The 144179-nt window shown below is 45.0% G+C and overlaps 2 protein-coding genes across 2 annotated transcripts; one reads left to right on the forward strand and one right to left on the reverse strand.

Annotated features, from left to right (window-relative positions):
* The first annotated feature begins 7899 nt into the window (after window positions 1-7899).
* Window positions 7900-12697, forward strand: LOC123990954 (splicing factor 3B subunit 6). The gene is made up of 4 exons (XM_046292003.1): window positions 7900-8046; window positions 10582-10700; window positions 10845-10983; window positions 12277-12697. The coding sequence occupies exons 1-4, from the start codon at window positions 8017-8019 to the stop codon at window positions 12364-12366; spliced, it is 378 nt and encodes a 125-aa protein (XP_046147959.1). The 5' UTR covers window positions 7900-8016; the 3' UTR covers window positions 12367-12697.
* Window positions 12698-13107: 410 nt separating this feature from the next.
* LOC123990953 (visinin-like protein 1) lies at window positions 13108-71885 on the reverse strand. Its single transcript, XM_046292002.1, has 4 exons — window positions 71551-71885; window positions 56816-56982; window positions 16121-16336; window positions 13108-15689 (listed from the first exon to the last, which is right to left on the reverse strand). Exons 2-4 carry the CDS (start codon window positions 56975-56977, stop codon window positions 15492-15494), a joined length of 576 nt encoding a protein of 191 aa, XP_046147958.1. The 5' UTR covers window positions 56978-56982; window positions 71551-71885; the 3' UTR covers window positions 13108-15491.
* Between the last annotated feature and the right edge of the window lie 72294 nt (window positions 71886-144179).

The raw sequence follows: 144179 nt of genomic DNA on the forward strand, positions 1-144179 counted from the left end.
TCCCTCCGCTCAGGCTTTTGTCCAACGTTGTGAGCGCACCTGGAGGAGGGTCAGGTCTGCACTTTGCCGTTACAGGGCGCAGACTGTGAGAGCCGCCAATAAACGTAGGATTAAGAGTCCTAGGTATTGTCGCGGTCAGAGAGTGTGGCTTTCCACTCGTAACCTTCCCCTTACGACAGCTTCTCGCAAGTTGACTCCGCGGTTCATTGGTCCGTTCCGTGTCTCGCAGGTCGTCAATCCTGTCGCTGTGCGACTGCTTCTTCCGCGACATCTTCGTCGCGTCCACCCTGTCTTCCATGTCTCCTGTGTCAAGCCTTTTCTTCGCGCCCCCGTTTGTCTTCCCCCCCCCCCCCGTCCTTGTCGAGGGCGCACCTATTTACAAGGTACGGAAGATCATGGACATGCGTTCTCGGGGACGTGGTCACCAGTACTTAGTGGATTGGGAGGGTTACGGTCCTGAGGAGAGGAGTTGGGTTCCATCTCGGGACGTGCTGGACCGTTCGTTGAATGATAATTTCCTCCGTTGCCGCCAGGGTTCCTCCTCGAGTGCGCCAGGAGGCGCTCGGTGAGTGGGGGGGTACTGTCATGTTTTGTCATTGGTTATCATGTCTTGTCTCTGTGCTTCCCTTCTATTCGTTTCCCTCTGCTGGTCTTATTAGGTTCTTTCCCTCTTTCTATCCCTCTCTCCCCCTCCCTCTCTCCCTCTCTCGCTCTCTCTCTCTATCGTTCCGTTCCTGCTCCCAGCTGTTCCTCATTCTCCTAACTACCTCATTTACTCTTTTCACACCTGTCCCCTATTTTGCCCTCTGATTAGAGTTCCTATTTCTCCCTCTGTTTTCCGCTTCTGTCCTTGTCGGATCCTCGTTTGATGTTCGCTGTTCTTGTCCTCGTTCCGTCCTGTCATGTTTTTTGCCTTCTTCAGATGCTGCGTGTGAGCAGGTGTCTTGATCAGCTACGGCCTGCGCCTTCCCGAAGCGACCTGCAGTCTGTGGTCGCATCTTCAGTTGTTCCCCTCTACTGTATAGAGGGTTACTGTATTCCTGGTTTGACTTGGAATAAACTCTGTTTCTGTAAAGTCGCTTTTGGGTCCTCATTCACCTGCATAACAGTGAATCTCAAATTCCAATGATTTGACTAATCATTATTGTGGCTCATTTCACACAGGTAAATGAACCTATCTGAACTGTCTGTCTGTCGATGGTGATGGGAGAGCTGGCCTCAGTTTCATGCTAAGCATCGCGCAAGCACTTACGACTCCCTCAACGGTCCGTGCTGCATTTTTGTTACCGGTATTCACACATTTCGTCAGTAGTAGTCAGTATAATTCTCGATTATCAGAAGGTATAACGGTAATTGTTTTTGGAAAGCTGCAAGAAAAGTGTCGACTTTTCATGGTCTGATAAACATTTCGAAGTGACAATTCGTGTAGCAGATAAAAATAGGTTTTTTAAAAATGAAACGATTAGGTCTCGATGTTTTGCCAAGGCTGCACTGCAGCATCTACACTCAGGTATTATCCCACTACTGGACAGCACGGGGGATTTGACCTGCTTCGTTTCCGACCTCAGACGGTTCACCCCTCCTTAGACAACCTGGTGGTCTCGGGCTCCCCCAGGAACACCATATCGATACCGAACTTAGCATGGACACCCGTTCGACATAGTGTGCTGCAGCCCAGAGCTCCTCAGCTCACTTGATCCACCAACCTCAGCCTCCCAGGGACTTGGATTAGAGGCACATGCCACCACACCCGGCGAGATATTCAGCTGCAGGTAAAGGTGATAGAGGTAGGAGTCTGTGACGTAATTACGAAGGATGGTTGTCGGCCGAATGCCTTTGCATGGGAAAAACTAAGAAATGCTGCTTCTATAAAGCTAGTGCATACACTGTCATTGGATGTCCAGTTGGGCCCTTGGCAGGTTTAGGTTGATTTGAAGATATTGCTACATATGCAGAAACACACATGAAATGTGATGTCATGCAGAAACAAGTAAAAATATATAATCTGCCTAAATATATCATCAAAGGTGTATCATCAAAAGTTGTACACAACAAATAGGCAAAACACCAAATCAATAGATATGCATATCAAATGCCTTTAGTGATGGAGAATGTCATTTGCCTCGTTTGAGAGCTATTTGCCTAATGCAATTATGCAGTCTAAAATATCCACAGTGTGATTTCAATTGTTTTCTGATTATTTTCAAATATATTAATTATTATATTTCAAATTATATAACAACATTCCAACCTTGTATGACTTAATCTAGTACAAACATATGACATGATTCCACTTTTTGTATTCGTTTGCATCACCTTCAATAAGGGACTTAATTTGAAGGTGAATCTCAAATTCCAATGATTTGACTAATCATTATTGTGGCTCATTTCACACAGGTAAATGAACCTATCTGAACTGTCTGTCTGTCGATGGTGATGGGAGAGCTGGCCTCAGTTTCATGCTAAGCATCGTGCTAGCACTTACTACTCCCTCAACGGTCCGTGCTGCATTTTGTTACCGGTATTCACACATTTCGTCAGTAGTAGTCAGTATAATTCTCGATTATCAGAAGGTATAACGGTAATTGTTTTTGGAAAGCTGCAAAAAAGTGTTGACTTTTCATGGTCTGATAAACATTTCGAAGTGACAAATCGTGAAGCAGATAAAAATAGGTTGTAAAAAAAGAAAAGATTGGGTCTTGATGTTTTGCCAAGGCTGCACTGCAGCATCTACTCACAGGTATTATCCCACTACTGGACAGCACGGGGGATTTGACCTGCTTCGTTTCCGACCTGGGCCGGTTCACCCCTCCTTAGACAACCTGGTGGTCCCGGGCTCCCCCAGGAACACCATATCGATACAGAACTTAGCGTGGACACCCGTTCCACATAGTGTGCTGCAGCCCAGAGCTCTTCACATAGTGTGCTGCAGCCCAGAGCTCCTCAGCTCACTTGATCCACCAACCTCAGCCTCTCAGTGACTTACAGGCACATGCCAACGCACCCAGCAAGATATTCAGCTGCAGGTAAAGGTGATAGAGGTAGGAGTCTGTGATGTAATTACGAAGGATGGTTGTAGGCAAAAGGCCTTTGCATGGGAAAAACTAAGTGCTGCTGACTAGGTTGAAAGAAATGAAATACGGGTCATGCTATACCATACATTGTGGATGTGTAGGCCTATAGTAAAAAAAGAAACACACAGTTGTGACTGACAATTCTGACATGTGCTTTTTTAATCATTTATTTAAAAACACTTTCAGAAAATATATTTTTTTTAAAGAAGAAAAATCATTGTGCTCATTTAGAAATCTGTTTAGGCAATAAAAAAGTACAAAATCTCTATGCTGACTTTATTCACAATGGACAGCAAAGAAAAACGTACATTATTAGATTATGCTAAAAAAAACAAGAAGACTTGTGTATCAAAACATCTTCCAGCACCCTATGGGCTATTATCAACATTGTAAAACATTTATAATCCTCTCTTACTCAAACAGTAAAGCTACAGACAAGTCAATGTCTTGGTCCAGCTCAGGGAGAATGAGTGAGGAACAAGGGATCATTCCTGAGGACCTGCAGCTCAATAGCAGAGGATTCTTCTGTACAGAGAACAAAACAACAACACACACATCAGACATGTCAGACCATTCATTCTACAGCAGACCGTGAAGATGTAATAGTTCATATGGGTTTAGAAGGACAACATGGTTGTCAAAGGACTCTTTCTGACTTCATTCCATTTCAATTTACAGATCTGAAGAATAGAATATGTGAGAGCAGATAGTTGTATGCTCCAACTGGCCTATGGATTGTGGAACTGTCTGTAATGTTTCGGTCCATTCAGTCCTTTGGGATCTGTGAACACTGAATGTGTGGATCCTGGGGGAGCTTGGAACCTAAATTGAACTGGGGTGCATTCAGTTCGATGAAATGTTTGCTACGTTGTGTGACGGTTTGTACTGAATGACACGTTTCCCCAAATCTTTCTTGAACAGATCTTAAGTTACGTAGTCTCCATTTGATGCATGTGGCAGCGGCAATTTTGACAGCGTACCCTAACCTACAACCCAACCCCTCCCGTTTCTGTTTAATAGCACAATGCACACCGTTTTTTTCGCACTGAATACAGCCCTCGGCCAATGCCTGTGACACACCTCCTAGTGGTCGTCAAGCATTGGGTTGGTGGTTCCTCCTGGTTGTGTAAACAGTGACCATGGCAACCATGATTGTCAGTGCCACAGGGAGCATGATGTGTCTAATGGGCAAGCCAGAGAAGTGCTACACCTGGTGGAGAGAGAAATAGTTGCTTTATTCAGATATTTGTGATAACGACCTAAAAGAGGTGCAGAAGCACACCAGCACCCCATTTAATGTGTATTCCATGGCCAACCATCTCTCTAACTACCCCTTATTCCACACTGTAGCACTCACTTCGGTAATCATGAAGTGCTTTGAGAGGCTGGTTATGGCACACATTAACTCCACCATCCCAGCCACTCTAGACCCACTCCAATTTGCATACCGCCCCGACAGATCCATAGACGACGCAATCTCAATTGCTCTCCCTCGCCCACCTAGATAAGAGGAATACCTATGTGAGAATGCTGTTCATTGACCACAGTTCAGCATTCAAGACCATTGTCCCCTCCAAGATCGTCATCAAGCTTAGTACTCTGGGTCTGAACGCCTCCCTCTGCAACTGGATCCTGGACTCCCTGACATCACCTCCACCACGCTGACACAGGGGTGTGTGCTTAGTCCCCTCCTGTACTCACTGTTCACCCACGACTGCATGGACATGCACGACCGAAGCACCATCAAGTTCGCTGACAACTCAACGGTGGAAGGCCTGACCAGGCCTAAAGGGGGGAGGTCTGTGACCTGGCAGTGTGGTGATGGAGCAACAACCTCTCCCTCAATGTCAGCAAGATCAAGGAGTTGATCGTGTACTACAGGAAACAGTGGGGGTGAGCACGCCCCCGTCCACATCGACGGGCGGCAATGGAGCAGGTAGCTAATGCTACTCTGTTTATCATATACAGTGGGGCAAAAAAGTATTTAGTCAGCCACCAATTGTGCAAGTTCTCCCACTTAAAACGATGAGAGAGGCCTGTAATTTTCATCATAGGTACACTTCAACTATGACAGACAAAATGAGAAAAAAAACAGATCACATTGTAGGATTTTTAATGAATTTATTTGCAAATTATGGTGGAAAATAAGTATTTGGTCACCTACAAACAAGCAAGATTTCTGGCTCTCACAGACCTTCTTTAAGAGGCTCCTCTGTCCTCCACTCGTTACCTATATTAATTGCACCTGTTTGAACTTGTTATCGGTATAAAAAACACCTGTCCACAACTTCAAACAGTCACACACCAAACTCCACTATGGCCAAGACCAAAGAACTGTCAAAGGACACCAGAAACAAAATTGTAGACCTGCACCAGGCTGGGAAGACTGAATCTGTAATAGGTAAGCAGCTTGGTTTGAAGAAATCAACTGTGGGAGCAATAATTAGGAAATGGAAGACATACAAGACCACTGATAATCTCCCTCGATCTGGGGCTCCACGCAAGATTTCACCCCGTGGGGTCAAAATGATCACAAGAACGGTGAGCAAAAATCCCAGAAACACACGGGGGGACCTAGTGAATGACCTGCAGAGAGCTGAGACCAAAGTAACAAAGCCTACCATCAGTAACACACTACGCCGCCAGGGACTGAAATCCTGCAGTGCCAGACGTGTCCCCCTGCTTAAGCCAGTACATGTCCATGCCGTCTGAAGTTTGCTAGAGAGGATTTGGATGATCCAGAAGAAGATTGGGAGAATGTCATATGGTCAGATGAAACCAAAATATAACTTTTTGGTAAAAACTCAACTCGTCGTGTTTGGAGGACAATGAATGCTGAGTTGCATCCAAAGAACACCATACCTACTGTGAAGCATGGGGGTGGAAACATCATGCTTTGGGGCTGTTTTTCTGCAAAGGGACCAGGACGACTGATCCGTGTAAAGGAAAGAATGAATGAAAACCTCCTTCCATCAGCAAGGGCATTGAACATGAAATGTGGCTGGGTCTTTCAGCATGACAATGATCCCAAACACACCGCCCGGGAAACAAAGGAGTGGCTTCGTAAGAAGCATTTCAAGGTGCTGGAGTGGCCTAGCCAGTCTCCAGATCTCAAACCCATAGAAAATCTTTGGAGGGAGTTGAAAGTCTATGTTGCCCAGCAACAGCCCCAAAACATCACTGCTCTAGAGGAGATCTGCATGGAGGAATGGGCCAAAATAAATACCAGCAACAGTGTGTGAAAACCTTGTGAAGACTTACAGAAAACGTTTGACCTCTGTCATTGCCAACAAAGGGTATATAACAAAGTTTTGAGATACACTTTTGTTATTGACCAAATACTTATTTTCCACCAAAATCAGACAGACAGTTCATTAAAAATCCTACAATGTGATTTTCTGGAGAGAAAAAAATTATCATTTTGTCTGTCATAGTTGAAGTGTACCTAATTATGAAAATTACAGGCCTTTCTCATCTTTTTAAGTGGGAGAACTTGCACAATTGGTGGCTGACTAAATACTTTTTTGCCCCACTGTATACAAAGTCACTTTAGCCATATCTACATGTACATGCTACCTCAATCAGCCTGACTAACTGGTATGTATGTAGCCTCGCTACTTTTATAGCCTCGCTACTGTATATAACCCCGCTACTGTTATTTTTCGTTGTTTTTTACTGTTGTTTTGATTTCTTTACTTACCTATTGTTCACCTAACACCTTTTTGTTTGAAATTGCACTGTTGGTTGGAGCCTGTAAGTAAGCATTTCACTGTAATTTCTACACCTGTTGTATTCGGCGCACATGACAAATAAACTTTGATTTGATTTGAGATAGCTTCAAGTTCCTCTGCCTCCAAATCACTAAAGCCTTAAAATGGTCCACACGCAACAGTCATGAAGAAAGCTCCCCCGTAGGAGGCTGAAAAGTTTTGGCATGGGCCCTCATATCCTCAAAAGGTTCTACAGCTGTACCATTGAGAGCATATTGACTGGCTGCATCAGTGCTTGGTATGGCAATAGCACCGCCCTTAATCGCATGGGGCTACAGAGCGGGAATGGCCCTACAGCGCAGACAGCCCAGTACATCACTGGGGCCGAGCTCTGCCATCCAGGACCTCGATATCAGGTGCTGTGAAAAGAAGGCCCGGAAAATCGTTAAAGACCTTAACCACCCAAGCCATAGACGATTTTGTCTGCTGCCGCACGGCAAGAAGTACCAGTGCATCAAGTCTGACACCAACAGGCTCCAGAACAGCTTATTTCTCCAATCAATACGACTGATACAGTAAATAGCTACACAGACTATCTGAGTTAACCTTGTATGTTAATTGACCTTTTATTTCAGTTTTTGCACTGTCTCTATGCACACTCACAGGGCCCTACACACTCACACACACTGTGAATCAAGTGATCTGGATACCCTAATTGTGAAGAAGGTGGATTTTGAGGAATTTATAGCCACAGTGATTAATTGTACAGCACAAGTGTCTAAGAAGCTGAAGTCCAAGAAGCTGGATATCATTATATCTGCAGCCAAAAAAGTTTTTGGGGCTCCAGGACTTCATGGTAGAAACACAAAAAGGACTATTGTCGCTGGGAAATGTTCTGCCCTCACAGGAGGCTTCTGAGCCTGATTAGAATTAGATTTTTTTTAACAGAAAATAAGGTTCATTTTGTTTTGTTAATACATTTTTTGGGCGTTATATTTGATTTATTTTTACCCAAATGTTTTCCTTTTTGGGATCCTTATTATTCACCAGCACAGTAGGTGGCGGAATGCACATGTAATTGTTGCGAACGCCATTATATCATAGAAGAAGAAGAAGCAAAATTGTCTGGAAACGGAAATACGTAATTAAACTGCGTCTGTCCGTGTTGTGTCGACGACCAAAGCTGTACGCAATTTTGTTCTTAGAACATTTTGTACGGAAAATATACAACTATGGCTATGCAAGCAGCTAAACGAGCTAATGTAAGTTCACATTTGTCATGTTTTTATTTTTTTGTTCAAATGATAGCTACAATCAACTGAGCCAGGTTTTCTGTCTAGAAATACAGAACTAGCGTGGTAGCTGGATGGCTGACGACGCGTACTGTCAGCTAGCTCGCTAACGACGTTAGCTAGCCACGTTAACGTTAAGAAACTAAATACAGGCGGGTGGCTTCATCGATTAATTGGAATTTTATTAAGACATTAACTATAAAACACAACTTAAATGTATTTTTTTGTAGGGAAATAATAGCTTGCCGTTTTTACTGAAGTCTCGAGCTAGAAAGCTAACTATGCGAGTGAGCTAGTAGTAGCTTGCTTTCAACTGCGTAACTAACGTTAGTAACGTTGACATTACTGTTTATAACTTGGCACAGTTGTTGCAATTTATTTAACTTGATTTTATTATTTTAAAGCCCCGTTTGCACCGGCACTTAAAATTAGGGCCAAATTAGAGTTGTCTCGAGTGTAATTCTCAAATTCGAGCTGGGTCGAGGGAAACTCAGGCCTGCGCAACTGGTGCCAGCTCAATTAGAATTCGGGCTGGTGACGTCTTTATTATGCTACCATCAAGCTGATCACTGCTGGATGCGCCACAGCAGTCTAAGGCACTGCATCTCCGTGCTAGAAGGGGTCACTACAGACCCTGGTTCGATTCCAGACAGTATCACAACTGGCCGTGATTGGGAGTCCCATAGGGCAGCGCACAATTGGCCCAGCATCGTCCGGGGTAGGCCGTCATTGTAAATTGTAGTTTGTTCTTAAGTAACTTAAGTAACCTAGTTAAATACATAAAACCTAGTGGTGCATGACACTGACCCTTGTGATTGGAGTCATAGGAGCCAACTCTGGCTCTACTCCCTAAGAGCGCTGAAACAATGTACACACAATACACCATCTCATTATGGAGTCCTACTAGGAAGACTCCATTTGCTTTCTAGTGGAATGACATGAGCATGATTCTGCCCATTTGCCCATAAAGGGCCTATTTTTGTTTGAATATAGAAGGTGATGTGTGAACTAGAATATTAGTGATATTTCTACTTTGTGAAGCCTTGATGGATCCCATTGGATGATGTGTGCACTCTACGCTGATAAGCCTATTATTTTCCATGTTATAGCCTTGTTCAGGCAGGCATTACCAGAGATGTTGGTTCTGTAATTATTATCCAAGCATGTGTGTTATTCCAGAGGACGATTCACACAGGATTTGTTTTTCCAAAATGCCCCTTGTAATGATTTTTCTTCAAATTGAATTGACCGACAGAAGTCTGGAGGTTATTGTCGGCGTGAAGATATTTCAGTCATGTCTAGATGATAATAGGCTACACTGATAGCTCGTGCTTGGCCACCTAATGTATAGTTCTCCCATACTATTTACATTGATGAAGTGTGCTCATAATCATTTAGCAATCCACCCATGGTAGATGTCCTTCCTGATAACAATGCCCCCACAGCCTGCTGATTTGAGCTGCTGAATCGCATTTGCACTTGACTATGTTTATGGACGAGAAAGTGAACTTGCCATTTCCAACTAGTTTAGCGGGGATGCTGCTTTGTGATATATTGCCTAGGGCATTGCTCTCCAACCCTTTTCGTGGAGAGCTTCCATCCTGTAGGTTTTCACTCCAACTCTAATCTAGCGCATCTGATTCAACAATTAGCTGGTTGATCAACTGAATCAGGTTAGTTACAACTTGGGTTGGAGTGAAAACGTAAGGTAACTCTCCAGGAACACAGGATTGGTGAGCCCTGACCTAGGACATCAACAGCCATCCAGTCTTTCATTAAATAAGCTATAGGCAATACTTTTTATTGCACATTTAGGCCTAATTAAACTGATTCATGTGGCAATGTTCAACTTCAATTCACTGGCACTATGAAGAATAGCTTAGCCATTCTCATTGCTAGCCTAATATATACACTTTTGGTGAATTTACGAAGCGTTACTAAATACAGATGACCAAGATATTGTTATGTGCACGGTTCTGACTGTCTGGCCTGATCCTCTCTCCCTCGCCTGCTCCACTTTCTCTTTACTATGAAGAACGCTAGTGTGTGTTTGATCTCTTAGGTCTGTTGCGTGTAGAATAGCTCAGCCTACTCATTGATAGCCCCTACTTTAGTGAACTTGCGCAAGGCATTGCAAGCCAAGAAATACAGCATTGCGTTAGCCTACATCTTTTGATTACAGATCGACAGTTCTGTCTGACTGGTGGCCGACAAGCCTGACTGTGTCCCTCCAATCTCTTTCCCTCGCTAGCTCGCTCTTTTTTTCTTTGCTGTCCTGGTGAGGGTGAATTAAATTCTCCAATATCTTGCTAGCTAGCAATATTAGCGAAGCCAATATGTGACTGCAGCTGGCTTGCAGCTGGCTATCTATCAACATAACATATTTTATTTCTGTAGGCAGTGGAAATGCAATTTGAGCCAGCCCAACCTGGGGTGATTTCTAAGTGCCAATGGAAACATGGCTTAAATGGTGCTTATCAGTTACGAATTCTGTTTTCTTTGCAGATTCGATTACCACCTGAAGTCAACAGAATACTCTACATTAGAAATCTACCATACAAGATCACAGCTGAGGAAATGTATGACATCTTTGGGAAATATGGACCAATACGACAGATTCGAACGTAAGTTGAAGATTGGCTCTGGGTGGGATCAGTCCAATTCTAGGTATAATCTTCTCGTGTGTAGTCTGCAGAACTGTGGCAGGTGTTCAACCACAAAGTCTCATCCTTGTCTTCTATGTCTGTCTTGTTGTGCCCTGTTTTCAGTGGAAACACACCGGAATCAAGAGGGACAGCTTACGTGGTCTACGAGGACATCTTTGATGCCAAGAACGCCTGCGATCACCTGTCTGGATTCAACGTCTGTAACAGATATCTTGTAGTTTTATACTACAATGCAAACAGGGTACGTAGATCTATGCATGATCTATTCTATCAAGGACTTGGCAAAGTCTTACCCCTTGAGATGATTTATCAACAATGGTATATCTGGTAGGGATTAATACATTTCATCACTTTGTAGATAGAGAAATTATGCTGAACAAACAGTGTAGTCAATGCTGGTACATTACATTTGACCCTGTAGGTGTCTGGCAGAAGAGTCCAGCTCTGATAATTTTATTTAAACTGAGACAAAGCAATTTGATGTGCCACGAGCAACAGGATGAACCACAGATATTGCAGACAAGCGATGCAAGATGATGCACTCACAGAGAGGATCTGCATGGGTGCGCTACTGCACTTCACTCTACTGAAATGTGAAGCTGCGGTACCAATACATCAGAAGTTTAGCCTCTCTCTTCGCACTTGTTATGACCAAAGTTACAGCGTACCATCTCCGTAACGTGAGCCGCAGTTTTAACAACTCGCGCCTATCTATGAGACATGATATACCGCACGCAAAAGGCAGCATGTCTGCGAACCAAAGCTGGTTTGAAGTAGTTTTCCCCTTTTAGTCTTTTTTCTTTTTTTCTTGGCAGCCAGAGCATTGCAAGATGTAGATTCACAGAAACACAATAGCAAATATAAATTCACAAATCTCTAATAGTACAACTAAATAGGAAAATGGCCTTTGGAAAATCCCTTTTGGGGCGGAGCCTTGCCGGCGTCTCGGAAGGTGGGGTTGAGCGTGGTGTAATTGTATCTAATGTCCAATGAAATTGGGAGTATAGCAAGTGAAGTGATCAATAGAGCTAGCTAGATCATCCAATGTAGAATGCACTTTGTCTTGTTTTAAATACACGCCTAAAATGTTGAAAGGTTCAGTGTGCAGGCCAGGGTGAGTTGCCATTTTCCTACTAATACATATATTTTTTAAACCAGGTTACTTACCTGTAAAAGTTTTGCTTTGAGAAAAGTTTAATGTTGACTGTCAACCAGAGAAAATCGCAGCTATTGCGTCACTGACGTTTGTGGCCACATCTCGTCACGCTCCCAGTGCAGCACCCTGAAAACCACGTTGACGGGGGTATGACGGTACGCTCTCCTCGCGCTGTTGTAGTTTCACTGCTCGTTGTTGTGGAAGTTGGCCCGATATTGCGGTTTACTATGTACATCACTGACTCTACCATTAAGGCGCTAGGTAAATGTTTGCCGGACAAGTCTGCCTGTCTGATTTGTGGAAGGAAAAAAAACAATGTATAGTTTTGCTCTTGAGCGTGTATAATTCATGGTTTCCATGTCACTCTTTCTCTCTCAGGCGTTCCAGAAGATGGACACCAAGAAGAAAGAGGAGCAGCTGAAGCTTCTGAAGGAGAAATACGGCATCAACACAGATCCCCCAAAATAGACTCCCTTTTCCCCCTCTTCCCCATTGTCCTTCCCTGGTACAGAATGTGCATTTAGACAAATGTGAAGTTGTTTGTCGCAAAATTTAGCATGCAGGTGTTTTCTACTTGTGTTATATTTCATTGCGTTTGACAGGCCTGTTTATTCTTTTACATGTATTTTTAACTTTGTTTCTGTGGTGCATATTGAACACATACCATCTTTGAAAAATCTTCCACAAAATGTATGCATCAAATCTATTCATACAAATTCACTTTTAGATTTCAGATTCTGTCAAATGTATTTTGGTAAAATTGTCATTTAACATTTTTTTTTTTTTTAAAGCTGCTGGCCATACGTCTTAAGTGAATGCACATCTTTTGTAGCACTCTTGGTGAAAAGGTAATGAGTTCCAGGTCAAAGTAGAGGTATAGGTCACAATCGTTGGATACAGGCACACACACACACGACTGCCTGCAGTTCTATTGTATATTATATACACAGTCTTTCACACTATCCTGAACCGGGGATCTTTGCAGTCAGTATTTCACAGTATAACAGCCTGTTTTTATTGTCTCGGCTAACACCATATCTGTCATGGGGATAGTTCAGCTTGTATTTAGAGAACAGATGTTCTGGGAGTTGGTAAATCTATATCCAAGACATCAACAAGAGGACAATCTCTACCATTGGTTTGCCTGCGTATTCTGATATCACTTAACACAAGCGACATCTGGTGGCTATATGCAGTACACATTCAGAAAACAGACCATAGTTTTATTAGTTTAAATCACAACACGAGTAGTGCAGCCATGTTATCAGGGACACAATACATGCTACATGTACAAAATAATCCTTCAATTGACACTGCCTTTGCTTACATTTGGTATCGGATTAATAATAGTTTTTAAGTACAAGCATTTCTGGACGAAGATGTTCATGTGAAGTTTCAGATTTTACAGACGGTCAGCCTAATTTATTGAGGAATGATGGTGGACTTGGTCTTCCTATCGCAGTCAATTTGAAAATAAATGAATCAAATAACTCCTCCCAAATGTGCAGATGACATGTGAAACAAAATGGGTAGTTAGTTACAAATTGCAACTGGTGATTTATATAAGCAATGTCTGCAATCTTTCAACAAGGCAACAGTAAACGTGTCCTCCCCCACCAATGATACAGCGCCCTCCCTTGGGCCGATTGGGATCGTGTGACAAACACATTTCTGTTTATTACTATAGCGCCTGCCTTGGGCCAATCGGTGTAATTTAGTAAACGCTGGATCACAATGGCAAGACTCATTATTCACCCAAGTTTCGTCCAAATCGGGCCAGAGCTGCGTGTGACCATCGTACGGAGACAGATCCACAGTACCGGGACAACGACGGTGTACAGGTGAATTACTTAATATTTCCAGTCAAACTGGGGTCTAATAGGCTGCTGCCGAATCTGTTTGTGCTGTCTTGTCAACGCCTATGTCGCGCCGTGACAAGATGGCACAAACCGATCTGGGACCAGGCCAGGGGGTCTCGGGCTATTTCTAAGCAGTTTTCTTTATGGGAGGACAGGATACAGTGTGTATGCTTCAGTGAGGGGAATAAAAAAGTACAAAAAGTTGATCAATAAAGAGGAGCGTGTCGTTGGGTACACATTGGGCAAACTGTATAGCCTACCAAAACATGAAGGGTTTTTGTCCTCTTGGCTCGGTTCATAAAGAAACGGCATTCACTTTGTTCTTTTAACGCATTGCTCCCTTTTTAACACTCCTTTTTTAAACTGAAAGAGACAAACAGTATGAGATAATATCAATCCATGTCTAACACAATGTCGCCCTGGCCTTAGATCATTTCCTCTTTATATCTATGAGTGGTATTAATAAACTCATGACAGGAACTTCATTGAATTCAGCACATTGATATGCAACCTGTATCTTCATTGAAGAGATGGTGTGATGACAGACCAAAACTAAGTGGAACAATAATATGTAGGATGAAATGCACTTAAAACCTCTACATTGTTATTGGGCTGGGCTCATTTTCAGATAGATGTTACATTGCCTCTCATTAGTTATGCCTCATAAGCTATACTTCCTCCAACAATACTGATGAGGTGGTTTTATTTCAATGTATTTCATTTCTTTCGGTCCAATTCAGCCAAATACTTGTCTTGTATTCATACAGACTTTGGGTTTTGTCGTTAAATATGCCACATTCAATATCTCCTCATTCAAAATGGTTCTCAATGAGATGGTAGATTTTAAATATTATTATTATGAACTATTATTATCTACAAGGAACATGCTCCCACAAAAATAATGTCTTGACAAATCACAAACAATTACATCTCATTCATCAATACTTGTGACCTATACTGTCATATGCTTTTCAGATTCAAATATTGGATGTTTAACTGTTGAACGGCATTTCGTTGAACAAGCTTTGTCTTCGTTATTCTTATAGGATGCAAAATAAGGAGATTTTAATTTTTAAGGCAAAACCTAAAGGCATGCAAATGAACTCCATTTATATTCACCAACAGTACAAGCACATTTGGAAGGAAAACGTTAGTGATGAATAGGCTACTAATCCATCTCTTTATCTTATCCAAATTTAATCTTTTAGAAGAACAGATACTTGGTTTGTCAGAAACAGTTACGTTACCATAGGAATTTGACTTGGTTGACATTGCTCAATATATGAAACACGTAGCTAGCGTTAGCTAGCGTCAGCAAACTCAGAATAATACGTTGTACCGTAATTCAACATAGCACATCACTGATGCTCAAGCTCCAGTGGAATGAGTGTATGGAAAATACTTTGCACACTTCACATTTTGGCAGTTGATTTTAAATAATTGAAATATAATATTTATATATCTGTATATTTGTGCGTATTGTGAATATGTCGTGAGTGTGCAGTTTGTTTGTATCTTGTGGGGTGTGTGTCGCTCGTTATGTGTGTGTATATGTACGTATAAATTGTTTCTAGCAAATAACATTCTCATGCACACAAGTGTTTCAAACATCAAGAAGCGGATCCATTGAAAGGTAGTCCAAGCATATTTTTGTTCCAGTGGAAATAGCTGCAAACTGAATGGAACATGAATCTTCTGTGCAGTCTGTGGCGGTTCTCAAGCTCTCCTTCTCCTCTATTTCTGCAGGTCACACTGCAGGAGTAATACAATGGAAGGGTCGCTCTTTGCTGCCTCTTTGAACTCGTCCAGTGATATCTGGTCGTCGTTGTTCTTGTCCATCTTGCTGAAGATCTTGTCCACTCGCTGCTCGGGCGTCAGGCCGTCCTCGTTCATCTTCATCATGATCACAGTCCCCACCATCTTGTAGATGGCCTTCACAGAGGGGGAGAAATTGTAGTTCAATCATCAAGTCGAGACATTTATAGGTCAAACACGTTCTCCGAAAAACCCAACCTGATTTGTATTCAAGGCACCTACTGTACAAGGGCATAAAGGGCAAAAGGAGGACATGTAAAAATTCTGATTGTGAAGAGTCAAATCTAAAGTGCAGAACAAAAGGATTTTTTTGAGAAAGAACCTGTAACCATGACTAATATTTCAACACCTTAAACTCATTTGACATGAATAGCTGAACCATAGAGATTTGGTTGCATCCTAAACGGTATCATATTCCCTATAGAGAGAACTACTTTTGACCAGAGCCCTATGGGCCCTGATTAAAAGTGGTGTACTACGTAGTGAATAAGATGCCATTTGGGACACAGATTATGATTCAAGCTTAATCTGTACGGGCTGAACTCTACCTCAATGATCTCCAGCATCTCCACTCGTGTGATCTTGCCATCTCCATCCAGGTCGTACATGTTGAAGGCCCAGTTGAGTTTCTGTTCGAAGCTGCCTCGAGACGTGATAGACAGGGCACAGATGAACTCTCTGAAATCGATGGTGCCGTCCCCGTTCTTATCAAAGGTCCTGAATGCATGCTGGGCAAACTTTGAAGCATCTCCGTAGGGGAAAAACTGAAAGCGAGAGAAAAAGAACAGAAGAGATCCCATTTGTATTAGTTAGAAGGGGAACCCCAGCCTCACAAGCAGGTTCATCAATCATTCAAGACGATACCACATGTAGGTGTCTATACCTTTGATATTAGTTCATGGCACATACAGTACTTTACAGTACATGATGTGCTTGATCGCCATCCTACTAAGCAGTGTGTGTGTGTGTGTGTGTGTGTGTGTGTGTGTGTGTGTGTGTGTGTGTGTGTGTGTGTGTGTGTGTGTGTGTGTGTGTGTGTGTGTGTGTGTGTGTGTGTGTGTGTGTGTGTGTGTGTGTGTGTGTGTGTGTGTGTGTGTATGCATGCATGGGACTCTGGGTAAGTGTATGTCTGACACTCAGCGTGTATGACACCACAGCATATTGTTGAGAACCTGCAGTAGGATGCAATGCGGACCTAAGCTTTATAGTCAGTCTGGAGAGGGAGATGGAGAGGAGAGATGCATAGAAAAAAAGGAGGAAAGGAGTGAGAGAAGTGGATAGTGAACGAGGGAGAGGAGAGAGCAGAACGCTCCCTCTGTTCACGAGATGGAAACATTGTGGCGCTTCGACATGATTAAGCTGTCAGAGTGCAGACTTGTCCAGCCACTGACTTTAACAGTGCCTGCCTGCCTACTTTAGAAGCTATGTTGTCTGCAGCTCAAATGGCTCCCCACTAGGTCTGGTCAAAAGTAGTGCACTTTTCATTGCACCCTGTTCCCCGTTAGGGTGGGCCCTTCAGTGTTTCTCTGCCCAAACTCACAGCTGCAACAAATGCACCCAGTGATTAACAATACACTGTTGAGTGCAAACCCGAAAAGCTTGATAATATCATTTAGAATTCTACCTAAATCTTCCACTGCTACTTCCACTATAGTCCAATTACATTCATAATCACATCACAAGGACAGCATTAACAAATCATAAATATTTGTCATGTTTTTAAGGAGGTAAAAGCTCTAAAAAAAATGAATCGTTCTACACAGCTCATTTTCACTGAGTGTTAAATAAACACATATTAGGATTTTTTTCAGATATCCTGGTTGAAAGATTCTGGATTTCCTGCTTATCCCACACTGATTCTGGGAATATTCAAACTGGGATTTCTGTAAAACATTTTTTTTAAATTGGGATAATTTTTGACACATCCATTTTCCTATTCCTGGACCTACTGTGGTTCAGACAGTGCCTCCGTGGACAATACACAGACAGACAGGGTAGAGGCTAATGGGCTGTAAAGAAACACCATGTAAGATATGATGAGTTTCTGTAGCTGTATTCTAGTTGGGAGGCTGTGGTTCAGTTGGGTTCTCCAGGGGGAAAAGGCAAATTCATTAGAGCAGACCTTCCACTTGCCCTCTCTGATAGCAGGAGTAGAGGTGTTGGAGAATATGAGCTCTGCTCTGCTCTCAGAACACATGCCTTACAATGGGATGTGCCACTGCCAAAGAAATCCCTACAGATCTAAATAGTTTTCAAAGTGTTGCCCTGGTTTGTCCTGTAGCTGTTTCTCACACTAAAAACAACAGAAACACTCACTCCTTTGAATATAATGAATGTATGAAATGCATGAAGTTCTTATGAAGGAACCCTTATCTAACACTCGCTGCCTGTCATTGCATAATGACACTTCCAGAACCCACACCCTGTTTAAAATCTGAACACAGAGCCCAGAGCACAGAGCCCAGAGCACAGAGCCCAGAGCACAGGGCCCAGAGCACAGAGCCCAGAGCACAGAGCCCAGAGCACAGGGCCCAGAGCACAGAGCACAGGGCAAGGCTATGAATTCTAATGGCAGCTAGCAGAAGGCAATAGTCCTGGGGAGTGAATTCTGCAAACTGTCCATCTGCAGAAATGTCCTCCCATAAAAAAGATCTGCCGCAGTGGCAAACTGATCAGACTGCAGTTGAAAGTTAAAGGAAAGAGAGAGGGAAGCGGAAGATGGAGGGAGAGGGAGAGAGAGGAAGATAGAGGGGTAGAGAGTGGGAGGTGGCGAGAAGGGGGACGGAGAGATTGAGGGAGAAAGAGAGAGGAAGATAGAGGGGTAGAGAGAGGGAGGTGGCGAGAAGGGGGACGGAGAGATTGAGGGAGAAAGAGAGATGGAGGGGGAGGGAGAGGGAGAGAGAGAGAGAAAATGACACAGAGTGAGTACAGTTACATGCACACAATAATACTATTATTGTAAATAGTCAGATTAATATAATTGTTTGATTGAACTTTTACATGCTTTGCAAGAATAACTATTTCCCTTATAATCCTGTTTAAATTGATACACCCGAAGTCAGGCTACCTGATGGGACTTTAGTAAAATGCAGAAAATCGTCATTCAAAATAAACGTTCTATATCACAGCGACCATGTTATTTTTGGGATGCCTATTTGATTCTGGGTTTAGACATACTGAAAGTCTGTAAAGTCTGTATGTGACAACTATTTATAAGATACATACTTATGCATACTTCAGTTATGACCTTATGCTGATGAAGATAACCAGAATAAAGTGTTAAGATGACTAATGTCATACTCGGCCTAGAGCCATAATCAGTTTAATATCGAATTATTACCGTGGATGCAGTCGTACTCAGTGAGAAACAGAGAGATAGCGAGAGAATGAACGTGAGAGAAGAGGGAGAGAAAGAGATAGACAGAGTGAGCGAGCCGTGAGCAGTTGTGGGGTCAGCCTTTCAGTTCCCAGAGAGCCTGGGTGTTCTCTGGGTGTTGTGGGTGTACCAGAGCCTTGGGCCAGGCCTGTGTAACCCTGCCAGGATGTAAGGCACACTGTGATACAGCATGCACAAATGCAAATTGACTCCCTCACAGGGCTGGCCCTGCTGATCCATATGGCTTGGCACTGTCTGGCTGTTCCTGCTCAGTCAGGAGGGACTGGAGAGATGGGAAGGAAGAAACAAACCAAAGTAAAAGTCCTGCAGAAGAGGAGAGGGGTGGAAAGAGTGAGAGAGGGGTGGGGAGAGTGAGAGAGGGGTGGGGGAGAGTGAGAGAGGGGTGAGAAGAGAGTGGGGGAGAGGGGTGGGAGAGTGAGAGAGGGGTGAGAAGAGAGAGAGGGGGGGGAGAGAGGTGGAAGAGAGAGAGTCTGCTGCTGTTCTTCCTCTGTGCGAATCTGTTAGGTTATGAAACACTTAGTTATGTAAAAGCTCTAAAGAAGATGATAGGAGGCCAGGATGATAGGACTGACTGTGAAACTCTTTGAGCTTGATGTATCAGTTCCTTGATACATCAGAGTGATATTATACAGTTGAAGTCAAACATTTACATACATCTTAGCAAAATACATTTAAACTCAGTTTTTCACAATTCCTGACATTTAATCCTAGTAAACATTCCCTGTCTTAGGTCAGAAGGATTTCATTCAGATTTTATTTCTTTCATCACATTCCCAGTGGGACAAGAAGTTCACATACACTCAATTAGTATTTGGTAGCATTGCCTTTAAATTGTTTAACTTCGGTCAAACGTTTCGGGTAGCCTTCCACAAGCTTCCCACAATAAGTAGGGTGAATTTAGGCCCATTCCGCCTGACAGAGTTGGTGTAACCCATTTGCGACCAAGCTTTAACTGATGTCTTGAGATGTTGCTTCAATATATCCACATAATTGTCCCTCCTCATAATGCCATCTATTTTATGAAGTGCACCAGTCCCTCCTACAGCAAAGCACCCCCACAACATGATGCTGCCACCCCCGTGCTTCACGGTTGGGATGGTGTTCTTCGGCTTGCAAGCGTCCCCTATTTTCCTCCAAACATAATGATGGTCATTATGGCCAAACAGTTCTATTTTTGTTTCATCAGACCAGAGGATATTTCTCCAAAAAGTACAATCTTTGTCCCCATATGTAGTTGCAAACCGTAATCTGGATTTTTTCTGGCGGTTTTTGAGTGGTGGCTTCTTCCTTGCTGAGCGACCTTTCTACTTCCTCTTCATATTCACAAGGTCCTTTGCTGTTGTTCTGGGATTGATTTACACTTTTCACACCCAAGTATTTTCATCTCTAGGAGACAGAACGTGTCTCCTTCCTGAGTGGTATGATGGCTGTGTGGTCCCATGGTGTTTATACTTGCGAACTATTGTTGGTACAGATGAACGTGGTACCTTCAGGCATTTGGAAATTGCTCCCAAGGATGAACCAGACTTGTGGAGGTCTACAAATCTTTTCTGAGGTCTTGGCTGATTTCTTTTGATTTTCCCATGATGTCAAGCAAAGAGGCACTGAGTTTGAAGGTAGGCCTTGAAATACATCCATACATCCACAGGTACACCTCCAATTGACTCAAATGTTGTCAATTAGCCAATCAGAAGCTTCTAAAGCCATGACATTTTCTGGAATTGTCCAAGCTGTTTAAAGGCACAGTCAACTTGGTGCATGTAAACTTCTGACCCACAGAAATTGTGATACAGTGAATTATAAGTAAAATAATCTGTCTGTAAACAATTGTTGCAGAAATTGCTTGTGTCATGCACAAAGTAGATGTCCTAACCGACTTGACAAAACTATAGTTTGTTAACAAGAAATGTGTGGAGTGGTTGAAAAACTAGTTTTAATGTCTCCAAACTAAGTGTATGTAAACGTCCGACTTCAACTGTATTTGTGTGCTCATGAACGAGTGCTACAGCAACACTGGAACACGCCCTCCACTCACCTTTTATGGTAACAAAAATGCCCTCATTTGGTGTAAGATTTGGAAATGTTGGAAATAGACCATGTCCATTTCCATGTGGGCAGAATTTTAAAATCTTTTGTAATGACTTTTTCAAACACAAAATGCATACTGCCTTAGGGCTGACCCCAATTTAGTTGACTGGTCGATTGTTTGGTCGTGAGGCTCTTGTTCCACTGAGATTGTTTTAGTCGAGCAGTAACAAATAAATATTTGCACCCATCTCTGTCAAGTAATCCATTCTGGAGGCCTGGACTAAAAGTATATTTATGCTTGATCCAAAATTGTGGTCGGAGGCTCCATGTGCAGGGTGTGATACAATTGCGGAGCGAACTCCGCACCGCTTCGCCATTCGCCTCCCAATTTTTTAACAATGCTGAGGGCTCTGTTTTGCTCCGCATTGACATGATTGGTTGACGGTAGGTGGGGCGGTACATCCTGTAGAAAACACAAACTCACCACCTTGATAACAGCTCGGCACTGCTCCATGATGTGCAATAATTATGAAAACCCTGACGTCTGCTAAATCTGTATCACAATGCTGCATGGCCAATGCAGAAGTCGGATTGGTGATGCACCCAGATGCCCAATGCACTTCTCTCTCCAGAATGCGCTCTCTCCTGCCAATTTGAGCACATTCATTGTTTCATAACTTCATTGTGTGAATTGTTTGCGTTTGATTGTTAGTGTTCAACCATTCCCAATTACATACAGTGGAGCAACAAATAATTTAGTCAGCCACCAATTGTGCAAGTTCTCTGATAGAGGAAAATATAGTTTAGATGATCAATTATGTATACATTAATGATTAGAACCATTTATGCTAATACTATTATGTTATGATTTGAAAAGTATGGGTTCTTAATTGTACTGTTACTGAAAATATAAGCAGAAATTAATTGTGTCTGTGTCTCCTGGGAAAGTTTAAGAAGGAGGGATAAGATAGTTTTTCAAACAGATAAGAATGTTTTGGTTGGATTCCATTAGTGGAGAGAAGTATATCCTTTAGACAGGTTGGAATGTAGTTTATGAGGGGAGTGAAACTATCTCCAGGACCGAATACTACACCATTGTAAGGCTGGGAGAGGGTGTGAAACTGATGACGTCATTTTATGTCTTCTTTTTTAAAAATGTAATGTTCTTTGTATTTTGGGTCAGTACTCATCAAGAATAAATGCTGAACTTGTTTTTAAGACTGGTCTCTTGCTAATTCATGCAAATGATAAACTTACAACTTATCATGAATTAGAAATGAGTGCGAATTGAATTGATTTTGGCAATAAAACATAAAGGGATTAAGAATTCCTCTATCATTCTCCCACTTAAAAAGATGAGAGAGACCTGTAATTTTCATCATAGGTACACTTCAACTATTACAGACAAAATTAGAAGAAAAAATCCAGAAAATCACATTGTAGGATTTTTTATGAATTTATTTGCAAATTATGGTGGAAAATAAGTATTTGGTCAATAACAAAAGACAGAGGTCAAACGTTTTCTGTAAGTCTTCACAAGGTTTTCACACACTGTTGCTGGTATTTATTTTGGCCCATTCCTCCATGCAGATCTCCTCTAGAGCAGTGATGTTTTGGGGCTGTTGCTGGGCAACACGGACTTTCAACTCCCTCCAAAGATTTTCTATGGGGTTGAGATCTGGAGACTGGCTAGGCCACTCCAGGACCTTGAAATGCTTCTTATGAAGCCACTCCTTCGTTGCCCCGGCGGTGTGTTTGGGATCATTGTCATGCTGAAAGACCCAGCCATGTTTCATCTTCAATGCCCTTGCTGATGGAAGGAGGTTTTCACTCAAAATCTCACGATACATGGCCCAATTCATTCTTTCCTTTACACGGATCAGTCGTCCTGGTCCCCTTGCAGAAAAACAGCCCCAAAGCATGATGTTTCCACCCCCATGCTTCACAGTAGGTCTGGTGAGCTGCCAGAGTCTCTCGTCTGTCCAGAGCTACCAGAGTCTCTCGTCTGTCCAGAGCTACCAGAGTCTCCCGTTTGTCCAGAGCTGCCAGAGTCTCTCGTCTGTCCAGAGCTGCCAGAATCTCTCATCTGTCCAGAGCTGCCAGAATCTCTCATCTGTCCAGAGCTGCCAGAGTCTCCCGTCTGTCCTGAGCCGCCAGTCTGTAAGGAGCCACCAGAGCCGCCAGTCTGTAAGGAGCCACCAGAGCCGCCAGTCTGTAAGGAGCCACCAGAGCCGCCAGTCTGTAAGGAGCCACCAGAGCCGCCAGTCTGTAAGGAGCCACCAGAGCCGCCAGTCTGTAAGGAGCCACCAGAGCCGCCAGTCTGCAAGGAGCCACCAGAGCCGCCAGTCTGTAAGGAGCCACCAGAGCCGCCAGTCTGTAAGGAGCCACCAGAGCCGCCAGTCTGTAAGGAGCCACCAGAGCCGCCAGTCTGTAAGGAGCCACCAGAGCCGCCAGTCTGTAAGGAGCCACCAGAGCCGCCAGTCTGTAAGGAGCCGCCAGAGCCGCCAGTCTGCAAGGAGCCGCCAGTCTGCAAGGAGCTGCCAGAGCCGCCAGTCTGCAAGGATCTGCCAGAGCCGCCAGTCTGCAGGGAGCCGCCAGAGCCGCCAGTCTGCAGGGAGCCGCCAGAGCCGCCAGTCTGCAGGGAGCCGCCAGAGCCACCAGTCTGCAGGGAGCCGCCAGAGCCGCCAGTCTGCAGGGAGCCGCCAGAGCCGCCAGTCTGCAGGGAGCCGCCAGAGCCGCCAGTCTGCAGGGAGCCGCACAGAGCCGCCAGTCTGCAGGGAGCCGCCAGAGCCGCCAGTCTGCAGGGAGCCGCCAGTCTGCAGGGAGCCACCAGTCTGAAGGGAGCCGCCAGAGCCGCCAGTCTGCAGGGAGCCGCCGGAGCCGCCAGTCAGCCAGGAGCCACCGGAGCCGCCAGTCAGCCAGGAGCCGCCAGTCAGCCAGGAGCCGCCAGTCAGCCAGGATCCGCCGGAGCCGCCAGTCAGCCAGGATCCGCCGGAGCCGCCAGTCAGCCAGGACCCGCCATTCAGCCAGGATCCGCCGAACCACCATTCAGCCAGGATCCGCCGGAGCTGCCAGTCAGCCAGGGTCCGCCGGAGCCATCAGTCAGCCAGGAGCTGCCGGAGCCGTCAACCAGCCTGAGCAACCTCTCGGTCCTGAGCTGCCCCTCGGTCCTGAGCTGCCCCTCGCGCCTTGGGGGGGGACCATATTTAGGTAGCTTGTTTTGTGTTGGGTTTTGTGGGTGGTTGTCTTCTGTCTTTGTGTCTATGCACCAGATAGGACTGTTTCGTTTTTTTTCACATTTGTTGTTTTGTATTTTGTAGTGTTCACGTTTATTGTCCTTATTAAACTAGTTGAATACTAACCACGCTGCATTTTGGTCCTCCTCTCCTTCAACAGAAGAAAACTTTTACAACATATAAATGTGCCCATCTGGAGATCTGATTGGCTTAACGCACCACCACTAATGAATGACCTGTGGACCTTCTCAAAGTCATGTTTTCTTCACCTCAAACAGCAAGCAAACAAAGTCTGTTTTTACATCCATTGAGAATAACAATAGATCCTCAATGTATTTGAAAAATCGTTTTAGCTCCTCTCCCTTCCGATAACCACTCAGCATGAAAGGGAAAAATGTCATGCTCTGATCCAGTGGAAATGTCGTAAAATAGGCCTACCTGATTACTTCTTATCAGTGGATGACTTGGACTGAAATAGGTTCCAGTACTCATTTTGGATGCTGGTGGTGTTTATATTTAGGTGCATGAGCTCCATAATACTTTTGAGCTAATATTCTATAAGAAGAACAGGAGCTTAAGCACTGTGAAATTTTGAGGTGCCAGTACTCAGCCGTGGCCCAGTGGTGTAAAGTACTTAAGTAAAAATACTTTAAAGTACTACTTAAGTAGTTTTGGGGGTATCTGTACTTTACTATTAATATTTTTGACTACTTTCACTTTTACTTCACTACATTCCTAAAGAAAATGATGTACTTTACTCCGTTCATTTTCACTGACACCCAAAAGTACTCGTTACATGTTGAGTGCTTAGCAGGACAGGAAAATGGTCTAATTCACACACTTGGTCATCCCTGGTTATCCCTATTGCCTCTGACACATGCTTCGCTTGCAAATTATGTCTGAGTTGGAGCTTGCCCCTGGCTGTCTGTAAATAAATAAAAAACAAGAAAATGTGACCATCTGCTTTGCTTAAGGAATTTGAAATGATTTATACTTGAAATGTGATGTTTCCTTCCATGAAGACCTGCAAAATGAACTGCTTTTAGTGTATGCATCAAAGCTCATAGCCAACAGCTGTTTTTCAATCTTTTTTATTTTTATACTCTTGATACTGAAGTACATTTTAGCATTTACATTTACTCTTGATACTTAAGTACATTTAAAACCAAATATTTTTAGACTTTTACTCAAGTAGTATTTTACTGGGTGACTTTCACTTTTACTTGAGTCATTTTCTATTAAAGATATCTTTACTTTATCAAGTATAGAAATTGGGTCCTTTTTCCATCACTGGTGTAGTCAATGTGATTTATAGGATTTGTTTTATTTTTAATTTGGATATTTTCTACCTGTAGGCTGCAATATTTTTACATAGTTGGCAATGACAATAGAAGTTAGGAAACTTTTTAGGTTAGTATTATTTTCATTTAGATTTGGATGGAATTTTGATTAACCACATGACAATGATTTTGAGATATGAAGACGTTTTTATTAATGAAATGAAAATGTTTCACAAGAGTGTGCATATGAAAACCATAACTGGCACGCAGATCAGTAGAGATGGTAAGATAAACTGGCATTCCACATAGGAATGGTTGCCGACTCCTTCACTCCTAATGTGGCATATTTACCGTCAACTTCAGGAGAATAATGGCAGAACCTGCGAAAGCCAGCAGGGGGCGTGAGGAGAATAGTTGGGTCTGGTTACGTTTTTTTTTCTTCTTCTTCTTTTGGTTATTTCGATCTCTGTCGCCATCTTCAGGCATTTTGTCTTACTTCACCGAACAGAAAACTTTAAGCGTCAGACAAGCTCAATGCACATAGTTGCTTTTATTGAAACACATTGGGCGTGTCTATATATGGAAAAATGCAGGTAAAAAAAAATTGAACAATCAATTGGTTGAAAGAACAGACAACTTTCGGTCGACCAAGTTTTTTTTATTCGTCGGGGACAAGCCCTATTCTGCTTATAGCGTGTGCCAAACACTGGTTGCGCATTGTGCATAATTAATTGTCTATTAAAACCATTTAAAAGTAAATGCTACAGCCAGCCCACATTATGCAAAAGACAAACTTTTGTCAATAGATGATTGTGTTTCTATCTCCTGTCTTGGAAGAGGCTCAGAGATTAGACAAGGCTATAATGAGGCGCCGCCATCTGACAGCAATACTGCAGCTTCCCCATAATGTCTTGGCAACCGGTCTATTACTTTTGAGTTGGCTTGGCTGTTGAATGAGCAATGGACGTGCTAACCTCTCACCATTACAATAACAGGGGAGGTTAGCATTTTTGGGGTATTTGTGCGTCTGTAACTTTCTCACTCATCATTATCCGTAGTCATGGTAGCATCCAACTTATTCTATTCTTATTTACAATAAAAGTGACTCCAAAATGACACAATACATTATTTACCAGCCATTTCTGGATGAAAATACCCTCAAATAATTCAGGCTGACAGTCTGCACTTCCACCTCGATGTCATAGTATCATTTCAAATCCAAATAGCTGAAGTACAGAGCCAAAACAACAAAAACACGTTCAGTGTCCCAATACTTTTGAAGCTCACTGTAATTCCGTTTATGAGGTCCAGAAGCTGCCCCACCAGGCAGCAGCCGCATCCTAGCAGGGAGGCTTTAGTGTGTGTGTGTGTGTGTGTGTGTGTGTGTGTGTGTGTGTGTGTGTGTGTGTGTGTGTGTGTGTGTGTGTGTGTGTGTGTGTGCGTGCGTGCGTGCGTGCGTGCGTGCGTGCGTGCGTGCGTGCGTGCGTGCGTGCGTTGCGTGCGTGTGTGTGCATTCGTGTGCGTGCGTGTGTGTGTAGGCCCAGGCAGCCACAGCTGGCCTAATAAACGTTGATGTCTGTCGGGCAGAGAGAGGAACAGAGCAGTGATGACCAATGCTCCAAGCTTAGCCAAGAGCCCTCCAGACACAACCCAAATCACACAGCACTAAGTGGAACATAAAAGCCTTCATAATCAGAGTACAAGCTGTCACCTCCACTATTTTCTGCTCTGTCCTCGCCCTATCTGAAAGAGAGTGGGAGAGAGAGAGGGATGGGGAAAGAGGGAGGGAGGTAGGGAGGGAGGGAGAGGAGTTGGATATAAGAGAGAGAGGGTGTTAGAGGAAGCGGTAAAAAGAGAGAGAAGTGGCGAGAGAGATGCAGGGACCTTGCTCGCCGTGGCCACATTAGCTATGCAGTCACACTCCCAACGGAGGCCATTTCACATTATCATAACAGCAGTGGCCATGATCAGGCTCTGGATGCAACAAGGCTTATGCAAGCAGAATGACAACAGCCCTGCCTGAGGCATGTCACCCTACTCTCTGACACACACACTGTCTCATAACCACGATAAGAAGAGAACATTCTCAGAGTAAAAGCTTTTGCAAATGCTATTTTAGTGGCATATTAAGTGGAAGAGGATCATACTGCCACAACCATTACTAGATATATACTGTAACAACAACAATAACAACAAAACAACAAACTAACATTTATGGAGACTTCTTACTTGCTTCTGTACAGGCTCCTATGATGACTCAACCCTGGCTGGCACCCTGTCCCACATTCGTCAGTGTATTTTGACAACCGACAGGACAGGGCTGGACTGCGTATAAGCCCTGATCGAAAGTAATGCACTATATAGGGTACAATTTGGGACGCACACCTAGGTTGGGCTGCCCTCTTTCCAGTCTCTGCCCTAATGGCCAATAATACCTGGGCTGGATGGGTACCATGGCGACTCTCTGTCTCTGTCATACACAACATTTTCCATTGACAGTGTGTCACATGGAGACATGGAGAGGCAGAGCCTTCTAAATCTGCATGAATGGATCAGTGATATACAGGGCCTTTGGAAAGTATTCAGATCCCTTGACTTTCTCCACATTTTGTTACGTTACAGCCTTACTCTCAAATGGATTAAATTATATTTTTTTCCTCATCAATCTACAGACAATACCTCATAACGACAAAGTGAAAACAGGTTTTTAGAACATGTTAAAAATTAAAAATAAAAATAATAATAAAAAAACAGAAATACCTTATTGACATAAGTATTCAGACCCTTTGCTATGAGACTCTAAGTTGAGCTCAGGTGCATCCTGTTTCCATTGATCATGGAAATCCGTGGAGCTCCGAGACAGGATTGTGTCCAGACACAAATATGGGGAAGGGTACCAAAACATTTCTGCAGCATTGAAGGTCCTCAAGAACAAAGTGGCCTCCAACAAACTTAAATGGAAGAAATTTGGAACCACTAAGACTCCACTAAGAAGGGCCCTGGTCCAGGAGCTGACAAAGAACCTGATGGTCACTCTGAAAGAGCTAAAGAGTTCCTCTGTGGAGATGGGAGAACCTTCCAGAAGGACAACCAATCAGGCCTTTATGGTGGATTGGCCAGATGGAAGCCACTCCTCGGCAAAAGGCACATGACAACCCGCTTAGAGTTTGCCAAAAGGCACCTAAAGGACTCAAATCATGAGAAACAAGAGCCTCTGGTCTGCATGCCAAGAGTCATGTCTGGAGGAAACCTGGCACCATCCCTACGGTGAAGCATGGTGCTGGCAGCATCATGCTTTGGGGATGTTTTTCAGAAACGGGCTGGGAGACTAGTCAGGATCGAGGGAAAAGATGAGCGGAGCAAAACACAGAGAGATCTTTGATGAAAACCTGCTCCAGAGCACTCAGGACCTCAGACTGGGGTGAAGGTTCACCTTCCAACAGTACAACGACCCTAAGCACACAGCCAAGACAACACAGGAGTCGCTTTGGGACAAGTCTCTGAATATCCTTGAGTGGCGCAGCCAGAGCCCGGACTTGAACCCGATCGAACATCTCAGGAGAGACCTGAAAATAGTTGTGCAGCGACGCTCTCCATCCAACCTGACAGAGCTTAAGAGGATCTGCAGAGAAGAATGGGAGAAACTCCCCAAATACCGGTGTGCCAAGCTTGTAGCGTCATACCCAATAAGACCCGAGGCTGTAATCGCTGCCAATGGTCAGTGCTTCAACAAAGTACTGAGTAAAGGGTCTGAATACTTATGTGCATGTAATATTTCAATGTCTAAAAACCTGCTTTGCTTTGTCATTATTATTATTATTATTATTTTTTCACCTTTATTTAACCAGGTAGGCTAGTTGAAAACAAGTTCTCATTTACAACTGCAACCTGGCCAAGATAAAGCATAGCAGTGTGAACAGACAACACAGATGGAGTAAACAATTAACAAGTCAATAACACAGTAGAAAAAAAGAGAGTCTATATACATTGTGTGCAAAAGGAATGAGGAGGTAGGCGAATAATTACAGGTAGAGATACTGGTGTGCAAAAGAGCAGAAAAGTAAATAAATATATACAGTATGGGGATGAGGTAGGTAAAATTGGGTGGGCTATTTACCGATAGACTATGTACAGCTGCAGCGATCGGTTAGCTGCTCAGATAGCAGATGTTTGAAGTTGGTGAGGGAGATAAAAGTCTCCAACTTAAGCGATTTTTGCAATTCGTTCCAGTCACAGGCAGCAGAGAACTGGAACGAAAGGTGGCCAAATGCGGTGTTGGCTTTAGGGATGATCAGTGAGATACACCTGCTGGAGCACGTGCTACGGGTGATTGCCGTAGCACGTGGTTGCCATCGTGACCAGTGAACTGAGATAAGGCGGAGCTTTACCTAGCATGGACTCTTAGATGACCTGGAGCCAGTGGGTCTGGCGACGAATATGTAGCGAGGGCCAGCCGACTAGAGCATACAGGTCGCAGTGGTGGGTGGTATAAGGTGCTTTAGTAACAAAACGGATCGCACTGTGATAAACTGCATCCAGTTTGCTGAGTAGAGTATTGGAAGCTATTTTGTAGATGACATCGCCGAAGTCGAGGATCGGTAGGATAGTCAGTTTTACTAGGGTAAGTTTGGCGGCGTGAGTGAAGGAGGCTTTGTTGCGGAATAGAAAGCCGGCTCTAGATTTGATTTTAGATTGGAGATGTTTGATTCTGGAAGGAGAGTTTACAGTCTAGCCAGACACCAAGTTACTTATAGATGTCCACATATTCTAGGTCGGAACCATCCAGGGTGGTGATGCTAGTCGGGCGTGCGGGTGCAGGCAGCGAACGGTTGAAAAGCATGCATTTGGTTTTACTAGCGTTTGAGAGCAGTTGGAGGCCACGGAAGGAGTGTTGTATGGCATTGAAGCTCGTTTGGAGGTTAGATAGCACAGTGTCCAAGGACGGGCCGGAAGTATACAGAATGGTGTCGTCTGCGTAGAGGTGGATCAGGGAATCGCCCGCAGCAAGAGCAACATCATTGATATATACAGAGAAAAGAGTCGGCCCGAGAATTGAACCCTGTGGCACCCCCATAGAGACTGCCAGAGGACCGGACAGCATGCCCTCCGATTTGAGACACTGAACTCTGTCTGCAAAGTAGTTTGTGAACCAGGCGAGGCAGTCATTAGAAAAACCGAGGCTACTGAGTCTGCCGATAAGTATATGGTGATTGACAGAGTCGAAAGCCTTGGCCAGGTCGATGAAGACGGCTGCACAGTACTGTCTTTTATCGATGGCGGTTATGATATCGTTTAGTACCTTGAGCGTGGCTGAGATGCACCTGCGACCGGCTCGGAAACCAGATTGCACAGCGGAGAAGGTACGGTGGGAATCGAGATGGTCAGTGACCTGTTTGTTGACTTGGCTTTCGAAGACCTTAGGCAGGGCATGATGGATATAGGTCTGGAACAGTTTGGGTCCAGGGTGTCTCCCCCTTTGAAGATCCCCAATCCTTGGGGATCTCTGACGATATGAAAGAGATGTCGAACAGGCTGGTAAATAGGGGTTGCGACAATGGCGGCAGATAGTTTCAGAAATAGAGGGTCCAGATTGTCAAGCCCAGCTGATTTGTACGGGTCCAGGTTTTGCAGCTCTTTCAGAACATCTGCTATTATGGGATATTGATGTGTAGATTGAGGAAAAAAAAAATATCAAATAGTAAAATAATACCACAGCAAGGTTTGGGTGTCTGCTTTAGAAACTCTGTCTTTAGAGTTCTTAGGAAGGCCTTTCTAAGTCCCCTGGGCTATATGGTGTGTGCATTGATCAGTTTAGTGAAGTATGTAATAGGGTAGTTCTAATAGCAGCCTGTGTGTGTCATGGGAGGTTTCAGTTTGTGGCTGTTCCGGGTTGCCCGTCCAGTAATCTGCTGTCTGTTCAGGGGTAGCCAGTCTGCAAACTGGGAATTCTGCAGGGATTTATTGATAATTTATTGATCAGTAACTGTCAAATAAAATCCTCACATTGAGACTACAGGGAAGAGTACGCAAGTCGAGATTGTCATGAAACAAAGCCTTGTGTTCAGAATAGATGAATACACAATATGTAAAAACCAGCTCCTCTCTCGCCAGGGACTGATCATCTCGAAAACTAAAGCAGATGCTTCGGGCCTATCACCTATCAAATCAAAATAACATTTTATTTGTCACAATACAACAGATGTAGCCCGTACAATGAAATGCTTACTTACCTTACAAGCCCTTAACCAACAATGCAATTATAAGAAAAATACCTAAAAAAAATAAAAATAACAAATAGTTCAAGAGCAGCAGTAAAATAGCAGTAGTGAGGCTACATACATGGGGTACCGGTACAGAGTCGATGTGCGGGGGCACCGGTTAGTCGAGGTAATTGGGGTAATCTGTACATGTAGATAGAGTAAAAAGAAAATTAGGCAAGCCAGTTAAGAACAAATTCTTATTTACAATGCAAATAGTCTGAGTAGCCATTTGATTAGCTCATTTGATTAGTTCAGCAGTCTTATGGCTTTGGGGTAGAAGCTGTTAAGAAGCCTTTAGGACCTAGACTTGGTACTACGGTACCACTTGCCGTGCGGTAGTAGAGGGGGGAGTCTAGAACTAGGGTGGCTGGAGTCTTTGACAATTTTTTGGCACCGCCTAGTATAGACGTCCTGAATGGCAGGAAGTTTGTACTGATCCGTACGTATTACACTCTGTAGTGTCTTGCGGTCGGAGGCCGAACAGTTGCCATACCAGGCAGTGATGCAACCAATCGGGATGCTTTCCAATGGTGCAGCTGTAGAACATTTTGAGGATATGATATATATATATATATATATGAGAGAGAGAGAGAGAGAGAGAGAGAGAGAGAGAGAGAGAGAGAGAGAGAGAGAGAGAGAGAGAGAGAGAGAGAGAGAGAGAGAGAGAGAGAGAGAGAGAGAGAGAGAGAGATGAGAGAGAGAGAGAGAGAGAGAGAGAGAGAGAGAGAGAGAGAGAGAGAGAGAGAGAGAGAGAGAGAGAGAGAGAGAGAGAGAGAGAGAGAGAGAGAGAGAGAGAGAGAGAGAGAGAGAGAGAGAGAGAGAGAGAGAGAGAGAGAGAGAGAGAGAGAAGAGAGAGAGAGAGAGAGAGAGAAAATGAGAGAGAGAGAGAGAGAGAGAGAGAGAGAGAGAGAGAGAGAGAGAGAGAGAGAGAGAGAGAGAGAGAGAGAGGAGATAGAGAGAGAGAGAAAAAACAAGCTAATTATGACAGATTATACGAAAGGCTGTATACTACAGATATCCTCCAAAACAGCAGGGAGGATGGCAAGGAGAGGTTGGATTTGAAACCACATTATTGTGTCAACAAATTGACTGAGGCTGAATCCCAAATGGCACGCTATTTCTTATACTGTTCCCTACTTTTCGCAGGTGCTCTGGCTAGGATTGGGGAATGAGATAGCTGATCATAGATCTCTACCTAGGGGAAACTTCACCCCGGAGCATCATCTTGCCACTATACTGTCAGTCTGTGTATCAACCAGCAGAGGGAGTCAGTGAGAGAGTACGTGGAGGGAGCAGGGCCAGCCTCCCTCTGACTCAGCTTTTAGTGGCTGCCAGGTAAGCCCGGGGACAGCCCTAGTCTCCCTTATCTGTTCAGGAGTGTTGATCTAGAATCAGGTCACCCCTGTCCATATCATCTAATTCAATATGATCTAAAAGGCTAAACTGATCCTAGATCAGCACTCCTATTCTGAAATGATTTATTCATGCGGGCCCTGGGGTTGCCCCTAGTCTACTAGCCTAGACTAAATGTGCTCAGGTCACCATTGCTCCTCCATATGCTGTGACCCTGTTCGCGCTGCACTACTCACCACAGTCCAGTCCTCCTCCTACAGTATACCAGAGCATGGACTCAAAATAACAGCGATGGGGATGTCTGTGCGTGTCTAAAGGCTACACTGCTCGCTTAGTGAGTACTGCTTCCCCCTGACTGAGCTTATACTGAGGCCCGGACTCAGGACCCTTGCCTCGCAAACACACCTGACCGACCTCCTGAAAATGCTTCTTCAATTGCACAAGGGGTGACACTTCAGGCTGAGTGAGTTTCACAGTTCCCCATCTGGTAGATGTATCTTTCAGTCATAATATAGACTTGACCTATAAGCCACAAATTGTTCTGCTTCCCCCTGACATAATAATGTAGAATAGTGTTGCTGGTTTGGTGCCCCCCCCATTGGGTTGTGCCGTGGCGGAGATCTTTGTGGGCTGTACTCGGCCTTGTCTCAGGATGGTAAGCTTTGGAAAAGTGGGTGGGGTTATATCCTGCCTGTTTGGCCCTGTCCGGGGGTATCATCGGATGGGGCCACAGTGTCTCCCAACCCCTCCTGTCTCAGCTGCCAGTATTTATGCTGCAGAAGTTTATGTGTCTGTTATATCTGGACTATTTCCCCTGTCTTATCTGGTGTCCTGTGTGAATTTAAGTGTGCTCTCTCTAATTCTTTCTTTCTCTCTCTCTCTCTCTCTCTCTCTCTCTCTCTCTCTCTCTCTCTCTCTCTCTCTCTCTCTCTCTCTCTCTCTCTCTCTCTCTCTCTCTCTCTCTCTCTCTCTCTCGGAGGACCTGAGCCCTAGGACCATGCCTCAGGACTACCTGGCATGGTGACTCCTTCTTGTACCCAGTCTACCTGGCCATGCTGCTGCTCCAGTTTCAACTGTTCTGCCTGTGGCTATGGAACCCTGACCTGTTCACTGTGATCACTATTATTTGATCATTTACGAACATTTGAACATCTTGGCCATGTTCTGTTATAATCTCCACCCGGCACAGTCAGAAGAGGACTGGCCACCCCTCATAGGCTGGTCCCTCTCTAGGTTTCTTCCAAGGTTTTGGCCTTTCTAGGGAGTTTCTCCTAGCCACCGTGCTTCTACACCTGCATTGCTTGCTGTTTGTGGTTTTAGTCTGGGTTTCTGTACAGCACTTTGATATATCAGACGATATAAGAAGAGCTTTATAAATACATTTGATTCGATTTTTTTCTTCTTTCTTCTACTTTTCCATACGAGAACATGAAAAACGATACGAGATTAAAAAAAAAATCAAAATAAACTTTCGGGACTTCTGTCAAACGTCTTTCACATCATATACGGATTGAGAGGATCGAGTCTGTCTAATACTTTGTCCGAATCTCCTCAAAGGGGCAGTAGTAAGCTAGCCAATCTGCTTGTGCTTGAGCATGCAGCTGAAACAGTGAAAGCAACTTTTGCGAAGCAAGCAAAGAGAGAAAGAGAGAGAAAATGCTGTGGCAGCATGGCTTCTTCTTACGAAGGCATAATACTTCCATGCCCGCAGCTTGTTGGCAAAACTGGCTCCAGAAGGGAAATGTGGGAAAAGTTGCTTACAGAGCAGATGAGGGCCACGCCCACTGAAACAGCTATGCAAAAGAGGTTACAAAGCAGTGCAGTGCAGTGCAGACATAGAAAACAATTTCACACATGGCATTTGCGTGGTAATAATATTCGACTAGCAACTCAATTCAAATTGTTTCTGAGTGACAATGACGTGAACATATATTCAGCATGACATTCATGGGAAGCATTACAACATGATTACAACGCAAAATGTCACGTGAAATGCACTCCTAACTTAGCCATGGATGCAGTATACTTAGATTATTTCGCATTTGTCTGGGCTTGCTAGCAGTAGCCACTAGCCAGCCAGCAGCCCTGGGTGCGGAGTATTGCACCTTGGGAGTTGAAATGCACTCTGGGAATCGTATTATGCTGTGTAAAATCCATCATAACGGTGTGTAGACTATTGCAATATACACGCAGGGTCCAGTTTATTAGGTGCGCCATCCGTTCACTAAAATGGATCACTCCTACAGACATGGGCGTGGCTTGCTATATAAAGCAGGTAGACAGGCATCCAGGCATTCAGTTACTATTCGATTGAACCTTAGAATGGGCAAAACGAGTGACCTAAACGACTTTGAGCTTGGTATGATCATCGGTGCCAGGCACGTTGGTTCCACTATCTTAGAAACAGCCGGGCCTCCTGGGCTTTTCACACACAGCTGTGTCTAAAGTTTAGGGAGAATGGTGCGACAAACAAAACACATCGAGTCTGTGGGCAGAAACAGCTCGTTGATGAGAAGTGGAAGGAGAATGGCAAGAATTGTGCAAGCTAACAAGCGGGCCAGTACAACAGTGGTGCGCAGAATTGCGCTCGAAACGCACAACTCGAACAGGTCCTTGTCACGGATGGGCTATTGCAGCAGACGACCACACTGGGTTCGACTCCTATCAGCTAAATACATGAATAAGCAGCTCGAGTGGGGATGCAATCACCAACACCGGAAAATTGAGGAGTGGAAAAACATTGCCTGGTCTGACGAATCCCAGTTCCTGTTGTGTCATGCTGATGGCAGAGGATTTGGCGTAAGCAGCATGAGTCGATGGTCCCATCCTGGGGCGATCCTGGTGTCTATGGTACATGCTGGTGGTGGTGTAAAGGTGTGGGGAATGTTTTCCTGGCCACGTTAGATCCTTTGACCTTGTTTTTTTTAACCAAATGAGCAACCATTCCCCAAAGTATTCAGGCTTTTCTGGAGGCAAAAGAGGTCTAGATGGGTGTACCTAATAAACTGGCCACCGAGTGTAGAAGCTTCAGAAATTAGCTTCAACGTAGTTGGAACTAAACTATTATTTGTGATTAATAATTAATCATAGGTCTAGGGAATGTCATTTGACCCAATATTATGGCCATAGATGAACAAATGAACCCTGACATGTATCAAATTACATTTTTAAACAGTTTAGATGTAATTGTAATATGATTTTGTTTGCTGAGAGTCTCAGGGTATTGGATAAGGATAATTTAAGATATTCTTCTGTTATTTAATATAGTGCTTTATTTTAGAAAGAAATTGAATATAGAATACATACTATTTGTTAATTTGGTTGTTCTACCAGTTATTTTTACATATTGTTCAATGTTAAAATAAAAATAAAAGTTATTCTGTGATTTTAGCTAATACGCGTAATTTTTTTGTCGTCTTATCATTTTGGTATCGAGTATCGTTTTGGTATCAAGTATTGTGATACTAAACCTGGTATCGGTATCAAAGCCAAAATTATAGTATCTTGACAACACTAATGTAGTATAACACAGAATTTTTGTCTCCTTACATAACACTGTACCATGTCTCCTTACATCTCCTACCATTGCTAAAAACAGACCACAGGGAGCACTAATTAAGAGAACATTCACTTTGTTATGTAGTGAATTAAAAAGAAAGAGTTCAGTTCACACCATCATCCTATTTAGTGTAGCATCTCTCTCTCTATCTCTCACACATTCTCACTTTCCCATCCTCTCAACCTCCCTCCCCCCCTCCCTCCCCCTCTCTCTCTCTCTCTCTCTTTTTTTCTCTCTCTCTCTTTTCTCTCTCTCTCCCCCACCCCCTTCTCTCCTTCTCTGCAGCCAGAGTCAGGGGAGAAGTGGACGGGCATGTTGCCCTTTTTCTAGTGATTGAATTAGATGGGCAGTTGGCCTGGGGGATAACAGGGCTTGGCTGGCACAACACAACCCCCCTCTACTCTGCTGCTCTGCTACAGTCCCAGTCCAGCACACACACACTAGAGCTGGGACGATAAGATGAAAATGATCGACACAGACAATACCGACCACTTATCGGAGGCATTTGGCTGATATCATTCATTGCGATAAGTAGCCTATACTAGAGAAATTAGAAGTTTGAAATGAAATAAGTTTGCTAATATGGGTGATTGTTAATGGGACAATTGATGGCTACAATCAAATAGTAGTTTAAAGAAGAATAAAAAATAAAAAAAAACTGTGGTGCACATCAAAGTTATAAAGGAATCCTTCAATTTATCATTATCGCATCAAGTTAGGCAAATTATCGCAATATGGAGTTTTGTTTATATCGCCAAGCCCGAACATGCAAGCGCGCACATGCACACGCACACGCACACAAACAGTCCCAGACACGGTTAGACCTACAGTATATAAAAGCTTTTTAACACCTCTAAAGTGGCCGTAGCTGAACAAACTTTGGCAGGCAAAAGAAATGAATACTTTAATGATTTTCTTAAAATGTTATGGTCGGAAAAGTCATTGATGATTCCTAGATCGTTAAAGCATATCGTTTTTAGATTCATTTCATTGATTTAAATGAAGTGCCAATGTTTGATCATGAACTCTCTGGCTTGATTTTTACTTGATTGTTACTCTCTATAACTGGGAGGGATGTATTATATATTGGGTCAATGAATGCAGCTAGTCACAATGCAGTCAGTCTAATAATAACACATTTCCTGCATTGGGGGATGAGTTTATGATTAACAACATGAACATAACCACCAGTTATTTTGCACAATTCAACAATGATAAGTTAATGCATTTTCTTAACTGCTCAAATCTAATAACGAGAATTATAAAGCCAAGTGAACCATGCAGTGAAGCAGTTGTATTGCTGCTCTTCTGTGAGAAAATGACATCGCTTAGAAATCTAGGGTGGGGCTCTATCCCTATGTAGTCTCTGGTAAATGTGATGTTTCTCACAACGCAGGCTCTCAGATGTGCCAACCGTAGTTTAAGTGGTGTAAGGTAAGCCTAAACTGGACTTCATGCAGTGAAGCAGTTGTATTGCTGCTCTTCTGTGAGAAAATGACATCGCTTAGAAATCTAGGGTGGGGCTCTATCCCTATGTAGTCTCTGGTAAATGTGATGTTTCTCACAACGCAGGCTCTCAGCCCCAGCTTAGCTCCAGCCCTGACCCCAGCCCCTAGCTCCAGCCCCAGCCTTAGCTCCAGCCCTGTCCCTAGCTCCAGCTCCAGCCTCAGCCTTAGCTCCAGCCAGTTTCCCAGCCCCTAGCTCCAGCTCCAGCCTCAGCCTTAGCTCCAGCCCTGACCCCAGCCCCTAGCTCCAGCCCCAGCCTTAGCTCCAGCCCTGACCCCAGCCCCTAGCTCCAGCCCCAGCCTTAGCTCCAGCCAGTTCCCCAGCCCCTAGCTCCAGCCCCAGCCTTATCTCCAGCCAGTAGCTCCAGCCAGTTCCCCAGCCCCCTCCAGCCCCAGCCTTAGCTCCAGTCCCCAGCCCCTCTCCAACTTAGCTCCAGCCAGTTCCCCAGCCCCTGCCTCTAGCCCCAGCCTTAACTCCAGCCAGTTCCCCAGCCCCTGGCTCCAGCCCCAGCCTTAGCTCCAGCCAGTTCCCCAGCCCTTAGATCCAGCCCCAGCCTTAGCTCCAGCCAGTTCCCCAGTCCCTGGCTCCAGCCCCAACTCCACTCTCATCCTCCATGTCCATTCCTGAGCCCCATCCCTAGACCCAGCACTCTCTCCCAACACCATCCTCCACCCCCAGCAGCAATAGATCACAGCCACTAGTGTTGGGATGGGGTGGAATGACAGGGCTGGTGGGAGACATTAGGGTGACAGTAAGAGTAGACCAGGAGAGGATGTGCCAACCGTAGTTTAAATGGTGTAAGGTAAGCCTAAACTGGACTTCATCCCAAAATTGCCAACTGTAATTTAGAGAGGGAATCTGAGATTGGTACATCTATATTTCAACTTTTGACTTAATGACATGTAGCCATTGATTCTTGAAGACTATAACTCTCCATGTCTTCATTCCATCAAATGGGTTTCCTATTGATTAGGGAAGCAAGGCCAATTTATGTCTTTTAGAAAAAATTATAAAACCTTGTGTGGCTTTGACTTTCTGTCTTTACTCTGCAACGCTGCTGCAACAGCTATCATTTAACCAATAGATAGTTCAATTCAGTTAGGGAGCTCAGCTAAGCCACAGAGGTCAGGGAGGAAGTTCCCTTGCCAATAGGTTTAAATTAGGAATGATATACAGTAAGTATCTAATCTGCTTTGCATTAGCTAATTAGGCATTAAAAGTCTAAACATGGATGCACCAATCCCATATTCCCCCTTTAAATTAAAGTTGGCCATTTTCTGTGGTCTACCCCTTCACCAAGACGCTTCCACTAGCTTCCATGGAAGCTTGTGTGCCACACTGACAAGCCAATATCAAGATACACTTCAATCTCATCTAATCATAACTGAAAGAAATATGTAACCTACCGATGTTACCTCTGCTGATGCTGCCTCTATATTTATGCAGCATCTCACGCAAACATTTCCACTGCTGTACGAAATACTGAGAAATGACTCCAGTTCAGACCAAACGAAGTGAACAATATACTACTGTTTTCAATTCTCCCCCTGTTGTGACAGTGATGAAGCATGGCGTGTGAGCGCTCCGAATGACAGCCGCTATTTTTAGACCACCATCACTACAGACATACTGAGGCAGAGAGACAGGGAGAGAGAGAGAGAGAGGGAGAGAGAGAGAGAGAGAGAGAGAGAGAGAGAGAGAGAGAGAGAGAGAGAGAGAGAGAGAGAGAGAGAGAGAGAGAGAGAGAGAGAGAGAGAGAGAGAGAGAGAGAGAGAGAGAGAGAGAGAGAGAGAGAGAGAGAGAGACCAGGTTTGTTGTGGGGATAAGTATGAAGAATGTATGCACTCACTACTGTATGTCGCTCTGGATAATAAGGGTGTCTGCTAAATGAGAAAATATATACAGCTCTTTCGGAAATTATTCAGACCCCTTGACTTTTTCCACATTTTGTTACATTACAGCCTTATTCTAAAATTGATTTAATTGTTTTTTTGTCCCTCATCAATAACCCATAACCAAGCAAAAACAGGTCTTACAAAAATGATTACAAATAGAAAACTGAAATATCACATTTACATAAGTATTCAGACCCTTTAATCAGTACTTTGCTGAAGCACCTTTGGTAGCAATTCTTCTTCGGTATGATGCTACATGCTTGGCACACCTGTATTTGGGGAGTTTCTACCATTCTTCTCCGCAGATCCTCTCAGGCTCTGTCAGGTTGGATGGGGAGTGTCGCTGCACAGCTATTTTCAGGTCTCGCCAGAGGTGTTAGATTGGGTTCAAGTCGGGCTCTGGCTGGGCCACTCAAGGACATTCAGACATTTGTCCCGAAGTAACTCCTGGCGTTGTTTTGGCTGTATGCTTAGGATTTTGTCCTGTTGGAAGGTGAACCTTTGCCCCAGTATGAAGTCCTGAGCACTCTGGAGCAGGTTTTCATCAAGGATCTTTCTGTACTTTGCTCCGTTCAAATCCTCACAGCATGATGCTACCACCACCATTCTTCACTGTAGGGATGGTGCCAGGTTTCCTCCAGATGTGACGCTTGGCATTCAGGCCAAAGAGTTCAATCTGGTTTCATCAGACCAGAGAATCTCTCATGGCTTAAGCGTCTTTAGGTGCCATTTGGCAAACTACAAGCGGGCTGTCGTGTGCCCTTTACTGAATAGTGGCTTCTGTATGCCCACTCTACCAAAAAATCCTGATTGGTGGAGTGTTGAGAGATGGTTGTCCTTCTGGAAGGTTCTCCCATCTCCACAGAGGAACTCCGCAGCTCGGTCAGAGTGACCATCGGGTTCTTGGGCACCTCCTTGACTAAGGCCCTTCTCCCCCGATTGCTCAGTTTGGCCGGGCGGGCCAGCACTAGGTAGAGTCTTGGTGGTTCCAAATTTCTTCCATTTAAGAATGATGGAGGCCACTGTGTTCTTGGGGACCTTCAATGCTGCAGACATTTTTTGGTACCCTTCCCCAGATCTGTGCCTGGACACAATCCTGTCTCGGAGCTCTACAGACAATTCCTTCAGCCCCATTGCTTGGTTTTGGCTCTGACATGCATTGTTAACTGCGGGACCTTATATAAACATGTGTGTGCCTTTACAAATCATGTTCAATCAATTGTATTTACCACAGATGGACTCCAATCACGTTGTAGAAATCTCAAGGATGATCAATGGAAACAGGATGCACCTGAGCTCAATTACGAGTCTCTTAGCAAAGGGTCTGATTACTTATGTAAATAAGGTATCTCAGTTTTTTAATTTGCATGCATTTCTAAAAACCTGTTTTCGCTTTGTCATTATGGGGTATTGTGTGTAGATTGATGAGGAAATAAAACTATTGCATCAATTTTAGAGTAAGGCTATAACATAATAAAATGTGGAATAAGGGAAGGGGCTTGAATACTTTCTGAATGCACTGTATATTCTGGGGTAAGACAGTTATATTATACTAAGCTCATTAGATACTATGTTATATTCTTCAAGAATCAATGGGTATACATCATTAATTGAATATCAATAAATATTTCAGATTGCACTTCTAAGTGTCTACGCTCCATTTTCTTCTTCATCTTCTGCATTTAGCAGACACTCGTATCCAGATCGACTTACAATTGGATAAGAGCGTCTGCTAAATGACTTAAATGTAATGTAAATGTACAATTAGGTCATTCGTTTGAGCTCTTTGTATGTTTTTTTATTTTTTGAACAGGTATTTTGATTAATTTCATCCAGAGCCACTTGTTATGAAAGTTGTCATTCATTTAAAGTGTTCTGTTTCTGTGGTACTCAGAGGCTGAGAGATGGATCATTGAGCTAATCTGATATACCGGTGGGACCTACTGTAAGATGGCCACCGATATGGGCGTAATAGGCGATATGGGCTCCGGTGCCATCAGACGTTTGTTTATCTCTAACTTTGTATCTGAAAGGTGAGACTCTAAACTTGGTATGAAGACATTGACTGGAATGTATTTATATTTTGCAGTGGTCCTTCTGTGGTCCTTCTGTAGCTCAGTTGGTAGAGCATGGCGCTTGTAACGCCAGGCTAGTGGGTTCGATCCCCGGGACCACCCATACGTAGAATGTATGCACACATGACTGTAAGTCGCTTTGGATAAAAGCGTCTGCTAAATGGCATATATTATATATTATTATGTTATAGTGTCTGACAGGACCCCCAGGGGCCAAATCTGGGGTGGGTCCATATCTATATATTTTCAGTGTACATACAACTACCTTTGTGCTTTTATCACAATGTTTACTATTATGTCCACATTTTTCAATTTATTCGTAAACAACTAGTACACAAAAGAGAGATTATTTTCTTTTCTCCATATTAACACAGAACCCTTGGGGTCAAAATTGACCCCTGTTGGGGCTTTTATGGTTAAGATATCTAGGTGAGAACCACATATTTACATTTACATTTAAGTCATTTAGCAGACGCTCTTATCCAGAGCGACTTACAAATTGGTGCATTCACCTTATGACATCCAGTGGGACAGTCACTTAACAATAGTGCATCTAAAACTTAGGGGGGGGGTGAGAGGGATTACTTATCCTATCCTAGGTATTCCTTAAAGAGGTGGGGTTTCAGGTGTCTCCGGAAGGTGGTGATTGACTCCGCTGTCCTGGCGTCGTGAGGGAGTTTGTTCCACCATTGGGGGGCCAGGGCAGCGAACAGTTTTGACTGGGCTGAGCGGGAGCTGTACTTCCTCAGTGGTAGGGAGGCGAGCAGGCCAGAGGTGGATGAACGCAGTGCCCTTGTTTGGGTGTAGGGCCTGATCAGAGCCTGGAGGTACTGAGGTGCCGTTCCCCTCACAGCTCCGTAGGCAAGCACCATGGTCTTGTAGCGGATGCGAGCTTCAACTGGAAGCCAGTGGAGAGAACGGAGGAGCGGGGTGACGTGAGAGAACTTGGGAAGGTTGAACACCAGACGGGCTGCGGCGTTCTGGATGAGTTGAAGGGGTTTAATGGCACAGGCAGGGAGCCCAGCCAACAGCGAGTTGCAGTAATCCAGACGGGAGATGACAAGTGCCTGGATTAGGACCTGCGCCGCTTCCTGTGTGAGGCAGGGTCGTACTCTGCGGATGTTGTAGAGCATGAACCTACAGGAACGGGCCACCGCCTTGATGTTGGTTGAGAACGACAGGGTGTTGTCCAGGATCACGCCAAGGTTCTTGGCGCTCTGGGAGGAGGACACAATGGAGTTGTCAACCGTGATGGCGAGATCATGGAACGGGCAGTCCTTCCCCGGGAGGAAGAGCAGCTCCGTCTTGCCGAGGTTCAGCTTGAGGTGGTGATCCGTCATCCACACTGATATGTCTGCCAGACATGCAGAGATGCGATTCGCCACCTGGTCATCAGAAGGGGGAAAGGAGAAGATTAATTGTGTGTCGTCTGCATAGCAATGATAAGAGAGACCATGTGAGGTTATGACAGAGCCAAGTGACTTGGTGTATAGCGAGAATAGGAGAGGGCCAAGAACAGAGCCCTGGGGGACACCAGTGGTGAGAGCGCGTGGTGAGGAGACAGATTCTCGCCACGCCATCTGGTAGGAGCGACCTGTCAGGTAGGACGCAATCCAAGCGTGGGCCGCGCCGGAGATGCCCAACTCGGAGAGGGTGGAGAGGAGGATCTGATGGTTCACAGTATCGAAGGCAGCCGATAGATCTAGAAGGATGAGAGCAGAGGAGAGAGAGTTAGCTTTAGCAGTGCGGAGCGCCTCCGTGATACAGAGGAGAGCAGTCTCAGTTGAATGACTAGTCTTGAAACCTGACTGATTTGGATCAAGAAGGTCATTCAGAGAGAGATAGCGGGAGAGCTGGCCAAGGACAGCACGTTCAAGAGTTTTGGAGAGAAAAGAAAGAAGGGATACTGGTCTGTAATTGTTGACATCGGAGGGATCGAGTGTAGGTTTTTTCAGAAGGGGTGCAACTCTCGCTCTCTTGAAGACGGAAGGGACGTAGCCAGCGGTCAGGGATGAGTTGATGAGCGAGGTGAGGTAAGGGAGAAGGTCTCCGGAAATGGTCTGGAGAAGAGAGGAGGGGATAGGGTCAAGCGGGCAGGTTGTTGGGCGGCCGGCCGTCACAAGACGCGAGATTTCATCTGGAGAGAGAGGGGAGAAAGAGGTCAGAGCACAGGGTAGGGCAGTGTGAGCAGAACCAGCGGTGTCGTTTGACTTAGCAAACGAGGATCGGATGTCGTCGACCTTCTTTTCAAAATGGTTGACGAAGTCATCTGCAGAGAGGGAGGAGGGGGGAGGGGGCGGAGGATTCAGGAGGGAGGAGAAGGTGGCAAAGAGCTTCCTAGGGTTAGAGGCAGATGCTTGGAATTTAGCGTGGTAGAAAGTGGCTTTAGCAGCAGAGACAGAGGAGGAAAATGTAGAGAGGAGGGAGTGAAAGGATGCCAGGTCCGCAGGGAGGCGAGTTTTCCTCCATTTCCGCTCGGCTGCCCGGAGCCCTGTTCTGTGAGCTCGCAATGAGTCATCGAGCCACGGAGCGGGAGGGGAGGACCGAGCCGGCCTGGAGGATAGGGGACATAGAGAGTCAAGGGATGCAGAGAGGGAGGAGAGGAGGGTTGAGGAGGCAGAATCAGGAGATAGGTGGGAGAAGGTTTGAGCGGAGGGAAGAGATGATAGGATGGAAGAGGAGAGAGTAGCGGGGGAGAGAGAGCGAAGGTTGGGACGGCGCGATACCATCCGAGTAGGGGCAGTGTGGGAGGTGTTGGATGAGAGCGAGAGGGAAAAGGATACAAGGCAGTGGTCGGAGACTTGGAGGGGAGTTGCAATGAGGTTAGTGGAAGAACAGCATCTAGTAAAGATGAGGTTGAGCGTATTGCCTGCCTTGTGAGTAGGGGGAAGGTGAGAGGGTGAGGTCAAAAGAGGAGAGGAGTGGAAAGAAGGAGGCAGAGAGGAAAGAGTCAAAGGTAGACGTGGGGAGGTTAAAGTCGCCCAGAACTGTGAGAGGTGAGCCGTCCTCAGGAAAGGAGCTTATCAAGGCATCAAGCTCATTGATGAACTCTCCGAGGGAACCTGGAGGGCGATAAATGATAAGGATGTTAAGCTTGAAAGGGCTAGTAACTGTGACAGCATGGAATTCAAAGGAGGCGATAGACAGATGGGTAAGGGGAGAAAGAGAGAATGACCACTTGGGAGAGATGAGGATCCCGGTGCCACCACCCCGCTGACCAGACGCTCTCGGGGTGTGCGAGAACACGTGGGCGGACGAAGAGAGAGCAGTAGGAGTAGCAGTGTTGTCTGTGGTGATCCATGTTTCCGTCAGTGCCAAGAAGTCGAGGGACTGGAGGGAGGCATAGGCTGAGATGAACTCTGCCTTGTTGACCGCAGATTGGCAGTTCCAGAGGCTACCGGAGACCTGGAACTCCACGTGGGTCGTGCGCGCTGGGACCACCAGAGTAGGGTGGCCGCGGCCACGCGGTGAGGAGCGTTTGTATGGTCTGTGCAGAGGAGAGAACAGGGATAAACAGACACATAGTTGACAGGCTACAGAAGAGGCTACGCTAATGCAAAGGAGATTGGAATGACAAGTGGACTACACGTCTCGAATGTTCAGAAAGTTAAGCTACGTAGCAAGAATCTTATTGACTAAAATGATTAAATGATACAGTACTGCTGAAGTAGGCCAGCTGGCAGTGGGTGCGTTGTTGACACTACACTAATCAAGTCGTTCCGTTGAGTGTAATAGTAGCTAGCTACAATCAAACAAATCAAACCGTTGTACTGTAATGAACTGAAGTGAAAATGTGATACTACCTGTGAATGCGACCGGGTTGTTGAGTGTGGAAGTTCTATTCAGTAGACGTTGGCTAGCGTTGGCTAGCTAGCAGAGTCACCTACGTTAAGGACGACAAATAGCTGGCTAGCTAACCTCGGTAAATTAAGATAATCGCTCTAAGACTACACACTCTAAACCTAAACAACACAATTATCTTGGATACGATGATACGAAGACAGCAAAGGCAGCTATGTAGCTAGCTAACACTACACTAATCAAGTCGTTCAGTTGAGTGTAATAGTTTCTCCAGTTTCTCCAGTGCAGTGCAGCTAATCAGTGGACGTTAGCTAGCTGGCTAGTGAAGACTACGTTAGGACGGCGAAATACGATAATTACGCAATTATCTTTGATACAAAGACGGCTATGTAGCTAGCTGAGAAGAAATTGCTAAGATTAGACAAATCAAACCGTTGTGATATAATGAAATATAAGTACATTTTCCCTCAGTGCTAGTAGGAAAAGACAAGTGCAGGTAATTTTTGGGGGACTGGGGGCTCCGTGTTTTTTTTTAAAGATACTGTACTCTTTGAAGAGGTATGGTTTCAGAAGATTTTTGGGAAGATTGGAAGGGTCTCCTCTGTCCTGACGTTAGGGGGAAGCTTTTTCCGCCATTGAGTTGCCGGGACAGCGAAGAGCTTTGATTGGGCTGAGCGAGAGCTGCTTGTCATATTATTGATTGCTGCTGCCATCGTCTCTCTCTGTCACTGATCATATGACTCTTTCCATTTGTGGAAATAAAAGCACCGACAACGTCATTCATTCTAAACTTGTGACAGTAATACTCCGACTGTCTGGGAGGTGGGGTTCACACACACACGCCCTCTGCATCAAACACCCTACAGCAATGGAAGTGAGAAGCGCCAAACCAGAACCTATCTATCCATCCCATCAATCCAGGTCAGCTTACTTTTCTGTCTCCTGGTGTGGTGCAGCGTGTGTGCGTGTGTGCGTGTGCGTGTGCGTGTGCGTGTGCGTGCGTGTGCGTGTGTGTGTGTGTGTGTGTGTGTGTGTGTGTGTGTGTGTGTGTGTGTGTGTGTGTGTGTGTGTGTGTGTGTGTGTGTGTGTGTGTGTGTGTGTGTGTGTGTGTGTGTGTGTGTGTGTGTGTGTGTGTGTGTGTGTGTGTGTGTGCGTGTTAGGCTGAGTTGGATTGGGTTTCGATCAGCGTGATCCCCTGCTGTGTAGAGAGACCAAGGTCCTGCAGACTACTGCATGGTGCTCTGTGGGGTGGCAGATGATGTCACTGCGAGCCTTTCATTAGAAACGAAGGCCGGTTGCCAATGCACATTGCCATTTATCTCTTTTCAGTTACAGCATTGTGTATTGTATGCTAGTGATGGACCGAGTTTCAGATGTACTCATGTGTAAACTTTTTACACCGAAAAGATTGACAGTGTTGACCAAATCCTCATCTTCCTCTTCCTTCGTCCTCCACCCCCCTCCACCTACTCCTCATCTTCCTCCTCCCCAGCAGCACACCACCATGCACCCCACTGCTGGCTTGCCTCTGAAGCTAAGCAGGGTTGGTTCTGGTTGGTCCTTGGATAGGACACCAGATGCTGCTGGAAGTGGTGTTGGAGTGTCAGTAAGGAGGCACTCTTTCCTCTGGTCTGAAAAAAATATAACATCCCAGTGCCCCAGGGCAATGATTGGGGACATTGCCCTGTGTAGGGTTCTGTCTTTCGGATGGGACGTTAAACAGGTGTCCTTACTCTCTGTGGTCACTAAAGATCCCATGGCACTTATTATAAGAGTAGCGGTGCTAACCCTGGTGTCCTGGCTAACTTCCCAATCTGGCCCTCGTACCATCATGGCCACCTATTTCTCCCTATGTTCAAATTGGCTCATTCATCTCCCTGTAACTATTCCCCAGGTTGTTGCTGTAAATGAGAATATGTTCTCAGTCAGCTTACCTGGTAAAATAAGGGTAAAATAAAAAATCCTCATCATTAGAATACAGCACATTTGCTCCCCCCTTCTCCCCCAGTGCATATGCTCCCCTTAGGCTAATTACAGTGTGAAGGCTGTATTCAGCAGGAACCATACATTAACTTCATTACTCTGCTGTTCATCACTGATGACTCTGCAACATCTACATCATCACAAAAAGACCAAACACACACTGGCAACCCAGTCACTTACCTGACACCACTGCCATTACCCCGGAACCTAGATAGAGTACCGCAGTATGAGTCAAAATACCCATAAAACCTAGTGGTCAAACAAGGAAATGGTTCCGATGGTATTTTTAGAAACACTTAAAATAAGGGCTGTGTTTCGTGTACCCTGGTGTGACGTTTTGATAACCGTGTAAATCTCTCTTGGACAAGGTGACTTTTATCTATTTATTTAGCTAAAATGCTCAAATTGTGCACAACATGACTTGAACATATCTAGCTACAACCAGGCCTGCCCTGAGAATCGTCATGGTTTCCACTAATGCAATTCTTCATGCAGAGTGGGGGACAGAGAGACTAGCAACTAATGGAGGAAGTTATTTCTGATTTCTGCACGGGAAAGGAGTGGTTTTTATCAGGATCAGACAGAATAAATCCGGGGGTTTGTAAAACTGTTGCGTTAGTCGGAAAATACGGATACGGAAAAAATTTTGACAGGACAAGACGGGACAGGAATGAATTATTACTCCTTGGTCAACCTCGGGTCAACAACGTGGTAAGAAAATGCATGACATATTCTGCTATTCTTTCAGGCGTGCAATGAAATGATGTCAGACGGGGAAAAAACGGTGTTTGTTTTTTGCAGTAACTTTTTAGCTTTTGTAATATCGCAAACAAATGCAAGCTTCACGAATAAGGATTCCGTCTTTAACATGTGATGACAATGCAACATAACAGAATAACAGGAATGACATTTACTGTCTCGTGTGGCCAGAAACAACTGTCTGAAAGCCACGCTCGGACTAAACCAGTAGATGGTATAGAGTACAGTATATACATATGAGATGAGTAATGTAGGGTATGTAAACATTATATTAAGTGGCATTGTTTAAAGTGCCTAGTGATACATTTTTTACATCAATTTTTCCATTATTAAAGTGGCAGGAGTTGAGTCAGTATGTTGGCAGCAGCCACTCAATGTTAGTGGTGGCTGTTTAACAGTCTGATGTCCTTGAAGCTGTTTTTCAGTCTCTCGGTCCCAGCTTTGATGCACCTGTACTGACCTCACCTTCTGGATGATTGCGGGGTGAACAGGCAGTGGCTCAGGTGGTTGTTGTCCTTGATGATCTAAGAAAACAACCCAACTAAGTGACCCAATGCCTGCAACCCAGCAGTTGGGTCATCCAAACAACCCAGCATTTTCGAGAGTGTAGGCTAGGTTGAAGCTACTGTAGTTGGCTAGCGATCTAAGCCAACAACTACTAATTATCATCATAAACAAATGTCATTACCATTACAAAAACTTTTCAGAATTAAAACAGGAGGCTACAGTAATATAATATTCTGTAGTTGGCTTGACAGCCAATATTGTATTATTCAACATTGCTATTAAAATACTGTGCATTCAGAAAGTATTCAGACCCCTTCTCTATTTCCACATTTTGTTACATTACAGCCTATTTCTAAAATGGATTAAATAAATACAAATCCTCATCAATGTACACACAATACCTTATAATGACAAAGTAAAAAAAAGTTTTTTAGACATTTTTGCAAATGTATAAAATAAAAAATAAAATAAAATAAATACCTTATTTACATAAGTATTCAGACCCTTTGCTATAAGGCTCGGAATTGAGCTCAGGTGCATCCTGTTTCCATTGATCATTCTTGAAATGTTTCTACAACTTGATTGGAGTCCACCTGTGGTAAATCCAATTGATTGGACATGATTTGGAAAGGCACACACCTGTCTATATAAGGTCCTACAGTTGACAGTGCATGTCAGAACAAAAACCAAGCCATGGGTGCGGAGGAATTATCTTGTGTCGACTCACAGATCTGGGGAAGGGTACCAAAAAATGTAGTTACCATTGAACATTCTCAAGACAGTGGCCTCCATCATTCTTCTTTTTACCACATTTTTTCCCCAATTTCATGGTATCCAATTGTTAGTAGTTACTATCTTGTCTCATCGCTACAACTCCCGTACGGGCTCGGGAGAGACGAAGGTCGAAAGCCATGCGTCCTCCGAAACACAACCCAACCAAGCCGCACTGCTTCTTAACACAGCGCACATCCAACCCGGAAGCCAGCCGCACCAATGTGTCGGAGGAAACACCTGGCGACCTGGTTAGCGTGCACTGCGCCCGGCCCGCCACAGGAATTGCTAGTGCGCAATGAGACAAGGATATCCCTACCTGCCAAGCCCTCCCTAACCCGGACGACACTAGGCCAATTGTGCGTCACCCCACGGACCTCCCGGCTGCGGCCGGCTGCGACAGAGCGCGAACCCAGAGTCTCTGGTTGCTAGCTAGGGCTGCGATGCAATGCCTGAGACCACTGCGCCACCTGGGAGGCCCCTCTCCATCATTCTTAAATAGAAAAAGTTTGGAACCACAAAGACTTTTCCTAGAGCTGGCCGCCCGGCCAAACTGAGCAATCGGGGAAGAAGGGCCTTAGTCAGGGAGGTGACAGAACCCAATGTTCCATCTGACAGAGCTCCAGAGTTCCTCGGGATAACCTTCCAGAAGGACAATCATCTCTGCAGTACTCCACCAATAAGGCCTTTATGGTAGAGTGGCCAGACAGAACCCACTCCTCAGTAATGGGCACATGACAGCCCGCTTGGAGTTTGCCAAAAGGCACCTAAAGACTCTCAGACCATGAGAAACAAGATGCTCGGGTCTGATGAAACAAAGATTGAACTCTTTGGCCTGAATGCCAAGCATCACGTCTGGAGGAAATCTGGCACCATCCCTACGGTGAAGCATTGTGGTGGCAGCATCATGCTGTGGTGAAGTATATCAGCGGCAGGGATTGGGAGACTTGAAGGCTTGAGGGAAAGATGAACAAAGGAAAGTACAGAGAGATCCTTGAAGGTTCACCTTCCAACAGGACACCGCCAAGACAACACAGAAATGGCTTCGGGACAAGTCTTTTGAATGTCCTTGAGTGGGCCAGCCAGAGCCCGGACTTGAATCTTATCGAATATCTCAGGAGAGACATGAAAATAGCTGTGCAGCGACGCTCCACATCAACCTGACAGAGCTTGAAAGGATCTGCAGAGAAGAATAGGAGAAACTCCCCAAATACAAGTGTGCCGAGCTTGTAGCATCATACTCAAGAAGATTTGAGGCTGTACTCGCTGCCAAAGGTGCTTCAACAAAGTACTGAGTAAAGGGTCTGAATACTTATGTAAATGTGATATATGTAAAAAAAAAAAAGAGGAAAAAGGAATAATTGCTAAAAAAATCTAAAAACCTGTTTTTGTTTTGTCATTATGGGGTATTGTGTGTAGATTGATGAGGGAAAAAACAATTACATCAATTATAGAATAAGGATGTAACGTAACAAAATGTGGAAATAGCCACTAGCTTAAGTTTAAAACAAACATGCTAGCAGTTCAATGGGTTGGCTCCCCCCCTCGGGTTGTGCCGTGGCAGAGAACTTTGTGGGCTATACTCGGCCTTGTCTCAGGATGGTAAGTTGGTGGTTGAAGATATCCCTCTAGTGGTGTGGGGGCTGTGCTTTGGCAAAGTGGGTGGGGTTATATCCTTCCTGTTTGGCCCCGGGGGTGTCCTCGGATGGAGCCACAGTGTCTCCTGACCCCTCCTGTCTCAGCCTCCAGTATTTATGCTGCAGTAGTTTATGTGTCGGGGGGCTAGGGTCAGTTTGTTATATCTGGAGTACTTCTCCTGTCCTATCCGGTGTCCTGTGTGAATTTAAGTATGCTCTCTCTAATTCTCTCTTTCTCTATTTCTTTCTCTCTCTCGGAGGACCTGAGCCCTAGTACCATGCCTCAGGACTACCTGACATGATGACTCCTTGCTGTCCCCAGTCCACCTGGACGTGCTGCTGCTCCAGTTTCAACTGTTCTGCCTGTGATTATTATTATTTGACCATGCTGGTCATTTATGAACATTTGAACATCTTGGCCATGTTCTGTTACAATCTCCATCCAGCACAGCCAAAAGAGGACTGGCCACCCCACATAGCCTGGTTCCTCTCTAGGTTTCTTCCTAGGTTTTGGCCTTTCTAGGGAGTTTTTCCTAGCCACCGTGCTTCTACACCTGCATTGCTTGCTGTTTGGGGTTTTAGGCTAGGTTTCTGTATAGCACTTTGAGATATCAGCAATGTACGAAGGGCTATATAAATACATTTGATTTGATTTGATTCATTGTGCTCACAATGACGCATCTCAATCTTTACAGCCGATCGATTTCTGAGTTTGGTCTGGAAAACTATTACTGGAAATCATTGGTACGCAGCTGCGCATGCAAACAGGGACAACAGAGAGGATCAAAATAGAATCTACCACCACAGAGGCAAAAAAAACAAACACCAAAGCTATGCCTTCAGCATGCACTGATATTTTGATTCTGATATTTTGCTCACCCCAAAAAAAGGTTTACTTGATTCCTACAAAAGGATTGCCACTACAAATACAGTTGAAATGAAAAAGGAGTGATTTGAAAAGAAAGATTGAATGTAGTTTTAACTTAGCCTATTTGAGCACACTGCGACTCCAGAGAGTTGACAATAGAAGTAGAGATACTTCAGTATTTAGCACTGTGACAGAAATGGCATCTGGACAGTTGTCTCAGGTGGATGGTTTGTGAACCATTCAAAAGCATTATGTCATGGCCGACTGCCCCTATACCCCGTTCTCTCACCCCCCTTCTCACGATCACTGAACATACACTCCCCTACATATTTAGTTGAACGGTGATGCTGAAATGTGTACATTTGGCTCTATACTTCTATAATGTCACCTTTTATTTTTGGTTATTTTCATACCTATAGTGTGGTCCAAAATTATTGGATCCCTTGATGAAGATGAGCAAAAAAGACTGTATGAAATAAATAACACAAATACTGTGGTATATTGTCTGCTCAAAATGTTTATTTTTTTACAATTATATTATTTTATACTATTACAATTGCTCAGAGAAAGAGATGTCGTTTAACAAGTTATTTTTTATTTATTTATTGGATCCCCTGTTATCAATACACCAGCACCCTCCCCTTGTGAGGATAACGACACTGAGCCTTTTTCTAAAATGTTTTATGAGATCATATAACACGTGGGAGGGATCTTATATCGTTCCCATTGGGCACAGACAGAATTCAACGTCTATTCCACGTTGGTTCAACGTTGATTCAACCAGTCTGTGCCCAGTGAGCTATCGCATATAAAATATTTCCTGATCCTTGATATCCTTTGTCTGCGCTTATGGACGGGCCCTCTTCAATGGGGTTCACGTCTGGAGACTGAGATGGCCATTGCAATATGTTGATTTTGAGGTCAATTGACCATTTCTTTGAGGATTTTGATGTGTGATTGGGGCTATTGTCTCGCTGGAAGATTCACTTGCAGCCAAGTTTGAGACCCCTGGCAGAGGCAAGCAGATTTTTGACTAAAATGGCCTTGTGCTGTTCATGAAGCTGTTGACCTTAACAAGGGATTCAGGACCAATGGAAGAAAAATAGCCAAATAACATCAAAGAACCAGCACCATATTTTACAGTAGGGATGAGATATTTTCTGCATATGCATTGTTCCTTTGAAGGCCAAACCCACCGCTGTTGTGAGTGGCCAAAGACCGCTACTTTCGTATCATGTGATAATAATTATGCATAATCATGAAGAAATCGTGAATAATGATGAGTGATAAAGTTACAGACGAACAAAGATCGTACCCTCCAAAAAATGCTAACCTCCCTTGTTATTGGTAATGGGGAAAGGTTAGAATGTTTTGGGGGCATGATCTTTGTGCATCTGTAACATTAATGTGGAAGTGTTCAAAAAACATATTATATTATTAATTATTTTTATTTTATTTTACCTTTATTTAACTAGGCAAGTCAGTTAAGAAAAAAATCTTATTTTTCAATGACGGCCTAGGAACAGTGGGTTAACTGCCTGTTCAGGGGTAGAACGACAGATTTGTACCTTGTCAGCTCGGGGGTTTGAACTTGCAACCTTCCGGTTACTAGTCCAACGCTCTAACCGCTAGGCTAACCGCTAGGCTACCCAACCCTAAAAGTGACTCCAAAATGACACAATACATTATTTACCATTCTTTTCTATTGGGCACAACATAATCAAAACACAACCAAAACGAAAAACAAATGCATCCAACAAGTTTGTTGCGTCACAAGCTAGATGTAGTCATTGTGTGCTAGGAATATGGGACCAAATTATAAACTTTTTATAAACTGACATTTCCTCAGCAATACCAAGCCATGAGGTTGAAGCGATTGTCTGTAGACCTCAGAGACAGGGTTGTGTTGAGGCACAGATCTGGGGCAGGGCGCTAAAACATTTCTGCAGCGTTGAAGAACACAGTGGCCTCCATCATTCTTAAATGGAAGAAGTTTGGAACCACGTAGATTATTCCTAGAGCTGGTTGGCCAGCCAAACTGTGCAATCGGGAGAGAAAGGCCTTGGTCAGAGAGGTGACCAAGAACCCTATGGTCACTCTGACAGAGCTCCAGAGTTCCTCTGTGGAGATGGGAGAACCTTCCAGAAGGACAACCATCCCTGCAGCACTCCATCAATCAGGCCTTTAAGGTATAGTGGACAGACTGAAGCCACTCCTCAGTAAAAGGCACATGACAGCCTGCTATGAGTTTGCCAAAAGGCACCTAAAGACTCTCAGACCATGGGAACAAGATTTGCTGGTCTAATGAAACCATGATTTAACTATTTGGCCTGAATTCTAAGCGTCACATCTAGAGGAAACCTGGCACCATCCCTACAGTGAAGCATGGTGGTGGCAACATCATGCTGTGGGGATGTTTTTCAGAAGCAGGGACTGGGAGACTAGTCAGGATCAAGGAAAAAATGAACGGAGCAAAGTACAAAGAGATCCTTGATGCAAACCTGCTCCAGAGCGCTCAGGACCTCAGACTGGGGCGACCCTAAGCACACAGCCAAGAAAACACAGGAGTGGCTTCGAGACAAGTATTTGAATGTCCTTGAGGGGCCCAGCCCGGACTTGAACCCAATCAAACATCTCTGGAGAAACCTGTGCAGCAACGCTCCCCATCCAACCTGACAGAGCCTGAGAGGATCTGCAGAAAAGAATGGGAGAAACTCCCCAAATACAGATGTGTAAAACTTGTAGCGTCATACCCAAGAGGACTCGAGACTGTAATCGCTGCCAAAGGTAATTCAACAAAGTACTGAGTAAAGGGTCTGAATACTTGTGTAAATGTTTTATTTCAGTTTAGAATGTTTTTCTAAATTAGCAAACATTTGTAGAAAACAGTTTTTGCTTTGTCATTATGGGGTATTGTGTGTACATTGATGAAGGGAAAAACAATGTAATTAATTTTAGAAAAAGGCTGTAACCAAACAAAATATGGAGAAAGTCAAGGGGTCTGTGTCACGGCTCTAATGAGGACCGGACCAAAGCGCAGTGTGGTACGTGTTCATGATTTTATTTGATCACAAAACACTCAAACAAAATAAACGAGGGAAAACCGAAACAGTTCTGTAAAACTATACAGAAAACAACTACCCACAAAACACAGGTGGGAAAAAGTCTGCCTAAGTATGATTCCCAATCAGAGACAACGATAGACAGCTGTCCCTGATTGAGAACCATACCCGGCCAAAACATAGAAATAAAGAAACTAGAATGCCCACCCTAGTCACACCCTGGCCTAACCAAAATAGAGATTAAAAGCCTCTGTCACACCCTGGCCATAAAGTCTGAATACTTTCTGAAAGCACTGTATGTACGCAAAAGGTGACATTGTACCAGAGTTGGTATTTTGAGCCATGCCATTTAGAACTCTGCAACATGGCTAATGTAATGGTCTTCCATTACGGGGCATTTCCTGAGAGGACTGACCAGGGTAATGATGTAAGTGACTATATATCCACTAATCAGAAATCTACCCTCATGTGACACTGTACACATGGTCAATATTCATACAGCATAGGATACAAAGTGGTCTAAGGGAATAAGACCTTAATGTTCTTATTTCGATTCATTAAATAGAAGATGATAAAGATTGAACGTAGTTTTAATGAAATGTTAGCTATCTAATGTACTAAGAATGAAAACATTTATAATTCATGGCTTCTAATTGAATTGATTACCTTCTTTGAAGACTTTTCCCCGAGGAATAATATTTAAGGAGATTTTGATCAGTGCTCAATTTCCTGCCCAGATACAAGAGGGAACGAATAACATAACAGATACAGCTGAGGGAACGAATAGGAGAGGAGTATGATATGGCGTACTGTAATGTTCTCGTTACTCATGACAGTACTTTCAGTGAGCTTGCCATAGTATCATGTTGGTTCGATTGCTCTGCCACTGCGGTGACATACACTTCTGTTATCCTCACAAACCACCAAAACCTTTGCGTTTCTGCTAGTTCTCAAAATGTCTGTAGAGTATTGAGTTATATGGTTTTAGTAAATGTGGACTTGTGGGGAAATTGAAACCATGTAGCACTGTGCTTCTCTTCTCCACTCCTCTACTCAACTATATAGAGACATTGCTGATAAAAAATGTTTGTGTCTACGCAGATGTTGGAAAAGTGACAGTGATAGCCTGCATCCCAAATGGCACCCTTGTTCCCTATATAGTGCACTACCTTTGACCAGAGCCTGATGGGATCTTGTGAAAAGTTGTGCACTTTATAGGTAATAGGGTGCAGTCCGATGAGGGCAGTGACAGTGTTCTGTAGCTACCTTCACATAGAGTTGTTGGAACTCGTCTAGATTGAGTCGTCCACTGGGGCAGTCTTTCAGGAAGCCTTTGTACCACTGTTTCAGCTCGTGCTCATTAAATTCCGTGCTCTTCACCAGATCCTCCATCACCTCCGGGGTCAGCTTGCTGTTTTTCGCTCCCATTTTGCCTGGAAAAAAATGTCAGAACAATTATTTTCGAATGTCAGCGGAGGAAACCGTATGGGACGGTCACGGTGTTCTTTTCGAATGCCTGGATGGAAAGAATGACGCTGAACTATTTTTTGCAAAGTCTGCAAAGAATGAATTCCAAATATTTTTCTTTACATTGCTTTTCTACCAGACCAGGTTAAATACCTGGGACAGTCTGGACAAACAATGACAGAAATCAGCGGAGTCATCAATCAGGCCTGCTTTGAACGAGGGAGAATACATTTTATTCTACACACCTACTCCACCTCTGTGGCTAGAAATGGCTGTAATGTGTCCAGGACACCTGTAAAACTCAAATATCACCCTAATACATTATGTGATATTTAGCGCTGAACACTATGTGTGGATTTATATACCGTGTCTATATTTAGCTGCACCAGGGACAATAAAACACAGATGATCAATGGACCAAAGCATATTCTTGGATAGCTTCAATGATTGTCTTATTTTTAACCCAACAGGTTTGATACATTGGTAGAGTTTAGGCCTGCATACACTAGGGAGTAGCCTACCTACTAGTAGCTGGCTACTACATCAAAGCATACTGTATAATGCAAACAACAATGCAATCCATCACTTCTGCTTTGCCTAAGTACCTAAAATCACTCAACAACACACATGCACCAGGTCAGACCACTGGAGATTGGAGCAAATTAGTCTGTATCCAACAGCAACCCGGATGTTCTAGCTGTGTCTGAATCCTGGCTTAGGAAGACCATCAAAAATTCTGAAATTTGAATTCCAAATTACAACATTTTCAGACAAGATAGAACTGCCAAAGGGGGTGGTGTTGCAATCTACTGCAAAGAAAGCCTGCAGAGTTCTGTCCTACTATCCAGGTCTGTACCCAAACAATTTTAACTTCTACTTTTAAAAATCCACCTCTCTAAAAACAAGTCTCTCACCGTTGCCGCCTGCTATAGACCACCCTCTGCCCCCAGCTGTGCTCTGGACACCATATGTGAACTGATTGCCCCCCATCTATCTTCAGAGCTCGTGCTGCTAGGCGACCTAAACTAGAACATGCTTAACACCCCAGCCATCCTACATTCTAAACTTGATGCCCTCAATCTCACACAAATTATCAATGAACCTACCAGGTACCCCCCCAAAGCCTTAAACACGGGCACCCTCATAGATATCATCCTAACCAACTTCCCCTCTAAATACACCTCTGCTGTCTTCAACCAAGATCTCAGTGATCACTGCCTTATTGCCTGCATCCGTAATGGGTCAGCGGTCAAACGACCTCCACTCATCACTGTAAAACGCTCCCTGAAACACTTTAAAAAATATATATATATTTCACCTTTATTTAACCAGGTAGGCTAGTTGAGAACAAGTTCTCATTTGCAACTGCGACCTGGCCAAAATAAAGCATAGCAGTGTGAACAGACAACACAGAGTTACACATGGAGTAAACAATTAACAAGTCAATAACACAGTAGAAAAAAAATGGGCAGTCTATATACAATGTGTGCAAAAGGCATGAGGAGGTAGGCGAATAATACAATTTTGCAGATTAACACTGGAGTGATAAATGATCAGATGGTCATATACAGGTAGAGATATTGGTGAGCAAAAGAGCAGAAAAGTAAATAAATAAAAAACAGTATAAAAACAGTATGGGAATGAGGTAGGTGAAAATGGGTGGGCTATTTACCAATAGACTATGTACAGCTGCAGCGATCGGTTAGCTGCTCGGATAGCTGATGTTTGAAGTTGGTGAGGGAGAGCAGGCCTTTCTAATCGACCTGGCCAGGGTATCCTGGAAGGATATTGATCTCATCCCGTCAGTAGAGGATGCCTGGATATTTGTTTTAAATGCCTTCCTAACCATCTTAAATAAACATGCCCCATTCAAGAAATTTAGAACCAGAAACAGATATAGCCCTTGGTTCTCCCCAGACCTGACTGCCCTTAACCAACACAAAAACATCCTATGGCGTTCTGCATTAGCATCGAACAGCCCCCGTGATATGCAGCTGTTCAGGGAAGCTAGAAACCGTTATACACAGGCAGTTAGAAAAGCCAAAGCTAGCTTTTTCAAGCAGAAATTTTCTTCCTGCAACACTAACTCAAAAAAGTTCTGGGACACTGTAAAGTTCATGGAGAATAAGAACACCTCCTCCCAGCTTCCCACTGCCCTGAAGATAGGAAACACTGCCACCACTGATAAGTCCACCATAATTGAGAATTTCAATAAGCATTTTTCTACGGCTGGCCATGCTTTCCACCTGGCTACTCCTACCCCGGTCAACAGCACTGCACCCCCAACAGCAACTCGCCCAAACCTTCCCCATTTCTCCTTCTCCCAAATCCATTCAGCTGATGTTCTGAAAGAGCTGAAAAATCTGGACCCCTACAAATCAGCCGGGCTAGACAATCTGGACCCTTTCTTTCTAAAATTATCTGCCGAAATTGTTGCCACCCCTATTACTAGCCTGTTCAACCTCTCTTTCGTGTCGTCTGAGATTCCCAAAGATTGGAAAGCAGCTGCGGTCATCCCCCTCTTCAAAGGGGGGGACACTCTTGACCCAAACTGCTACAGACCTATATCTATCCTACCATGCCTTTCTAAGGTCTTCGAAAGCCAAGTCAACAAACAGATTACCGACCATTTCGAATCTCACCATACCTTCTCTGCTATGCAATCTGGTTTCAGAGCTGGTCATGGGTGCACCTCAGCCACGCTCAAGGTCCTAAACGATATCTTAACCGCCATCGATAAGAAACATTACGGTGCAGCCGTATTCATTGATCTGGCCAAGGCTTTCGACTCTGTCAACCACCACATCCTCATCGGCAGACTCGACATCCTTGGTTTCTCAAATGATTGCCTCGCCTGGTTCACCAACTACTTCTCTGATAGAGTTCAGTGTGTCAAATCGGAGGGTCTGCTGTCCGGTCCTCTGGCAGTCTCTATGGGGGTGCCACAGGGTTCAATTCTTGGACCGACTCTCTTCTCTGTGTACATCAATGAGGTCGCTCTTGCTGCTGGTGAGTCCCTGATCCACCTCTACGCAGACGACACCATTCTGTATACTTCCGGCCCTTCTTTGGACACTGTGTTAACAACCCTCCAGGCAAGCTTCAATGCCATACAACTCTCTTTCCGTGGCCTCCAATTGCTCTTAAATACAAGTAAAACTAAATGCATGCTCTTCAACCGATCGCTACCTGCACCTGCCCGCCTGTCCAACATCACTACTCTGGACGGCTCTGACTTAGAATACGTGGACAACTACAAATACTTAGGTGTCTGGTTAGACTGTAAACTCTCCTTCCAGACCCATATCAAACATCTCCAATCCAAAGTTAAATCTAGAATTGGCTTCCTATTTCGCAACAAAGCATCCTTCACTCATGCTGCCAAACATACCCTTGTAAAACTGACCATCCTACCAATCCTCGACTTTGGCGATGTCATTTACAAAATAGCCTCCAATACCCTACTCAACTAATTGAATGCAGTCTATCACAGTGCAATCCGTTTTGTCACCAAAGCCCCATATACTACCCACCATTGCGACCTGTACGCTCTCGTTGGCTGGCCCTCGCTTCATACTCGTCGCCAAACCCACTGGCTCCATGTCATCTACAAGACCCTGCTAGGTAAAGTCCCCCCTTATCTCAGCTCGCTGGTCACCATAGCATCTCCCACCTGTAGCACACTCTCCAGCAGGTATATCTCTCTAGTCACCCCCAAAACCAATTCTTTCTTTGGCCGCCTCTACTTCCAGTTCTCTGCTGCCAATGACTGGAACGAACTACAAAAATCTCTGAAACTGGAAACACTTATCTCCCTCACTAGCTTTTTGCCTTTACCTCCCTTCTCACCTAATTTGCTCACATTGTATATAGACTTGTTTATACTGTATTATTGACTGTATGTTTGTTTTACTCCATGTGTAACTCTGTGTCGTTGTATCTGTCGAACTGCTTTGCTTTATCTTGGCCAGATCGCAATTGTAAATGAGAACTTGTTCTCAACTTGCCTACCTAGTTAAATAAAGGTGAAATAAAATAAATAAATAAATAAATCCCTTGGGATTATTAGGCTGAGTGGACCCGAGTCGCTCGTTTTAATGTGATGCCATAACTGTGACTTGATTCATATTTTTGTTGTGCCTAATTTCCCCATCAGCCCACGATGCTTAGCCTTAGCCCTATCTCCACAGCCTGCAGCTGTTTTCACCAAAGTCCCTGTATCAGCCCAGCTCACACTGCTTCACACACACACACGCGCGCGCGCGCACGCACGCACGCACGCACGCACGCACGCACGCACGCACACACACACACACACACACACACACACACACACACACACACAGCACATCACACTGATTCTAATTCAGCCAGATGAGTTAATTAAGCACCATGTACTTAGCATAATTAGCAAATACATTTGAAAGTAAAACATCCGTGTCTCAGCATCAGGGTTGGGCTCAATTTGAATTGAAGGCAATCACTTCAGGAAGTAATTTGAATGAAACATTCTGAAATCTTTAACTTTTGAAATAAATAGCTTTTCAGTTTATAGAGAAGTCATTGAAGATAAATGTCTTTTTTTAAATTATTGAAGTATAATCTTAGTTTACTTCCTGAATTGACTGCCTTCAATTTGAACATCAGCCCAACCCTGCTCGGCATCACTCTGTTAGCTTGGAAGTGCCCAGATGTAATGGTTGTGTAATTCTTAGCGAGCTAGATGAATGTAAAATGGGGAACGTACTCAATGTCGGAATTGCATAAAACAATGAGAAATAATAGGATACCATCGGAAAGGCCACATCAGTTCATTAATTTCCTCCTGTAGCAAACAAAGAGCAGCACTTTAAAGGATCTATTCTATTATTTCTGATTGAATTATCACAGATATGACAAAGAGTATTCGCTAGAAGATAACAAATTGCAAATTCTGATTTAATTACATGCAGTATTTTAACATTGCCTCTGCTAAGGGGTAAACAACCACATAAAACGTGATTATTCATCCAACACCAACCAAATACTAATAACACAAGGAATTCAGAACTCAAAAAAATGATTATTTCATTTCATGGCTTAGAGGTGAAACCGAATGCATGACAAGCGGGACTCACAAACAAATTGCCATGTCAACAAACAATTAATAGGGATTGTGAGCTCGCCACAAAACAGAACTGAATAACAATGGCAAGACATCACCAAAAGAATACCTAACTTTGTGCAAGGTAAGGCCTCAGATTGCCTGATAAATGAACTGGATGTCAGCCTCTCTGATCTATGGGGTGAAGTGGATAGATGCTCTCTGTCCTTAGTGATTACCACAGAATGGCCTTATTCCCCTGAGACATAGAGAGTACTATACACTCCCTATCATCTACGCCTTAGCTCACACTGCAGGCTAGGGCAAAACGACCCTGATGCCAAGTCAAGTCTCAAATCCTTTCATTGTACTGAGTGAGGTAGCTGTGGTACAAATACTCTGTCCCCATACTTTTTCATTGGACTGAGGTAGCAGCATGAGACAACAAAGACTCCTTCTTGACATAGAGTGTTTCTTGATATCTCAGAATGAGACAGCTGTTGATATAAAGGGCCTTCGGAAAGTACTCAGACCCCTTGACTTTTTCCATATTTTGTTACGCTAAAGCTTTATTTGAAAATGTATTGAAACAAATAGAACATCTCATCCTTATACACACAATACTCCATAATGACAAAGCAAAAGCATGTTTGTAGAAATTTGTGCTAAATTATACAAAATAAAACAAATATTTTTGAGTATTCAGACCCTTTACTCAGTACTTTGTTGAAGAACCTTTGGCAACGATTACAGCATCTTCTTGGGTATGACGCTACAAGCTTGGCACACCTGTATTTGGGGAGTTTCTCCCATTCTTCTCTGCAGATCCCCTCACGCTCTGTCAGGCTGGATGGGGAACGTTGCTGCACAGCTATTTTCAGGTCTCTCCAGAGATGTTCAATAGGGTTCAAGTCCAGGCTCTGGCTGGGCTACTCAAGGACATTCAAAATACTTGTCCCGAAGCCATTCCTGTGTTGTCTTTGCAGTGTGCTTAGGGTCGTTGTCCTGTTGGAAGGTGAACCTTCGCCCAAGTCTGAAGTCCTGAGAGCTCTGGAGCAGGTTTGCATCAAAGGTCTCTCTATACTTTGCTCCGTTCATCGTTGTCCCGATCCTGACCAATCTCCTAGTACCTGGTGCTGAAAAACATCCCCAAAGCATGATGCTGCCACCACCATGATTCCCCGTAGGGATGGTGCCAGGTTTCTTCAAGATGTGACGCTTGGCATTCAGAGCAGAGGATCTTCATCAGACCAGAGAATTTAGTTTCTCATGGTCTAAGAGTCCTTTAGCTGCCTTTTGGCAAACTCCGAACAGGCTGTCATGTGCCTTTTAATGAGGAATGGCTTCAGTCTGGCCACCCTACCATAAAGACCTGATTGGTGAAGGGCTGCAAAGATGGTTGTCCTTCTGGAAGTTTGGCCCCGTGGCCATCTCTAGGAACAGTCTTGGTGGTTCCTAACTTCTTCCATTTAAGAATGATGGAGGCCACTGTGTTCTTGGGGACCTTCAATACTGCAGACATTTTTTGGTACCCTTCCCCAGATCTGTGCCTCAACACAATCCTGGCTCGGACAATTCCTTCGACCTCATGGCTTGGTTTTTGCTCTGACATGCACTGTCATCTGTGGGACCTTATATAGACAGGTGTGTGCCTTTCCAAATCATGTTCAATCAATTTAATTTACCACAGGTGGAGTCCAATCAAATTGTAGAAATGTGTCAAGGATGATCAATGGAAACAGGATGCACCTGAGCTCAATTTTGAGTCTCATAGCAAAGGGGTCTGAATACTTATGTAAAATAAGGTATTTCAGTTGTTCTTTTTTTAAGACATTTGCAAACAATTCTAAAAAACTGTTTTTGCTTTCTGAGGACGTTTTTTTAATATTCATTCCATTTTAGAATAAGGCTGTAACGAAAGCGTCAAGGGGTCTGAATACTTTGTGAAGTCACTGTAAAGTGAATGAATTATAAATATATTACATCTAACGCTGACCCAGGTGACTCTTAGTCTCAACAGAGAGGGCTTGAGTGAAGGCGACTGTTAGGCTACATCCAAGGAACATCAACAGGCCCCTTGCCACATTAATGTTACGGACACATTCGCAGTTCTGACAAGCACATACTAATTGCCTTCCTCACAAAACAACTCTATCATGTTATTCTTGGGGATCTTAGAACAACTGAAGATCACACTCCACTTAAACTATTTCCTGAACTTTCATGTCATGGCATGAAATGGAATTAGATTGTGCTCTAATTACAAATCATCAAAGGGAACATATACCAAAGTGTTGGAGGTAGTTTGGAGAACATTGCTTACGTGACGAGTAGCCGTGGCTATGCTTTAGCTCAGTGGGCTATCAATCTGGCCATGGCACAGGCCTAGTAAAGACCATGATACTGTAACTATCTCCATACCTCTGATATTATTGTTGTTGGCTCCTTCTTAACTAAAGTGCAAGAGGACTGAACACACCCACAAAAGGACCATGCTATGAACCCCAAAAAAAGGGTAGTAGCCTGGCAGTGTATGAAACCAACATCAGACTATGGATCTCCTGACCCAGCAACGCAGCAACCAGTTTGGTAGTGAAAGTCAACACACATCTCCAGAAGAAGCTGTGTTGTTGTGAGCATACCCATATGACAAACATCAGGCGATGGATGGATGGGGCTGTATTGTCGACGCAAGCAGTACGTCCTGACACAAATTTAAGGGAGACTCCAATGAAGTAGACCCCAAAACAACAGCAGCAGCAGCAGACCGACCTGTCCCATTAGAGCAATGATGAGCATACATCGTCCACTACCGGGCTACTACCCATCCACTCTGAGAGGTGTGACACTTTAAAAGCTCCCCCATTCACACCCTGCGAGCACAGCAAGTCTGATAATGGGTACTTTCTTTGCAAAGCTCTCAAACACAGCACCATTGCCAAGAGCCGTAGTCGGGAAACTAGGCTATCCGCTGATGACAAAACTGTACATATTTCCGAAGTACAAGTTCAGTTCAGAGCATCAGCATCAGCTATCCACAGTGAGTGACTAGATGTGACATGCAGGGATGTGGTGCTGCCGTAGCACGGGGGAGTGGCGCTCCCTCACCCTTTTCAATTTGAGAATACATGGCAGTGGCGGTCGGTGAAGTTTAAGATGAGGGAGGACGATTATTTTTTTGATGAGCACTGCTAGGGCTGTGGCAGTCATGGCATTTTGTCAGCCGGTGATTGTCATGCAAATAACTGCCAGTCTCAAGGTAATTGACCGTTAATTAACACGAACACATTTAGCATCTCCTGCCTTCCACACATAGCCTACAAGCCACTGATACAGATCTTTTGCAGCATCTACATTTTAAAAAGTCTAATAAATCCATTTAATATAGACTACACCATCACAATAAATCCATTATTTTGTTTCATGTTTTGATTTTTAATACATTCGAAGGGCTGAGTGATGCGACTCTAATGAGCTCTAAAGTCGCATGAAAGGCATGAGCTCTGCTTTTTTTTGCGCAGGCTGTACACACTTCATCAGTCTTTCATTCACAATTGGACAAGCGCTTGATAATGCCTCTCATTTCCCGGCGGCATCCCCTTTGTGTGGCCCTACAAAAAAAAACATGCCTTTTGCGGCTTTGTGGCCGTTGTGACCTTGGGCTGAATATAATCATCATAATTCCCTTCTCTCAGCTGCATGCTCCAAGGCACTTCCCACTCACATGGCACTTGGTCGCCTGATCCAGTCGTTCTCACAGGCTACAGGTGAAGACAGATACATCTGGACGCAACGGTATCCAATTCTGAGGTGCATATTGAAGATATTGGAAGAACTATCCACATTTACTTTTCGTCAGCCAACAAGATGAGTAGGCCTAACGAACAGCAAAAGCACTAGCCTATGTCAATGTACTATCCACCAGAGTACAAATGTTGACCTATTCTATTCTGTGCGAGAAATAAATATTCCAAACCTAGTCTGGGACAGTTGTGGGATGCGATAGATCCCAAATTAATACAACCACTGGCATAGAAAAAAACGTTTTTTAAGTAATGAGGCTTACACAACAGATTAGAACATTTAGCTTAAAATGTTGATAAACGAACAGGCTATTTCTTCGCGTTGTAAGCACAGCAATGCGCACACGGCTGTAGGCTACAAGCACGAATGTTCAATTAGCAGGAAAACACCAATCTCAAACATGACTGCAAATGCGATTATGCATGTATTGCTTTTATTAGGAAAGGTGCATTTTTATGTTGAGAATTATATTCCACAAATTTAAAACTCAAGTACTGTATGTGTTTGCCAGTTAGGCTCTACACCGTTTGTAATGTGGATTAATGTGCTTCATTTTAAGTTATTCAATTAAGTTATTTGGCCACCTTAGTCGTGATACAAACCTTATCAAACCATATAGGCCTATGGGCTAGGCTACATTCGGTGTGCGGCTATAATTTCGCAAAAAAGGCATACTCTGTTTCTTTCCTTAAGCTGGGCATCATTCAGAAGTGATAATGTATCATTCACAAGCGATGCACAAGTGAACAGACACACACATCAGGCTATTCCTGATTTAATCTGGTCTTTACGTATACTAAATATTACATGTAAAACTTGTTTGCATTTAGAATGGACCATTATCATGCACCTGTCTCAAAACAGGGCCAGGGGGAAAAAGGGCGAATTGAGGACGCTATTCCCGCAATGTACTTAAACTTAGGAAAGATGAGAAATAAATATAGTTGGCCTAGCCTATAGAAAGGTGATGAGAACCTCCTCTTTCTAATAGAGGCCATCACTCTGTTTTCTTACACAATTGCATAGCCTATAGAAATGTTGCTCAACATGAGCTCATGGGCTCTCATGAAGTGTTTGATTTGATTTTTGATTGCATTTACATTGATGGCAGAGTGATTAGAGGGATAATAGAGCCCTGAGTACCAGGCAGTTATCAAGTTTGGTAGGCTACTAATGGCCATCAGCAGCATCAGAACTTGGACAAACCTAATTACCGTGACTAAACGGTCATGTGGAATTTGACTGCCGTTTCTAATACAAAATATTGAATGACTGTCATTCATATTTCATTCATGCAGCTCAATGTAACATTGATAGTCTTAGGCTATTACATGATACTCACATTTTCCCGGCTACAACCTAGCCTATGAATTTAATTTTACAACGTAGATGCACAGGTCGAGAGAAATTTGAGTATTCAAGGTGGCAGACGGTGACACATTCAATACCGCCTTTTACGATCTTGCCTGCATCTAGCTGATCTAGGGTGTAACCATTAGTACAACAGTTGCAAACTAGTGTTTCTATTGGACAAATTCAGTTATGTTTATCCCCGTTTTGCTCCATTTGCTTCATTTTAAGATTTTTTTTTACAAACACAGTTCACCTTCATAGCAGCCACATACAACCAGTGTGATCCCTTTGATCGTTAGATAATTTCTTCTCTCATCCACGCTCTCTTGTCCTTTCATCTTTTCCCTTCGCTTGTGGACTTCAGTGCACAACACATCAGCTGTCTGTGACCAGTCGAAAAAACCTTCCAAAGCCAAACCTTTACATCATAACCGCTACACACAGCATACATCGTTGTCACATATTCGCAATAACTAATTTGCTAGTGAACCCGCTACAATCATGCAGTACAGTGTATAGTTAAAAAGCAGTTTAGCAGTGGCACTACATTAATAAAACCAAAAGCTTACCTTGACTTGGAAGAATTCCATCATTGGATAGCCATAGCCAGATAGGTAACAAAGATCCCTCTCTGTTTGAGCCGGGTGTTTGAGTAGGCTAAACTAGCTAGCGGCATTGGCTAGCTAAGTAAGTGAAAATATTTGTATTTGTATATAGCTAGCTCTCTCTCTCTCTCTCTCTCGCTTCTCCTTAATTTTTTAAGAAAATTTATTTTTTCATAACTGTTCAACAATTGTCTTTCTCTCTCTTTGAATCAACTACTCACCACATGTTATGCACTGCAGTGCTAGCTAGCTGTACCTTATGCTTTCAGTATCTAGATTAATTAGTTGTTCCTTTGAACAACATGTCAGTTTATGCTGCAAGCGCTTTGATAGGTTGGAGGACGTCCTCCGGAAGTTGTCATAATTACAGTGTAAGTCTATGGAAGGGGGGTGAGAACCTAGGTTTGTATTGAAGTCAATGTATCCAGAGGACAGAAACTATCTGACCTCCAGCTACACCATGGTGTCACCCTACAGAGTGCTGTTGAGGCTACCTTAGACCTTTATTGCATAACAGTGTGTTTTAATCAATTATTTGGTGAAATGTGAATATATTTAGTAAAGTTTTATCTAAATAGTTTTCACTATTTTTATTTCTATGAAATTCTCTAAGGAGGATGCTCCTACCCTTCCTCCACTGAGGAGCCTCCGCTGATACACCCAGTCACTACAAAGATACAGATATCCTTCCTAACTCAGTTGCCGGAGAGGAAATAAACTGCTCAGGGATTTCATCATGAGGCCAAAGTAATACTAAAAAGAATATGGCAAAGAAATGAACCTTAAGTTCTGAATAAAAATAATTATCTTTGGGGCAAACACAACACATCACTGAGTACCATTCGACATATTTTTAAGCATGGTGGTGGCTGTATCATGTTATTGGTATGCTTGTCATTGGCAAGGACTATGAAGTTTTTTAGGATAAGAAGAAACGGAATAGAGCTAAGCACAGGCAAAATCCTAAAGGAAAAACTGGTTCAGTCTGCTTTCCAAAAGACACTGGGAGACAAATTCACCTTTCAGCAGAACAATAACCTAAAACACAAGGCCACATACACACTTGAGTTGCTTACCAAGACGACATCGAAAGTTCATGAGAGTCCTAATTACAGCAAGACATGAAAAATGGCTGCCTAGCAATGATCAGCAACAAACTTGACAGAGCATGAAGAATTTAAAAAATAATAATGTGCAAATATTGTACAATCCAGGTGTGCAGCCAAAGACAGAAAACTCTACCAGGGGTTTCTAAAACGGCTTTCCTCAAAACATTTTGTGATGGACTTGGGGCTCATGTACGACGCACTTGAACTCGCTCTCCTGCCCGAGTGCTTATTGCGATTGCAGACAAACTGATCCACCGCATGAACCTCATCGTCACTCCAACAAGGTCTAGGATCCAAATTCACAGCAGTGTCTGCCTTAAATCACTGGGTTAGGGTGCTGTCCTTTCAGCACCATGATTCGAAGAGAACCAAATAATAGCATATACTGTAGTATAGTAGGCCTAAAAACACCAAAAACACCTCCTCAGCAGGGCCGATCTATGCTGTTCTGCCGCCCTAGTTGGTTCTGAATGAGAGTTGAAAATAAGTCATTTATAAACCTGTTTGGACCAAATCAAGGCTGGTCCAGACCGGACTAAATCTGAACCAAACATAGAAGTCTATGATTGGTTTAAATTTGGTCCGGACCGGACAAAAAAATCAATGTCCGTGGACGTTGAAATCAAGGCCTGTCTGGACCGCACCAAATCTGAACCAAACATGACATACAAAGGTTTGGACACACCTACTTATTCAAGGGGCTTTTCTTTATTTGTACTGTTTTCTACATTGTAGAATAATGTAGAAGTCATCAACACTATGGAATAACACATAAAGGCAAAGGGTGGCTACTTTGAAGAATCTAAATCTAAAATATATTTTGATTTGTTCAACACTTTGTTTGGTTCCTACATTATTCCATATACTGTATGTTATTTCATAGTTTTGATGTCTTCACTATTATTCTACAATGTAGGAAATAGCAACAAAAAATATCAAGAAAAACCCTTGAATGAGTAGGTGCGTCCAAACTTTTGACTGGTACTGTATATGATTGGTTCAGAGATGGTCCGAACCAGACCAAATACCAATGTCCGTGGATGTGGAAACCAAGGTTCAGTCTGTACTGCACCAAAAAGTCCAAAAGGCGTCGCCGCCAGTCCGTGCTTACAGAGGTGTAGCCTACGGTGTTGCCTAAAATTGAACCTGACCTCGCTCAGGGCCACCAAAAGACTAGAGGTGGCACTGGAGGGAGGAGGAGAGATGTTTCAAACGGAACTTTCCAAACTGGAAGGCAGCTAACAAACATATTAGCCAATGCTTTAACTTCATCGTGACTTGTTCCAGTTTATCAAATCATTCCCTGAAATCATTTTCTGAATCTACTGCTGTAGCATTAGTCATGTTATTACAAAAGACCCAGATAGTGCAACTCTGCCACATGAGGTCTGTCTGCAGGTCATTGCAGAGAGAGAGAAGCATGTTGACTTATTAAAACCTCTTGTCAGTACACTGAGGCAGTACCGAATTGCATACAGTGTGTTTCTAAGGATCTGGGGCCTATTCGTAAAGAATAGTCACTGGTTGATTCTCTTACAGTACATGAACTAGCAGACCTCTCTGTACATTGGCCAGGCGCATTATGTAACAGCATGTCCCTATTCCATCATTTTCCAATAGGGAATGACCTTGAGTTAAAACCCAGGACAATACCAATAGCCATGTATACATGAATAAATGCTTAGTAGTTGTACTATAGATCTACATAAAATCACTATCTATGACATGTGTCATATGCACTGCAGGTCTTGCAATCATGACCTCTTAGCACCACCACAAACAAGAGCATGGCTTCAAGAACATATATCCGTTTCAGATGTTTAAACAACATAATATGATTTAAACACATTGTACAAAAAAAAAACTGTTTTCATTGGTTGGATTGTTTCTATCGTTATTTCACCACACATGCTTTGTTTCTAAACTATTATCATCGTGCCACATAGTTCACTGCGTGCAGCCCAGCAAGCGCATACCGACCTGCCAGTCGCAGGGCAGCATCTCCTAAACACATCAGAACCACAGTGGAGGAAAGCTGAGAGGAAAATGCCATATTACAGCTGCATTTAAAAAATGTCATATATTGCATTAGACAAATGAATGAAAACGACAACGCACACACCTCAAACTGGATACTGTTGACATGTAGCCTTTTTCTCCTTGGACTCCTGATACTTTTGTTTTTGAAATATCCACCAGTGGACTAAGATAACCCACTCTCTCCCCATACAGTATCAGGCTATTTGTTTGGGTCAGAAGGTGCCCTAACCGACGTAACTGTTTGCTATAGCCTAAATGACAAAATTATGATTTGTAGTCATACTGATGATCCATTATGATTTAGCATTTTCAGAAGATGGGGCATGCTTCCCCAATGTTAATGCTGCAAACGTCTTTATTTATTTCCAACTTTTTTTAAAGACAACTAACCTAATTGTTAAATACATTATACTACATACTATGCAGTTGAGTCTAGCAATGAATGGCGTATCTGAATTCCGTATACAAATCATAATGGAATAGAGGGAGGGTTTCCCTAATGCATTTGACTATTATCCATAATAAAGAAAACATATTTACCTTGAAAGAGTGCGAAGTCAATGGGGCTTTGCGCTCTTCTTCAGAGTGGGTTATGTGCGGACAGACACGCTATTAGTCAAACGTTTACTTTTCTGTCGACCCCTGTGGTGAGGTTTTCTTGGGAAGAAATGAGCCTAGTCGAAATTCACTGATGCAGTTCCGAGGATGCTACAAGCAAGCAGGACTGTCTACACACACTAATACACTCGCTGAGGATACAATGAAGCCCAGCGTCAGACCGTGTGCATCACGACTCTCTCTTTCCCTCTTTGTTTCTGTCTCTCTTTGTTTTCTCTCTCTCTCTCTCTCTCTCTCTCTCTCTCTCTCTCTCTCTCTCTCTCTCTCTCTCTCTCTCTCTCTCTCTCCCTCTCCCTCTCCCTCTCCCTCTCTCTCTCTCTCTCTGTCTGTCTCCCTCACACAGAGTGGTTGATAATTGCCGAAGACTACTGTTTTGGTGGGGTGCTTTTTGAGTTTGCGCAAGATGAGGAAAGAAACAAGCCTTCTGCTGCACCTATGTTATGCAGAACTATGAAGTAGAATGAGCAGGTGGATTTTGATGTGGATTAAATGTACAGTCTTACAAGGGTGATTGTCAACAGATATAGGCTATGCTGTGGATATAAAATGCCTACGGCATGCAATCAATCTGCTAACATATAGTGATTATATATCTGCCAGCAATTGCTATCCAACCAGTCCTACTTTCTACAGAAACAACAGCAATTGATTGGAAAGGGAAAGGGGGATACCTAGTCAGTTGTACAACTGAATGCCTTCAACTGAAATGTGTCTTCTGCATTTAACCCAACCCCTCTGAATCGGAGAGGTGCGGGGAGCTGCCTCAATCGACGTCCACGTCTTCGGCGCCTGGGGAACAGTGGGTTGACTGCCTTGCCCAGGGGCAGAACAACAGATTTTTTACCTTGGAACAAGTGATAATGTAACTAAGCATTTCTTTATGCTTTTCCTTTTTAAAGGCTAACAAAATTTGGGCTGCTTATCTATCCTGTTATCATGGCATATATGGTGTAACCAAGGACCTAGTTTCACTCTCCCATGCTTGTTTCGTGCAAAACAGCTGGTGGCAGAAGCATCAGCACCACACAGAGAGTGTTCAGTAACTATTTGTAGGCCAATTTGACGGAGCTAGCTGAAGTTAGCTTGCTAGGCTAGCTAGTACTTTCTCAAAGTTGTCTGAGAAGCCAAGTGACCTTGCTAAAGAATCTGTCTAAAACGGCTCATGAATTTGGCACCATCCCAGCGAACAACAAACATTTCCACAATGTTTGAGAACACCTCCCTTAAGAGGTTTAATAGGAATGTTCCCGTGATGTGCAATGCATTTTTCCCAGCGGCCACTTCCTCAATGTCAAATAGAACGTACCCAAAACATGGTAACCATGTTCTCAGAACTAACGGTCTTATTGTCCTAGACACAGACACGTTTCATGGGAACGTTGCAAGAACATTCATGTGTCCAGTTTTCTGTGGCTTAGGATAATGTTCCAGCAATGTCCCACCAAAACACACACAGAACAATTGATGTAACTATCAATGTTCCTGAACAGATTTCACTCGGTTTCCCAAACTAAACACTGGGTAGCTGCAGGAAAAATGTTTGGAGAGCCCATGGCATGCAGAGTTTGGGTGGAACATCACCTGTTGGGCAGCGAGAGCATGCTCCTCAAACAGTGTTTTATGGGTGGAGTGAAATAAATGTTGTTATATTTGTTTCTCAGCTGTTCATAAACCCGATGTAGCCTACAATTGAAGTTCAATGTCTCACCTGGGTTGAAATGTTTTCCAAATACATAGCTATGTCTAGCCTACTTGGGCACCGCGTCCCAACATTTCCCACTCTCCCACAACAAATAGCCTGAAGCCACAGGGCTGTTCTCGCAGGCTCTAATTCCCTATGTGGGAGCATTGCAAACCATAAATCAGGATTTATTTTAACCTGGCTACATGTACATTGAATAACACAGCAGCTTTTTGGAATGTTTTGTTATTTTGGTATAACAAAACTCTACAGCGAAGTTGCGTCTTTTACAATGGGGGTCCATAGGAAAGAATGTTGGTTTTCCACAATTTGCGGGCGTGGTCGATGGGGAATTTATTGTTGTTACGTGAATATTGACTGGGACTATGTTCGTAGTAAGTTCTGTCTGGCATCAAGGGAATGGTCTCTTGGAAGCAGTCTTTGCACATCACTGGAACATTCCTATGAAAACACTAGGTAATGACATAAAGAGACTCTAAAGAGAACGTTCTCGAAATGTGTGTGAACGTTTGTTGTTAGCTGGGTATATCTTTGGTTCTATACTATTAGCTATCTCCTAGCAACCCTGAACAAAAAAATATATTCTACATGCAACAATTTCAAAGATTTTACTGAGTTACAGTTCAGATAAAGAAATTAGTCAATTGAAATGAATTCATGAGGCCCTATTCGATGGATTTCACATGACTGAGGATACAGACATGTAGCTGTTGTCTACTCAACTTTTGGCATACTAACTATGTATATCCATACTATGAATACTATATACTCAATTGACATCACAAATAGTATGGTTAGTGCGGTTAGTATGAGTATTCGAACACAGCCTATATGTATATCATCAACCACATTGAAATAAGAAGCTACAAAATATTCCCTTTGCTTTTAAATCATTGGCTCATTAGTCAGTCTATTGGTGTTTGATTCTCATGTGAAAATGCATCTTCGATATGCCAAACACTCTTTGTAGACAACATGGCTTATCCGATGTGTGTTCTCAGAGTAACAACATGGGTTGACGGTAAATCTGTCTTCGCTTTAGGTTTAGTGGATGATATGGGAATGGATAAACACACACACAAGATAACTGTTTTCCGTTTGAGGAAGATGATGCTCCTTTGTCTCCTAAACAACCGCAGACAGATTGTAGAATAACAAACAAACACAGTGGCAAAGCCAAATTTCGACATCCCCCACAACTGTTGAGTTTGCAGAACATTGCCGGTTTCACGTCACTTCAGTGTAGACCTATTCTCCGGGACGATACAACACACGGAGTTGAATACGTCAAACACACAGATGGGTCAAACACACAGATGGGTCAAACACACATGGGCAGGATTCCATTGTGAAGAAATGGGAACAGAGAAGAGTCAAGCTCTCAGAGATAATCAGGCAAGTGCAGGGTTGTGTGTCGTCAGTCCTCACGTTACAGACGTGGACGCTCAAGGCCTACGTCACGGGGAAGATGAGAGCAGCATCCATTTAGTCAAACAGGCACGTCTTCTTACAGGGTTCACCCAGGAGATGAAGCAGGGTGTGCGTCAGAAAAGTCTCACACTTCTGATGACACATCGACTGGTACATCCTCGAGTCATGGTTCAATCAGTCTGGGAAATCACTTGAATGCACTCGCACCGCTACCAGTCCCTCAGTAGACAAAGCAGCAGTGACAGAACAAAATGGTGACAGCCACGACCCAGTAACCGACCACGGCTCAAAGTGTGAGTGACGGCTCTGAAGGATCCGATTACACCTGTGAAAGCCTGCCTCTGAATTCAGCCGTTTACAGCATGGCTTCAGTACAGAAGGACCTGTATAGTCTCTGCTGAACGTATGGGTGGTCCCGGGGATGGAACCCACTACCCTGGCGTTACAAGCGCCATGCTCTACCAACTGAGCTACAGAAGGACCATATAGGACCGTATAGTCTCTGCTGAAGGTGAAAACAATCAACAGATTCAGAATGAGGAAGAAGATGAGGATTTAATCAAAATATCAGCAATGAGAAAGATGCCGGGTATTACTCATTACCCAGTGATTAGAGAGACGTCTTTACGTCTCTTTAATCTGTAGCCAGATTGGAGAAGTGAAAGAGAAGGTTTGTGATAGAGAAGGAAACGCCCAAGTTAACAAGGAGGAATTAATGCATAATGACAGCTCTGCCACAGCTGAGACAGTAGTTGAATATGTAGATGGCTCGGTCACTTGTTATGCGGTATTAGACAGTACTATGCTGAGTGATGGGGCGATCAATATGGTTCTTAAGCACAATGATCTCTGTGAAGCGATGTGGGGGCACACTGTTGGCACGGTGACAGCTGAAACTTTGTGTGAACTGGGGGATTATTACAACACAGAAACTGCCAGTGTCAACTGTCCTCAGTCAAGAGCCAGCTGATGATGATCGCAATGAGTTTAGCCGAACATGCAGTTTGCTGTGACGTTGACAGAGTGTCATTAGAAACTTCTGATAGGACTGCAGACATTGGATCATCTCAACCAGTTGAAGAAAGTACGTCTCCTCTCCACCCACCATAAACACAATATTTCCCCTTGAGGCCCGCCGAATGTCAGGAATGCTACGTTGGAGCTCGTCATTTCGATGCTCAAAATAGAACCTAACTCAAATGTGAATATGAGGACACCTGTCAGTTATCAGTGGAACAGCTAGGGGATCCATTATTGAGAGACACCTCACAGCAGCACTCCTGGCCCTGAAGAGAATTCTGATGCTGAAGAGGGAAGTGAAACATGTTCTGACACAGCAAAACACACATGTGAGGAATGGGACCCAGCTGGCCAGGTTCCTACCAATCAAGACCACCTAAAGACACATGATATTGTTATTTTCCCATCTGAGTGCGCAGGTCTGGATGGAATAACGGTGGAAAATAGTGACAATGTTACAGAAACTGACCAGCATGTTGATTCGGTGAACCAGGAATGATACCTAGAAGTGACATGGTAAACACAGGTATCAATAGGAGCATTGACTGGTGAGTGGATCAACAACTGGGCTGAAAGAGAACTCTGCAAAATTGACAACCTACCAACACTCCACCTTTCTGTAGAAGCTACACCTGGAACTGTTCTCTTGCAGGCCGCCAAGGAGGGTCCTGCATTTGGTCACAATGACAGAACAGAAGCACTTCTCAAGATTGAAAACCATCATGCTGTCCCTTTCACCTCAGTACCCAACAATGCTGTCATCCCAGGATCAGATTCAAACCCAGAGGATGACACAGTACGGGACTGAGAGGAGGACCGATCAGCCTCAGTCATGCCATCTGTGGCACATATCCTGTCTGACTGTGTGCCCGTTGGGTTTGAAACGTTAGAAAATATCCAGCTCTCTCCCCTTGACACCAATAACCTGGAGCACAGCCCTCTCCTCAGCAGTTTGCCCAGTGAAGCGTTTCAAACTGAGTTCCAACTTCACAGTGCTGGTGGCACTATGCCATCAGGAGAGCGTTAACAAGGACACATCAGAGAAAGTAGAGGACCAACGCCAAGAGAAAGCTGAGGGGGGCTTGTTCAACTGTGGAAAAACCAGGTTAAATGAAGTCCCTGTCCCCGACTTTATCCCACCCCAAATCTCCACTCCATCATTGAGTCCAGAAAATCCTGGCCAGACTTCTACTCTTCTCTATGGAACTTCCAAGTTTGATTCTCCCCCTCAGACAAACCCCCCCCCCCCCCACTTTCACCTCTAACAACAACATCCATCCAGTCTCTGAAACCCATGACTTCCCAGAGTTTGAAATGAAGGAGAGGTTCGACGTGGTCATGGAATAGCTCTGCTTGTCATTCGAGATCAGTGACGGGCCAAGTGAGAATTCAACCAGAAGAAGCAACATCTGCACTGTGGAGCTTTCGGGGTCCTGGAGCTGAGGACAACGCTGCTTTAAAATGACCTGAGTGTTTCTATGGAATGTATTACGGCTGCAGTATGGCAAACTCATTTCCCCCTGCGGATTAATAAAGTATTATCTCATCTCTCATCTTCTAGACAGAGGAGGAGTGACCGTCCAAGCAGCCAGGATGCAGACACATCACTGGGAGATGACGACCGCAGACGGAAAATATATCAAGCGGAACCAGAAACCACATGTACCGCTGGGGGCCTTGACTGTGAGCAGGAGGTGTCTCTTGAATGCAGCCATCACTGCACAGAGGGAGAGAAGTTCATGTACTCTTCAGTCAAGCACAAAGGTTGGTGTGATTGGTAATTGAGCAAAAGGCCCTGGTCTGACACTTCACTCATTAGTCAACTGTCTTGCATAAAGACGACTCAGAAAACAAGCTAAATAATATATGCCATTTAGCAGACGCTTTTATCCAAAGCGACTTACAGTCATGTGTGCATACATTCTACGTATGGGTGGTCCCGGGGATCGAACCCACTACCCTGGCGTTACAAGCGCCATGCTCTACCAACTGAGCTACAGAAGGACCACGAATGATGTAACCCTAACAAGAACGATCACTGAGTAGTTAGGATTGTAATTGTAATTTTTGTTTGCATCAATCAGACGCAAATATATATTTTTATTTCTCACATCTTGTGTCAATTTTTAGAAAATCAATACATGTTCCAAAATTACTTACAGCTATGGCATTACAACACTATTATAGAAATATTTTTTTGTGGGGACAGTGATGGTTGTAATGGTGTTCTTCGTTTGTAGAAAGAGAGTCGGACCGAAATGCAGCGTGGTGGTTACTCATGATCTTTTAATGAAGGATCGCGATACATGAAATAACTATTACAAAATACAAAACAACAAACGGAACGTGAAATCTATCTGGTGAAACTACACAGAGACAGGAACAATCACCCACGAAATCCAAAGCGAAACCCAGGCTACCTAAATACGGTTCCCCATCAGAGACCACAAGAATCACCTGACTCTGATTGAGAACCGCCTCAGGCAGCCAAGCCTATACTAGACACACCCCTAATCAGCCGTAATCCCAATAATACAAAAACCCCAATACGAACCACAACATATAAACCCATGTCACACCCTGGCCTGACCAAACATATAATGAAAATACAAAATACAATGACCAAGGCGTGACAATGGTCTATCTCAGGAATTAGCAACTGGCGCCATGCGGCCCCCTTTTGAAGGCCCTCGGATCAATACCCCCTCCCAATTAGTATTAGTGATTTGGTGATGTTGAATTAGAAATGGTGTTGAAATAGTGGAGGACCTGTTATCTTTTCGACTTGCAGTAACACTCCGTGGTTCTAAATCAATGGTTGTTTAATTGTCAAAAAATGTCATTAACTTGCTTGACCTTGCTGTATGCAGGTCATGTAACTGTTGCTCTCTGGTTTTGTGATGAAACAAAGGTGTGGTTGAAGTTATTCTGTCACTGTGTCTTCTTATTGTCTCAGCCATTAGGCCTATAAATCACATTGGCAAGGCAGATGAACTGACAGGTTATAGAGCAAACACCACAATTATCACAACACATAGGTTGTAAAATGCCTTTTTTTAATGGGTTGGCTTCCCCAGTGATTATACCCACTCACCGCTAATGTTAGTCAGTCTCACTCAGATATTTTATTAAAACCTACAAACATTTCTCTACACCCATATGGAAAGATTTGTGGAATTGCAGGAAATTAGCTGTAAAACAGCACATTTTCTTCTCCGCCCCATGGCAAAATAAGTAGAATTGCATGAAATGAATTGTGAAATTGCTAGATCTTCTCTCCACCCCATGGCAACATGTATAGAATTGCGGCAAAGCTGCTTTAAAGCTGCAAAATGTAACTTTGTTGGCATCCCGACCAAATTCCCATAGAAATTTCTATGGCTCCCTTTCCTAAGTTTTGTTTTTGCGTTTTTTACTTTCGTTTTTGTACACAAGCTTCAAACAGGTGAAATTACAATATTTTTGCTTATGGAATATATATTTCACAGCGGTTTAGATAGTACAACGATTCTCTACATTAAACTATACATGGTGGTTTTGTCATCTAAACTGAAATCATGCGAACTATTCGAATTTTAGCAACCAGGAAATTGCGGAGCGATTTCTGCGTAGTGCTTCATTTGGGTACGCAGGGCAACTGCGGCCCCTCATGATAAATTAAAATTGTTTTTGTGGCCCCCACCCTAGCAAAGTTACCCATCCCTGGTCTATCTTATCTTAACATGAATGCCTTAACATGATGGTTTTGTTATTGGATTGGCAATGTGTGTGTCTACCCCAGGGAGCAGGCAAGAGATGCAATATGTGGTCTCCTGCCTTCATGTTCCTCCCATGCCTGTACCAGTTAAACCGAAGTAGGTAACACGCAGACACACACGCACGCGCACGCACACACACACACACACACACACACACACACACACACACACACACACACACACACACACACACACACACACACACACACACACACACACACACACACACACACACACACACACACACACACACACACACACACACACACACACTATGGAAAAGAGAGTTAATAGCAAGCTACTCTCAGGGAGTCTTTTGTAAAAAAAAATATATATATATATATATATATACAGAATATATTTGTTGAAGGAGTTTCAGTCATTGTTACTGAGGACTTTTACTCCTCTTGGAACATCAGGCTATCAACAGCAGCTCTCTAACATATCTTAGCCCAGGAATTGGAGTTTGACCAAATATTGTACACGGCAGGGGGTAGCCTGTTCATACACATATAAGTACAGTTCAGTATACAATTTGTATCCTTATCTTGCCTTCAGAAATTTGCATACAGAAATCTGCATCCTATAGCTCTAACTCCCAAAAGTTTTGGGACACTGTAAAGTCCATGGATAACAAGAGCACCTCCTCCCAGCTGCCCACTTCATTGAGACTAGGCAACACGGTCACCACCGATAAATTCATGATAATCGAAAATTTCAATAAACATTTCTCTACGGCTGGCCATGCTTTCCTTCTGACTACCCCAACCCACCATTGTTGCAACACCTATTACCAGTCTGTTCAACATCTCTTTCGTATTGTCCGAGATCACTAAAGATTGGAAACTGCCACAGTCATCCCCCTCTTCAAGGGGGTGACACTCTAGACCCAAACTGTTATAGACCAATATCCATCCTGCCCTGCCTTTCTAATGTCTTTGTAAGCCAAGTTAATAAACAGATCACTGACCATTTCGAATCCCACTGTACCTTCTCTGCTGTGCAATCCAGTTTCTGAGCTGATCATGGGTGCACCTCAACCACGCTCAAGGTACTAAACGATATTATAACCGCTATCGATAAAAGACAGTACTGTGCAGCCGTCTTTATTGACCTGGCCAAGGCTTTCGACTCTGTCAATCACCGTATTCTTATCGGCAGACTCAATAGTCTTGGTTTCTCAAATGACTGCCTCGCCTGGTTCACAAACTACTTCGCAGACAGAGTTCAGTGTGTCAAATCAGAGGGCCTGTTGTCTGGACCTCTGGCAGTCTATGGGGGTACCACAGGGTTCAATTCTCGGGCCGACTCTTTTCTCTGTAAATGTCAACGATGTCGCTCTTGCTGCGGGTGATTCCCTGATCCACCTCTACGCAGACGACACCATTCTGTATACATCTGGCCCTTCTTTGGACACTGAGTTAACTAACCTCCAAACGAGCTTCAATGCCATACAACACTCCTTCCGTGGCCTCCAACTACTCTTAAACGCTAGCAAAACCAAATGCATGCTTTTCAACCGTTCGCTGCCTGCACCCACCCGCCCGACTAGTATCACTACTCTTGAAAGTTCTGACCTAGAATACGTGGACAACTACAAATACCTAGGTGTCTGTCTAGACTGTAAACTCTCCGTCCAGACTCATATCAAACATCTCCAATCCAAAATCAAATCTAGAATCGGCTTTCTATTTTGCAACAAAGCCTCCTTCACTCACGCCACCAAACTTACTCTAGTAAAACTGACTATCCTACTGATCCTCAACTTTGGCGATGTCATCTACAAAATAGCTTCAAACACTCTACTCAGCAAATGGATGTAGTCTATCACAGTGCCATCCGTTTTGTTACCAAAGCACCTTATACCACCCACCACTGCGACCTGTATGCTCTAGTCGGCTGGCCCTCGCTACATATTCGTCGCCAGATCCACTGGCTTCAGGTCATCTATAAGTCTATGCTAGGTAAAGCTCCGTCTTATCTCAGCTCACTGATCACGATAACAACACCCACCCGTAGCATGCACTCCAGCAGGTATATCTCACTGATCATCCCCAAAGCCAACACCTCCTTTGGCCGCCTTTCCTTCCAGTTATCTGCTGCCAGTGACTGGAACCAATTGCAAAAATAGCTGAAGCTGGAGACTTGCATTTCCCTCACTAACTTTAAACATCAGCTATCTGAGCAGCTAACCAATCGCTACAGCTGTACATAGACCATCTGTAAATAGCCCACCCAGTCTACCTACCTCATCCCCATATTGTTTTTATTTACTTTGCTGCTCTTTTGCACACCAGTATCACTACTTACACACCATCATCTGCTCCTCATCATCTGCTCATCTATCACTCCAGTGTTAATCTGCTAAATTGTAATTACTTTGCTATTATGGCCTAACTCTGTGTTGTTGTTTCTGTCGCACTGCTTTGCTTTATCTTGGCCAGGTCGCAGTTGTAAATCAGAACTTGTTCTCAACTAGCTTACCTGGTTAAATAAAGGTGAAATAAAAATTGAAAAATAATAATAATAATTAAGGACAGCCTGAGCAGCAGCAGGAGCCTCTAAAAATGGACACACATCTCATCAGGGTTGGGTTCTCCTCGAAGTCTAAGAATAATCCACTTCACCACTGCTCCAAGTGAGCACTTGATGACATGTATTTATGGTGGATATGATGCCTCATTAAATTATATTTAATATTCAGTTATACGGGAAAGTTCACGTTGAGACCTGGGTCTCTTTTACAAGTGAGCCCTCGACACATGAAATACCATCAGGTTTATGGTATAGTATTTCTGGGTTGAACTACAACGCCATGCTATTTATTGAAAGTATAAGATAGTATTTATTGCTTTATTTCAAATGAGCACTTCATATAATGTATTGATGTAGTATTTTATGAATAGTGTGTTACCCTTTGCTATTTATTTCAATTCTCAGAGTATTAATTGATGGAAGTTTTATGTATTTTAAAATTCATTTCACATTTGAATTTTAGAAGACGCTCTTAAAATGTACATACATTTTCATACTGGCCCCCATGGGAATCAAACCCACAACCCAGGTGTTGCAAACACCATGCTTTACCAACTGAGCCACACAGGTTATTGAATGATTAGTTATGAAAATACATGTTCACCAGAGGATATTTATGTACATTTCAAATAGAGAAAGTACTTAATACCCATGCAATTCAGGTACTTGATATATCCCTAGGTTAAGCTCTTCTCTCTTACATATGTATGGTTATCACATACTGACAAAATGTCTAATTCCGTTCACACTACCCGAGAACACGCAAATAATTTTTAAACAAGCCAATCTCGAATCAATGTTTTAATTTGTCTGTTTTCGGATAATGCGCCACAGACTCCACTGTAATCAAGATTTTGTGGATTTTCCAATGTTAGTCTGGGATAGGCCACACGGGTGATGAGGCTGGCAATGAAAGATGTGTGTGGGGAAATGTAATGGTGGTAACAATAATGGTCGAGTACGCCTCAGGGGCTGGCAGTCGTTCCTTCCAGGCGCCACCGTCTGCCCGCAGCTCCTGAACAACCGAGACAGACTGTGCATGACGTTGCAAAATGAGGTTGGTATGGATTTAGCAACAAAAGTTCAAATATTTCATAATGTTCAATCGGGAACATACCAAACCGTCAGGGAACAGAAGACCCTATGGTCATTTTTAGTCAAATTACTTCCCGATGTGTATCTATTGGTGTAGCTTTAAATTACATGGGCATGGGTGAGATGTTGTCGGTTGATTACTTTGTCACCTTTAAGGTACTGTAGCTGGAGAGATATCTGGTTGCGTAATTTGTTCAGCATCCGTGTAAAATAATCTCCTTGGTGATATAAGTATACTCTTTCACCAGACTCTCTTTCTCTTAACTCTCTCTGAAACATCTAATGACAGCTTTTCATATTCCTCCAAAGCACAAATACAAGAAAAGTAGGATTCATCTGACAAGCTATCCCACTTCCATACAGAGACTCTGTGGGTTATGTAAAAATATGTCATTCCTCTCCTGAACAAGGCAGTTAACCAACTTTTCCCCCGGTAGGCTGTCATTGTAAGTAAAAATTTGTTCTTAACTGACTTACCTAGTTATATAAAGGTTACATACAGGCCTAAAACTGTCTGTTTCTGGTCAGTACTCTGCCAGGTTTTCAGTTTTCTGGTTACATGAATGGTCAGGTTTGTGCTTAGTTAAAGCCGGTGAGTCTGGTGCCTCTGACTGTGACATGAAAGAGATATTAGGACTCTGGGTGGGAGTGAGAAACACGTCAGAGCCAGAATGTATCTCTGTCTTTTGAAGTTCTTCGAAAATTACTCCTCTGAATCCTGAGAAGATGCCCCCCCCCCCCCATGTAATTAATTTACTGCAATGATGAGCTCCAATAGTTATGTAACCCAGGATCCAGGATCTCCATGCTGACAATGGAACTTGGCAGGCGGTATTATGTTCTTTCAAGGCCAAAAATGTAAGGATTAGACACACTTAGATTTGTTTGTTTGAATTCAAATGGATATGGGGCATTCAAGGCACCAGTAGACTCGAAACTGCAACATGCAGATAGAGACTTTGCATATGCCGTATAACAGTCGAGAAGTTCTTTCCTCCAATGTTTTTTTTTCTTAATTGATAATGTAGTGGTAATCGCCGACAAGTCGTTAAAAACGAAGACGTCATTTAATACGAAGACGTCATCTCACCTGTTCCCTATTTTCATGGTTGTGAATTTCAAGGGAAAGCAGCCTTTACATAGATTTCATTTTACACTTGAAAAGGATCTATTTAACCTTCATATCCGGCCCCCTTGCAGATAGATGTCAACTGTATCATAAAAATGGGGCCGCGTGTCTTTAATGAGTATAGAAAGGCCTAGCGAAGACGGATAGATCACAGATTGTTTCTTCAATGGAAGAAGGACGAGTGCATCATCCGCTTTATCTCTTCTTTCAACCAGCAAAACAAACTACAGCGTCTAATGCGCACAAATCTAAACCGTCGGGTATCCGTCATCATTAAATGGCCGTTGGCATGGTTGACAGAGTTTGCAATAGTTTGCAATAGTTGATGCATCTCAGAGTTGATGCATCTCAGAGAGTAACCTAGGTATGGAACAATAATAACCCCCATCATATTACTGTGTGATATTCAGCATGATGTGCTCTTTAAAAAGCATCTGGTTGGTAAGAGGACTTGAACAGTAATCCCTCTCACCCCCCCCCTAAGTTTTAGATGCACTATTGTTAAGTGACTGTCCCACTGGATGTCATAAGGTGAATGCACCAATTTGTAAGTCGCTCTGGATAAGAGCGTCTGCTAAATGACTTAAATGTAAATGTAATGTAAACAGAGCATTATACAGTATGATAGTATTATATTGCATTCAGAGTTGGCTTTCATTCCAAAAGCCCTGATTAGTATGTGGGAAGGAAATTAGTCATACAAAAAAACTACAAAATCAGCACTATCCATAAGCACTCATATTAGCATATACAATTAAATAGGTTATTGTGTTCAGGGCAGATTCTAACCTCAATTCTACATTCTAATTTTGTATGGATTGTACAATGTGTTCAATAAGCCCCAGCTGCCAGCCAAATAGCTGACTACTAACCCTTATGTGACCGGCAACTTAATTCACTAAAACAAATTGGGGTGCATCAGATGCCACCAAATTCGATTTTGTATAAGGCAAAACATATCCGGGGCGGGGGCATTCCCCCAAGTGCCCCTACACCCCACTAGCTGGTAACTTTTTTCATTACACTGGCTACTTCCAATTTGCGGGAACAAACTGATTGTAATTTCAGTGAGGCAAGAGGCCAGATGAGGTGCATTCAGTCTGAATTAGGTTACCGATGAACCGTTACTGGTTAGCCGCTGGAAATACATTTGACCGGTGATGCTTATCGGTCTATAGGTTCATTTGCATAATGCTGTGAATTCAATTGGCGCTGGTGTGTTTTTTCATTAGTCGTCATGCATCTTATTTATCACACTTGCACAGCATACAGAGCCTCGTTTCCAGCGGAAATATCACCTGTCAGACAACAATACAGCTGGATGCTGCTGGAATGAAACATGTGTAAGAGTCATTGCAGCAACAATTCTAAAAGAAATTGCGTGTTAAAAACCTGGTTTTGATGGCCACGATTAAAAAGACAGGATGATCCCAGCTTTCTATTGCCTACGCATTCGCCCTTCCAGTGCATAGGCAAGGTAGGCAGGCTATCAACGCCTCCCCACCACTTTTCAATAGGAGCTGGAGGCTATGGGCCTATGTATTTTGAAAAAAAAAACATACTTCATTGTTTGAAACCTGAAGGTGTAACTTCATATTATGAGGCATGTCTTACCTTGTAGCCGAGCCAAAATCCCACCATAGAAACCCGGAGGCAATTATTTAATCGTTTTATAATTGAAACCACTTTCCAGTTCTGTTGGTTTTCATATCAACTTTCTTTCATTGTTGAGAATAAAAGGAATCACTGACATCAGGTGCGCTGTTTAGAGCAATGTTTTCCTATGGGTTGCATTTTGGGAAATGTTTGAAAATGACCTTTTACATCGGCTGCTTCTTTACAGGAGTTACACGTTCAATAATATAGCCGTTTAGCTGTGAGATGATAGGCTTGCTATTGTTGCAAGTTTCCATTAAACTCTTGATGAAAAATGTAATTTCCTCGTATGGAAGTATGTATAGTATATTCTGTTGATCATGTAATTTTACTGTTAGGAACTGTCTGTTCACCGGTTAATGAGGGTCAGTTAGTCAGCAGGTAAATTGACCGAAATGTGCATCCCTAGTCTGAATCAAAGGAAGGAGCGTGGGTTTGATAATTTAGCACTGTCCTAGGCGATGGGTGCGAAATCACCTATTAAGCCACTGTAATTGTTTAGTACAGACGGTTGTATTATTTTGTATGCCACCCACCCACACATTGTGCATCATTATAATTTATACACTTTGTATTCAAGCTGTGCTGAATGATTCATATCTGGAATGGAAGATGGATAAAAGATCAACATGCTAAGTATCTTATATACTGTCAGCGTTACCTGTTAAAATCATTCAAAGATGTGACCTCATGTAGCTAAGACGTCCATGTTACATCCAGAAAACAATGATGTTTTCATGTGTAGGACCAATAGTTAGTATTTAGGCTGGGACACATAACTCTCAACGCAAGTAAACAGTCACATGTTATTATTGATGATACATCATAGCCGACCGCTACGAACTTGATTTAGTCATACAATTCTGCCTGGAGTTTTTTTTTTTAAGAACTTGAGACGCAGGAATGGAGCACTAATCTGTAAACGACTAGTGGTAGAGGGAAATTACATTAGGAATCCCTGCTCTTTCCGTGACAGATTGACCAAGTGAATCCAGGTGAAAGCTACAGCTATCCCTCACCTGTTGAATCCACTTCATTCAGTGTAGATGAAGGGGAGGAGACGGGTTAAAGAAGGATTTTTATGCATTGAGACAAATTGAGACATGGATTGTGTACGTGTGCCACTCAGAGAGTGAATGGGCAAGACAAAAGATTGAAGCACCTTTGAACGGGGTATGTTAGTAGGAGCCAGGTGCACCGGTTTGAGTGTGTCAAGAACTGCAATGCTGCTCGGTTTTTCACACTCAACAGTTTCCTGTGTGTATCAAGAATGACCCAGCCAACTTGACACAACTGTGTGAAGCATTAGAGTCAACATGCGCCAGCATCCCTGTGGAACACTTTCGGCATGTTGAGTCCATGCCCCTTAGAATTGAGTATGTTCTGAGGGCAATAGGGGTTGCAACGCAATATTAGGAAGGTGTTCCTAATGTTTTGTCCACTGAGTGTAGCTAGATTAGTTTAAATTGTCATCTATTTCAATAACAAATGACAGAGAGAGCGAGAGCAAACTATATTAATGAGCTGGCTACACTGTGTCACCGCAGGGGATTATGTCTGTATTCACGCTGGGCCAAGACTGCAGGGCTGTAGGCTACTGCTAGCTACACTATCAGCTAGAATAATATAGTCAAGACGGTTAGTTGGGTAACAATGTGTCCAGCCAGAAGCACTATGCCATTTGGGGATATCATAAGGTGACCAGATTTCTGAAATTAAAACCTGGGACATTTCCAGTTCAGCGGTCAATATATAATTAAAATATCCAATGTTATTATCCATGAAAAAAAGGGGGACATTTCCGGTTTCATGTATTTAGTCTAACAGGCACACAGTGACAGAGGAAACAACTATACTACAGAAACACTACAGACAAGACAGAACTGTCCAATCTAAACAGCCATTCAGTGGCCCTGACAATAGTCTATGTGAAATACTTAACATCTAGAAAGAAATAAGATGCTGATGAGATTGGTAACTACATAATATACGTATACGAACCTAATCTGTATATTTCTCAGAAGAATGTATTTTCTTCATGATTGCTCTGCCTTTAGCCAGCTTCTCCATTAACTCCTGGCAGGCGAGGTTGAAGTTATTGTCTTCACAATAAGCATGGCCTTGATGGTAGGAACAGTGAACCTATTTCCTGCTGCTGCCCATATATCATTCATTTGGGAGAACACTCTCGACTGGTGCATTACTTTCAGGTAAACACATGACAACAGACGCTAATCTAGCCAGGTTAAGGTGTGGGATATCATTCTCTTTGAAGTGGGTAGCCACCGTGCTCCATCTCTGACTAAGCGGTGTCTCAGACATTTTCCATTCTTCAAGTGATCCCCCCTTTATGAACTCTTGCAGGCCAGTAACCTCATCACACAATGCATCCTCATTGATGGTTACATTGGGGCATTTTTCCTGCAGTGTGCCTGCTGCCTTCTGGACCTCTTCACGCTGAGGTTGCCTTTTTAAAAGGAGACAATGTAAATCTTTTAGATCAGGGGTGTCAAAGTCAAATGGACGGAGGGCCAAATAAAAAATTTAGCTACAAGCCGAGGGCCGGACTGTTCGAATGTTCATTGAAAAATTTTAAATGACGCATATAGTCTAGTGAACCTAATTGAACCTACTGAAAACCTAACAAATATATTCCAATATGATCAGATAAATAAAGCAATATTTTCTTATGGCTCTGTCAGTAATCTTTAATTTTCAACAGACACAAAAGACAAATTTCCTTTATATAAAAATCCCCATAACATGAACATTAAATGAAAGAAACCGGTATTCAAGGCACCATCAGTAGCCTATATTTTCTATTTTAGCAAAAGTGGGCTAAATTTACTTCAAAGAAAAAAACAATAATAGCAATTTTCTATCATCCACTCAACTGAAATATTTTTAAAATATAATTGGATTGAAATACAATAAAATAAAGTGCAAAAATCTATTAATCAAAAACAACACTTTGTTTAAGGAGAAGTAACATGCAGTGAAAACAAATATTAAACTTTAACTTTTAAACTTGAACTGAGTAAAAACTCTAAATATGTGATTGCACAGTAATGTTCACTTGTTTGAGGTTGAGGGTGATACTTGGTGGTGTCCCATCTTTTCCACAAGTTCATCAATGTTCGGGGTAAGGCTCTGAGCTGAGGAAATCCTCAGAATTGAGTGGAGGTGTTCAGCAGTAAGTCGACTTCTGTGTGATGTTTTGTTCAAGTTCATCAAAGAAAACAGTTGTTTCTGACACACAGGTATGTCCGCTCCTGTGTCCACACATCGCAGGTGCTCCGTCGGTTGTCAAACCCACGAGTTTTTCCCAAGGCAGCTCCATCTCATTTACACATCTTGACACCTCTTCATACAAATCATGCCCCGTAGTTGTGCCATGCATAGGACATAAAGCCAAAAACTCCTCTGTCACGCTTAGGCTGGAGTCCACTCCGCGGATGAAAATTGACAACTGGGCAATGTCAGAAATGTCGGTGCTCTCATCCACAGCCAAGGAATATGCAATGAAATCTTTTCCCTTTTTCACAAGCTGCTCTTTTAGATTGATGGACAACTGGTCTACTCTCTCGGCAATGGTGTTTCTGCTCAGACTCACATTTAAAAAGAGTTGCCTTTTTTCTGGGCAAACTTCGTCACAAACTTTAATCATGCAGTTTTTGATGAAATCCCCCTCCGTAAATGGCCGGGCTGATTTAGCGATCTCTTCTGCCAAAATAAAACTGGCCTTGACAGCAGCCTGGCCTTGTGATTTGGCTTTTTTGAACAGAGCCTGTCGAGATTTGAGGCCTCGTTTTAATTCCTCTGCCTTTTGTAGCCTTTGTTCCATGTCCATATTCTTGTTTTTGTCCGCGTGTTTCGTTTCATAATGTCGTCTCAGATTATACTCTTTCAGTACCGCCACACTTTCTCCACACAGAAGACACACAGGTTTTCCAGCTACCTCCGTGAACAAATACTCCGACTCCCACCTTGTTTGAAACCCCCGGTTCTCAGTGTCCACCTTCCGTTTTGCCATTTTTGATGGGTATCTGAAAGTTAATTTTACTGTGATGCTGACAACTGCTGTGCCAATAAATATTGAAATGAAGCAGCCTACTGCTCGGTGCGTCACCGTTGCATTGTGGGAAATGTAGTATTGGTGCGTGTAAAAGATCTGCGGGCTGCCGGCTTGCTGCGGTCTGCGGGCCGGTTCTAATAATAAATCAAGATCATCCCAGGGGCCGTAAAAAACCTTCTCGCGGGCCGGATGTGGCCCGCGGGCCTTGACTCTGACATATGTGTTTTAGATGATCTGTATGCTTTCCCCAATGCTTGCAAGTAGTTCACAGCCGTAGTGAAGAACGATTGGGATGTTTTGAGAAAGCTCTCTTTAGACATTGCTCCATTTTCCTCTTGCTCTCTCAGAAGTCCTCTGACCAAAACTGGAATGAAGCTGTCATCGCGTCTTGCAGTCAATTTTGCCTCAACGTTTCTCAGAATTGTAGCTGATTCCACCGCACAGCGGTACGGCCTTCAAGCATCTTGATCGTGTCACTGAATAAGGTCAGGTTTATATGGACAAAGGCCAGCCAAAGTTCAGTCAGTGGTTCTTCGAACATTGTTCGCAGGACAACAGGGCGTTTGTCTTCAGAAAGAAAAAAAGATTTCAATGACACATACATTTTTAGCACTCTTTCTAGCCTCTAATGACTCCCAATCCCGTATGAGGGAGCGTAATCATTGACTGACACTAATTAGCATAACGCAACGGACATAAATATTCCTAGAAAATATTCCTGTTCATGAAAATCACAAGTGAACTATATTGAGACACAGCTTAGCCTTTTGTTAATCACCCTGTAGTCTCCGATTTTCAAAATATGCTTTACAGCCAAAGCTAGACAAGTATTTGTGTAAGTTTATCAATAGCCTAGCATAGCATTTTGTCCAGCTAGCAGCAGGTAACTTGGTCAAGGAAATCAGAAAAGCAATCAAATTCATTTGTTTACCTTTGATGAGCTTCGGATGTTTTCACTCACGAGACTCCCAGTTAGATAGCCAATGTTCCTTTTTTCCAAAAATATTATTTGTGTAGGCAAAATAGCTCCGTTTGTTCTTCACGTTTGCCTGAGAAATCGCCCGGAAATTGCAGTCACGAAAACGGCAAAAAATATTCCAAATTAGCTCCATAATATCGACAGAAACATGGCAAACGTTGTTTATAATCAATCCTCAAGGTGTTTTTCAAATATCTATTCGATAATATATCCACCGGGACAATTGGTTTTTCAGTAGGACCGATTGGAATAATGGCTACCTCTGTAATTTACGCGGGAATCACTCTGGGAGCCATCAGGTGACCAGTTGTGCAATGTAGCCGCTTACGGGTATTCTTCAACATAAATGCGTAAAACTACGTCACAATGCTGTAGACACCTTGGGGAATACGGAGAAAAAGTAATCTGGTTGATAGCCCATTCACTGCTCAATAGGGACGCATTGGAACACAGCGCTTTCAAAACATGAGGCACTTCCGGATTGGATTTTTCTCAGGCTTTCGCCTGCAATATCAGTTCTGTTATACTCACAGGCAACATTTTTACAGTTTTGGAAACTTTAGAGTGTTTTCTATCCTAAGTCGTCAATTATATGCATTTTCTAGCATCTTGTCCTGACAAAATAACGTTATTTTTCCAAAAATGAAAATACTGCCGCCTAGTCACAAAAGGCTAGAGCAGGGGAAATTGACAGCCAGGCGAACATTGCAGTGTCCTAAAATGGTACTCCAGGCCAACAAATTCACAAAAACCTTTCAGTCTTTCTACTCTGATGGTGAAAATATGAACATATCCAAATATCTTTGTGAGCAGGTACTCAACATCACATCCAAAGCTGTTCTGGCCGTGTTATGAATGATGTGGGCAGGACAACCTAAGTCAATCACCTCCCACTGTAGAGCATTTTTAACTTTGGTATGGACATTGACCCTCCCCAGCCTATTCAGTCCTCCAAAGTTGGTATTTGTTGTCGGCAAAGACTGTTTTCCAGGTTACATTTTTGGATGACCACTAGGACCTTAGCTGCAATTTCCTCTGCTGTTTCTCCGTTCAATTCAACAAAATCAAGCAGTTTTGTTTCCACAGATGTGCTGCCATCATATATCTTACAATATCTGACAACTATTGGCAGCAGCTTTACATGTCAATGATTGGACACATCAATGGACAGGGACATAAATCCAACCTGGTGTAGGTCCTGTGTTACCAAAGTAGTTGCCCATGGTGCTAACACTATGGCTTCACATATTGTCCTAGAACTTAAACTTTGACTCATAAAGCTTCCGTGTCAGTTGTGCTGTGCAGTCCATAGATCTGTAACTATGACTGTGTCGCATAGTGTGGTATGCAAAGACACCCTCCTGCACAGCTAAACCATATTCTTGTGGTGACGAATGTGGTGACAGAGGGCATACCAACACGGCCAATCAGAGAGGCTTTATGCTTTTTCGTCTGTTGATGTTGTAGCACTGCCGTTCTTCTCCGGCTGCCAATTGAAAGAGAGGAATTACAAAGGGTGCAGTGAACCATTCTAGCGTCTTGACCTGAGCGTATAAATGGAAATTCTCTCATCATGTTTTTTGTAAGTGCATTTCTGTTTCTTGGAAAGAGTCATTGTATCTCCTCTGTCTGCTCTTCTTCACTCTCCTTGTGTCACTCTTCTTAGTCTCAACTTTTTCTTCTCCTCCAATCTTTCTCCTCCTCTTTTCTTCACTCGTCTTCCTTCTCTTTCGTCCTATCCTTCTCTTCACCTTTCCACCTCACTCTTCTACACTCTCCTTGTTTCACTCTTTTTTACTCCCTTAATTGTTCCTTCTCCTTCCTCTCCAATATGTATTAGTAAATAGCATACTATTAGATCAAATATTTTGGGGTTAACAGATTCCCATTGCTTGCCTCATTTTTGTATTTTATCTTGAAAACATTGTTTGGGATAATAAATTGGCAGGCTGGGTAACTATATCTTTACCATTCCTCCTGTCTCCTTCACTCTTCTTCCTATCCAGTCTTCCTCCTCTACTTCCTCTCCACTGCTAATGTTATCCATGAACATTTCTAAATATATTTTCACACTACTTATTATAATGCCAAATCATTAAAATTGTCATCTACAAAAATATTCTAGTAATTAATTGTGCATTAATTTAATATAATCATATTTTCAAAATAGCCCGTCCACTGCATGTTTACATGTATGTCTATGTTTACATAGCTAACCTAGCTAGCTAACTTAGTCTACATAGCTCAAGTTAGCTAGCATAACCTGTTTAAAACCTTATAGAGCAGATCATCTATTATATATAATAAATGGTGACATTATAACATCACTAGCTAGTATCTCAAACGAGTGTAACTTACCTGGCTTGAAAATACATTTGTGGTGGTGTTGTGCATTCACTTGACACTTTCTAGCTTCTGGCAGAGTTTTCCACAGCAGTTTTCTCTAAAACTATCTTGAGCAAATAGTTAGTAGAAGAAGAAGAGTGAATGAAGCTGCTATAGCGAGCAGCCCCCTCTGCTGGACAAAACAAGCACAATGCGATTGAGACGTCAACCGGTAGGCTCTGCTACCCGGTCTTTCTTGCCAATAAAATATTTCACTTTGCAGTTTGTTTTTAACATAGGACATTTCTGGGGACAGCTCCAGCCGGGGACAGGCCACCAAAAATGGGGACTGTCCCCGAAAAAACGGGGACATCTGGTCACCCTAGGATATCATGCAAAGTAGCCTGCATAATGAAAAAAGTTGCCAGCCAGTGTGGGGGCAACGCCCCCTGGAAAATGTTTTCCCTACAAAATCGATGCACCCCAATTTGATGAACTCAATTAAGTAGTCGGCCACATTAGGGTTAGGCCCTAGTAGTTAGCTATCTGGCTGGCAGATTACAGTTACGGAACACACTGAATAATATTGGACAAAATCCCATGAAGTCCTTCAAAATAAAATACCTTAATTCAACTCTGAATGGATCATTTTTAGGTTAAAGGGTTACTGTGAGATTCTACTTACCCAGAGAGATGAACTCGTAGCTAGCATTTTTATGACTCTGGAACCAGTATCAATGAATTTTGAGATAGTTTTGCGAGCCAATGCTAACTAGCGTTAGCGCAATGACTGGAAGTCCACAGGTACAGTAGCATACGCTAGCATACCTGTAGACTTCCAGTCACAGTTGCCAGAATCTTGTAGTATCCCTTTAATATTGTATTATATTATTTCCTTTTCTTTGGTGCTTCCTCACTCTGTTTCTTAACCAGGAATACAGTGGCTCAGGCATAGCTACATTTTCTCCATTGTTATTTGGCAAATGAGAGAGATACACCTTGAGATTACACGAGATTCAAGTCAAGACATTTTGCAATCTCCAAGCATTTTCAGGGCATTCAGGCTGTTTCAGGGGTGACAGTTATCTGACATTCTGGGCATTTTGATTGCATTAGGAGAACTCATCTCTGAGTTCATGGCTGTTCTATGGTAGAAATCAAGTAAATGTCATAGTGTAAATGTCAGTTTTTGATTATTGAGCCAAATCAATATGATCATTTGATTTGCAAATCATATCATCTCTATTTCAATACTGTATGTTTGATAGGGATCTCTGAGCAGATATAATGGCTAGGATGAAACAAACTAGACTTTATTAGCTATATTCATTTCAGTGCTGCTTAATAGGCCAGAGGAAGATTGCTGTCAGTGAGTTTGTGTATAGTATATTGATCTAAGACTCTAGATACTAATTCACATTCCACACAAACCCCTGAAACCCCATTCATCTTCAGTGTGCCACTCAGCCTGCTGTAGGGGTGATGCTGCTCATTGGTGCTGCTCATTGGGGATTTCATAATTTTGTTTTAGCCGGTTAGACTGCATTGTATTGTCTTGAAAGCAACGTCCTTTTGTTTTGGGTATAAACAAACAGCCACACCATGTAAACTGTTGTTTGAAAGGCTGGTAATGGCTCACATCAACACCGTTATCCCAGAAACCCTAGACCCACTCCAATTTGCATACCGCCCAAACAGATCCACAGATGATGCAATCTCTATTGTACTCCACACTGCCCTTTCCCACCTGGACAAAAGGAACACCTGTGTGGGAATGCTGTTCATTGACTACAGCTCAGCGTTCAACACCATAGTGCCCTCAAAGCTCATCACCAAGCTAAGGACCCTGGGACTAAACACCTCCCTCTGCACCTGGATCCTGGACTTCCTGACAGGCCGCCCCAGGTGGTGAGGGTAGGTAGAAACACATCTGCAACACGCTGATCCTCAACACTGGAGCTCCCCAAGGGTGCGTGCTCAGTCACCTCCTGTACTCCCTGTTCACCCACAAATGCATGGCCAAGCACAACTCAAACACCATCATTAAGTTTGCTGACGACACAACAGTGGTAAGCCTGATCACAGAGAACGACGAGACAGCCTATAGGGAGGAGGTCAGAGACCCAAGCTGGGTGGTGCCAGAATAACAACGTTTCCCTCGACATAACCAAGACTAAGGAGATGATTGTGGACTACAGGAAAAGGAGCACCGAGCATGTCCCCATTCTCATCGACGGGGCTTTAGTGGAGAGGGTTGAGAGCTTCAAATTCCTTGGTGTCCACATCAACAACACACTAGATTGGTCCATACACACCAAGACAGACGTGAAGAGGGCACGACAAAGCCTATTCCCCCTCAGGAAACTAAAAAGATTTGGCATGGGTCCTGAGATCCTCAAAAGGTTCTACAGCTGCAACACCGGTTGCATCACTGCCTGGTACGGCAATTGCTTGGCCTCCGATCGCAAAGCACTTCAGAGGGTATTGTGTACGGCCCAGTACATCATTGGGGCAAAGCTGCCTGTCATCCAGGACCTCTACACCAGGCGGTGTCAGAGGAAGCACCTAAAAATTGTCAAAGACCCCAGCCACCCCAGTCATAGACTGTTCTCTCTACTATCGCATGGCAAGCGGTACCTGAGTGCCAAGTCTAGGACAAAAAGGCTTCTCAACAGTTTTTACCCCGAAGCCATAAGACTCCTGAACAGGTAACCAAATGGTTACCCGGACTATTTGCACTGCTGCTACTCTCAGTTTATCTTATATGCATAGTCACTTTAACTATACATTCATGTACATACTACCTATATTGGCCCAACCAACCAATGCTCCCGCACATTGGCTGACCGGGCTATCTGCATTGTGTCCCACCACCCGCCAAGGTTAGAGCCTGTAAGTAAGCATTTCACTGTAAGGTGAACCTGTTGTATTCGGCGCACGTGACAAATAAACTTTGATTTGATTTATTAGTGTTTGTTTGTATCACTTAATCACACTTGGTTTTTGATGGGATTGTAATAAACAATGCTCGGACCCATCAAGTCATCCATCCCCTTAATTCTTAGTTCGTGACAGAATTGTACAGCCGCTTAAGCGATGGTGGGACCAGGTTTAAAATGTTCAAAACGCACCCTCCCTATTCTCGATATAGTGCACTACTTTTGACCAGAGCCCTGGTCAAAAGTAATGCACTACTTAGGGAATAGGGTGTAATTTGGGACATGGACTCAGTCTTATATTATCTATATCAGTGTTTCTCTGCTTTAATTGCCTCAGATAAATCTCTGTCTCTCTGTCTGCTTTTGATTTATATTGAATGCTGCTGTACGTGGTGCAAATGGACCCTCCTTTTTCTGCAGACTGTGGTGAAGCTCAGGGAACACTTTGCAACATTCATTTACTCCACTTTGATTAAAGTGGATTTTCTATAGACCTTCCTTGCATATTCAGAAATTCAGTGAAATCAAATATGGTCATTATTATGTATTTGGCTACAGTATTATTATTTTTTAACCATTGAATATTTTAAAATAAGTTATTTGCTTGAGTGGAATAATGCAGCAAATGATTACAAGATGAACAAATGTCCATCTATACCTTGTCTACACACAGTCAGGTCAAAAATGATTGTCATTCTTGATAATCATGAGCAAAAAAAGACTGTATAAATGAAATTATACTAATAATGAGCTATACTGTATGCTCCAAAAAATGTTTAACAAGTAATACTTCCAGCCCCGAACACACACAGACAAAAATAACCCTTTTGTAAAAGTTTTTTTTTAATCGCACTGTTTAGAGGGAGTGCAAAGGCAAATTTAGTTATTGCACAAATACACACACTTCACATTACATTACATTTAAGTCATTTAGCAGACGCTCTTATCCAGAGCGACTTACAAATTGGTGCATTCACCTTATGACATCCAGTGGAACAACCACTTTACAATAGTGCATCTAAATATTTTAAGGGGGGTGAGAAGGATTACTTTATCCTATCCTAGGTATTCCTTAAAGAGGTGGGGTTTCAGGTGTCTCCGGAAGGTGGTGATTGACTCCGCTGTCCTGGCGTCGTGAGGGAGTTTGTTCCACCATTGGGGAGCCAGAGCAGCGAACAGTTTTGACTGAGCTGAGCGGGAACTGTACTTCCTCAGTGGTAGGGAGGCGAGCAGGCCAGAGGTGGATGAACGCAGTGCCCTTATTTGGGTGTAGGGCCTGATCAGAGCCTGGAGGTACTGAGGTGCCGTTCCCCTCACAGCTCCGTAGGCAAGCACCATGGTCTTGTAGCGGATGCGAGCTTCAACTGGAAGCCAGTGGAGAGAGCGGAGGAGCGGGGTGACGTGAGAGAACTTGGGAAGGTTGAACACTAGACGGGCTGCGGCGTTCTGGATGAGTTGTAGGGGTTTAATGGCACAGGCAGGGAGCCCAGCCAACAGCGAGTTGCAGTAATCCAGACGGGAGATGACAAGTGCCTGGATTAGGACCTGCGCCGCTTCCTGTGTGAGGCAGGGTCGTACTCTGCGGATGTTGTAGAGCATGAACCTACAGGAACGGGCCACCGCCTTGATGTTAGTTGAGAACGACAGTTTGTTGTCCAGGATCACGCCAAGGTTCTTAGCGCTCTGGGAGGAGGACACAATGGAGTTGTCAACCGTGATGGCGAGATCATGGAACGGGCAGTCCTTCCCCGGGAGGAAGAGCAGCTCCGTCTTGCCGAAGTTCAGCTTGAGGTGGTGATCCGTCATCCACACTGATATGTCTGCCAGACATGCAGAGATGCGATTCGCCACCTGGTCATCAGAAGGGGGAAAGGAGAAGATTAATTGTGTGTCGTCTGCATAGCAATGATAGGAGAGACCATGTGAGGTTATGACAGAGCCAAGTGACTTGGTGTATAGCGAGAATAGGAGAGGGCCTAGAACAGAGCCCTGGGGACACCAGTGGTGAGAGCGCGTGGTGAGGAGACAGATTCTCGCCACGCCACCTAGTAGGAGCGACCTGTCAGGTAGGACGCAATCCAAGCGTGGGCCGCGCCGGAGATGCCCAACTCGGAGAGGGTGGAGAGGAGGATCTGATGGTTCACAGTATCGAAGGCAGCCGATAGGTCTAGAAGGATGAGAGCAGAGGAGAGAGAGTTAGCTTTAGCGGTGCGGAGCGCCTCCGTGATACAGAGAAGAGCAGTCTCAGTTGAATGACTAGTCTTGAAACCTGACTGATTTGGATCAAGAAGGTCATTCTGAGAGAGATAGCGGGAGAGCTGACCAAGGACGGCACGTTCAAGAGTTTTGGAGAGAAAAGAAAGAAGGGATACTGGTCTGTAGTTGTTGACATCGGAGGGATCGAGTGTAGGTTTTTTCAGAAGGGGTGCAACTCTCGCTCTCTTGAAGACGGAAGGGACGTAGCCAGCGGTCAGGGATAAGTTGATGAGCGAGGTGAGGTAAGGGAGAAGGTCTCCGGAAATGGTCTGGAGAAGAGAGGAGGGGATAGGGTCGAGCGGGCAGGTTGTTGGGCGGCCGGCCGTCACAAGACGCGAGATTTCATCTGGAGAGAGAGGGGAGAAAGAGGTCAGAGCACAGGGTAGGGCAGTGTGAGCAGAACCAGCGGTGTTGTTTGACTTAGCAAACGAGGATCGGATGTCGTCGATCTTCTTTTCAAAATGGTTGACGAAGTCATCTGCAGAGAGGGAGGAGGGAGGGGGAGGGGGAGGAGGATTCAGGAGGGAGGAGAATGTGGCAAAGAGCTTCCTAGGGTTAGAGGCAGATGCTTGGAATTTAGAGTGGTAGAAAGTGGCTTTAGCAGCAGAGACAGAGGAGGAAAATGTAGAGAGGAGGGAGTGAAAGGATGCCAGGTCCGCAGGGAGGCGAGTTTTCCTCCATTTCCGCTCGGCCTTCCGGAGCCCTGTTCTGTGAGCTCGCATTGAGTCGTCAAGCCACGGAGCGGGAGGGGAGGACCGAGCCGGCCTGGAAGATAGGGGACATAGAGAGTCAAAGGATGCAGAAAGGGAGGAGAGGAGGGTTGAGGAGGCAGAATCAGGAGATAGGTTGGAGAAGGTTTGAGCAGAGGGAAGAGATGATAGGAGTATAGTAGGCGTTCCCTAACGTAAGTATGCAGATGCATACAATAGGATATCGCTAGCGCGTGCTTGACTCTGCCCACCTCCTTGCTTGTTCTGCCCACTATTACTCATCTGTACCCATTGTAAACGACAAGCTGTGGTCTATCTTGGTTTAGTTATACAAATCTTTGGTATTACTTTCATTTTAAACTGGGCGGTTTGAGCCCTGAATGCTGATTGACTGACAGCCGTGGCATATCAGACCGTATACCATGGGTAAGACAAAATATACATTTTTCTGCTCTAATTATGTTGGTAACCAGTTTATAATAGCAATAAGGAACCTCTGGGGTTTGTGATATATGGACAATATATGTGTCCAGGCCCACTACGTTGCATCCTGCTTAAGAACAGCCCTTAGCTGTGGTATATTGGCCATATACCACACCCCCTTGGGCCTTATTGCTTAATTATAAACTGGGTGGGTCGAGCCCTGAATTCTGAATGTCTGACAGCTGTGGTATATCAGACTGTATGCCACGGGTATGACAAAACACTTATTTTTACTGCTCTTATTACATTAGTAACATAATAAACGGCTCCCTATCCACCGGATGTATACCAAACTCACTAAAAGGGACAGTAATAAAGCCTCTCTTGAAAAAGCCAAACCTAGACCCAGAAAATATTTTAAAAACTATTGGCCTTATATCGAATCTCCCATTCTTCTCAAAAGAAAAATGAAATTCACTGCTTCCTGAAGACAAACAATGTATACGAATCGCTTCAGTCTGGGAGCGTTTGACCTGGCCGGGGTATCCTGGAATGACATTGACCTCATCCCGTCAGTAAGATGATGCCTGGCTATTCTTTAAAAGTGCCTTCCTCACCATCTTAAAACCTGTTAGGGATGATGCGAATTTTCGCAGCTTTTCGCAGCTTTTTGTTAAAAATCGCGCAACATTTCAAAGTCCTGCTACTCTTGCCAGGAATATAATATATGCATATGATAAGTATGTGTGTATAGTAAATACTCTGAAGTCTCTAAAACTGGTTAAATCGTGTCTGTGGCTATAATAGAACGTGTTTAGGAGTAAAAATCCCAGGAAAATTGTTCACCAAAAACACAAAAATAATATTCATCCGCCAGTCAATGTATTGTCTAAGGCGAGAGAAAATAAACGAGGTTCCCATTTCAATGCCTACAGCTTCCACACGATGTCGCCAGTACTGGCATTTCATGGCTGCTTTATCCTTGGTTAGATGACGTATAGGCACTTCCTGTCTTGGGGCGCACCGCAGGATGTTATGAAAGTGAAAACATGGACGATGATTTCAAGACTTGCTGCTATCGAATACAGATCGCCCCGTGATCAATTTGATAGATTATTAACATTTATTAATACCTAAAGTTGGTTTAGAAAAGTAGTTTGAAGTGATTTGTAAAAGTTTATAGGCAACTTTTGTAATTTTAAAAAGTGACGTTGCGTCTTGTAAAGGAAAATTTACCTGGATCAGACCGCAGTAGTAGTACTAACTCAAAAAAGTTCTGGGACACTGTAAAGTCCATGGAGAATTAGAACACCTCCTCCCAGCTGCCCACTGCTCTGAGGCTAGGAAACACGGTCACCACCGATAAATCCACTATATTTGAGATTTTCAATAAGCATTTCTCTATGGCTGGCCATGCTTTCCACTTGGCTATCCCTACCCCGGTCAACTGCCTAGCACCCTCCACAGCAACCTGCCAAAGCCCCCACCATTTCTCCTTTACCCAAATCCAAATATCTGATGTTCTGAAAGAGCTACAAAATCTGGACCCCTACAAATCAGCCGGTCTAGACAATCTGGACCCTCTCTTTCTAAAATAATTTGCCAAAATTGTTGCAACCCCTATTACTAGCCTGTTCAACCTCTCTGAGATTCCCAAAGATTGGAAAGCAGCCGCGGTCATCCCCCTCTTCAAAGGGGTGACACTCTAGACCCAAACTGCTACAGACCTATATCTATCCTACCCTGTCTTTCTAAGGTCTTTCGAAAGTTAACAAACAGATTACTGTCCATTTCGAATCCCACCATACCTTCTCCGCTATGCAATCTGGTTTCAGAGCTGGTCATGGGTGCACCTCAGCCACGCTCAAGGTTCTAAACGACATCATAACCGCCATCGATAAGAGACATTACTTTGCAGCCGTATTCATCGACCTGGCCAAGGCTTTCGACTCTGTCAATCACAACATTCTTATTGGCAGACTTGACAGCGTTGGTTTCTCAAATGATTGCCTCGCCTGGTTTACCAACTACTTCTCTGATAGAGTTCTTTGTGTCAAATCGGAGGGACTGTTGTCTGGACCTCTGACAGTCTCTATGGGTGTGCCACAGGGTTCAATTCTCGGGCCGACTCTCTTTTCTGTGTACATCAATAATGTTGCTCTTACTGCTGGTGATTCTCTGATCCACCTCTACGCAGAAGACACCATTCTGTATACTTCTGGCCCCTCCTTGGACACTGTGTTAACTAACCTCCAGACGAGCTTCAATGCCATACAACTCTCCTTCCGTGGCCTCCAACTGCTCTTAAACGCAAGTTAAACTAGTTTTACACAAGTAAAACTTAGAATACGTGGACAACTACAAATACCTGGGTGTCTGGTTAGACTGTAAACTCTCCTTCCAGACTCACATTAAGCATCTCAATCCAAAATTAAATCTAGAATTGGCTTCCTATATCGCAACAAAGCATCCTTCACTCATGCTGCCAAACATACCCTCGTAAAACTGACCATCTTACTGATCCTCGACTTCGGTGATGTCATCTATAAAATAGCCTCCAACACTCTACTCAACAATGGATGCAGTCTATCACAGTGCCATCCGTTTTGTCACCAAAGCCCCATACACTACCCACCATTGCGACCTGTACACTCTCGTTGGTTGGCCCTCGCTTCATACTCGTCGCCAAATCCACTGGCTACAGTTTTTCTACAAGTCTCTGCTAGGTAAAGCCCCGCCTTATCTCAGCTCACTGGTCACCATAGCAGCACCCACTCGTAGCACGCGCTCCAGCAGGTATATCTCACTGGTCACCCCCAAAACCAATTCCTCATTTGGTCATCTTTCCTTCCAGTTCTCTGCTGCCCATGACTGGAACGAATTGCAAAAATCTCTGAAGCTGGAGACTCACATCTCCCTCACTAGCTTTAAGCACCAGCTGTCAGAGCAGCTTAAAGATCACTGCAACTGTACATAGCCCATCTGTAAACAGCCCATCTATCTACCTACCTCATCCCCATACTGGTATTTATTTATTTATTTTGCTCCTTTGCACCCCAGTATCTCTACCTGCACATTCATCTTCTGCCGATCTACCATTCCAGTGTTTAATTGCTATATAATTGCTGTAATTTCTTCACCACCATGGCCTATTTATTATTAACTTACCTCATTTGCACTCACTGTATATAGACTTTTTGTTTTCTTTTGTTCTACTGTATTATTGATTATTTTTAGTTTATTCCATGTGTAACTCTGTGTTGTTGTATGTGTCGAATTGCTTCGCTTTATCTTGGCCAGGTCGCGGTTGCAAATGACAACTTGTTCTCAACTAGCCTACCTGGTTAAATAAAGTCATTCATTAAAAATCATTAATTAATAAATAAATAAACTTTATATTTCGGTGTTCATCAAGGCTCCTTTTAAGGACCACTATTGTTTTCACTATATATTTTACCTCTTGGTGATTTCATCCGGAAACATAATGTTAACTTGCACTGTATTGATGATGACACACAGCTGTACATTATGATGAAACATGGTGAAGCCCCAAAATTACCCTCCCTGGAAGCCTGTGTCATGCAGGTGAAAGAGGACCCAAAAGCGACTTAACAGAAACAGAGTTTATTCAAGTCCAAACAGGGAATAACAGAAATCCTCTAGTCTGTAGAGGGGAATAACAAGAGAAGCGGCCACAGACTGCAGGTCGCTTCGGGTAGGCGCAGGCCGTAGTTGACAGAGACACCTGCTCACACGCAGCATCTGATGAAGGCAAAAAACACGACAGGACAGGGCGATACACAATCACAGCAAAAACACGACAGGACAGGGCGATACGCAATCACAGCATGGTGAATACTAAACAAGGAACCGACGGGACAGGAACGGAACACAAAGGAATAAATAGGGACTCTAATCAGGGGAAAGGATCGGGAACAGGTGTGGGAAGACTAAATGATGATTAGGGGAATGGGAACAGCTGGGAGCAGGAACGGAACGATAGAGAGAAGAGAGAGCGAGAGAGTGAGAGAGGGAGGGGGAGAGAGAGGGATAGAAAGAGGGAAAGAACCAAATAAGACCAGCAGAGGGAAACGAATAGAATGGGGAGCACAGGGACAAGACATGATAATAAATGACAAACATGACAGTACCCCCCACTCACCGAGCGCCTCCTGGCGCACTCGAGGAGGAATCCTGGCGGCAACGGAGGAAATCATCGATGAGTGAACGGTCCAGCACGTCCCGAGACGGAACCCAACTCCTCTCCTCAGGACCGTAACCCTCCCAATCCACTAAGTATTGGTGACCCCGTCCCCGAGAACGCATGTCCATGATCTTATGTACCTTGTAAATAGGTGCGCTCTCGACAAGGACGGGAGGGGGGGAGGGAAGACGAACGGGGGTGTGAAGAAAGGGCTTAACACAGGAGACATGGAAGACAGGATGGACGCGACGAAGATGTCGCGGAAGAAGCAGTCGCACAGCGACAGGATTGACGACCTGGGAGACACGGAACGGACCAATGAACCGCGGAGTCAACTTACGAGAAGCTGTCGTAAGAGGAAGGTTGCGAGTGGAAAGCCACACTCTCTGGCCGCAACAATACCTTGGACTCTTAATCCGGCGTTTATTGGCGGCTCTCACCGTCTGTGCCCTGTAACGGCAAAGTGCAGACCTCACCCTCCTCCAGGTGCGCTCACAACGTTGGACAAACGCTTGAGCGGAGGGAACGCTGGACTCGGCAAGCTGGGATGAGAACAGAGGAGGCTGGTAACCCAGACTACTCTGAAACGGAGATAACCCGGTAGCAGACGAAGGAAGCGAATTGTGAGCGTATTCTGCCCAGGGGAGCTGTTCTGCCCAAGACGCAGGGTTTCTGAAAGAAAGGCTGCGTAGTATGCGACCAATCGTCTGATTGGCCCTCTCTGCTTGACCGTTAGACTGGGGATGAAACCCGGAAGAGAGACTGACGGACGCACCAATCAAACGACAGAACTCCCTCCAAAACTGTGACGTGAATTGCGGGCCTCTGTCTGAAACGGCGTCTAACGGGAGGCCATGAATTCTGAATACATTCTCAATAATGATTTGTGCCGTCTCCTTAGCGGAAGGAAGTTTAGCGAGGGAATGAAATGTGCCGCCTTAGAGAACCTATCGACAACCGTCAGAATCACAGTCTTCCCCGCAGACAAAGGCAGACCGGTAATGAAGTCTAAGGCAATGTGAGACCATGGTCGAGAAGGAATGGGAGCGGTCTGAGACGACCGGCAGGAGGAGAGTTACCCGACTTAGTCTGCGCGCAGTCCGAACAAGCAGCCACGAAACGGCGCGTGTCACGCTCCTGAGTCGGCCACCAAAAGCGCTGGCGAATAGACGCAAGAGTGCCTCGAACACCGGGATGACCAGCTAACTTGGCAGAGTGAGCCCACTGAAGAACAGCCAGACGAGTGGAAACAGGAACGAAAAGGAGGTTACTAGGACAAGCGCGCGGCGACGCAGTGTGCGTGAGTGCTTGCTTAACCTGTCTTTCAATTCCCCAGACTGTTAACCCGACAACACGCCCATAAGGAAGAATCCCCTCGGGATCAGTAGAAGCCACAGAAGAACTAAACAGACGGGATAAGGCATCAGGCTTGGTGTTCTTGCTACCCGGACGGTAAGAAATCACAAACTCGAAACGAGCGAAAAACAACGCCCAACGAGCTTGACGGGCATTAAGTCGTTTGGCAGAACGGATGTACTCAAGGTTCTTATGGTCTGTCCAAACGACAAAAGGAACGGTCGCCCCCTCCAACCACTGTCGCCATTCGCCTAGGGCTAAGCGGATGGCGAGCAGTTCACGGTTACCCACATCATAGTTGCGCTCAGATGGCGACAGGCGATGAGAAAAATAAGCGCAAGGATGAACCTTATCGTCAGACTGGAAGCGCTGGGATAGAATGGCTCCCACGCCTACCTCTGAAGCGTCAACCTCGACAATGAATTGTCTAGTGACGTCAGGAGTAACGAGGATAGGAGCGGACGTAAAACGTTCTTTTAGAAGATCAAAAGCTCCCTGGGCGGAACCGGACCACTTAAAACACGTCTTGACAGAAGTAAGAGCTGTGAGAGGGGCAGCAACTTGACCGAAATTACGAATGAAACGCCGATAGAAATTAGCGAAACCTAAAAAGCGCTGCAACTCGACACGTGACCTTGGAACGGGCCAATCACTGACAGCTTGGACCTTAGCGGAATCCATCTGAATGCCTTCAGCGGAAATAACGGAACCGAGAAAAGTAACGGAGGAGACATGAAAAGAGCACTTCTCAGCCTTTACGTAGAGACAATTCTCTAAAAGGCGCTGTAGAACACGTCGAACGTGCTGAACATGAATCTCGAGTGACGGAGAAAAAATCAGGATATCGTCAAGATAGACAAAAACAAAAATGTTCAGCATGTCTCTCAGAACATCATTAACTAATGCCTGAAAAACAGCTGGCGCATTGGCGAGACCGAACGGCAGAACCCGGTACTCAAAATGCCCTAACGGAGTGTTAAACGCCGTTTTCCACTCGTCCCCCTCTCTGATGCGCACGAGATGGTAAGCGTTACGAAGGTCCAACTTAGTAAAGCACCTGGCTCCCTGCAGAATCTCGAAGGCTGATGACATAAGGGGAAGCGGATAACGATTCTTAACCGTTATGTCATTCAGCCCTCGATAATCCACGCAGGGACGCAGAGTACCGTCCTTCTTCTTAACAAAAAGAACCCCGCCCCGGCCGGAGAGGAAGAAGGCACTATGGTACCGGCGTCAAGAGACACAGACAAATAATCCTCGAGAGCCTTACGTTCGGGAGCCGACAGAGAGTATAGTCTACCTCGAGGAGGAGTGGTCCCCGGAAGGAGATCAATACTACAATCATACGACCGGTGAGGAGGAAGGGAGTTGGCTCGGGACCGACTGAAGACCGTGCGCAGATCATGATATTCCTCCGGCACTCCTGTCAAATCGCCAGGTTCCTCCTGAGAAGTAGGGACAGAAGAAACGGGAGGGATGGCAGACATTAAACACTTCACATGACAAGAAACGTTCCAGGATAGGATAGAATTACTAGACCAATTAATAGAAGGATTATGACATACTAGCCAGGGATGACCCAAAACAACAGGTGTAAACGGTGAACGGAAAATCAAAAAAGAAATAGTCTCACTGTGGTTACCAGATACTGTGAGGGTTAAAGGTAGTGTCTCAAATCTGATACTGGGAAGATGACTACCATCTAAGGCGAACATGGGCGTAGGCTTCTCTAACTCTCTGAAAGGAATGTCATGTTTCCGAACCCATGCTTCGTCCATGAAACAACCCTCAGCCCCAGAGTCTATCAAGGCACTACATGTAGCACCCGAACCGGTCCAGCGTAGATGGACCGACAAAGTAGTACAGGATTTTGATGGAGAGACTTGAGTAGTTGCGCTCACCTGTAGCCCTCCGCTTACAGATGAGCTCTGGCTTTTACTGGACATGAATTAACAAAATGTCCAGCAACTCCGCAATAGAGGCACAGGCGGTTGGTGATCCTCCGTTCCCTCTCCTTAGTCGAGATGCGAATCCCTCCCAGCTGCATGGGCTCAGTCTCAAAGCCAGAGGAGGGAGATGGTTGCGATGCGGAGCAGGGAAACACCGTTGATGCGAGCTCTCTTCCACGAGCCCGGTGACGAAGATCTACCCGTCGTTCTATGCGGATGGCGAGAGCAATCAAAGAGTCCACATCTGAAGGAACCTCCCGGGAGAGAATCTCATCCTTAACCACTGCGTGGAGTCCCTCCAGAAAACGAGCGAGCAGCGCCGGCTCGTTCCACTCACTAGAGGCAGCAAGAGTGCGAAACTCAATAGAATAATCCGTTATGGACCGTTCACCTTGGCATAAGGAAGCCAGGGCCCTAGAAGCCTCCCCACCAAAAACTGAACGGTCAAAAACCCGAATCATCTCCTCTTTAAAGTTCTGGAACTTGTTAGAGCAATCAGCCCTTGCCTCCCAGATAGCTGTGCCCCATTCTCGAGCCCGGCCAGTAAGGAGTGAAATGACGTAAGCAACCCGAGCTCTCTCTCTAGAGTATGTGTTGGGTTGGAGAGAGAACACAATCTCACACTGCGTGAGAAAGGAGCGGCACTCAGTGGGCTGCCCGGAGTAGCAAGGTGGGTTATTAACCCTAGGTTCTGGAGGCTCGGCAGGCCAGGAAGTAACAGGTGGCACGAGCCGTAGACTCTGGAACTGTCCAGAGAGGTCGGAAACCTGAGCGGCCAGGTTCTCCACGGCATGGCGAGCAGCAGACAATTCCTGCTCGTGTCTGCCGAGCATGGCTCCTTGGATCTCGACGGCAGTGTAACGAGCGTCTGAAGTCGCTGGGTCCATTCCTTGGTCGGTTCCTTCTGTCATGCAGGTGAAAGAGGACCCAAAAGCGACTTAACAGAAACAGAGTTTATTCAAGTCCAAACAGGGAATAACAGAAATCCTCTAGTCTGTAGAGGGGAATAACAAGAGAAGCGGCCACAGACTGCAGGTCGCTTCGGGTAGGCGCAGGCCGTAGTTGACAGAGACACCTGCTCACACGCAGCATCTGATGAAGGCAAAAAACACGACAGGACAGGGCGATACACAATCACAGCAAAAACACGACAGGACAGGGCGATACGCAATCACAGCATGGTGAATACTAAACAAGGAACCGACGGGACAGGAACGGAACACAAAGGAATAAATAGGGACTCTAATCAGGGGAAAGGATCGGGAACAGGTGTGGGAAGACTAAATGATGATTAGGGGAATGGGAACAGCTGGGAGCAGGAACGGAACGATAGAGAGAAGAGAGAGCGAGAGAGTGAGAGAGGGAGGGGGGAGAGAGAGGGATAGAAAGAGGGAAAGAACCAAATAAGACCAGCAGAGGGAAACGAATAGAATGGGGAGCACAGGGACAAGACATGATAATAAATGACAAACATGACAGCCTGTGTTTCAGACATAAGGAAGTGGATGGCGGCAAATGTTCTACTTTTAAAATCGAACAAAACAGAGATGCTCGTTCTAGGTCCCAAAAAACAAAGAGATCTTCTGTTGAATCTGACAATTAATCTTGATGGTTGTACAGTTGTCTCAAATAAAACTGTGAAGGACCTCGACATTACTCTGGACCCTGAAACGTCTTTGACGAACATATCTGTTAATGGGATTTATCTATCAATTGAATGATTGGAATATTCCACCCTGAAACCATTTAATTGTAGTTCTAGTCAGAATTAGGGTAAAGCAGTATAGCTAATGTTTATGTCTTTATAGTGTCTTAAAAACAGACTGTCTGAGCAGAATTCGGCGCCAACCTGGCTTGGGGCTTCTGAGAGATTGTTGGAAAGGATGGGACATACTTCCCACTGTCTCCCTATCTTGAGGGAGGACGGGGAGTGATTCCCACGGCCACCCCTAATCTATGTCGGCTGGGTAGTAAGGACAACTAATGGTTGTGTGTGGAAGTGTGTGCTTAAGATCCCTAATGTTAGTGTGTGAAGGTATGTGCGTAAGAAGCCAGTATAAAATGAATGGTTTTGTACAACTAACCGGCTCTCTCGTGAATAAACATTATTGACTATTTTAGCTGGGCCTCCGTCTGTTTCATTTCAATCAGTGTCTTACAAATCCTGATTAGCAGACTGAGTAGTTTAATTGAATTGGTTTATGAACATTTGAGAACGTAATTCTCAGAACAATATCAAGACCGTTTCAAGGACAGCTTTTTACATCTACATAACATTGCAAAAATCAGAAACTTTCAGTCCAAAAATGATGCAGAAAAATGTTTCCATGCTTTTGTCACTTCTAGATTAGGCTACTGCAATGCTCTACTTTCCGGCTATCTGGATGAAGCACTAAATAAACTTCAGCTAGTGTTAAACAAGGCTGCTAGCATCTTGACTAGAACCCCCAAAATCCTTGATTATATTACTCCAGTGCTAGTCTCTATACACTAGCTTCCTGTAAGGCTAGGGCTGATTTCAAGGTTTTACTGCTAACCTACAAAGCATTACACGGGCTTGCTCCTACCTATCTTTCTGATTTGGTCCTGCCGTATGTACCTACACGTACGCTACGGTCACAAGACGCAGGCCGCCTTACTGTCCCTAGAATTTCTAAGCAAACAGCTGGAGACAGGGCTTTCTCCTATAGAGCTCAATTTTTACGGAATGGTCTGCCTATCCATGTGAGAGACGCAGACTCGGTCTTGACCTTTAAGTCTTCACTAAAGACTTATCTCTTCAGTAGGTCCTATGATTGAGCGTAGTCTGGCCCAGGAGTGTGAAGGTGAACGGAAAGGCTCTGGAGCAACGAATCACGGCTGCTTTTCTCTGACTGGCCTGTTCCCCTCTCTCCACTGGGATTCTCTGCCTCAAACACTATTACGGGGGCTGAGTCACTGGCTTACTGGTGCTCTTCCATGCCATCCCTAGGAGGGGTGCGTCACTTGAGTGGGTTGAGTTACTGACGTGATCTTCCTGTCCGGGTTGGCGCCCCGCTTCTGGTTCGTGCCGTGGGGAGATCTTCGTGGGCTATACTCGGCCTTGTCTCAGGATAGTGAGTTGGTGGTTGACGATATCTCTCTAGTGGTGTGGGAGCTGTGCTTTGGCAAAGTGGGTGGGGTTATATCCTGCCTGTTTGGCCCTGTCCGGGGATATCGTCGGACGGGGCCACATTATCTCCAACCCCTCCTATCTCAGCCTCCAGTGTTTATGCTGCAATAGTTTGTGTCAAGGGGCTAGAGTCAGTCTGTTATATCTGGAGTATTTATCCTGTCTTATCCTGTGTGAATTTAAGTATGCTCTCTGTAATTCTCTCTCTCTTTCTTTCTCTCTCTCTCTCTCTCTCTCTCTCTCTCTCTCTCTCTCTCTCTCTCTCTCTCTCTCTCTCTCTCTCTCTCTCTCTCTCTCTCTCTCTTCTTCTCTGAGAACCTGAGCCCTAGGACCATGCCTTAGGACAACCTGGCCTGATGACTCCTTGCTGTCCCCAGTCCACCTGGCTGTGCTGCTGCTCCAGTTTCAACTGTTCTGCCTGCGGCTATGGAACCCTGACCTGTTCGCTGGGCATGCTACCTTGTCCCAGACCTGCTGTTTTTAACTCTCTAGAGACGGCAGGTGCGGTAGAGATACTCTGAATGATCGGCTATGAAAAGCCAATTGACATTTACTCCTGCAGTGCTGACCTGTTGCACCGTCTACAACCACTGTGATTATTATTATCTTACCCTGCTGGTCATCTAGGAACATTTGAACATCTTGGCAATGTTCTGCTATAATCTCCACCCGGCACAGCCAGAAGAGGACTGGCCACCCCTCATAGCCTGGAATTTATCTTGGTTTCTTGCTAGGTTCCTGCCTTTCAAGGGAGTTTTTCCTAGCCACTGTGCTTCTACACCTGCATTGCTTGCTGTTTTAGGCTGGGTTTCCGTACAGCACTTTGTGACATCAGCTGATGTAAGAAGGGCTTTATAAATACATTTGTTTGATAATAGCAATAAGGCATCTCCGGGGTTTGTGATATATCACATCAAATCAAATTTTATTTGTCACATACACATGGTTAGCAGATTTTAATGCGAGTGTTGCGAAATGCTTGTGCTTCTAGTTCAAACAATGCAGTAATATCTAACAAGTAATCTAACAAATTCACAACATCTACCTTATACACACAAATGTAAAGGGATGAATGAGAATATGCACATAAACTCAGCAAAAAAAAAGAAACGTCCTCACTGTCAACTGCGTTTATTTTCAGCAAACTTAACATGTGTAAATATTTGTATGAACTTACCAAGATTCAACAACTGAGACATAAACTGAACAAGTTACACAGACATGTGACTAACAGAAATGGAATAATGTGTCCCTGAACAAAGGGGGGGGGGTAAAATCAAAAGTAACAGTCAGTATCTGGTGTGGCCACCAGCTGCATTAAGTACTGCAGTGCATCTCCTCCTCATGGACTGCACCAGAATTGCCAGTTCTTGCTGTGAGATGTAACCCCACTCTTCCACCAAGGCACATGCACGTTCCAGGACATTTCTGGGGGGGGGGGGGGGGGGTCCTAGCCCTCACCAGGTCCCAGACCTGCTCAATGGGACTGAGATCTGGGCTCTTCGCTGACCAAATTCACCAACATATTGTGAGAAGCAGAGACAAGCACGCGCTAGCAATATCCTATTGTATGCATCTGCATATTTCCGTTAGGGAACGCCTACTATGTGAAGTGTGTGAATTTGGGAAGCTTGTAGAAGGCTACCTGTAACTTTTGACCCAAGTTAAACAATTTATAGGCAATGCTACCAAATACTAATTGGGTGTATGTAAACTTCTGACCCACTGGGAATGTTTTGAAAAAAATCAAATCTGAAAGAAATCATTATCTCTACTGTTATTCTGACATTTGACATTCTTAAAATAAAGTGGTGATCCTAACTGACCTAAAACAAGGAATTTTTACTGGGATTAAATGTCAGGAATTGTGAAAAACTGAGTTTAAATATATTTGGCTAAGGTGTAAACTTCCGACTTGAACGTACAGTTCTTCCCGGCTGTACGTAATAACACTTGAGATTTTCTGGGCTAAATATGTAAAACATTTTTAAAAAACAAATAACTGCATCGATTCCTAAGGATCTGAAGCGAGGCGACCATCTCTATTGGCGCCATCTTGTAGGCCAATATGGCCAATATACCATTCCGCGTTGCTTTGTGCTTAAGAACAGCCTTTAGCCATGGTATATTTTCCATATACCACACCACCTCAGGCCTTATTGCTTTAATACTCAGCTTGCGAGGATAATGACAAAGAGCTCATTTTAGAAAAATGCTCCATTTTCATGTCATCTGGCCATAACACCAGTTCCAACTCAAGTGCCAATACCAATGCTATTTGCATTTTAGAAATAAGGCTCAGTGCCAATATTCTCTCAAGGTGAAGTATTGAAAGGTATTGAAAACGGGTGCCAACCATTTTGACCCCTAACTTTTTGCGGGGGGGGGGGTGTTACTTGTTATCACAAAATCTATTTCTCTGAGCAATTGTACTGGTATAAAATAATATACTTCGTCAATTACTTTGGGCGTGCAATGTAGCACATTTTTCGGGTGACATATTTTATGCAGTCTTTTTTTGCTCCTCTTTATCAAGGTTACAAAAATGTTTGGAATGGACTACCTTTATGTTGTGTCATAAGGTACCTCCCCCTTTCTCCCCGGGGCAAAGCTGTTATCACAACTGTATTATTAGTCTAAATACATTCTGTATATCCTCTGGGAGGGATTATCACTCCTCTGACCCTGGCCAGGCCACACTTCCCTGGTCAACTATCTCCCACCAGGGCTATTGACATGGTTTGGACCCTCCCATTTAGTGCACTACTTTTGACCACAGCCTTATGGGTACTAGCAAAAAGCAGTGCACTACAGGGAATATAGGTGCCATTTTGGGGGGGGGGGGGGGGGGTGAAACCTTTGACTAATTGCTGCGGAGATAAAAAAAAGAAGAAGGGTGGAGATCAGATGGGATGAGCTTGGAGTTAATATTGATGTCTCTCTAACCGTCTGTTCACATTCATCTTCTTCAGATGGGGGATCATCCCTCCTGATCGTTTCAGTGAGGGGAAATATTGGAGGAGAAATGTCATCAGCGTTATTAATGAGTGGATGGTTATAGCGCCGGTATTCTGGACTAGAGAGTTAATGGAACCAGGGAGGAGCTGTCTCTCCTGCGCTTCTTACAAGGCTTTATACATGATGAGGATGTTGCAAAATGATTGCCAGTCATTAGATGGAGAGTGTGTGTGTGTGTGTGTGTGTGTGTTTCTGGTTTGTCTGTGTTGGACAGTCATTTATTATTCCTCCCCACTCCCGTCGAGGGAGAGGGTTTGGTGGGAACGAATACTGCAATGCAGCAAAATAAATAGAGAGTATCAGTTAAGTGGCCCTGATTGCAACGAGAGCCCTTGGTATGTTTCCAGTCTGACTAGCTCTGCATGTGGTCAACCTGAACGTTAATGAACGGCATGAGATGAAAGGAATCAATCATTACTCATTTGTATTTATATTCAGGAAAATAACGTATATTTGATTAATGGGTTTAAAACTACCCAATGATGTTGCATGTGTTTTGCAATGCGTTCCAGGAATTTTCTGTTAGCTGCCTATTTAGTCGCCTGTCTGAGAAGTATGTGGAAAACTGCCTCAACTCTGAAAATAATGCAGCCTTTATCCAGAAACCATGAGAAACAGGAACTCCATCACTAACAGAAAACATGTTCAAAACAATTTTGTCACATTGGCTACATCACATGTCAGATGTTTCGCCAGCTCTTCATGTGTTGGTCGGTACAATAACCAATATTAATCTGAGGCGTTCCCTTATACGGAGAGAAATGATACAAACACTCACAGACAGGATGAAAAATGACCAATCTGACAGAAACAACATGACAATGGGATTAGCATCACAGTTTACACCCAGAATAAACTGCTCATCGTGGTTGCTAATGATTTGACACAAAGAACACTCCTTAGAAGAGCATGATATTTCAGAGGAGAATTAAGGCCGAGTGTGAAATCAATGGCTCTTTCCTTGATCTCAGTGGGCTGAGGTCGCTGCGTGCCTATATGTGCCATGCTGAGGTGGTCGATATTCCACTTGCTTAAACGCTCTCGGATGCCTGAAGCTATCTGGAGAAGAATGAAATAATACTGTACAGTAACAATCACAAACTAAACATTATGACTGAATTTGTGCTGGTAGGGCTGGTGAGATACCTGTATAGAAGTACATCTAAATGTTTTCACCTTCTCGCTAACCAATTATCATTCAGGTATGGAAAATACAACATTGTGAGTGTTGCCGTTACGGTGACATGATGCTGAACACAAAATAAGTGATTAGCTATACATAAAATAGTCTTCATTCAACATAAAGGTCGATTACTGTTGTACGCAGTACAAGTTAGATCTGACTCGTACAACAAAGACGTTTGATATTGTAGCAGACTTCAGTGTGAGCTTTCTGCACGCTCATAATAATCACTATACATCTAGCTATAGCACTAAAGCCTATATCATAAATCACAAATCCCGAATCTTGTCAACTATCATTCCCAACATCTTGTGTAACTATGGCAATGGCCATCCTGGCATCGTCATACTATGAAGTGTTGAGTGGATTGACAGTGGAGACCTATCGCTAGGGTAACATGCCATGCAGCACACCACCTCCCTCCCTCCAGGTGAAGATTCCAAGCAGTGAGTTTTGCACTGCAAGCCAAGGCTTTGTTGTGGAGGCTTCATACAGCTGAGTCACTCTTCCTTTGGTTACAGAGTCAACCAGATACTTGATCCTCTTATTGCAGCAAAAGCTCAAAGAGAGATATCTATTGGACAAACAGAGAGTTCAGACGGTATTTATTGGACAGTTCCCTACGCCTTTGCTTGCTCAGCTTCGACTTTTCACTAGAGACCGGTGCCATTTCTTTCGAAGGGTACCTCCGAGAATATTCCTGTGAAGTGAGTGCGGTTCGGTTGCCCGACTTTGGCTGACGATCAGAATAGAGGGCGAGTTTCAAGGCGATTATATTTCTTTAGGTTGTCTTGAGTTGCAAGCTGAGTAGGAATATTTTACTGTAGAAGAGCCTCAGGGCGAGAGTGACAGAAAGAGAGAAAGAGGTGGATGGCAGGAAGGCAGAGATCGATAGCTGGTAGCTGCACTGAGAACAAATCCTGACCTTTGAGGACACAAAGCTGAGCGGTTGGTTGAGGAGTAAAATGGCTGCTCATTCTGCAGAGGTAGACGGCGACCCGGCACTTGGTGTATCCAAAATGGCCGCCTATTCTGTGTACAGTGCAGTGCACTACTTTGAAAGGGCCGTATAAGTGGTGCACTATACAGGGAATAGGGTGCAAGATCTAGTCAAAAGTAGAGGATGAGGTATAAGTAACCCCCCAGCTCAGTACCGCTAGCTGTTTCAGTTCTGCAAAGGGACAAGAAAGATTCAAAATGATACATGTTGTGAGAGAGGTTCATTTATCAGAGATGAGGTGGCTCTAGCTTTCACCCTATGGACACAGACGACTTTGTCATTAAAACACCAGACCAGACCTGGGTCGAATACATGTTTGAAATATTCAAAACACCTTTGAGGTGTGCTTGATTTACCTTGTCAGGCACAACAGAACTAATGCAAACTCTGTATGTCAAATGCTTCTCGAGTATTTGGAATAGGTATTCAAACCTGGTCTGATATATGACACTAAACAGGTAAGTCACAACCCTCTACCACACTAAGACTTAGAGCTGCACTGCAGTTGGGTAACATAAGCTGAAATAAGGCGGAGGTTAACCGTACAATGCCCTCTCCTCACCCCTACTCCACAATAATGTGAATTATTTATCCAAAAAACTGGCAGAGTCTTTCATCTTATCAGGAAGGTACAAATCAGACATGGCACCTTTGGTCAACGGCTCTGCTACCTGGAAACTAAGCATCATTACGGCCTGGTCTGTTGCGTGTCTAGGGTACTGTATGTGTGGGTTTTTCTCTCGCTTTCAGTTGAGTGATTGTTGAAAAATGTACCCCCCGGGCCCACTCCAACCAATCCCCTTCTCTCTGTCTCTCTGGCCCTGGAGAATTCACATTACCATGCTGCAGTGTAACTTCATTAAACTTTCATCACCATCTTGGCACACTGACTGGTCTCAAATGGGTCTCTCTCTAACCGTTTCTCTCTACTCACTTTTCCTCTCCCTGTCTCTCTCTCCCTGTCTCTCTCTCCCTGTCTCTCTGTTCCTTCCCTTCTCTCCCTGTCTCTCTCTCTCCCTGTCTCTCTGTTCCTTCCCTTCTCTCACTGTCTCTCTCTCCCTGTCTCTCTCTCCCTGTCTCTCTGTTCCTTCCCTTCTCTCCCTGTCTCTCTCTCCCTGTCTCTCCCTGTCTCTCTGTTCCTTCCCTTCTCTCCCTGTCTCTCTCTCACTGTCTCTCTGTTCCTTCCCTTCTCTCCCTGTCTCTCTCTCCCTGTCTCTGCCTGTCTCTCTGTTCCTTCCCTTCTCTCCCTGTCTCTCTCTCCCTGTCTCTCTCCCCCTGTCTCTCTGTTCCTTCCCTTCTCTCCCTGTCTCTCTCTCCCTGTCTCTCTGTTCCTTCCCTTCTCTCCCTGTCTCTCTCTCTCCCTGTCTCTCTCTCCCTGTCTCTCTCTCCCTGTCTCTCTCTCCCTGTCTCTCTCTCTCCCTGTCTCTCTGTTCCTTCCCTTCTCTCCCTGTCTCTCTCTCCCTGTCTCTCTGTTCCTTCCCTTCTCTCCCTGTCTCTCTCTCTCTCTCTCTCTCTCTCCCTGTCTCTCTGTTCCTTCCCTTCTCTCCCTGTCTCTCTCTCCCTGTCTCTCTCTCTCCCTGTCTCTCTCTCCCTGTCTCTCTGTTCCTTCCCTTCTCTCCCTGTCTCTCTCTCTCCCTGTCTCTCTCTCCCTGTCTCTCTCTCCCTGTCTCTCTCTCTCCCTGTCTCTGTTCCTTCCCTTCTCTCCCTGTCTCTCTCTCCCTGTCTCTCTCTCCCTGTCTCTCTCTCTCCCTGTCTCTCTCTCCCTGTCTCTCTGTTCCTTCCCTTCTCTCCCTGTCTCTCTCTCCATGTCTCTCTCTCTCCCTGTCTCACCTCTGCTCCTCCTCTCTCTCGCTCTCCCTGTCTCTCTCCCTGTCCTTAAACCCCTTTCTCTCTGTTTCTCTCTCTCTCTCCATGCATGATGCTGGCCTCCAAACGATCAGAAAAAAAGGGTTCCAGAATTCGGCAATCCCCATAGGACAACCCTTTTTGGTTCCAGGCAGAACCCTTTTGGGTTCCATTTAGAAACCTATGTGGAAAGGGCTCTAAACTTTGACACAAAGTCTCGAACACCGGTCCACGCTGTTGGCTGTTAAATAACAAGCATCCCCCTGAGCCTGTCTAACTTATTAGAGGGCTGGAGCTGGCAGGTTGAGGCTGAGGACTTACTTACTTACTTACTGACTGACTTACTCACCCACTTATAGCCTCCTGTCCTCTGGTATTTGCAGTGCCGTCTGGACTCTGAGGAGAACATAGAGGGAAGCGCCAAGGCAATTGCCTCCGTGTGGGTGGGATAAAGGGATGAAAAGAGAGAGTAGAGTGGGTGTGAGAAGAGAAGGAGAGCGCAGCCGTAGCGGCAGCACCTCCTTTACCTTGGCTCTGACACATTCCCACAAAACCTGCCTCGATTATTCAAAGTGTGGCTGTTTCTTTGAGGCTTCCACAGCTGCTCAGAGAGAAGAAGGAAGAGTGAGGGAGGGAGAGCGAGCGAGCGAGAGAGAGAGGGAGAAAGAGAGGTGGAGGTAGAAAATCTGACAATGTGTCTTGCTTGCAGTCATCAAGTCTTATTGCCTGACTGTATGTGATTCCTAGAAGTTAGTAGGCTACTTAGGAAAAGGGTACTATCTAGAACATAAAAGGGTTCTTTTGCTGTTCCCATAGGAGAACCCTTTGAAGAACCCCTTTTGGTTCCAGGTAGAATCCATTTGAGTTCCGTGTAAAAATCCAAAAGGTACCCAAAATAGTTCTACCTCGAACCAAAAAAGGGTTCTCCTATGGTGACAGAGTGTATTCTGCACAGCAAAGCACTGGGAGATGTATCGGTCGACTTGAAAATAGCCTCTGTAAATGTTATCTGAAATCAATGAACTCAGCTTGTGGCTGGATTTGTACTTTAGACTCATTTATACTTGTTGGTTTCCTCTTTTTACTGTAAATTGTGTGCAATGTTATCCTCTTGTTAGCCTCCCCTATATTCTAGATACAGACAATATTCAAATGAGTTCTATGATGTCACCCACTCCTTAGTGTACTAAGGATCCATTCCTGAAATAGAAGAGAAATGTGTTGATTCATTTCACTTTCAATTATCTGGTCATTTAACACAAACAAGATGAACGGGGATGTCTCCAGACTCTCCCGCACAGTTGCCACCGTATCCACGGCAACTAAATACTCAATGCTCTGCACTGTGGACACAAATGTCTCCTCCTCAACGAGCTTGTCAGTCGAGCTCTCACAGGCTGAAGGCCGGTCGGAGTGTAGCGGGTGGCAGGGTCCATGATCAAAGGCTGTTCTGTCTGTCAGATGCACCCCCTGGACTATAGCGGGTGTCTATTCCCCAGACTCACTCCGCCCTCTCTCTGTATCACCGGGGGGGGGGGGGGGGGGGGGGGGGGGGGGGAGATTCGAACATACAGTCCGTGAGAGGTTAAACCGCTCATTAAAAGGCAGAGATGACATTGGCAATTCGTACTTCACCTTTAAACGTAGAAACATCCCTATCTTAATCATATGAAGTGATGACTAAAGGTTACAGGCTACACCTACGCAGCTACTTTCTACTCGAGACACTCCTCCCAAGGGACCTACCGAATTCTGAATGATATATCTCCTTTAGCTTTAGAACACTGCTTAATCATATACGCAGTATACGTAATACAGTTCTTTTTTAACCATTATTTAACTAGGCAAGTCAGTTAAGAACAAATTCTTATTTTCAATGACGGCCTAGGAACGGTGGGTTAACTGCCTGTTCAGGGGCAGAACGACGGATTTGTACCTTGTCAGCTCGGGGATATGAACTTGCAACCTTTACGGTTACTAGTCCAACTCTCTAACCACTAGGCTACCCAGTGGTAGCCTGGGGCGGCTAGTGCTATGGAGTGACTACCCAGTCGTCTCGGGCACTTACGTGACGACATGGCGAGTTGTGTAAATAAACCCTGACGTGTCGTTACCCAACCATTTCACTTCTCAAGAGTGCTTTTTGAAGTCAGCGAGGGAAGCCACAGTGATGACGCGGTCGGAGATTGCACTAAGTAGATTTGTCCACCGCCATGGTTTGGGAAGGTAGCTCTCGTCAAACATGGTCCTTAGGGCCTCTCTTACGCAACTGAAGATGAAAGGTAGGTTTTGACACGTGGAAATATGCTGAGGACGGTGCTGCTTTTGTCCCTGCTCGTAAAAGTTCCAAGAGACACGTCGAGACAAGCAGCGAAACTTCAAATGAACCACTAAGACACCGGAGTTAGTCAACGTTTTTTTTTTTGTGTGTGTGTTTTTTTTTCCACAGAGAAAGACGAGGCACGTTTTGATCAAAACATCAACATCAAGGTGTCAAAGGTGTCAAGGGCCTGTTGGGGAGTTGCAGCGACGAGACAAGATTGAAATTGGTGAGAAAAATAGATAAATATAATAATAATAATAATAAAAAATGGAAGGCCCAAAAACGCCAAACGTGGTTCAGAAAATGGAAGGCCCAAAAACGCCAAACGTGGTTCAGAAAATGGAAGGCCCAAAAACGCCAAACGTGGTTCAGAAAATGGAAGGCCCAAAAACGCCAAACGTGGTTCAGAAAATGGAAGGCCCAAAAACACCAAACGTGGTTCAGAAAATGGAAGGCCCAAAAATCAGGTAATGACTCTGCCATTAAATGGCCTGGCTCTGCGGCTCACAGAGATTGTGAATATGAAAAAAACTAGAGAAAAAACGTCTGTCTTCTGTTCCTTTGAAAATAAAGGAACTCAGTTCTTCTTCTTCTTCCTTACTCAGTTTTTGGGTGTTTGTCAGGAGGAGTGTGTCAGTGATTCTACTGACTGACTGTAAGCCTACCAGTGAATATGAATGTACCGGAAGGTTGTCACATTGTAAGGGTCAGAAATCACACTTATTGTATTACATGTTGAGGCTCATTTTACTTGGCCCCAAGTCAGGGAAGAGCACAGGAGGGAGAAAGAGAGAGAGAGACATAGAGTGTGTGTGTGTGTGTGTGTGTGTGTGTGTGTGTGTGTGTGTGTGTGTGTGTGTGTGTGTGTGTGTGTGTGTGTGTGTGTGTGTGCGTGCGTGCGTGCGTGCGTGCGTGCGTGCGTGCGTGCGTGCGTGCGTGCGTGTGTGCGTGCGTGCGTGCGTGCGTGCGCGCGCTGGAGCGGGCAAGAGAGTTCATCAGGAGATTGGATGAGTAAAGTGAAATGAATATGACATGACTTGAGGAAGAACGCGTTGAGGATTGGGACATGAGGATGGGAGGGTTCCAACAGCACCAAAACATAAAACTCATCACTCAATGACAAATATGCACAGTGTCGGACAACAGAGTTCACTTTCATTACGACCACATTTGGTTTCCAGCGGCTTAGGGCAAGGTAACCACTCGGGAAGAACCAAAATGTATCAATGACTGTGGACGTGCATCACATTCAAATATGCACCGCCTCCACACCCACCCCCTCGCCAGATGATCAATAAGCACAATCGTCACGTGTGAGAAATCAATCGTCACGTGTGAGAAATCAGTCGTTGATCAGTGACTGTTAACAGCGCCAGATGCGTTCTCCGCCAACAGCTAATCTATACATTGAGACTGGCTGTATGGATAAATCATTACACACAAACACACACACAAATTTGTCATGGACAGTCATCCATTTCCTATTACCTATGTTCGCTATATTGTAAGAAGATTTGAATCACCTCTAATAAAGCTAGTAATGTTGGCTAAGCAAATGGAACCAAACACCATGCGTCTGTTGGAAGCTAATAACTAAAACTCCTATTAGCTGCGTCTGATTTGCACTGCAGTTGATGAGCTTCATATGCCAAAGGAACATCCCTAACAAACCAAGTGATGTCCCCTCCCTCTCTGATTCCCCTAGTATCCCTCCCAGCCAATGTTGTGACTTTTGCATTTTTGACAGCTACAGAAGGCTAGTGTCCGTGCCATGCGAAGGCGTCTCTCATAATCTCTTCCTTGAAATGTTGACCTAACGCAGCAAAGCTTGGATAACAAAACGATAACGTTATGTAATGAAAACATTGCTTACATCTCCCCATCTCCCTTTGTCAGGAACCAAGCTGAAACAGCCAACTGACTGTCCCCATATAACAGTTAGTGTCTGTTCTCTTGGTGTCTTTGTGTTCGAGTACCCTATCAGCTGCTCCTGTAGAGAAGAATGGAATGCAAGGAGGCGTCTGCGGCGGTAACGGCTGGGCAACCCCCTGACGGCTGATTGGTCCCTCCCTCCGCCTGCAGTGAGAGCATCATGGCCTTCTCTCAATCTCCTTTTGTTCCAGTCTCTCTCTCTCCCTGTCTCCCTCTGCCTGCCCCTCTCCCTCTCCCTCTCCCTCTATCTGTCTCTCTCTCTCCCTCTGTCTCTCTCGCTCTGCATGTCTCTCTCTCCCTCTGTCTGTCTCCCTCTCCCTGTCACTCTCCCTCTGCATGTCTCTCTCCCTCCCTCTTCCTGCTTGCCCCCTCTCCCTCTCCCTCTCCCTCTCCTCTCCCTCTACCTCTCCCTCTCCCTCTCCCTCTCCCTCTGCTTGTCTCCCTCTCCCTCTCCCTCTGCTTGTCTCCTTCTCCCTCTGCTTTCTCCCTCTCCATCTCCCTCTCCCTCTGCTTGTCTCCCCCCCTCTCCCTCTACTTGTCTCCCTCTCCCTCTCCATCTCCCTCTCCCTCTCCCTCTCCCTCTCCCTCTCCCTCTCCCTCTCCCTCTCCCTCTCCCCTCTTGTCCCTCTCCTCTCCCTCTCCCTCTCCCGCTGCTTGTCTCCCTCTCCCTCTTCCTCTCCCGCTGCTTGTCTCCCTCTCCCTCTCCCTCTCCCTCTCCCTCTCCCTCTCCCTCTCCCTCTCCCTCTCCCTCTCCCTCTCCCTCTCCCTCTCCCTCTCCCTCTCCCTCTCCCTCTCCCTCTGCTTGTCTCCCTCTCCCTCTCCCTCTGCTTGTCTCCTTCTCCCTCTGCTTTCTCCCTCTCCCTCTCCCTCTACTTGTCTCCCTCTCCCTCTCCCCCTGCTTGTCTCCCTCTCCCTCTGCTTGTCTCCCTCTCCCTCTCCCTCTGCTTGTCTCCCTCTCCCTCTGCTTGTCTCCCTCTCCATCTCCCTCTCCCTCTGCTTGTCTCCCTCTCCCTCTCCCTCTACTTGTCTCCCTCTCCCTCTACTTGTCTCCCTCTCCCTCTCCCTCTACTTGTCTCCCTCTCCCTCTCCCTCTACTTGTCTACCTCTCCCTCTCCCTCTGCTTGTCTCCCTCTCCCTCTACTTGTCTCCCTCTCCCTCTGCTTGTCTACCTCTCCCTCTCCCTCTACTTGTCTCCCTCTCCCTCTGCTTGTCTCCCTCTCCCTCTCCCTCTACTTGTCTCCCTCTCCCGCTGCTTGTCTCCCTCTCCCTCTCCCTCTCCCTCTCCCTCTCCCGCTGCTTGTCTCCCCTCCCTCTCCCTCTTCCTCTCCCCTGCTTGTCTCCTCTCCCTCTCCCTCTCCTCTCCCTCTCCCTCTCCCTCTCCCTCTCCCTCTCCCTCTCCCTCTCCCTCTCCCTCTCCCGCTGCTTGTCTCCCTCTCCCTCTGCTTGTCTCCCTCTCCCTCTGCTTGTCTCCTTCTCCCTCTGCTTTCTCCCTCTCCCTCTCCCTCTCCCTCTACTTGTCTCCCTCTCCCTCTCCCCCTGCTTGTCTCCCTCTCCCTCTGCTTGTCTCCCTCTCCCTCTGCTTGTCTCCCTCTCCCTCTGCTTGTCTCCCTCTCCATCTCCCTCTCCCTCTGCTTGTCTCCCTCTCCCTCTCCCTCTACTTGTCTCCCTCTCCCTCTGCTTGTCTCCCTCTCCCTCTACTTGTCTCCCTCTCCCTCTACTTGTCTCCCTCTCCCTCTGCTTGTCTCCCTCTCCCTCTCCCTCTCCCTCTGCTCCCTCTCCCTCTCCCTCTCCCTCTCCCTCTCCCTCTCCCTCTCCCTCTGTCTCCCTCTCCCTCCCTCTCCCGCTGCTTGTCTCCTCTGCCTCTGCTTGTCTCCTCTCCCTCTCCCTCTGCTTGTCTCCTTCTCCCTCTGCTTTCTCCCTCTCCCTCTCCCTCTCCCTCTCCTCTCTCCCTCTACTTGTCTCCCTCTCCCTCTCCCTCTGCTTGTCTCCCTCTCCCTCTGCTTGTCTCCCTCTCCCTCTCCCTCTGCTTGTCTCCCTCTCCCTCTGCTTGTCTCCCTCTCCATCTCCCTCTCCCTCTGCTTGTCTCCCTCTCCCTCTCCCTCTACTTGTCTCCCTCTCCCTCTGCTTGTCTCCCCTCCCTCTCCCTCTCCCTCTCCCTCTCCCTCTCCCTCTCCCGCTGCTTGTCTCCCTCTGCCTCTGCTTGTCTCCTTCTCCCTCTGCTTGTCTCCCTCTCCCTCTCCCTCTCCTCTACTTGTCTCCCTCTCCCTCTGCTTGTCTCCCTCTCCCTCTCCCTCTCCCTCTCCCTCTCCCTCTCCCCTGCTTGTCTCCCTCTGCCTCTGCTTGTCTCCTTCTCCCTCTGCTTGTCTCCTTCTCCCTCTGCTTTCTCCCTCTCCCTCTCCCTCTCCCTCTCCCTCTCCCTCTCCCGCTGCTTGTCTCCCTCTGCCTCTGCTTGTCTCCCTCTCCCTCTCCCTCTGCTTGTCTCCTTCTCCCTCTGCTTTCTCCCTCTCCCTCTCCCTCTCCCTCTCCCTCTCCCTCTACTTGTCTCCCTCTCCCTCTCCCTCTGCTTGTCTCCCTCTCCCTCTGCTTGTCTCCCTCTCCCTCTCCCTCTGCTTGTCTCCCTCTCCCTCTGCTTGTCTCCCTCTCCATCTCCCTCTCCCTCTGCTTGTCTCCCTCTCCCTCTCCCTCTACTTGTCTCCCTCTCCCTCTGCTTGTCTCCCTCTCCCTCTCCCTCTCCCTCTACTTGTCTCCCTCTCCCTCTCCCTCTCCCTCTCCCTCTCCCTCCTCCCTCTCCCTCCCTCTCCCTCTCCCGCTGCTTGTCTCCCTCTGCCTCTGCTTGTCTCCTTCTCCCTCTGCTTGTCTCCTTCTCCCTCCTCTCCCTCCCTTCCCTCTCCCTCTCCCTCTCTCCCTTGTCTCCCTCTGCCTCTGCTTGTCTCCTCTCCCTCTGCTTGTCTCCTTCTCCCTCTGCTTCCTCTCTCCCTCTCCCTCTGCTTGTCTCCCTCTCCCTCTCCCTCTGCTTGTCTCCCTCTCCCTCTCCCTCTGCTTGTCTCCCTCTCCCTCTGCTTTCTCCCTCTCCCTCTACCTGTCTTCCTCTCCCTCTCCCTCTACTTGTCTCCCTCTCCCTCTCCCTCTGCTTGTCTCCCTCTCCCTCTGCTTGTCTCCCTCTCCCTCTCCCTCTGCTTGTCTCCCTCTCCCTCTGTCTCCCTTGTCTCCCTCTCCATCTCCCTCTCCCTCTGCTTGTCTCCCTCTCCCTCTCCCTCTCCCTCTGCTCTCCTCTCCCTCTCTCTCCCTCTCCCTCTCCCCTCTGTCTCCCTCTCCCTCTCCCTCTCCCGCTGCTTGTCTCCCTCTCCCTCTGCTTGTCTCCCTCTCCCTCTGCTTGTCTCCTTCTCTCTGCTTGTCTCCCCTCTCCATCTCCCTCTCCCTCTGCTTGTCTCCTCTCCCTTGTCTCCCTCTGCTTGTCTCCTTCTCCCTCTACTTGTCTCCCTCTCTCCCTCTCCCTCTACTTGTCTCCCTCTCCCTCTCCCTCTGCTTGTCTCCCTCTCCCTCTACTTGTCTCCCTCTCCCTCTCCTCTTGTCTCCCTCTCCCTCTGCTTGTCTCCCCTCTCCCTCTCTCCTCTCCCTCCCTCCCTCTCCCTCTCCCTCTCCCTCTCCCTCTCCCTCTGCTTGTCTCCCTCTCCCTCTGCTTGTCTCCTCTCCCTCTACGTGTCTCCCTCTCCCTCTGTGTCACCCTCTCCCTCTACTTGTCTCCCTCTCCCTCTCCCTCTGCTTGTCTCCCTCTCCCTCTGCTTGACTCCCTCTCCCTCTGCTTGTTTCCCTCTCCCTCTGCTTGTCTCCTCCCTCTCCCTCTGCTTGTCTCCCTCTCCCTCTGCTTGTCTCCCTCTCCCTCTGCTTGTTTCCATCTCCCTCTGCTTGTCTCCCTCTCCCTCTGCTTGTCTCTCCCCCCCCTCTGCTTGTTTACTTTCTCCCTCTCCCTCTCCCTCTTCCTCTCCCTCTGCTCCCTCTCCCTCTCTCCCTCTCCCCTCTGCTTGTCTCCCTCTCCCTCTGCTTGTCTCCTCTCCATCTCCCTCTCTCCCTCTCCCTCTACTTGTCTCCCTCTCCCTCTACTTTCTCCCTCTCCCTCTCTGTCTCCTCTCCCTCTCCCTCTACTTGTCTCCCTCTCCCTCTCCCTCCTTGTCTCCCTCTACTTGTCTCCCTCTCCCTCTGCTTGTCTCCCTCTCCCTCTCCCTCTACTTGTCTCCCTCTGCTTGTCTCCCTCTCCCTCTGTCTACTTGTCTCCCTCTCCCTCTGCTTGTCTCCCTCTCCCTCTCCCTTGTCTCCCTCTCCCTCCTCTGCTTGTCTCCCTCTCCCTCTCCCTCTTCCCTCTGCTTGTCTCCCTCCCTCTCCTCTCCCTCTCCCTCTCCTCTCTTGTCTCCCTCTCCCTCTCCCTCTGCTTGTCTCCCTCTCCCTCCTCTCCCTCTCCCTCTGCTTGTCTCCCTCTCCCTCTGCTTGTCTCCCTCTCTCCCTCTCCCTCTCCCTCTACTTGTCTCCCTCTCCCTCTCCCTCTGCTTGTCTCCCTCCTTGTCTCCCTCTCCCTCTCTGCTTGTCTCCCTCTCCCTCTACTTGTCTCCCTCTCCATCTCCCTCTCCCTCTGCTTGTCTCCCTCTCCCTCTCCCTCTACTTGTCTCCCTCTCCCTCTACTTGTCTCCCTCTCCCTCTCCCTCTGCTTGTCTCCCTCTCCCTCTCTTGATTGTCTCCCTCTCCCTCTGCTTGTCTCCCCTCTCCCTCTCCCTCTGCTTATCTCCCTCTCCCTCTGCTTGTCTCCCTCTCCCTCTCCCTTCCCTCTCTCCCTCTCCCTCTCCCTTGTCTCCCTCTCCTCTGCTTGTCTCCCTCTCCTCCCTCTCCCTCTGCTCCCTCTCCCTCCCTCTGCTTGTCTCCTTCTCCCCTGCTTGTCTCCCTCTCCCTCTACTTGTCTCCCTCTCCCTCTCCCTCTACTTGTCTCCCTCTCCCTCTCCCTCTGCTTGTCTCCCTCTCCCTCTGCTTGTCTCCTCTCCCTCTCCTTGCTTGTCTCCCTCTCCCTCTGCTTGTCTCCCTCTCCATCTCCCTCTCCTCTGCTTGTCTCCCTCTCCCTCTCCCTCTACTTGTCTCCCTCTCCCTCTACTTGTCTCTCCTCTCCCTCTACTTGTCTCCCTCTCCCTCTCCCTCTACTTGTCTACCTCTCCCTCTCCCTCTGCTTGTCTCCCTCTCCCTCTACTTGTCTCCTCCCTCTCCCTCTACTTGTCTCCCTCTCCCTCTGCTTGTCTCCCTCTCCCTCTCCCTCTCCCTCTCCCTCTCCCTCTCCCTCTCCCTCTCCCTCTCCCTCTCCCTCTCCCTCTCCCTCTCCCCTGCTTGTCTCCCTCTCCCTCTGCTTGTCTCCCTCTCCTCTCGTGCTCTCCCTCTCCCTCTGTGTGTCTCCCCTCCCTCTACTTGTCTCCCTCTCCCTCTGTGTCTCCCTCTCCCTCTGTGTGTCTCCCTCTCCCTCTACTTGTCTCCCTCTCCCTCTCCCTCTGCTTGTCTCCATCTCCCTCTCCCTCTGCTTGTTTCCCTCTCCCTCTGCTTGTCTCCCTCTCCCTCTGCTTGTCTCCCTCTCCCTCTGCTTGTCTCCCTCTCCCTCTCCCTCTGCTTGTTTCCCTCTCCCTCTGCTTATCTCCCTCTCCCTCTGCTTGTCTCCCTCTCCCTCTGCTTGTCTCCCTCTCCCTCTACTTGTCTCCCTCTCCCTCTGCTTGTCTCCCTCTCCATCTCCCTCTCCCTCTGCTTGTCTCCCTCCTCTCTCCCTCTGCTTGTCTCCCTCTCCCTCCCTCTGCTTGTCTCCCTCTCCCTCTCCCTCTACTTGTCTCCTCTCCCTCTCCCTCTGCTTGTCTCCCTCTCCCTCTCCCTCTCCCTCTGCTTGTCTCCCTCTCCCTCCCCCTCTCCCTCTCCCTCTCCCTCTCCCTCTCCCTCTCCCTCTCCCTCTCCCTCTGCTTGTCTCCCTCTCCCTCTGCTTGTCTCCTCTCCCTCTACGTGTCTCCCTCTCCCTCTGTGTGTCTCCCTCTCCCTCTACTTGTCTCCCTCGCCCTCTCCCTCTGCTTGTCTCCCTCTCCCTCTGCTTGACTCCCTCTCCCTCTGCTTGTTTCCCTCTCCCTCTGCTTGTCTCCCTCTCCCTCTGCTTGTCTCCCTCTCCCTCTGCTTGTCTCCCTCTCCCTCTGCTTGTTTCCCTCTCCCTCTGCTTGTCTTCCTCTCCCTCTGCTTGTCTCCCTCGCCCTCTGCTTGTCTCCCTCTCCCTGTTTCCCTCTCCCTCTCCCTCTCCCTCTGCTTGTTTCCCTCTCCCTCTGCTTGTCTCCCTCTCCCTCTGCTTGTCTCCCTCTCCCTCTGCTTGTCTCCCTCTCCCTCTGCTTGTTTCCCTCTCCCTCTTCCTCTCCCTCTGCTTGTCTCCCTCTCCCTCTGCTTGTCTCCCTCTCCCTCTCCCTCTGCTTGTCTCCCTCTCCCTCTGCTTGTCTCCCTCTCCCTCTGCTTGTCTCCCTCTCCCTCTGCTTGTCTCCCTCTCCCTCTCCCTCTGCTTGTTTCCCTCTCCCTCTGCTTGTCTCCCTCTCCCTCTGCTTGTCTCCCTCTCCCTCTGCTTGTCTCCCTCTCCCTCACCCTCTACTTGTCTCCCTCTCCCTCTGCTTGTCTCCCTCTCCCTCTGCTTGTCTCCCTCTCCCTCACCCTCTACTTGTCTCCCTCTCCCTCTCCCTCTGCTTGTCTCCCTCTGCCTCTCCCTCTACTTGTCTCCCTCTGCCTCTCCCTCTACTTGTCTCCCTCTCCTTGTCTCCCTCTCCCTCTCCCTCTGCTTGTCTCCCTCTCCCTCTCCCTCTACTTGTCTCCCTCTCCCTCTCCCTCTGCTTGTCTCCCTCTCCCTCACCCTCTACTTGTCTCCCTCTCCCTATCCCTCTCCCTCTGCTTGTCTCCCCCTCCCTCTCCCTCTACTTGTCTCCCTCTCCCTCTCTTGTCTCCCTCTCCCTCTCCCTCTCCCTCTCCCTCTCCCTCTCCCTCTCCCTCTCCCTCTGCTTGTCTCCCTCTCCCTCTCCCTCTACTTGTCTCCTCTCCCTCTGCTTGTCTCCCTCTCCCTCACCCTCTACTTGTCTCCCTCTCCCTATCCCTCTCCCTCTGCTTGTCTCCCTCTCCCTCTCCCTCTACTTGTCTCCCTCTCCCTCTCCCTCTGCTTGTCTCCCTCTCCCTCTCCCTCTACTTGTCTCCATCTCCCTCTCCCTCTGCTTGTCTTCCTCTCCCTCTCCCTCTACTTGTCTCCCTCTCCCTCTGCTTGTCTCCCTCTCCCTCACCCTCTGCTTGTCTCCTTCTCCCTATCCCTCTCCCTCTGCTTGTCTCCCTCTCCCTCTCCCTTTACTTGTCTCCCTCTCCCTCTCCCTCTGCTTGTCTCCCTCTCCCTCTGCTTGTCTCCCTCTCCCTATCCCTCTCCCTCTGCTTGTCTCCCTCTCCCTTTCCCTTTACTTGTCTCCCTCTCCCTCTCCCTCTGCTTGTCTCCTTCTCCCTCTGCTTGTCTCCCTCTCCCTCACCCTCTACTTGTCTCCATTTCCCTCTCCCTCTGCTTGTCTCCCTCTCCCTCTCCCTCTCCCTCTCCCTCTCCCTCTCCCTCTCCCTCTCCCTCTCCCTCCTCCTCTGCTTGTCTCCTTCACCCTCTACTTGTCTCCCTCTCCCTCTGCTTGTCTCCCTCTCCCTCTGCTTGTCTCCCTCTCCCTCTCCCTCTCCCTCTGTCTCTCTCTCCCTCCTCCTCTGCTTGTCTCCCTCTCCCACTGCTTGTCTCCCCCTCCCTCAGCTTCTCTCTCTCTCTCTCTCTCTCTCTCTCTCTCTCATTCTCTCTCTCATTCTCTCTCTCTCTCTCGCTCTCTCTCTCTCTCTCTCTCTCTTTCTCGCTCTCTCTCTCACTCTCTCGCTCTCTCATGAAAGCCTGTCTCTGTGAAACCCCAAAACATAAAGACCTTCTTGCAGACTGCAGTGGTGGAGGAGAGGAGAGAATCCCCCAGATAATTCAGGCAGATAAAATAACCATTCACACACACACACACACACAAACACACACACGCACACACATGCACACACACACATGCACACACACACACGCACACACATGCACACACACGCACACATGCACACACACACACACACACACACACACACACACACACACACACACACACACACACACACACACACACACACACACACACACACACACACACACACACACACACACACACACACACACACACACACACACACACACACACTTCTCTCTCTGGGTAGTTAAGGCTGTGTATGGGGTTCTACTGGTGCAAATAGTTGCTCCCTGCCTTCCTACACAGTACACACACGTACACATACTCACACACACACACACACAGGTTCGTGTTGGGGGTCTACGGCTACATGGTCTGAACCTCGTGTTCTTGCACAGCGGAGCAGAATATTACCATTGAAGGAGAGAGAGAGAGAGACTTATTACACTGTGACACCCAGAGAGATGATCATCTGGAGTCTCTCTCTCGCTCTCTTCAAAACACCACTGCGCTGTTTCAGTGGAATTATTCATACCGACGTGAAAGGACTGCACTCAGTGTGTTTCTGATGCTTGATGGTCGTACTCTCTGCCTAATTCAAGCTGCGTTCCCCCATCTGAATGCGAAATGACTCAGGGGGGGGGTGCTTTGGTCGAGTGTAATTGCTGTACAATAACAGATCACGACACACTCTGAAAAATGTGATTTTTGTTGGATGTCAGCTGCTACCATCACATGGTAATTGCTAGGAATGGAGAGCAGCCGTGTAGGGACGTGTAGGGACCCAAGATTTGTTCCAATTAAACGTCTGAAGTAGGGTTGGAGCAAGATCTGTCATGTGTACTTATTAAACGCATAAAAGCATGAGAATGAATTGAAGGGGAATGTATCACAGCCTTCTGTTTTAATGAGGCACAGTTAAAAGTGATGCGGTTAGAAATCAGACCTGGGACCGGTCAATATGAGGCTAGACAATGAAAACATTTGATTTTATATAGCCACCAAGACACACACACACACACACACACACACACACACACACACACACACACACACACACACACACACACACACACACACACACACACACACACACACACACACACACACACACACACACACACACACACACACACACGCAGCAGAAATGCTCATGGACACTGAGTATACGAAACATTAGGAACACCTGCTCAGTCCATGACATAGACTGACCAGGTGAATCCAGGTGAAACCGATGATCCCTTATTGATGTCAACTATTAAATCCACTTCAATCAGTGTAGATGAAGGGGAGGAGACGGGTTAAAGAAGGATGTTTATGCCATGAGACAATTGAGTCATGGATTGTGTACGTGCGCGATTCAGAGGGTGAATGGGCAAGACAGAAAAAATGTGAGTGCCTTTGAACAGGGGTATGGTAGTAGGTGTTGGGTGCACCGGTTTGGGTCAAGAACTACTCTGTGGGTTTTTCACGCTCAACAGTTTCCTGTGTGTATCAAGAATGGGCCACCGCACAAAGGACATCGAGCCATCTTTACGCAACTGTGGGACACATTGGAGTCGACATGGGCCAGCATCCCGGTGGAAGGCTTTAGACACCTTGTAGAGTTCATGCCCCCAATGAATTGAGTCTGTTCTGAGGTCAAAGGGCAGTGTAACTCAATATTCGGGAAGATGTTCCTAATGTTTGGTATACTCACTGTATATTTCTAATACACTTAAATGGTATGCTGAAATCGCAGCTTCCTCACACACACACACACACACACACACACACACACACACACACACACACACACACACACACACACACACACACACACACACACACACACACACACACACACACACACACACACACACACACACACACACACACACACACACACACAGAGAGTATTGATAGAAGTAGCTGCCCCATGATTTACTGTTCTGTCCAACACTAATCAGAATACACAACAATTCCAACGACTAGATTTAACTGCCATGTAAAGTCGTCACTTGGCGAGTAAATATCCACCGGACTAAATACATAGCTAAGCGGTAAAGCCTGTTCTGACTGGCATCTCTCTCGTCCGCTCTTCTCTCGCTCTGTCTCTTTCTTTCTTTATTTCTTTCTTTCTTTCCTTCTTTCCTTCTTTCCTTCTTTCCTTCTTTCCTTCTTTCTTCTTTCTCGCTTTCTTTCTCTTTCTTTCTTTCTTTCTTTCTTTCTTTCCTTCTTTCCTTTCTTTATTTCCTTCTTTCTTCTTTCTTTCCTTTCCTTTTCCTTCTTTCTTTCTTTCTTTCTTTCTTTCTTTTTCTTTCTTTCTTTCTTTCTTTCTTTCTTTCTTTCTTTCTTTCTTTCTTTCTTTCTTTCTTTCTTTCTTTGGTCCACAGTGAAGGAGTTTTATCTTTCAGACGAAAGGAAGCTGTGCAGCCCTGGTCGCTGTAATAACTAATACCACATATCTAATGGCTCCAGATTGTGCTATCGTGCTCCTCCGTGTAATTTGTGACTAGGAAAACCACAGCTCGGGCACTCCTCCTTGCTGAGATGCCTTTGTGTTTTGTTGGGGCCTGCGTCGTTCGATGAATATTGATGAGGCCCCTCTGGATTCCTGATCGCTGTTGTTGTTATGAAAGGTAATTTCCATCCGCTGCCACCTCAACAGCACTCTCTCTCCCTCTCCCTCTCCCCTCTCTCTCTCTCTCTCTCTCTCTCTCTCTCTCTCTCTCCATCTCTAGCTACCCCCCCCCCTAGCTACCCCCTCCCCACACCTTTGTCCACCCACCACCCACTGTCCCATTAGGGCTTCTAGGAAAAACTCTCACTGCTACCTAATACATGCAATACAAGGGCATCTGAGAGAATGGAAGGGCACAGATAACCATGACAGTGTTCTTTAGAATGAATACATTTCCTGAAAGATACATCATGCGGGATACATTAGGGGCCACATTGAACGCACATCAAAAATACAAGCCTTTATTTTAGGGAAAAGGGAAGGCCCTCACGTTTGTGTGCGTTTGTGTTGAATTTTTTTTTCTTTTTCTACCTTTATTTAACCAGGCAAGTCAGTTAAGAACACATTCTTATTTTCAATGACTGCCTGGGAACAGTGGGTTAACTGCCTGTTCAGGGGCAGAACGACAGATTTGTACCTTGTCAGCTCGGGGGTTTGAACTCGCAACCTTCCGCTTACTAGTCCAACGCTCTAACCACTAGGCTACCCTGCCTGTGTGTGAGAGAGAGAGCGAGAGAGCGAGAGAGTGTGAGAGCGTGTGGGCGCATGCTGATGCTTGAGTGTGTTTGTGTGTCTGTTCAAATTTTATGCCTTAATTCAAAGTCCATTAGAAAGTGCAGCATGGTGAATGTTCAGCAATTTGGGGAAGTGTGTCCGTGGGGAGAGTCCAGAGCTGTAACAGCTGCTCGGGGTCATAATAACCTTTTGGGGAGGACTGAGCCTGAAGCACTGAACCGCACAGAACACTTGGATAGTACTTGGATAATACTCAGATAGTTACAGAGTTCTTCTGGGGTCACAAAATGCACTCGATCGTATGGTAAATGCATGGCATGTTCATATACTGTAAAGATAATGATTGTTTATGGAATGATTTATTGACTTAAGTTAAGGAAATGAAAGAAATGAAGATGGAGGAAAACAACCAGGTCACTTTGGTCTTGATCCGTCTATTCAGTATCGAGCTCCATCATCATAACGAGCGCCGCGGTCCCTTTTGGTTCATCAGACCCGACGGTGACACCGGGAAAGCACCGTGACCGTCACACGCAGCAGCACACATCCCACATCTGCTCCTGGCTGTTTCCACAGCCAATCATGACGAAACATGGTAACATCATCAACAGTGTTCGGTCGGGCACTAGGGAGAGGTGGGAGGCACAGGGAGGGTGGTGGGACGATCTATATTGGAGTAAATCACCAATCACCACTGTACACCACACATATTACACACGCGCGCGCGCACACGTTCACGCACGCGCGCACACACTTAGATATGCGCAACATTTAGCTCACTAGGGCACAAGGAGGAGTTTACTGTCGTCTCATCTGCTTTATCTGCTCATTTCATACTGAGCTGCATCAGTCGTTTTCTTTTTCCTCCAGACTTTCTGTCTCTTAAAGATGCTCGCTTAACTTCCCGAGTGGAACCCAAAAGCCGACTTTCAAATGAAAGATGTGGGGATTGTTAAAGGAATTAGAATCGATACAACCAATTCGGTCTGTGCTTTGTCTGCATGGCACATAGCTTTAAATAGATGTTGCTGCAACAGCACTGGACTGAACTGAGCTCTCCCAGAGTCCTGGGTTACTATTTGAGGGTATTTTAGGAACGGATGTGTGTGATGGGAAATTGATTTGGAGCTGAGAGGAATTCATTGTTCATTAATCCACCACCCTTTTTTGGGGACTAGGGTTCTGGGCCTAATTCGATGGCTGTTTGAGTTTCACTTCGTACTCTGACTGAGAGTTACAAACCTCTAAAGGCATTAAAGACCTTATTATCACCTGGTTGCCTGAACAAAATTTGCATCTCCAGGTATGACATGACATGGCACAAGTGGGAGGGGGGCTTTCCTCTTTTGGTCCTCTATTGTTCCCGTAAGCAAGGGGGGAGATCGATGACATCAGAGTGCACACAGCAGACCAACTCCTTGACTGGCCAACTCATGGAGTGTGCAGTTATGTCGAGAAAAACACTTTTTTTTAAACAACTACAAAAAAAACTAAGTGTGTGTGCGTTTCTGTATTTACACTTGGGATATTGTTTTTCAACAGGAAAAGATTGCTGGTGCGTCCTTAATGTAATAATAACAGGGAAAGAATGTCAAAATACCCATAGCGGTATCAGACAAGAATACTGCATAGTTTTACATAGAGTCCTGCAGCACACACATATAACACACACACACACACACACACTCACACGTACACACACACACACACACACACACACACACACACACACACACACACACACACACACACACACACACACACACACACACACACACACACACACACACACACACACACACACACACACACACACACACACACACACACTCACACGTACACACACACACTCACACGTACACACATGTACACACACACACACACCTGCGTTATGGACCCTTCTGTGTATGGACCATTGTTGAACAGGGGGGGACGAGCCTCACACTGACTGGACGTGACAGGCGTAGTGAGGAGAGTTACACGGATAGTGTGTCAGATATCATTACTGAGGCCGCTAATTTGACAAGGAGACGACGAGAGCTCTCTGGAGAGTAGGCTCAGTCCTAATCCTGTGCGTTAGTGTCTGTGTGCGCGCGTCCCTACGTGTGTCCATGCATGTGAGCGTGTGTGTGTGTGTTTGTGGACTGTGGAGAGATCTGGAGAGAAGAGACCGTTCTAACCGGGCATGTCTGGAAAACACAGCAGCTTAATTACCACAGCCTGGATTCCCCCTCGAACACCACAAGAAATGGAGGACATTGAGTTTTACTAAGGGAGAAAAAAAATCTGAAATCAAGTTATCAAATGACATCAACCCAAGCTGCTCCCCTGCTGATTTTTAAAGGGAAAACAAACAAAGGAATTGCGGGCGTTTGGATTTTCTGGGGGAATTATATTTGAACTGTTTGCTAAATATTTAATTGAAAATGACAGCGTCATTTTTTGGGGACATTTCAGAATGAATCATCGTTTCGCACGCGGTGGAAATCCTGTGCCAATGATTGATCATGTCAAATTACCACAGAGAGCATTGTGGTTAAGAAGGCAGGAGGCTTTTCCGTAGCGAGCACTGAGCAGTATAGGATCATCCTCAATGGAGCAGCCAGCGAGTCCCTTCTCCTCACGCTGACTGGACGCTTGGAGACGGTCACCGCGACCACTGTATTGGTTCTAACACTGACAAGGCCTCTGGTCGTAAAACAAGAATAAGGCTGCTTCAACCCTCCATATAAGTGGAGTCATAATTCTATCCCGTGTACAGTATTAGAGAACTCTGGCCCTCATTGACTTTGTCTTGATTATCTCAATAATACACAACAACAAGCCATAGACTCAATCTTCCCATTTAAAAAAAAAATATGTCACTCCACATTCAATATTTGAGAACACAAATCTAATGGACCCCTGAACATCCTATTCATGTAATCCTTAATAAGGCCCACAATGGGCCCTGGTCAAAAGTAGTGCACTACGTCGGGAATAGGGTGCCATTTGGGATGCAGTTCATCGCCTCTTGGTTTGTCCTAGTAATGTACCTACAACAGCATGAGGACACAACAGGGATAGCAGACTAATTCATTGTAATTCACTATGGGCCAGAAACAACAGATTTGTCCTACAGCTACAGTTGGACCTTCTCTCTCCTCCTCCCACTGCCCACTAGTTCTCCATATTAGATCATACACACAGGCCTCTGGAGGTTTAGAAAGAAATACAGCAGGCCAGAGATGATCTCTATGAACGATAAAGAGCAGCCAAGCATTCAAGGATTCTCAGTCCCTTCGGTCAGATAGCAATTATGTTGTATGTCTCTAATATAGCCTAAGTCCCTGTCTGATTACAACGTAGCTAGAGTGGCTGACTGCAGAACGAGTCCAGTACACGTCTGCTAATGTCTGCATGGTTTTTGGCTATTTGGACTCAGTTCTATACTGAATAAGAATATAAACGCAGCATACAACAATTTCAATGATTTTACAGTTCATATAATGAAATCAGTCCATTTAAATACATTTGGTAGGCACTGATCTATGGATTTCACATGATTGTGCAGGAACGCAGCCCCACCCACTGGGGAGCCAGGCCCAGCCTATCGGAATTAGTTTTCCCCCCACAAAAGGGCTTTATTATAGACAGAAATACTCTTCAGTTTCATCAGCTGTCCGGGTGTCTGGTCTCAGGTGAAGAAGCTGGTTGTGGAGGTCCTGGGCTGGCGTGGTTACAAGTGGTCTGCGGTTGTGATGCCGGTTGGACGTACTGTCAAATTTTCAAAAACGATGTTGGAGGTGGCTTATGGTAGAGAAATAAACATTAAATTATCTGGCAACAGCTCTGATGGACATTCCTGCAGTCAGCATACCTATTGCAACCTCCCTCAAAACTTGAGACATCTGTGGCATTGTGTTGTATGACAAAACTGCACATTTCTCTTGTCCCCAGCACAAGGTGCACATGTGTAATCATCATGCTGTTTAATCAGCTTCTTGATATGTCACACTTGTTAGGTGCATGAATTATCTTGACAAAGGAGAAACGCTCACTAACATGCATGCAAAATCATTTGTGCACAAAATTGGAGAGAAATACACTTTTTGAGTGTATGGAAAAATCCTGTGATCTTTCATTTCAGCTCTTGAAACACTTTACATGTTGCGTTTTTGTTCAGTATAGAAAGCTCACACGCTCATGAACACAAAGGTGTTCCCTATCTGTCCTCGACGCCCACAAGCTTCACGAGACTGATCTGAAGGTAACCCGGTACAGACTGGTAAAAATTAATTAAAATGAATAGGCTGGGGCCTCCCGAGAGGGGCAGGGGTCTAAGGCACTGCATCGCAGTGCTAGCTGTGCCACTAGAGACTCTGGGTTCGAGTCCAGGCTCTGTCGCAGCCGGCCGAGACCGGAAGACCCCTGGGGTGGCGCAGAATTGGCTTAGTGTCGTCCGGGTTAGGGGAGGGTTTCACCGGCAGAGATGTCCTTTTCCCAACGCGCACTAGTGACTCCTGTGGCAGGCCGGGCGCTGTACACGCTGACACATCAGTGCGCCTGGCTTCCGGGTTAAGTGGACATTGTGTCAAGAAGCAGTTGGTTGAGATGTGTTTCAGAGGACGCACGGCTCTCGACCTTTGCCTCTCCCGAGTCCGTACAAGAGTCGAGCGATGAGACAAGAATGTAACTACCAATTTAATACCACGAAATTGGGGAGAAAAAGGGGTACAAAAAAAATGAGAAAAAAATAAGAAAGTTAATAGGCTTTTTTCGAACCAGGGTTACGCATGTAATGTTTTGTATATTTTTAAATGTATACTTTCCTATATTTCGCAGATGCAATTCAGACACTTCAAACCATACCTGCTTTTGATATTTTTTTTGACTACCTGCTTTTTTTGAAAGAATATGTTATACAATGGTGTTTCTACTGGCTCATAGCAGAAAGGACAAATTCCAAGTTCCATCAAGTATTTTCATTTCATATGTTTTTTACCTCCTAAAATTCAAATATCCAAATGATCCTTTGTAAGACCATCTTTAAACAATTAAATATGCTTAGTAGAACCCAGTGTTGTGTTCGAGACCACCTTAAACAAGAGCGATTCAAGACCGGACCAAATTGATTCTGAGTCAAGAACAAGACCGAAGGGGGGGAGGGGTTAACACTGAAGAGAAAAAATATATATATTCTGATCTTTGGGGAGATAAATCTAGCCATTGGCTAGACCACCAGACGCTAGATAAAGGCATCTGCCATTCATTAGGGAAAAGTGAAATTAAAGAGCATCAATAAAATAACAATAGGGAGACTATATACAGGGGGGTACCGGTACAGAGTCAATGTGCGGGGGCACCGGTTAGTTGGGGTAATATGTACATGAAGGTAAAGTTATAAAAGTGACTATGCATAGATGATAACAACAGAGAGTAGCAGCAGTGTAAAAGAGGGGTGGGGGGGAAATGCAAATAGTCTGGGTAGCCATTTGATTAGGTATTCAGGAGTCTTATGGCTTGGGGGTAGAAGCTGTTTAGAAGCCTCTTGGACCTAGACTTGGTGCTCCGGTACCGCTTGCCGTGCGGTAGAAGAGAGAACAGTCTATGACTTGTCATGTATTGTCATGTATTGTCATGTCTTGTCCCTGTGCTTTCTCTTCTCTTCGTTTCCCCCTGCTGGTCTTATTAGTTTTCTTTCTCTCTCTCTATCCCTCTCTCTCTCTATCTTTCCGTTCCTGCTCCCAGCTGTTCCTCATTCTCCTAACGACCTCGTTTACTCTCTCACACCTGTCCCCTATTTTGCCCTCTGATTAGGTCTCTATTTCTCTCTCGGTTTCTGCCTCTGTCCTTGTCGGATTCTTGTTTGCTGTGTCCTTGTTCCGTCCTGTCGTGTTTTGCCTTTTCATCAGATGCTGTGTGTGAGCAGGTGTCTCTGTCCGCTACGGCCCGCGCCTACCCGAAGGGACCTGCAGTCTGTTGCCGCTTATCCTGCAATTCTCCTCAACAACTAAAGAGGATTTATGTTTTCCCTGTTTGGACATTTCCTGTAAAGGATTGAGGATTATGTTTTCTCTGTTTGGACTTTAATAAACTCAGTTTCTGTTAAGTCGCTTTTGGGTCCTCACTCACCTGCATAACATGACTAGGGTGGCTGGAGTCTTTTGACAATTTTTAGGGCCTTCCTCTGACACCGCCTGGTATAGAGGTCCTGGATGGCAGGAAGCTTGGTCTCAGTGATGTACTGGGCCGTTCACACTATCTTCTGTAGTGCCTTGCGGTCAGAGGCTGAGCAGATGCCATACCAGGCAGTGATGCAACCCATCTGGATGCTCTCGATGGTGCAGCTGTGTAACTTTTTGAGGATCTGAGGACCCACGCCAAATCTATTCAGTCTCCTGAGGGGGATTAGGCTTTGTCGTGCCCTCTTCGCGACTGTCTTCATGTGCTTGGACCATGTTAGTTTGTTGGTGATGTGGACAGGCCTACCACTGTTGTGTCATCAGCAAACTTAATGATGGTGTTGGAGTTGTGCCTGGCCGTGCAGTCATGAGTGAACAGGGAGTACATGAGGGGACTGAGTACGCACCCCTGAGGGGCCCCTATGTTGAGGATCAGCGTGGCGGATGTGTTGTTACCTACCCTTACCACCTGGGGGCGGCCCGTCAGTAAGTCCAGTTGCAGAGGGAGGTGTTTTGTCCCAGGGTCCTTAGCTTATTGATGAGCTTTGAGGGCACTATGCTGTTGAACTCTGAGCTGTAGTCAATGAACAGCATTCTTACATAGGTGTTATTTTTGTCCAGGTGGGAAAGGGCAGTGTGGAGTGCAATAGAGATAGTATCATCTGTGGATCTGTTGGGGCGGTATGCAAATTGGAGTGAGTCTAGGGTTTCTGGGATAATGGTGCTGAGGTGAGCCATGACCAGTGTTTCAAAGCACTTCATGGCTACAGATGTGAGTGCTATGGGTCGGTAGTCTTTTAGGCAGGTTACCTTAGTGTTCTTGGGCACAGGCATTATGGTGGTCTGCTTAAAACGTGGTATTACAGACTTGGACAAGGAGAGGTTGAAAATATCAGTGAAGACACTTGCCAGTTGGTCAGTGCATGCTTGCAATACACGTCCTGGTAATCCGTATGGCCCTGCGGCCTCGTGAATTTTGACCTTTTTAAAGGTCTTACTCACATCGGCTGCTGAGAGCGTGATCACACAATCTTTCGGAACAGCTGGTGTTCTCATGCATGTTTCAGTATTATTTGCCTCTAAGCGAACATAGAAGTAATTTAGCTCGTCTGGTTGGCTCGTGTCTCTGTGCAGCTCTCGGCAGTGCTTCCCTTTGTAGTCCGTAATAGTTTTCAAGCCCTGCTACAAATGGCAGCTCTACCCTTTAGCTCAGTGTGGATGTTGCCTGTAATCCATAGCTTCTGGTTGGTGTATGTGCGTACGGTCAATGTGGGGACGATGTCATCGATGCACTTATTGATGAGGCCAATGACTGATGTGGTGTACTCCTCAAAGCCATCAGAGGAATCCGGGAACATATTCCAGTCTGTGCTAGCAAAGCAGTCCTGTAGCATAGCATCTGTTTCATCTTCACTTTTTTATTGATCTAGTCACTGGTGCTTCCTGCTTTAATTTTTGCTTGAAGCAGGATTCAGGAGGATAGAATTATGGTCAGATTTGCCAAATGGAGGGCGAGGGAGAGCTTTGTATGCATTTCTGTGTGTGGAGTAAAGGTGGTCCAGAGTTTTTTTTTTCCTCTGGTTGCACATTTAACATGCTGACAGAAATTTGGTAAAACGGATTTAAGTTTCCCTCAATTAAAGTCCCCGACTACTAGGAGCGCTGCCTCTGGGTGAGCATTTTCTTGTTTGCTTATGGCGGAATACAGCTCATTCAATGCTGTCTTAGTGCCAGCCTCTAAGAAAAAAAAATACATAGTCCGCCGCCCCTTGTCTTACCAGAAGCCTCTGTTTTATCCTGCCGGTGCAGTGTATAACCAGTTAGCAGTATGTTGATAGTGTCGTCGTTCAGCCATGGCTCCGTAAAGCATAAGATGTTATAGTTTTGAACTTCCCGTTGGCAGTTTAATCTTCCTCGTAGGTCATCTATTTTATTGTCCAAAGATTGCACATTTGCTAGCTGAATGGAAGGAAGTAGGGGTTTATTCGATCGCCTACAAATTCTCAGAAGGCAGCCCGCCCTCCGGCCCCTTCTTCTTCGCCTCCTCCTCACGCAAATCATGGGGATCTGGGCCTGTTTCCGAGAAAGCAGTATATCATTCGTGTAGGGCTCGTTAAAGGAAAAAAAGGATTCTGCCAGTCAGTGGTGAGTAATCGCAGTCCTGATGTCCAGAAGTTATTTTTGAGAGACAGTACCGGCAACATTATGTACAAAATAAGTTTAAAAAATAAGTTACAAACAACACAAATAAACAAACAAAAAAAACACAATCAGTTGGGGGCACGTAAAACGTCTGCCTTCTTCTCCTGCACCATTTTACCTTGCCTGCAAATGCATGCTTGTCCCAACCAAGTACCCAAGCTAACTTGCTAATGTTGGCTAGCTTGCTAGCTAGCTACTTCCAGACACAAATGAGGGAACACCTCACTCTGGCAATTTTACTTGCTGTAGCAGATCTGGTTAGGCTGTTACATGTTATCTAGAGCGTTCTTGACTAACTATTTTTAAAAATTGTCTACCTTTACGGTCATATTCAGCAGGTGTTGTGCATTCGTAAATTCATCAGGTGTTCTGCACTCTGGCACACTGTGATTACTCTGAAATCGGAGTAGATAGAGATATGCTTACTGGATAACTGTCTTTCAAGTCCTTGGTAGCTAACCAAATGACACCTGCATCTATAACTGCATAGCCACCGAAAAAGGATATGAGAGGAAAACGTGAGCCACTCACCCAGTCCTCCAATGACATGACATGACATTCTCCTAGCAGCTAACTAGCTAGTCATCTAGCTAAGGTTCGGCGCCATGATTTTAGCTTGGTACATGAATAGATATGCTAGCCTATTAGCCACAATATGACTGACTTGTGATCATTGCCCTGGATTGTATTGACATTCCCAGCCTTAGTTACATTTGTCCGTTTTTGTCCAGAATATTGAGTCATTGAAACTGAAACAGTGTATTTTTTGGACTACCAGGAAAATTTGCTGAATTATATGAATCATACATTGATCTGCATCCATCTATTCTGCCAACAATGCCTTGGTGTACATCATGGAATGTTGAGTCAAAAATAGCCGATTTTTAAAACCTCTTATAAAGTTGTAGCATAAACTGGGAATTTGATATTTTTGATTGATGTTTTGTCTCTTTGTTTCAGGATTTAAAACGTTGTCAGTTCCACTTTAAACTTTAGGTCACTGGTTACTTAGTGTGCTAAATGTGAAATGTTTTTGCAATGGGAAGTAATAGTTGTACATTTCAATTGGGAAATGCTCAATGGTTCTGTTTTTGTATTCTTATGATTGGGACCTACTGGCTTATTATGTCTGAGTTTATGGACTGCTCGTCCTTTAACATCATGCTGTGTGTGACTGCTGTCTTTCCATTGGCCGTATGTAGTGGTGCCTGGAGAAGTGGGTATACTAGAATTTTGCACAAAAGATCAATAACTGCCCGCCCAGAGAAGTAACGGCACCCTGTGTGAAAATTCTTATGTTATTTTAAAGTATTTTCTGAGTAGATTTTCTCTCTCAAAATCACCCAGGCCCATCCATGTCATCCATGCTATTGGTCCATCCATGCCATTGGTCCATCCATGCCATTGGCCCTGGTGCCTGGAGGAGTGAGTATACTCAAATTATGCCCAAAAATTCCTAAACGGCCAGCCGAATGAAGGAACAGCACCCTGTGTGAAAAATCCAGTTTTTTTGTTTTGTATGAGTTTTTCCTATATATTATTCAGATGTTCACTGTCAAAACACCCCATACATGTCTACACCCCTGATGCAAACAGAGCATGATGACAATTGCACATCACAAATGGCCTACTAACCAACACTTCGTACTAAACTTTTTCAATACCTGGTTTGAATACCCATTGTTGCCTTAGTTATAATTTACTGGAAGATATCATAAGTTGATAGTCTTTCCTACCCTACCGGCTACCGATGTCATTCTTCTGTGAGCTGCTCAATGACAAAACCAGTTGAGAGATGCACACACTTGCTGCCTGCAGATGATATTCCGCTGACACGACACGGATAATATTGAGTTGGCGGGATATTCCATGCACCAGCAGAACAGAGAAGCTACGTCTGGTAAGACGAGGCGCGGGAGTGTGTGTCTTTGTCAATAACAGCTGGTGCGCAATGTCTAATATTAAAGAAGTCTCAAGGTATTACTCGCCTGAGGTAGAGTACCTTATGGTAAGCCGTAGACCACACTATCTACCAAGAGAGTTCTCATCTACAGTGGCTTGCAAAAGTAGTCATCCACCTATTTTGTTGCCTTAGAACCTGGAATTAAAATATATTTTTTGGGGGGGGGTTGTATAATTTGATTTACACAACATGCCTACCACCACCTTGAAGATACAAAATATATTGTGAAACAAACAAGAAATAAGACAAACGAAACAGAAAACTTAAGCGTGCATAACTGTTCACCCCCCCAAAGTCATTACTTTGTATAACTTTGTACTTTGTACCACCATTTGCAGCAACTACAGCTGCAAGTCTCTTGGGGTATGTCTCTATAAGCTTGGCACATCTAGCCACTGGGATTTTTGCCAATTCTTCAAGGCAAAACTGCTCCAGGTCCTTCAAGTTGGATGGGTTCTGCTGGTGTATAACAATCTTTAAGTCATACCACAGAATCTCAATTGGACTGAGGTCTGGGCTTTGACTAGGCCATTCCAAGACATTTAAATGTTTCCCCTTAAACCACTTGAGTGTTTCTTTAGCAGTATGCTCAGGGTCATTGTCCTGCTGGAAGGTGAACCTCCGTCCCAGTCTCAAATCTCGGGAAGACTGAAACAGGTTTCCCTCAAGAATTTCCCTGTATTTAGCGCCATTCATCCTTCCTTCAATTCTGACCAGTTTCCCAGTCCCTGTCGATAAAAAACATTCCGACAGCATGATGCTGCCACCACCATGCTTCACTGTGGGGGTGTGTTCTCAGGGTGATGTGAGGTGTTGGGTTTGCGCCAGACATAGCATTTTCCTTGATGGCCTAAAAGCTCAATTTTAGTCTCATCTGACCAGAGAACCTTCTTCCATATGTTTGGGGAGTCTCCCACATGCCTTTTGGCGAACACCAAACGTGTTTGC

Source organism: Oncorhynchus gorbuscha, linkage group LG12 (assembly GCF_021184085.1).
Source record: "Oncorhynchus gorbuscha isolate QuinsamMale2020 ecotype Even-year linkage group LG12, OgorEven_v1.0, whole genome shotgun sequence".
Classification (NCBI taxonomy): Eukaryota; Metazoa; Chordata; class Actinopteri; order Salmoniformes; family Salmonidae; genus Oncorhynchus; species Oncorhynchus gorbuscha.

Excerpts from the sequence above, each read along its gene's own strand:
- LOC123990954 (XM_046292003.1), top strand. The coding sequence starts at position 8,017 with ATGGCTATGCAAGCAGCTAAACGAGCTAAT. Across the intron at positions 8,047-10,581 it reads AAGCAGCTAAACGAGCTAAT|ATTCGATTACCACCTGAAGT; the intron begins GTAAGTTCACAT and ends TTTTCTTTGCAG. Across the intron at positions 10,984-12,276 it reads TATACTACAATGCAAACAGG|GCGTTCCAGAAGATGGACAC; the intron begins GTACGTAGATCT and ends TTTCTCTCTCAG.
- LOC123990953 (XM_046292002.1), bottom strand. The coding sequence starts at position 56,977 with ATGGGAGCGAAAAACAGCAAGCTGACCCCGGAGGTGATGGAGGATCTG. Across the intron at positions 16,337-56,815 it reads TCCAACAACTCTATGTGAAG|TTTTTCCCCTACGGAGATGC; the intron begins GTAGCTACAGAA and ends TCTCGCTTTCAG. Across the intron at positions 15,690-16,120 it reads AGATGCTGGAGATCATTGAG|GCCATCTACAAGATGGTGGG; the intron begins GTAGAGTTCAGC and ends CCCTCTGTGAAG.